Here is a 144,179-nt window from a genome sequence, read left to right on the forward strand (position 1 = left end):
CATCTAAAAAAACATGAAGCTCTTCTCTTTTCACCTCCAATCACACTGTGCTGAGGATGTTTCATTGAGCCCCGTTCACAACAAGTCTCCTCCTGCGCCTCTCTGCAGGGGTTGAATACCTTGCTCAAGGGCTTGATAATAGCTGCAAAGGGAGGGGATCCACATTCAAGCAACTGGGTTTGAAGCAGCGACCTGAAACGGATCCAGACCATAAATGCTGTAGACTTTTAATGGCATGCTGCAGATTTACAGCATATCTAAAAGTTTATAACACCTCAATCACTTATACAGACCTTTGCTTTTTAGCATGCAAACACAGTTTAAATGAAGCCAAATAGGTGTTCAGGTAAATTCAGCTGTCTGCGGAGTGAAGCGAAACTAAATTGCTTTGGTGAAATTGTGTTTTTCAGTCGAGAAATGGAGCGCCTTACAGAGTCTCTCCCTCTGTCAGTGTCTTTAATTTTGCTCCCTCCCCGCTTAACTCCTTTTCCTTAACCTTTTCTGACAGGATTAATTAAATGCCACTCCAACAATCAGCTGCATGCCAGAAGAGGGAGTGGTCTGGAGGATGGTGTGAATGTGTGTGTCTGACCTTATACTCTTTTTTAGCCCTTCTTTTTCAGGACCCTCCCTGCTGCTCTGCCTCAACACACCCAAAATCACTGTCTGTCTGTCTGTCTGTCTGTCTGTCTCTGTGTGTGTCTGTCTGTGTATCTGTCTGTTCTGATTGGTTGCAGGGCAGCCTTCAGAGCTCAGATGTCCCATCTGCTGCATGACTGGGGTTAAAATATCATCTTACAACATCACACTTTCAATAATACAACAATAAAGATAATCTCAAGTGCCTTTCAAAATGTGCCAGTTAGCCCCGAGCAAGTCTCTAGATGTCAGAGCGGGCTTCCTCTCCATCCTCTGAAACCAGGTGTGGCCAAAAGTGCCACTGTGACTTTTATTCAGCTGAAAGCTGACATGTTAGTCACACGGCTTTTGAGATGCAATAAATCATCTTTAATAATACATTTTGCTTCATCAAATTCCCACCATGACGAATTTCTTTTCTTTTTTCTTCAGGTTTTACACTACTTTAGTTTTTTTTATTTTAATTATATTAAGGCCTATGTAAAATTTAGTTTTAACAAGGTACTATGTGCACTCACAGTTATAGATAATTTTTCATTTGATAAAAACAATAAAGTTAATGAAGTGAAATTGAACTGGATTTTACCATTTTAATCAAAAAGCATCTTGATTCACAGGACTCCTGCTTTCTAACAGCTGAGGTTAATTTCCTCTGAATTCACGACCATATAGAGATTGTGATTTTAAGAGGTAAATGGAATTCTAATGATGAAACAAATGATCGTGCATTAGATACGACATTTAAAAGACAAACAGCCAAAGTTGGCACCACACTCTGAACTTTAGAAGACTTCTAACAAGCCCATGCACCTGACCGCCCTGTGAAATATGTAAACCGCCTCTCACGCTCTTCCCCCTTGCAGATCCAGACATATAATTCACCTTGCTGAGATGCTGCTTGGTCACACTGCTTAAAAATCCATTTCATTACCACAGCAAGGACTGTGGTCTATTTTTTAACCCAACAAAAATGCACTTTACAAGTTTCGGGAACTCTGGAGGGTTGAAACACCATTCTTCCAAAATTTATTCCCTCATTTTGTGTTTTTGATGATGGAAAACGCATTCTCACATGTCTGTTTGAATTCTTGATTTAAAAAAGAATCATAATCAACTAGGGCTGCTCCGAATTTTTATGCCACTGAGCATGATTGGATGTTAATTGCTTAATTGCACCATGCAGTGCACCTGCGTGGAAGCATCTGCATTCATTATGTTTCTCATTTATTCAGGTTTTTTCTTTCATTTGTCACCCGTCTTCTGTATTCTTCCTCTAAGTCTATTGGACATCCTGTCAGCTGGTGTTATAAACTGCAGGGCCTCCAGTGAGACCGTGAGAGAGTTGTTTCTCACAAAGTCTGTGTATTCAGCGTCCAAATCCACACTGCTTTGTACTCGTTGCTCCCAGAAGACAAACTGCACCTACAGCCAGGTGATCAAGCTATTGTAAAGTAATGTAGTTGTGTAACAGGGCGAGACCCGCTGCTTCTGCAAGCTGACACCATGAATTTTAGCGCCTTGGTTTTTCCACCTAGATGATAAAATTTGCTGCTTAAGTGATTTCTCTGCTGTCTCGCCTTTCTTCCCACCAGATCGCAACAACTGATGACCAATCAGTTCATTATTTAATATTCAAAGCTGTTCTGTTATTGTTCACAAGCATTTTTCCCACATTTACTGTTGCAAGCTGTCTGTGTGTGGATTCTTTTAAACTATACATGTTTGGTTTAGGAACCAGAAAGCTCACTCATCTAGTCAGTCTTTAATTTATGTTATCAATACTTCGTCTTGCATCAGGTGACGCAAAACATATTTTGCGAGCATTTCATTGCCACTTTGTTAAGAATTGACATGACTGAATTTGAGCATGCTGCTGCTCGTCCAACGTCATCGTCCATCATGTGATCATATGTCCCCTAACAGCGACATTTTATGGACACACAAAAGCTTTTGACGATACAGTGACATAAAATTGTGTACACAGCTGCTGCTCAGAAAAGTTAAATTTGACTTTATTCTCATCAGAAACCATACAAGTAGCTGGTCTCTGGCAGTTTAAAGGACCACAGGTTTTAATTCCTCCTCAGTCACATGAACAATGCTTCAGTGAGCACAGGAAGAAGTGAACGTGACACTGAAAGTCTTCATCTTCCGCCATCGCCCAGTGTCACATACAGAAATCTGAGCGGACACGTGTGTCCTTAATCAAGTCCAAACAGGCTAATGGGACACTTCATTACCCAGAGGACCATCTGAGCATGAAAACTCACTAATTAAAGAATGACTCACGTCTTGTGTCAGAATCGGTTGACATCAGAGGATGTCTTGACTAAACCAAGTTCCACCTCCACCTCCACCTTCCCTACACACACACACACACACACACACACACACACACACACACACAGACCTCTCTTTTATTTCTCTGCAACTGCAAGGCAACCAGTGTCTATATTTAAGTGCACATGTATGTGTGTGTGTGTGTGTGTGAGCAGCTTGGCAGTTGAAGGACCCAAAGGGCTGTCCACAAAGCAGAGAGACCCAAAAGAGGGCTGAGTCACTGCTTTGTGTGTATGTGTGTGTGTGTGTGAGCCCATTGTGTCATCCTTGTCTGTATTGAGACCCCTGAGGCTGAGTGGAAGTCTGGCATTATCATTTATGATGAGGTTGGAGGGCTCAGCTGAATGGATGATGCTGAGATGAGCCCTATGAGCCACTTCGTGCTGTGTGTGTGTGTGTGTGTGTGTGTGTGCGCGTGGTAACCAAGTCTCTCATCTCCATATAAATGGCCGCAGGGAGAGGGGATGGTTTCTATTTAAATGTGAGTGTTTGTGTGTGTATAGTGTGCTATTCTGGGATCAAGCCACCACTATGATACAGTCCAATCATCCACAAAAACAACACAACCATCACAAGACTTCCTTGACCGCCAGAATGTGTGTTTGTGTGCGTGCGTGTGTGTGTGTGTGAGTGTGTGTTTCACTGTTAAAGAGATTTGCATGATGTTTGAGATGATGAGGTAACAAAGCCTCGCAGTGTGTTGCCGCTGAGTTCCGGTTAACCTTGCACGGCTCGCTGACTGTACAGGTTTGACAGCGCAGGTTACCTGAGTCTGGCACATGTTCACACTACAGATGGCTTCTTTTTTTTTTTTTCCTTTCAGGTTGTTGCTTGTCTGTCCCACCTAAATACCATCCAAGCTCCACCCAAGATTATAATAGATAAGATAACGGCAAGCAGTAAACTCCAGGAAAGAAAATATTTACAAGGAGGTGATAAGACGGATGTAACACGGGTCATTCCTAACAATAAGAACATGTTTTCTGTTTGTGAATTTTTCTATGCTGCTACAACCGGTAATTAAGTCAGCAAAAGTTTTCAGTAATTTTAAGTGAACCCAGTGTTTTGTGTTCACAAGCATGTCGGCTTATTTACAGAGCTTTAAAAGGTTGGTGATGTTCCACATTCCTCCAAAACCAGAACATGTGACATATTCTTTCATGGGCGAAAGCACGGGCGCTGTTATTTATGCTCAGTCCCACACGGAGCTGTTGCTGCAAATAATGCCTCCTATTTAAGGAGCTGCCATATAGTACCCAGCTTTTTAACCCTTTGACACCTTGATTGATATCAGTTTTCTTGTGCTGCATCCAGACGCCTTTCACAAGCATTTAAACCTCTGACACCTAAGATTATTGTTTATTTTTTCTCTTTTGAATACACAGGGGAAAATAAATGCACAACCTGCCAAGAAAAGTTTAAAAAAAAAAAAACCCAGAAACTGTATTTAGAATTATTATATTCATTTTGTTGTTACTTTTTGAATTTTTTGTTGTTTTTTGTTTTGAGGATATTGTCTTTTTTTAAAAAAATAATTTCTTCCTATGTTTTTTCTGGCCATCACCCTTTTAGAAGCTCATTGCTCAATAACAAAAAGATAAAAACAAGGAGACAGCATTTTAAAATTATATACAAAAAAAACAACCTTTTAAACAGGAGATGAAGTGTAGGATTGTAGATTGTGACCAACTGAACTATGGTGGCTGACACAAAAATGCAAAAAAAAATGCAAAATGCCTAAATGCAAAATGCAAATGGCCTGAAGCCAGCTTGATTTGTCTGTTCTGAGTTACTGTTGAAAAAATATGGCGGACTCTGGACCTGATCCTGCCTTCCCACCCTCTAACTATTTAATCAAGTTAAGTGAAAGAGTTTTTTTTTTCAATGAAAATTTGTAAGTATCTGTTATGCTCATTTTCAGCTTTTCCACTAGAAAATATTTACATGCCTTGATAATATAAAACTTTTAGGCAGGGAAGTTATGTTGTATGAGGTGTACTTATTTATTGTTGCATAGCACACTTACAGGGAAAAGCTAAAAGGTAAACTGGTGAAGGAGCCTGTCCGTGGATGCTGAAGTCAGCGGTCTATTTAGCAGATCTCATGTTGCTGTGTCTCTGGCTGTATATCTGTTTCTCCATCTTTCCCTGCCTCATGCTTTATTCGCAGTTTCTCTCTGTTCCTCGCCTTTTGCCTCTCAGTCTCTTCAGATAAGGAGGAGGGATTTTCTGTTCTATCTCTCCGCTTTCTGCATCTCAATCACTGCTCCTCTCTTCCCTCCCGTATCCTCCTTGTGTGATATGAGTCTCTCAGTGTGTCTGACTCATTCTAAATCTGGATGTGTGACCCAGAAAACTATTCATAAAGCATATTTCATCTCGTGTCTGAATGACTATATGAATTTAGTTTTGTTCCAGCCTCTGTCACTCTTGCGTCTTACAGTGGAGGCAAAAAGACCCACATTAACACCTTACTTATGTAGTGATGCGTCATTGAAATTTTTGGCATATGGAAAATATATAATCTCAAATGAATCTCTGCAGTTTTTTGGTCTCTTTAGAGTGCTGTTTTATATAGTTTTGAAATGTTTTAATATCAAAATTCTGATCAAACAATCTAATAATTAATCATCACATGGAATAATACAACATACAACTCCAGTGAAATATGATCCCATCAGTCCCTTTAAGTGCTCTGTAATTTTGTCCTTTTTTGCATCTTCTTACATTGCTTGCTACTGCTTTATAATTGTGTTTCTGGATGGTTCTGGTCATCCATGGTTTCTGGTTGTGGAGTTTAAATGTCGACACATACCAACCTCAACAAGATGGCCACATGGTTGCTCGTTCAGCAACATGGGCAGCGACTCACTCTATTTTCCAGCTTTTATGTTTATTTCTGCGGTATTCCAACACGTTCTTATCCCAAGTCATCACATTTTGCCCCTTTGTAGTGGATTTCTGTGTCTATATATTACGCTCAAGGTATACGTCGGTGTCTGCCATTGACATTTTAGGATGCCTCTACTGGGAAAGCAACAAATGCTTATGGTGGGATGATGCTGCACGTGGTTATGTTTAGGCAACACGAGCGCATGGCAACCAATGACGGGACATCAACAAAAGCACATGTACAAGAGGCACATGGTGAGATGTAGACAAAAAACATCACATTCAGACAGAAAACAAACACTGGTCTCCTACATGTTCTATTTACTATTCGAAATTTGATAACAACTCACAACCATGTCCAACATGGCTAACAGTTGATATTTGCAGAATTGCAAAGATGACTGAAGCATCGTGAGACTGTACACTACCTTTGCTCACATCTCTCTGATATTTTTTTGTTTTTGGCAGGAGTGATGTGAGAGGAGATACACTGAGATAAATCAGATGTTTAGTGTATCTCGGACGGCATGCAGAGCAGCCTTTCACAGCTCCAAAGGGCAGCCATCCATGATTCATAATCTACTGTATATTTCATAAAAAAATCTAGTTTGCACTAGGAGAAAACATTTTTATCTGGATGCCTGCCTTAACAAGAGATTGGGAAATCCAACCCAAAACAAAATGAGCACAAGCACTCTCAGAGCCAAGCAGTAATGTGGGGATTCACATAAAGCTGGTTTAGAAGTAAAGACGCAAACAAACATTGAGCAAGTGCACAAACTTATTGTCTGTCTCCCAAACAGGATGATACAGTGGAGATTTTCTCGTCTCAAAACATTTTTTTTTCTGTCTAAAATGTGAATTATGTGCACATCAGCCATTTCATTAATGTCATCTATACAAGTTTATTTTTCATGCAAACAGTACCTCTGCACAAACCCATTTTCCTTCAGAAAAACTCAAGGGCACTATTTCATACACTGCTTTTATAATCTGCAGGACATCTGCATCTGTCTTCGGAGTAACGAGTCTGTCCTGCGCGGTGTTTATTGTGCTCGTCTCTGCAGATAACTTCTGTTTTGTTGGGGCACAGTTGCTGTGACTTTGTCTTCCAGGCAAAAAACATTCTGAATGTAAATGGCACTTGGTGTAAACAAAGAATAAATCAATTACCTGACCCCTTTAGTCTTTCCATGTACAACACACAATGAAAGAATACAAAATAACCAAAATAAAGGTCTGAGACATAAAAAAACAACAACAATATCATTCTGCATCAACAGTTTCGGCATTCATATTTGTACCGTAAACACTTAAATGTACATTAGAGGAAAAACTAGGCTTGTTATAATACAAATGTGGGACATATGCTCCCACTCAGCTCATTTAAACACAATTCAAACAGCTGCTGTCATGAGGTTAGCTATTTGAACATTTACTTATTTGTCTGCTTACAGAATTTAAAGTAGTGTTAGAGATTAAGAAATCTCTGCAGCACTAGGAAGAAGCAGTCAGTGACATTCAGTAGTTTTCAGCATAGTTCACCATAGCACAAAATACAGCACATCTGCACATACAACATGTGTGTCCACATTGTTGGCTTTCATCACAGATGTAATAGTACCAGGCCTGTCACAATAACTATTTTTTTGGGTGAGATATTGTTCCAGAAGTAAATGATATAGTCATTTTAAGGCCATTTTATGCCACTGATAAAGCATAAAAATGAAAGTACGTTCTTTAGGAGAAATAAACTTCGAATTCTGAAGGAAATCGAGACATTGGAAATGGAGGTTGACAAAAAAAAGAAAGAAAAAACAAACAAACAAAACAAAAACGAAACACAAATAACCAGAAATGAGACCAATATGTGTCTCAGCACAGTTTTTTTCATGCTCATTTGGCTTAGGTGCTGTGAAAAACGCTTAGACGCTGCGTCCAAGTCTTATTATTCTGGCTAAAATGCTGGTGATACTCTTATCTAAACAAACTTGTATGTAAACACAAGGGCAATATTGTACAATATGGACACGACTTTGATGGCTTTTGGCTGATATAAATAATAATTTAAAAAAAAAAAAAAAATGTAATTACTGTGACAGGCCTAACTAGTACCCATTTCAAACGTAATTAATGTGCACTGTAATGACTCCCACTCACTCAAACTGTATATTGGAAGCACAAATTCACATTCAGACTGCACAAACCAAAGATCCCATATTACTGCCAGAAAAAAAATCTACCAAGTTTTGATGGTCATATAAACAGCTTCAATATTTAATATCCAATTTTTCATGTGAAAATAGTTTTAAAAGCCCCTCTTTTATTAATCTATTCAATAACTGGCCTGGTGGGTGGACAAGCAACAAGAAAACCATTCTAGACCATGTTATAATTTAGAAGAGGCAGCTATGGTTCAGCTCCAGATGTCCAGGCCACTGACGGCATCAGAGGTCACGACCACCTAAAGCTCAAAGCTCTGAGTTCAGTCAGAAAAAGCAGGTGGATTTTTCGACATGAAAGACATTTCTAGAAATGACAATCCAAGAGAAAAAAAACTACCCATCCAGTCACTCTTTGTTTGGTCCAGCAATGAGCAACATCATGCACAGAAGCATTTTCATTCTGTCATGTGGCAGACGACTTAAAGTGGGTCCTCTGTCAGATGAGACAGGAGCAGGCCAATCCCACAATTCATGAGTCACAGGTCAAAGTTCAGACCTTCACTAAAAACGTCAGCAAGAAGTAACCCGAGGGTGAAAAAAAGGTGCTGTAGAGCCAAGTCTTTGATGTGCTCACAGGAGGGATGCTCTGAAAACAGTTATTTCTGGCATTTCTCACAGTAAACAAAACTGGTCAAAGGAGACAGTTTTTTCTACCTTAAAAGGACAGTTCACCCGAAACTAAGAAAAACATATGTTTTTTCTTACCTGTTGTTCTGTTAATCAGTCTAGATTGTTTTGGTGTAAGTCAAGTGTTGGAGATATTGGCCGTAGAAATGTCTACCTTCTCTTAAATACAATGAAACAAATGGCACCTGGCTTGTGATGCTCAAAGCACCAAAAAAGACATATGACAAATGCAACAGCAATGTCCATAAATTATGACCTGTTGATACAAGATAATCCACAGACTTTATTGTGAGCAGTTTCATGTAGGAACTATTTTCTTTCCATGTGCCAACCATATCAAAGCACAGAAGGAAGTGTGCATCTACTGCTAGCTCACCGAGCACTACTGAGCTCACTAAAGTTACAGCTCAGCCGAGGTGAACGCTATTCATGTTTACATTGATTTGGGGGTGAACTGTTCCTTTAATTCTTTTGCATTGCATTTCCTCTGGCTTGATGCGATACAGTAACATAAAAAAAAATCGATGCCAGGATGACTGACAGTATCAGACTAGCTCGTGCTCTTGCGTCCCTGGCCGTGAGAGCTGGCGCTGCCTCTCTTGCTATGTGCTGGCAGCTTGTTCATCTTATCCTTTAGGCCCTTCAGGTTGTACAGCCTGCTAAAAGTGAAGCTAAATGGACCCTTTCCTTCTTCCTGCCAACGTGGTTCTTGCTGTGATACCATCTGGTTGTGGAACCGAGGATGGAGTTGCACCTCTCTGCTTGAGTGTGTGTGCAGAAACGAGACCTGGGGTTTCGGGTAGGGATGTTGATTCTGCATCTGTCCAGCTCTCATCCTGCTCTGCGATGATAGAGGCTGTCGAGAGAGGAAGGTCTGCTGGCTGTGGGGGGCTTCTGCCTGCTTCCGTCCTGCAGCAGATCCAACGGCACCTGCTGCTGCTGGAGGAGGTGGTCTGAATGGCGGTCTGCGAGGAGATGAGTTATTATCCTGGGAATTACCTTGGAGCCCTTTGCTCTCTGCCTGGTTCTGTTGACGGCTTTCCAAGGAATGGGGCTCCAAGGCCTGGCTGCCTGAGAGTGGTTGTGGGGGTCTGGTTGGTCGGGAAGGGGAGGATGATCCACTGTCATGCTTCTGTCCTCGTGCAACTTTGGGAAGAGTATGCAAAACCTAGCGAAAGATAAAGAGTGGAAATAAGGAGAAATGTATGATGGATACATGGAGTATCACGTTAAGACAGGGAAGTAATACGCACATCACGTAGGTGCACAGCTATCAAAAACAGCGTACATCAAGAAAATAGTAACGCCTGCACACTTCCTCCATGCCACACAAGTTTCATGAAGACAATGTTTCAATCCTACTTGGATGTTAGTCAGTTTAAAATGTTGGAAAGATTAAACCACACCTATATTTATACATAATGCACACCAATAGGCTGAGTAGCCCTATGGTGGCAGGTGTGGTTAATTATCCGAACCACTCAGGGTAGCGAAACAACTGACAATCAACAGTTCTCTAATTTACATAGAAAACACATAGAAGACATACACAGGGACAGAAAAACAGTGATGTCAAGGCCACAATACAAAACATCAAATGTATCTCAATTATTAATTCATATCAAAGGTGAAAAAACAGAAGTAATCTCCAAATTATATAAACAAAAGACGGACATCTAAAAAACGGATAAAAATACATTGAAGGAAAAAAGGTCAAATTCTAATAAAGGAATAAAATTCCGATAGCACAGACTTGTTATAATAACAAGCAAACCTGCTATATTAATAATAAAAAAAAGTCAGTTATACTTGTATGTTATAGTTTAGAAAAACACACAATAAATGCCCTCACAACACAACCACTATCATTTATTTTGGAGAGAATATTTGATCTCATACTCTTACTTTAAACCTCTGGGTGAAGGAGTTTGTAGAGTGAAAATATATAAACTCTCTCTGGAGTTAGAGTGTATTGAAATCGCCTCCTTCTCTGCATGAGGTATCAATACATCTGACTAGGGTTTATTAAAACACCCGTTTCTCACATTGTATTCTGTAAGTGTGCTGGCAACTTTACCATGCAGTATAAAAATTCTGCACTCATAAATGCAGTGCTGAGTATCATAAAAGCTTTGCTGTAAATGGAAAAGAGAGATACTTGAGTGCATATGTGAGATCTGTTTTATTGTCACTCCTGTTAATATTACATGACAGAAGTGAATTCAAACATGCCGCAACACCTCACTGACTTGAAAGGACTATTGTTAGATAAAGAGCCACGACTCGGGTCATCGGTGAGTGAGCTGAACCACCATCAATAAATGTGAAACTATCAATCTTTTACTGTTTCATCAATATTGCATCAGCATGAAGGCACGCCGTGCTTCATTAAATGTATGTCACTTTAATTTGCACACAGCCTCCTTGTTCAATAATGAACAAGTGTCGTGCGTTTCAACTTAGCAGCGCTCTGCTGGTGCATATTCAATAGACCTTGACACACAAGAACAGACATTTTGTATAGTGCACTGCATACACAGTAGACTGCTAGATTGATAAATATATAGGTAGCAATAAGTTGCATTACACACACACTGTGAAATATTTGACACATATTTAAAAAGCAGACCTTGGAGCTGACAGAGCACTAACAGATCAGAGCTAATTACTGTAACACCTTAGTGAAAGTTCATGACTTCAGCAGTCCTAAATTTTGTAACAGGACATTAAATTTTGTCCACACCAACTGCTGATGCTGTGTTGGCGTCGTCTGTTTAGCATGATAAAGTAATTTCGATTAATACAGTGAAGCAAAAAGTGATTAATATTTATATTTACCTCATAATTAAATATTAACAATACAGTTTTAAACATGAGCCAAACTTGTCACATAAGTCACGTAAGCCTTCAAGGTACATTAGAGGATAAGCTTGATAATTGAGAAATGATCTTTTTCTGTAACTCACATGATAACCCATCATATCTTTGTTGTTTCAACTTAAAGTGAAAAAGTTAAAAAACACACATTATGTTGACTTGACAAAAAAACATCTAAATATGCACGTTCTTCTTCTAGTCCCATTTGTTTGTGTATCATGATGTAACGCTATCTTGGACCAAACATTGGCTTGAGATGCAGCTGCTGAGTGGAAATAGTCTGTTTGGAGACCCATTACAAGGAAATGGACATGCATGTTTCGATAAAAACATAAGTAAACATCATGTAACGTGTGTTTTTTAGTCTGATGAAAGCATTCTTCAGTCACAACTAAAAGAGCAAAGATATGATGGGTTATAGTGATATTCTGTGGTCGCCCCATTGACATTGAAAGAATTGGCACCAAAGTCTAGAACGCTGTCACTGACTCATGACCTCTCCTGCTGGAGCTCGCTGTTTCCTGTGTTTCCAGTCTCTGTGCTAAGCTAAGTTAGCTGGCCGGTAGAAGTAGCTTCTGAACTGCCAATCAGAGTAATTGTGAGGGCTGATGAAGGCAAACAGTGTTGCATACGCTGCAAAGACTCGGGTGACAGACGCTCACAGACGACCCAACATTGACCGAGAGCCAGTTATTGGCTAGGTGTTTCAGGGCCTGAATGAATCCACAACACAAATAGGAGAGAACAAATACTTTTGTCTTCCTTTAACCTATTTAGAGTACTTCCATTTGCACTTTTTATGAGATAAGGCTGGAAAAACGTCCAACATGTTGCCTCAAAAAGAGGGTAAACTGTGCTTACCCTTTGTGTCAATTAAACAAAACGCTGTCCTTATCAAAGGATCCAATGGAGATAGGTTTAGTCGCAAGCCTTTTAAAATATATTTCATTGGTTGAGAAATGGTAAAACCCACAGATAGATGCAGAGGGGGACCAATAAAATTAATTTCAGAAAAAAAAAATAGTGAAATGTGGAGGTATGAGGTTTGCGCCTGACAACCATGACATTTAACATTTTGATTAACACTGTGGCGCTTTAATAGTTTTATCTTTTATTATGTTTTATCTTTTATCTTCTTGTCATGTTTTATCCTGCATGTTGTCTTTGGTGTCTGACAACTGGGTGCCTTTATTTTATACTGCAAACCAAGTCTACTTACAGGTACAAACAAAGTAACTTGAATCTGAACTTGAACCTTTATGTCGCCAGTGCACGCTGACCAAAATTAAACATTAAAAAGTACACGACTTTATTTAGACTATCCAAAACAGTGGCTTTAAAAGTAGTATTGTGTGATGAGGAAGAATTATTTCTTACCTTCTGTCCATCTGTCTCCCTGGTTGTCCGGGGCCTGTCTCTTCTATCCAAGCTGCTGGGTCTTACTGCCACTTTGTCTTTGTCTGATCGCTTTCCCTCAGAGGTCTTTTTTGGTTGGAGGTCACCTGTGGACCGTCGCCTTGACTTTGTTCTCTCATTGGTTAATTCTCCTGGAGTCACTCCTCCCTCAGCCGTTGCTGATTGGTTTATCACCTTCTTTCTCTTCGGGGCTTGGGGTTGGACTTCCTGTTTTTTTTCTTCTGTCTCTGTTGAATCTTCACCTTGTTTTAAATGGTCTGCTGTCCTCTTAGCTTCTTCATTGCCTCTCCTCTCCGTCCCCTGGTGATCTCCCTCTGTCCTCTCAGCCACACCCCCATTTTCTTCCTCTTCTTTACCATTTTCTTCAAAAGCGGTTTCCTTTTCCACCAACATTTCCTTCTCAAGTAAAGGAGAAGAAGAAGAGACTCCAGTAGGCCCAGATAAACTCAGTGTTTCACTGCTGGAGGTCTTCCCGTCTGTGGTGCCTAATGCAGCACGAGTGTTCGAATTTTTGCATGCAGGACTGGTGGCGATCGCTGTCACGTTAGAAGTATTATTGAGCATTGGGCCAACATGATCCTCCGTCGCCTCGTCATTGCGGGAAGCTGCTCTTTCTAAAGCAAGCTCATGGGAAGGAGAGTCGCTACATTCGTAATAATCCTCTGAGGTGTTGGAGAGAGCGGAGGTGTACCCGTCGGGTGTTGGAGTTCGATAGTCTGGAGTGTATGCCCGCGGATCCGGCGTATGTGTTCGTGAGTCTGGGGTGGGCGGCAGATGTCCGTCTGGTGTCGGAGTGCGCACGAGAGCCGTGAGCAACCGCGATTCTCTGTCAGGCGTCGGTGAACGAAAGTCGGGCGTGTGGATGTCGGAGAGAGGCAAGCGCAGGGGTCTTTCGGGTGTGTGTGTGCTTCCTCGAGCTTTTGGATTTTGTTCTTGGACGGAGGCGTGTGTGTTATGTTTTGCGGTATTTGGCATGCTGTCCATGTGGTGTGGCGGTATGAAACTTGGGTTATCTTGCTGGCCTTGTGTGTCTGCGGCTGCACTGTCTTTGGATATGTGTGTTGGAGATTTTAAAAATTCTACATCCACATCTTGTGGAGTCAACTCAGAATATGATATCCTCTGAGGTACATGTGATCTCGCAAGGTATGTTTTGTGCTCTGTCACGTTCTCACTTTTTTCATTTGGCACTTGAGTCAGCTCACAATCTGTTAGCGTTTTTTCTGGAGCCTTTATCTCTGTCTCGACTGCTGCGCCACCGTCTATCTGTGTGCAGTCTATTGATGTCAAAGTCTTTGGCTCAACATCTTTTGGAATTATTTCTTGAATACTTTCACTCTCTTCCTTCGGCATATCTGTAATCAAAACATCTGACTTGGCTTCCAGGTTATTTCCAACGACTGACTGCATTCCTGCACTTTCATCAGGCTGTTCAACTGCATCCTCATTCTTTGTCTCTTGGGAGGTCAAACTTTGCCTTGGAGATTTTACTGCATCTTTCTGTGCTCCTGTCGTGCTTTCACTGTTGTCCTGCAGTTCTGGGACAGTCTCTGGCACTTTTTCTGGCGCCACAGTTGCTACGTTGTGGACCTCAGGTCTCTTGACAACACTGAACTCTGGCAGCTTCTGACCATCGCCACTGATGCCGCCTTTGATAACGAGCTGGACAGTACGAGGTTTAGGGACAGGGGGGGTTGAAGTTGAAGACAGGGATGCTAAGGAAGAAGGGAGGGGTGGATTGGGAGTTGTAGAAGATGAAATTAGAGGAGGACTGGAGGAAGAGGAGCTGATGGAGGACAAAGGAGAAGAGGTGCTTGTAGTCGTGCTTGTGGTGATGGAGACATGATTGTTTTCAGAGCTGACAGAAGTAGGAGACGAAGATGTGCAGCTGTTGGGTGCAATTTCAGAGGAGTTTTGTGGCTGCGTGTGAACAGTCACCTCTGTGTGTGAGTCTGTGTCATCAGCAGGACTATGCAGGTGTGCAGCCTTTGTACCGCTTGTCTCCAGGGCATGCGACTTGTGGACAACAGCATGTGGTGTGTTTGAATCAGTTTCTTTTTTACTGTTCAGTCCGGGGAGGGTGTTGGTAGTGCCCGTGTTAGGAGTGGATGCTTTGTTGTTGGATTGTTGAGGTGTGTGTGCATTGAGCTGAGGTGTGGTGTTTTGGCCTACATCTTTGTTAGTGTGTGTGTTTGAATGCACTACATTCTCTGTGTTGAGAGTCTTTGTTGTGTCTTTTTTGGATTCACACTTTGGCTCAGATGCAGGTGATTTCTCTCCAGGTGTTTCTGCTTTAGTTTTGATGTCACCAGGTGCTGCATCGGATTGTGCTGGCTGAGCTCTGCCTGCCACAGACTCCTCAGCTTTGGTTTTATTTTGTGCTGGTTGGAGTTTATTCATCTCCCCATGTTTGGCAGTGAACTGTCTGGGCTTGGCTACCTCTGGAAGGATTTCCTTTGGCATGTTAAATGGACTGCTGAACCTGATCGCTTGGCTTTTTTCAAACATCTCAGATCTCTGTAGATGGACCTGAGTCTGCTTTTTGGAGTCACGAACGTTAATAAACCCGATTACATCACTTGAGGGGTCAGGCTCAGGCCAGGTGGGAAGGTATGGTATCAAGCATGCTTTCTCGAGATCAGCGAGTCCGGGGTGGATGGGAGCTTCCTGTATGGCTCCTTTACTCGCCCCCCTCCGCCTCCGCTTCTTGGTTTCTGGGCTCTTGGGTTCCTCTGGATTATGGGTCTCTTTGGGTTCCTCTGAAGGGGTGGGGCTCGGGTTGCCTAAAGCAACCAGTGCATATTTGGGGTTGTACAGTTTTCTAACAACCTCAGCAGAAGGAGGGGCTACTGGGGCCGGCTGTGGAATGGGCTCCGGCTCAGGTTCAGGCTCTGTGGCGACCTGCCGGAGGTCTACCGAGGAGGAGGTCGCGTAAAGGATGCGAAACAGCGTGTCGAAGGTTTCCACTGCCTGTCCTGTAGTCACGGTGATGAGATTTCGGTCAAGCCGCGACGACATCCAAGTGAAACTACAGAACATAAAGCAAATAAAATGTTAGATTACTTCTAAGTACACCAATATGTTACAAAACAAACACCTCTTGATTGAAAAGTGAACAGCAATAACTGTACCAGGCAGACTCCAAACTGTAGTGAGAGCCAAATGTAAATGCATCATTGTCCAGTTACTTAGTGACTGCACTCTACATGCATTTGTTTCTCTTGTGCACTGGATACATTTACAACCAGTTTGTCTAGTATGCAGAGAATGCTGAAACAGACAGAGTGCTTTCTTTATTTGTATCTTTCCATGTCACACACATAAAGACAAAGACAGGTGGAACACACAGAGATAAATTGTTTATTTCACCATGTCTCCCTCTGTCTCACACTCTCACGGACAAACACACACATTAAGCGCACCAACCTGTACGACCCTGACACTGCTTTGTCTCCATCGATGAACATGAATCTGTGCCCCATTCTCCCTCTGACCTTGGTGCAGGACCGAGTGTAAAACTCTGCTCCGTCTGTGCAGCGTACACGCAGGTTCTGTAACACACACACACACACACACACACACACACACACACACACACACACACACACACACAAGTATAGATGTTATACCTTTTAAAGTTTCAGACTAAACTTTATAAACTCATGGCCTGAGGGATGTAAGACTGTAAAACAATGATAACTTCATTTTGTACTTTCATTTAACTTTGTGGCATTCTAAATTTTAACGGAGAAAAAAAACTGGACTTCTGCACCTCTTCTCAGCTCTTTTTTCAGGCTTTAAAAAAATCTAACCCGTGAGGGGAGACTTTTCGAATTACAGGTGAGTGCGTTCCTATTGGCTGTTTCACAGAAGAAGATCTGCATACACATCCCTTTGGGGAAAGCCTGATTCAATAAAAGAGAATCCTGCAGAGAAGGTTTCTTTCCCAGCAGTGGTGCAAAGCAACCAAAAAAAGGAGGGAAAATATTGGAAATAGTTTAGCTTTCTGCTGACTGTATCCAAATGCTCATAGCTGCAGCTTCAAGTTCACGATTAAGTAGCTAACATTAGCTTGAACCACGAATCACAGTGTCCTCATGTCTTCTGCCTCAGTCCCCGCTGCTACAGACTACCTCTCTGGGAAGAGAGCAGGCCGCAGCTCTGATTAACAGATCCCCTGACAGTAGCCACAGCAAACAAAATGCAGCCAGTGCAAACCCCAGCTCCAGGGCATCGGAAAGCCCCGACTCCCTGCTCAGCAGACTTTCTGCTGCTGTTTACACAGGTTAGACTGGCGCTGCCGCTGTCCACCAGCAGGCTGTGACACCTGGTGCTGCGGGGTTTGTACTAGCCGAATTCGAGCCACTACAGCTGCCAGACAAAGGTCATTCTCCCTATCAGCTGCCTACTCTCATCCCTGGGGACACAGTAGGGATGGTGGGGCGGTGATGGCGAAATATGACTGTGGTCGTCTGATGGGGGGAGCTGCAGGAGGAGGATGCATTTTCTTCTTCAGATTTCTACCTACCTCATCTTTAACCCGAAATTACAGTCAAAAGAACTATTAATAGCATGAAGTATCAAGAACAAAAAACATGTTGTTTTTATGATTTTATGAGATGACCTTATCTTTTCCTTTCATTTCCTTTCATTGATTTGTTAGCTGATTGATGGCCACTGGATGCTGATAAATTATATCAAAAAGGCAGGTATATAGGTAAGAAACTTGTATCAAACTTGTTGGTCTCACCAACACTATCCTTTAACTACTGTAATGCAATTAAAACACGAATGCAAGCTCACATAATCATGCTCACAATCTGTAAAGCACGTCATGTCGAGAGATACTAATCAAACCAGTTTTCTTGAACTATGATTGAAGTTTTTCATGTGCATATTCAACAGTATCAAAAAGATGTTTAAACAAACTGAAGTCTTTAAATGTGACTCACAGCACTTGTTAGACATAGACTTTATAATAAAAAAAACCCTACAGCCACACATACAGTAGAAGCAGTAATCTACACTTGACACTTTTCTTTGAAGTAAATTGCTCTACTTTTTCAAACTGCTGAGCAAATATACCACATCTTATGTGATTAAATCTGACACAACCAACATCATGTTAATTGCCATAGGTCCTGATTTAATCTCTTTCTTGTCTTTACTTGATGCTTTATGTGCAGCACTTGACACCACGGACCAAACCATTCTCCTAGATAACCTTGACTAAGTTTGCTGGTCTTTGTTGCAACTTGCCCGTTTTGCCCATCTCTGTCTAAAAACACATGGTATACGGTAGAAAATACTTGAATCTGGTGTCCCACAGGGCTCTGTTTTCTGCCCACTTGTTTTTTTGTTATTTTGTTGTTTGGTCCAGTAAGATGAGGTTGCCTTTGAAAATGTTTTTATATACCTTAATAGTGGCACAATCGATCAACTATATCAAAATGTAGCAGCTATGCTTCTCACTGATTTAAACAGACAACATCGAATCACTCCAAACCTGGCTTCTCTCCATTTGCTTCATGTTTGATTTAGAATAGATTTTAAGATGATCATTTTTAAAGCTGGTCTGGGTCCAGCCCCGGGCTACATAGCAGCTACATTTACCCTATTTATACTGACATTTTGCATCTTGCATTTTTTATCATCTTGTTTTAATTTTATCTTAACTTATCCTTGATTTTTTTTAGCTTTTAATCACTACATTTACCTTCTCAGTATCCTGTTTCTGCTTTTGCTTTTTCTCATAACTCTCTGTAAACTCTGTTTTTAAAGGTGCTGTATAAAATTATTACAGTTGTTATAATTGCATAGTCATACAGTGAAGAATTTAGTATATGTTTTTTTTTGTCACATTGTGCACATGTAAACACAGCCACTCTCACAGGCCTGAAGGTGTGACTGCATAGCTGTAAAGCAATATATTCAATGAGTGCTGCCAACATTTAACTATGATAATTAATGGGAGGTGCAGTATATGGTGCTGTAGTCATAAAAACATTTCAGAGAAGAGATAACACATGAAAGGGAGCTCAAGCTAAACACTTTCTCTATCTCGTCTTTCTCAGTTTTCCTACTCTGACTCATCCCTTGTTTGCTTGTCTTTTCTTCTTTTCTTTCTTTGGAACAGACATGCCGACCAGCATCTGTTCTTAAAGGTATACTATGCCAGGATTACCTTCAAAACAATGTATGGACTCATACAAACTAATCCTGCACAATCATCATTTATGAGGCATTAGAAGTGTGTCATGGTGTATTTTTCTGCAGAGACCTTGCTCTCTGCCTGTATTTTCTGTGTTCTGGACATGTAGACGACTGCCAATGACAGCACACAAGTGAGGTCAGGACTTAATAAAGCAACAAAAAACGCTCGTTCCAAAACAAGAGTTAATCTGAGATTAACTTTGACTTTTACTTTTGTAGGCAAGCATGGAAAGAGAGGATGGGGATGAACAAAGGTTAAGTTGATGTTAAGATGAAGTTTTGCAGAATTGGCCTGTTCTGTTGGACAGGTGCCAATGGTCAGCTCAGTTAGCCTGCTAAAATATCAACTTCTCTATTAGTTTGGATGTTGCTTTCACAAACAGTTAACATATTTTGCATAGTATCCCTTAAATGAATGTTAGAAATACAAAAACTGCATCATACTGTTGGCATGGACATATGTAACTTTTTCAACGTAATTTGAAAGACATCTACTGCAGCTCTTGGTATCCCAAAATCCAGAGTTTGTTTGTCCTCAGGAGTGTTTAGGTGTTGGAAGCAGTCAGGAAATATCATGTAATGCAGGTGTTTGGTTTATGTTGGTGATCAGTCAATGGTAGATACAGCAGCTTTGCAAGGTGTTAATAATGGGCCATAAAGGGGCTGTATGCATCATACAGAATATTTATATAATTTAATGATAATGAGTCTGAGGTGGGATTGTCTACACACTGTTCTCAACATGGAGGTGGCTAAGCTGGTGGCTAACAGCTAGTTGTGCGAACATAAATAGCACTAACAACAGCAATAGTGCTGGCAGAGCAAACATTATTAACCTCGGGCAAAACCGTGGGACTGACGCTTCTGTGATGACAACATATAACATATGACATATGAGCAACATATGAGCAACATATGAGCAACAAATGCCTTGTGAGAACAGTGCATAGTAACATCGAAGAGTTAGCTAGGGAGACACAATCACAGGGACTCACATACGCTAGCATACATGTACAATTAAACTGCAACAAAGAACAGAGAAGCTCACAGAGAAGCTCACAGAGATAGCATGACTTCACTTTCTTCTCAGGGTGCCATTATTCCGCTATAGCTATGTGGCAAATAATGGTTGAATGCTACATTAATGCTCTGAGTGTTGCATAGGACTTCTTTAGACATAGGGTATATTTGATCCATTGTTTCAAAGAAATGTGGGATAACAAGGTGTCCAACAAAAACTGCAACCTATGCCTAGTACAGTTACGCAATATGGCAAAGAGCCACGATGTGGTTCCTCATGCATATGAGAAATGTGACTTGCAGCTTTCGTGTGACTGTTGTCTTTCAAACATTGTTAACAGATGTCTAGCTGTTTGTAAGCTGTTGCCATTACTTTTGTTGTTGTGAGTTAAGATCTCGACGATCTGATTTGGGGACGAAACATCATGTGCCACACATGTCTGAGGGGGGCAGGTCCTGAACTCAGGGTCATGTAGCCAAAACATTATATAACCAGTTATCTTGATGCGCCAGATTATTCCTGGTGTGTCTCACAGTAGAGACACTTGTTTTCCTCCCTCCTTTGGTCCCACCCTTAACTCTACTTTCCCTCAGTGCATTCCTTTGGCTACTGATTTGATCAAATCAGCAAATTCCAGTCTGTGTGCAAACTCAGCTCTAAACTGTACAAGATGAGTGCTTAAACTGTCCTTGAAAGGAATTTACATGGAAATATTACCACCAAACAAGGTTTAATTGCACAGTGCACAGTAGCTTTCACAAAAAGATACTCTCAGTCCTCATCTAGCAGGTCAAAAGGTCACTGTTATGGAGTTGTAACATGCCCAGAAACCCCTTCAGATGACTGAGGAGTAAGAAGTATCTAAGAATCTGGCACCTCTTTGTCTACATACTCATCCCGCAACTCATCTGCTCCACCTCCCATCCTGTCTATCCGCTTCTCCACCTACTCCTCTTGTCACTTACAGAGAACAGTGATAACTCAAGCTGTCCACAAGCTGTCACACCTGTCCTCTGCTCTTCCTGCCAATCACCCTCTCAATTCAGCAGCCCAGACTCGGCTCCCCAATGGTGTGGGAGATTTTACGTTAGCTGCTCATCACTTTTACTGGCCATAACTGCCACTTGGACAGCTGCACCCTGGGCTAACAGTTTTTTCTGGGATGCCACATAGTAAGCACAGTCATAGGAGTCTGTCAAAAGCTTACAGTGAAGGATACAGATCCCAGCCTAGTCAGAGTATACGACCAAGATACAGACACATAGAATTGTTTTGGCCAATTGTGCTCCAAGTATGCCAGCTGAAAAACACCTCATTGAGCTCCATTAAAACAAAGGATCCATTTGTCGAGAGCGAGTGAACCACACAGTGGCATAGACAAAACAAAACAGCCAGCTATTTCAATTATTCACAATAAACGTCAATGTGTGATGCCAGCAGGGTCGGTTAAGGTTGAAATAATGATTGCTTCACATGTGGTTCTGCAACATTTCTCAGGTGTCAGTGCCGGAGTGGTTCACTTGTGCTACTGTTGGTTGATAACTGCATGTGAACTTCAGTCCTGCTCAAAGTTTACTGTGATAACACATCCACACTGACACTTGATTGAAAACACTTTGCAAAATAAGAAACCATAAAGGAAAACTGCGACATAGGCTGTGTTTTCTAAATGCAGCCTTTTTGTGATCAAACAGTTGACTCAGTTAAATGTGGGGCAGCTTGAGGCTGACAGTGCACTATACAGCTGTATTACTGAGGACAGGTTTGCACGCTGAGTTTAGATTTGAGGCCCAAAACATAAATGACCCATCATTAAGACTTTAGGTAAAAAGAACAAAATGCTAGATATTTCAATAAGCAAGTCGTTGCTATGAGAACTAGAAAAGTGCACTGCAGATCTCGGGGGGTGACCGCAGCCACTCTAGACAGTTCTTGTAAAGAAGACATATTGTAGACTGGTAGCTTTTACATAATATTTGTGCTTCTACCAGAGGTACGTCAGCTATGTGTGGGTTCTTTATTGGACTAATTGTTGTTACTTCCTACTTTATTATAGCCTACAGGCAGAGTTAATGTCATATAAAGTCTGGTGATGAGCGACATGGATCATAGATTTGTAGCTGTGTTTTAGTTGTTAAAAATACATTAATCCTCATAGTTATATTGTATCTTTATTTCACAGACAATGCCTGAAGCGGGAAAACTATTTGTTCTGTGTGATGCATTTCAGCTCTGTCAAAAATAGACAAGGTGTGTATTTTTCTCAGCTTCTACGGTGCTGTGCTGTGTCTGCTGGAATTACACTCCCAATGTGGAATGAGACGCTGGTTTGGTGCTGCGCATTTACACAATGCACAGCACCAAACAAACATGGAGGAACTGAAAAGCGATACTGAATGTGAGGATTCAGCACGAGACACTGACACCGACCCCCCTACTCAAAACAAGGAAGAGCTCGTTTCCAAAAGAGGGGCTACTTCTGCTGCTTGGACGTGGTTTGGGTATGCAAAGTCAGAAAAAGTGTCTAACTTTAGTGGACAATAGCATATCATGGTTGGAATTAATCTGCAGATGCTTTGGTTTAAAGTAATAAAGTGAGACCAAACTTTTTTTCATATGTCAGGTTTTTAGCAATGACAAAGGCCAAAATATGGTCTGCAACAGACAGTAAAGCTTGTTGTTTTTAGCCAAGTCGATTGCAAGAAAATTTGTGGGGCCTCACCAGCTAGCTGAAGACCTTGACACACGAAGCCAAGTGTTGGCAGTCGGTCAATGTTGGGCCGTAAGTGACCGTCTGTTACTCTAGTTGCCGTAGCGTATTGTGCACCGTTTAGCCTTGTCAACCCTCGTCTGCTTTTTGTTCAATCAGTGTCTGCAACGGCGATGCCTGTTGGTGAATGAGATCACTCTCACTGGCGTTTCAGCTCAGTAGAGGACAAAATGGACGTGAGGAAAGTAAACAAAGACCTAAAGTCAAGAGGGAGTGAGGTCGAAACAAACCTGTTTTATAAGTTAAGTTGTTTGTCTTTAGCCATTGAGCTCTTCAAAGAAATGTTTTCTAGTGCTTCGTTTTATTGTTCACTGGCACACACTAACTATGCCTTGTTCCTTCAACATTGGATGTTGTGGTTAATGTGCTAACTGGCTAACTAGCATCGAGACTATCTTCCAGTTTCCCTTTCTGAGTAAAGATTACAGGCTACTGTCGTCTACTGGAGGGGTATCTCCTCTCATGCAGGTGCAGAACGTACATGCTGGTTGGTCCATCAGTTTGGTGTGTTCATGTGCACCTTTTGGCTGAGACACGGCAATTTGAGGCAACGCAGCATAGGGCTTTTGTTTCTGCTAGTTCTTTGATGTTGGTTTGCTGTGACTGGGCCTTAAGAAGACTGAGGAGTCAACAGTCGATGATGGTTTAAAACAGTCCATAAAACAAGTTTCTCAACAATTGGGAGTCACCGAAACCTTGAGAGGTCCTTGAGCATAGTCCAGTACTTTGCAAGCTTGCCTGTGGACAGAAAGATGGAGACCTTGACAGACAAATGCATACACACACATGCATGCACGCACGCACGCACGCATGCACACACACACACACAAGCACAAAAGACCGAATGCATGCGTCCCTCCAGGCTTAAGCCTAAGGTAGATAACAACCAGGTAGAAAACAGCTGAAAAACATTGTCAATCATTTGTCATGTGTCAGTGTCCTGTGTTTACATCTGTAAAGTACAAACTGACAATTGACACTGTAAAATATCTGCTGCCTCATTTAAAATCCAGATACAGATGGTACTGAGGCCGTACCTTTGCATTGCACTTTTATTCCTCCAAGATATACACTGGCTCTGTGTGTGTGTGTGTGTGTGTGTGTGTGTGTGTGTGTGTGTGTTTGTGTGTGTGTAGGCCTGTTCTTGTATATCTGCAGGATATGTAGGTGTTTGTGTCAATATTTCTGTCAACACATGCACATGCATTTGTGTCCACACCCAGTGTGCAAATGCATTGTGCTCATGTGTTCGTTTCTCTTGAGGTCTCGTAACCACGGCTTTCTGCATCTTCAATATCTCACATCCGCCTGCCAAATACTAATCTAAAACATTTTATATCTCATGTCACTTTGAACTTAATTAGCACATTGGGAGCCTTTGTGGAAATTTTCCAGCCCTGCTTCTTCTGTATGTTGGATTATCAACATGATCCCTCTTTAGAAAGGAGGAACAAAGTGGTCGCACTGAAGCAAGCAAGTAAAAAGTCTGACTCCTACCTGCCAAATACTGCAGTACTAGATGCTCACCAAACTCATTTACAGTGATGCTCTTATAGGCTGACTTGGCAGTTTGATTAAAAGATTTATGTCTTACTGAAGAAACAGTTGTATTTTCCCCGTAACTCAATTTTACATGTCCCAGCATGACCCAGATGTGTTTTCTAGCGTGTGTTTTTCATGGTAGCCAGCCAATTACAGAATAAAACAGTCAAAGTAGACACAGCAAGGTAAAGGATTCGTCTATGATGCAGTGCCAGGTGGGAGGGTTTGCTGGTTGTTATTTGAGATCTGGTGAGTGTGTGTGAACGAGAAAGAGAGGGAGAGAAGGGAGGAATGGCATGTGCTTTCACTTATCTGTGCATAACGAAAACCTCTTGACTTCAATTGCTCATCTTTTTTTTTTGAAATGATACTTTGTATTCATTGCGTTATACAGCAGTGCCTTAAAGATCTCAAAATGAGCTGATTATTTTCTGCGTGTCCGAACATCTGGAAATTCCTACAACCACTATCCAAAGCTCAAAGATTCACACATAATTAGTACTCACGATGAAGGAACTACGACATTTTGTCCTCACACAGTTAATAATGAGCTTTTGTTTTCTGTCAGCTTAGTATTCTGGTGATCATGACCTTTGACACAGTTGGTCTAGAGAAAAATATAGCCAGGCTGCCATGAAATGAGAAGCTGAATGTTAGGGGGATACTTCACCATTTTAAAACAGCTTTGTATTAAAACAATGTGGGCAGTATGTGTAGCTGAACTGTGGTAAATTTCCCTCAGTCTAACAGTACCTAGATAAGAGTATATTAGTGCATCAAGAGACAGACCCACTCTCTTTGTCTCTCAAACTCTGACCAAAGTCCGATCAAACAGTACAACTAGGCTGTGCTGATCAAACATAAATTAAGATTGCCTATTTCTGGCCTACAATGTTTTTAGAAACACATTTAATTGTTTAGCTGTAATAGCGAGAGTTTGTGAACAGGAAGTGGGCGCCATATGCTTCCTACACAGTGAAAACAGGGACCGAAAAACGGAAATCAAACAGTAAAACTGGGCAGCGCTGATCAAACTAAAATTCTGTTTTTTTCCAGAAACATATTTTGGCTTACTGTTTTACTTTAACATGAGATTGTTTCTTGCTGGCCAGGCACCATTATTTCTCTCATACAAATTTGCATTACGTCACACACCAGTGGGAGTGTTTTCTGGCATTTGAAAGTTTTCTACTTCTTGAGCAAGAGCAATACTAAAGTCCTTTTTCTGTTTTCTCATCGAACACCAATTTCAAAACTATTTTCGTCTCTCTATTGCATAGACAGTCTAGTTGTATTGAAAACCAATCACTCCAGCGTTAACCCACTTCTTTAGTGTTTTCAGCCATCAGGTCACAATTTTCATTTTCAGGTGGCAAAAAATCTAATTAGAAAATTGCCATGGACTTTTATTGAGCACGTATTTACTCCCCAGATGGATAATTATTTTTTAATTTTTACTTGTTCTAACTTAACTAAGCCTTGCTCTTTGATACTAAACCGCTGACTCACCTTGAGGTGTCCGGCATGCATGTCAGCCCTCTGACACATGGACTGAAAATGAGGTAGCATTGTGCGTTCCAACAGGATGTAGACCGAAACCTTCCTCCTGAAGCCAGCATCTATCAAATCTCTGAAAATGTCGACATCAGTGAACACATCCATCACCACTGCGATTACCTGCAGACAAACACAGACCAAAACTACATAAGACACGCGACAGACATTCTTGCACATATGCATGCATACATAGTTTATGCTTACAAGTAGCTTGAGGTTAATGCGAGCATACATGTACATGCAAACATTACAGTGTTTGCCCTTCTCTGCCAAAACAAATAAGATTCAAGTTGCTCCACAGGTTTGAGTAAAATATGACCTCATATGTTTTTTATGTGCAAAAGAAAACTCTCCAGGCGATAATTCAATGTATGCATGCTCTCCCAGCTCTCCACAGATTGTATATGACCAATATTTTTTTTCTGTCAGAAGCTCATAATGAAAATGCCCATGGGATGTTTCAGTTGAGTAACATGCTACTGAGAACAGCTGCTGGGAAATAAAACATGTCACAGTGCCTTCGAATGAGTCAGCTGCAAGAACAGAGAGTAGCACACTAATAGGCGATGCTACCCGGAATCATGCAAATATCAAACATCACACACATGCTGCCATGTTACAGTTTGCAGCACTAGACCCTGATAAAGCAGTCTAATCGGGTTGCACTTTACTCTTGATTGTCTCACTTGGTCATCATCAGTCTGTACTCTGACCTCATACTGACTGAGAGGCATGGCTGCTCACGGTAAGTGTCACCAGCAGGTCACCATCTCAGACATTCATTAATGTATATGTAACACAGGAGAGCACAGAAACACAGAAATACAGATCAACTGTTGGCTAATAGGTCTTACAGAGCTAAACAAAAAGTAAATATTTTCAAAAAATATATTTTATATACGGCAAAACACCCTAAACTGTTTATATGTTTAATTGGAGGTTGTTTTATTGCTTTATGCTGCTGACATGTGGAATGAGTTAACTTCAATTTATCACTCAGATTAATGTGTTGAACAGACAGGGACTCAAAATGACCACAGAGAAACATGAGACTTCAGACAGACACAAAACGAAAGAGAAAAGAGATCCAAAACTGCTGCAGAAAGACACAGAGACTCACAACAACTATGAAAAGGGGCAAAACATCCACAAAGAAACACAAAAAGCTATGCAAGAAACTACAACTCAAACTGACTACAGAGACATAAAAATGACCATTGAGACTCAAATGACCCCAAAGAAATACAAAATGACTACAAAGAGACACAATAAAACCGCAGAGATTCAAAACAGTAACAAAGAGGCACAAAACAGCTGCAAAGAGACAGAGTAAGTATCTGTGTCTTGATAGAAGAGGTGGAGAGGGCGTCTGTATGTTTGTGCCCAGGAGCCCATCACTCAAAATTCACCCATGGCTATTAACATACCTTTTGCGCCTGCGCAATCATCTTCCTGACCACCTCTTTGATGTGCACCTGGTCCTCGAGCGGTGGCTGCGTGTACACAGTAGTGCGCGTCACCCCCCGAAAAGAGATGCTCTCCGGCCAGCCCAGGTCCATCTGCGGGATGGACATGTCCGACAGGTCGGGCCAGTAGTGCTCTGACAGCGGGGGCTCGTCCTCCTCGGCATCTTCCGGGAAGAGCTCCGCGCCCGGGTCATAGGGCTCCACCGCCCCGGCAAGAGTCTCCAGCTCCGGGTCCGAGAGGAAGCCACGCAGGCCACGAGCCCCCAGGTACTTAACAAACCCCTCGCGACCATCCCGCAGGAAAGCCTCGAGCGCGAGCCGCTGGTCCTCGCAGTACAGGAACTCCGGTTTGGACTCGTGTGTCCGCGGGTTCACGTGGTTATCGTCCAGGCATATTATTTGGGACAGAGCCATGTCTCGAGCTCAAAAGTAAAGTAAAACTTTAAAAGTAATCCGAGTTTAACCTGATTGTCCCTCTCCTTAAACTTTGGTCAAAGAAAGCTCCTTAAAAATGTTATGTTTGGTCCTCTGTTGTTTGAACAGCTGAGCAGTTCAGCTCCAGACTTGTTACACATCACCTCATGTGGTCTCCTGCTGCGGCTGTAAGTCCTGTGACCGGCCATAGCGCACTAACACTCCGCCATTGTCATTTCCAGTTGCAAATGAAGCACTTGACCGGCTGGAGACAGAGCGAGAGACTGAGTGACACCCCGCCGACGGCAGCGCCTGACAGGTGTGACCCTGACAGGCGCAACACCCACCCACACACACAGAAACATGCGCACCTTTGTCACGTGACCTGCACGGCTTTCCGACAGTGTGTGTTTGTGTGCTGTGGACTGAGAAATACCAGAGGTGGATAAAGTACCTGAAAGCCATACTTGAGTAAAAGTACAGATATCTTACCAGAAAATTACTCTGGAAAAAGGTAAAATCACCCATTAGAATATTACTTGAGTAAAATTCTCAAAGTAGCTGATATTTACTATACTTAAGTATTAAAAGTAAATGTATCATATTAAATGTACTCAAGCATTGAATGTATAAAACTACAAGTAAATGCTATTAAAAAGCTAAAATCAGAATTTTGTGAATTTGCTTAGAATAAAGCAATAATTACTAGTCTCCTTTGTTGAGAAGTACAGATATCTTTCCACAAAATGACTTTGGTAAAAGTTAAAGTCCCTTTATTAGAATATTTTTTGGGTTAAAGTATTGAAGTATCTGATATTTACTTTTTTGTTAAATAACAAAAGTCATTTCATCATATTAAATTTAGTAGTATTTAGTACATTTAGTAAAGTATTGAAAATAAAAGTACAAGGAAACGCTGTTCATAAAAACGAAAGCGCAAGTTTATTTCTTCGTATGACCTTAAAAAAGAAGTGTACGTAAACTTCAAGAAAAACAAGGTACTCTTTTCCAACATAAAGGACTGAAAGAACAAAACCCATTTTTTCCTTCCCTCTCATTCCTTCAGTAGTCCGTCCATCTGTCCATCCTCCTCAGTTTCTTCCCTATTTTGTAGAAAGTTACTAAAATGCTAAGAGGAAATGTAAAGTAAAAGTTTACATGTTATTAAGGAAATGTAGTGGGGTAAAGTGAAAGTTGAAGAAAACTTAAAAACTTCAGTAAAGTACAGATAGTCTGAAAAAAACCCCAATTTAAGTACTTAACCACAACCACAAAAGTATAACCACTGTGTAACAGTACTCCACTGAGAGGAGAGATGCCGGTATGTGCGTTTGAATTTTACTGGATAATGAAGTGATTAACGTCTCAATCCCTCCCTTTTCAACTTCTCGTTAAATCATTAGAGTGCCAGTTCCTCAAACAGATGAGACATCGCCTGAAAATCATCAGCAGATCATACATAACTGAGCCGTGCCCGTTTTACCTGTTCTGTCATGTTTCCCAACTCCCCTGCCAGCATGAGAGAGCCGCACAAGGTATTTTCAAAAGACCAAAATGAACCACATAATTACTTTATAGAAAGGCAAAAACAAGATGAAGAGATTAGGATCTGATTGATGTGATCTAAAAACAATAACTGCAGGGAACAGACCATATAGACTGTATATTAAATAAACATTTATCATTGAAAATAACCATTATCAAGAACAGCGTCGTAATTCTTTGAAACCTGTCGCAAAATCACTTTTCTTGCGCTGCTTTCAGACGTCTATCACAAGTATGGAAACCTTTGAATTTTCAGCACATTTGTGCATTTTCTATAAAAAAAATATGGGGAAAAAGGCAATGAGCAACTTGGCATGAAATGAAAAACACATTTAAGGAAAATAGTAGATTTAGAAAATTGTTTTAAAAAAACAAGTGAAAAAAAATTAAGGGAACTAAAGACAAAAGCTAGGGAAAGAGTATATTATGATTATCATAGTTACATTTTTAAAACTATGTAACCGAATATTATATTTTCTTTTAATTGTTTCTTTTCTTTTTTCCCTCCTATTTTAAAACTAATTTTCTGGGAGTTTTCTCGTACTTTTTAGTAATTTCTTGCTAAATTTTTGGCAATTTTCCTTTTTTGAATAATGTGTATATTTTATTGCGTTCTATTTAATGATAATTTTTAACTGACGTAAAGTGTCTTATCAGCGCCATTAAAAGCACATTATTATAATTATTATATTGCCCTTTGTAAGAATTCAAATCTATTTGCTCCAGTTTCAAAGGGTTAAACCAAAAACTACATGCTCACCTACCATTTGAACCAAGGGCGTAAGTTTAGGTTAAAGGGGCATTTTAGGGGGGCATGTCCCCTGCGTCCCCCTGAAATCTATACCTATAATCTTTAGTCGTCTGATGTTTTGTAAGAACCGAGGTACGTTCAACAAGAGTTTTCTGAGACTTGACAATACCAAGAAGTTAATTACAGTTGGATTTACGCAACCCTTCACAATAAAAGACAACAAGGACGGCTGCCAAATCAAACACACAGCCTCAAGGTTAGAAGTCATTTTTTTAATAACCTCATTTAAACTGGAAACTACAAAGAACCTGATTATCAGTAAATTACAGTCACATGATGCAGCCTGCATTGATCTGTGCAGCTTGGGTGTGATGCAGCGTTATTACGAGTCATTAGATACTCTATAAAAAAGTCGGACAAAGGGAGAGTGCAGTAAAGGCTGAAGGGCAGCCTGGCTATTACTCTGCAGGAGGATGATATTATAACGTGCTCTCTCTGTGAGAAACTCATCATTTAATATGTACATGTAGGGGAGACCGGGGACGGTTGTAACACAGGATGTTTTGTAAGACTTTCAGTTTCTCCAATCAGAAACGAGCTACGAATCACCTCATTCACTGCACATGCTCAGTTTAGTCCTTGCTCGTGTGGGGAATTAGCATTAGCTAAAATGTCCCCAGTAGTTACATGGCGGTGTTTTCTTTTTGTTGCTGGCTGTAGCACTCTCGCTCATCACTGGACCAGTTTAAAAAACTGTTCCCATTAGTCACTTAGACACAAGAACATGGAAAAGTTGAAAGATCCAGAAGTTTCTCTTTAAGTAGACGATTAGAGTCCACTCACAGGGTTACAGTATCTGCACGTCAGTGTTAGGGGTCGACAGATTATCGGCCTGGCTAATTATTGGGGTCAGTATTTGGCATTTTGCTTATTATCTGTACCTGTGTTTTATTGTAATAATCGCTGGTAAAATGAATCAGTTAAAAAGTGCAAAGAAACTGTTAGCATGAGAGGAACTTGTAAAACCTCAGTGAGCTATTTTTTTATATTCATTTTTTTATTTAAATTTTCACTTGACTTAAAAAAAGTTCCGGGGAATTTGCTGTATATGACGTTGAAAGTTTCAGTTTTGGTTAAACGTTTGTTGAAGGCATTTAATCAAAGTTTTGTGTTGGAGTTTGTTATATTCCAAATTCTAAATATTGACAGATTTTCGCTGTTACTGTAAATGTATATCGACTCCAATATATCGGTTATCAGTTATTAACTACTAATAATTGGTAGTTAACGAGATTTGCCCTGAAAAAATATCGGTTGACCCCTAATCAGTGTGACTGAACGTGTCAAACAGGGTGTGTGCAGTCACAGATTTTAAATTATTGGGAAGTGACGCACCTTTTTGAGGCCTAACCACCAGATGATGGATGAAAGTGACGCCCTTTCTGGGCAGTTTTACTTGAGTTGCCGTTAAATATGTTGAACTTCCTCTCTGTCTGTCACTGATGATCAGTTTAGCAAATAACAGGGTGAATCTCTAACTGGTATCTCTCTGACTCATCAATGGCTCATCTTTTGATTTATGGACCTGCTGACTGGCAGAACATGACGAATTTTCCGACAAACTGTTTTTCTGTTTACTGGGTGTTGGACTGGTTTGAATGGTGGTGGTGGTTATTTCTCTTTCATTGTCAGGACCTCAACAGCCAGAGGCTGTCAGTCAGTCAAACTGGTTCAACTGTTTCTGTCGTATTTGCTCCCGACACCTGTGACATTCACTGATGTCACTGCTCACACCTTTCCCTGCCACTTTATTGTCAGGCTCATTTGAATAGTGTGACACCGCTTCCTCACCCTGCCCTTGCATCTTTTGTTAGTATCATCAGCGTCTTCCTCTCTGATTTTGTCTCTCACTGTTGTATATTTTGTCCCTTTTACGTTTTTATCCTGTTTTGTTTTGCTGCTGCCTCACAACTCATCACTTTTCCTCCTGTTTATCTCACTCTCTTTCTCTCATTTTTTTATTTACCTATGTTTTTTTTCTTCTGACGGCTTGTCTGTGACGTTTAGTATTCTTATTCACTTCTAGTGTATGACACAAATATGTCATGACGAATGTGTGTCTGTATCACACACGCCGCAGCCCGTTATCAACCGCGCACACACACATACTTCAAAGTGACTCAGCAGATTTTAGAAAAGAACAGAGGCAGAAAACAGCGGTACTATTTCTGGTACACCTTTAGCTCCTTTCTTCTTCTCCCCTGCTGGATGCCGGTGGTTTATTGACTAGCTGTCACCGCTGAGCCAGAGGTGACTCTGTCAGTAGGAATGAAAGAGGTGGTTTGTTAAAAAACATAAGAGGGGACAGAAGCGTGAAAGAAAAGAGAACAAAAGTGATCCAGTCTGCGGGAATTATAGGATGTAACCTTGTTTCCTGCTTCATTTCAAGCATCACACTCTGGTGAGAGAAGCAGCGCCGCATTCCTCGCATAGCGCCAGTCGACTGTCAGAGCACACTGCGCTTACATCCTCAATGACATATATATGTGTGTGCGTGTGTGTGTGTGTGTGCGTGCTTTTGTCTGTCATCAAGTGCTTTCAGTCACACACAAATAAACACACTTACAAGTAATAAGTCTTGTTGACAGCAAGTATTGCCGCTGAGATCTCTCCTGGCATGTACACGAGACACACTGGCATATTTACACACACACAAACACACAAGCACACACACACATTAAAATATTATTACCATATTAATATTTTAACAAGGCATTAATTGCGCTTCAGTGACATTTATTCAGAAGTGAGTGTAAGGCTGCAAGTTATGATCTTTTTTTTCATCAATTAAACTGTTATTAATTATATAACGTATTAATCATATAAATAAATGATTTGAAAACAGTAGAAAATTCCCATCACAGTTCGTAGAGCCAAAAGTGATTTCTGCACATTGCTTTTTCTTTTGTTGTCTTTTTTTAAATCCAAATAATCGTGCAAAACGCAAAGAATTTATATTTACAATCCCGTAGAGAGAAGCAGAGAAGCTGGAACCGGAAATGACATTTTTGTTTGACCTTGATTATTAACCGATTAAAATATTTTTGATTTAAATCGCTGTCAAATAATTTTCTGTCAGTTGACTAGCAGATGAATTGACGGATGTATCTAATTATTTCAGCACTAATTGTGTGAACAAAATTGTGTTTCAAGCGCACAGTCATGACACTTAAAGGGCACCTTGTGCATACAGTGAATGACGCGTCACATTGAAATTCTTTGTGCTCAGTCGGATACACTCAAACACTGTGTTTTGTAATCTAGAGGTCATTGTCGTAGCCTGTTACCTTGCCAACAAAAATTAGCTAACTAGTTAGCTAGGTAACTATATTCCATGCACAAATTTTAAGTTACCAGATGTGTTTTGCCCCATGTGTTTTGTCAGATGGACTTTTTATCTGTCTGGAAGCAAAAAAAAGAGAAATATGTGTTGCTAGCGTGAGTACATCCTGGTACTTTACACACAATCACTGTAGCTCAAGCGAGATAAAGCCATGATGTCACTTATGCCGCTTTTTTTTATTGGTTTTTTTTTTACAAACAGTAACTTTCTTGACATGCAAAATTGTCTTCTAAATTGACAAACATCATATGTGTAATTCATTGCAAAATATAAATGATATCAAAAAATGTATTTGACCTTTGCCATTAACTATCATTCATATTTGTTTTCCTAAATAGGGAGAGGGTTTTATTTTGTAGGATTATGTGACTTTACCCTAATGCACAAAATGCACAAAATTCATTCAGCCTATACTTTGTGGCACAAAGTGGGAAATATCATGGTGGCAAATGTCGTGATTTACACGTGAAATGAAGTGGCTGTTTGTTCATGAATTTTCATTGTGTGACATTAAAAGCAAGAAAAGCACAAAATAGCCTGCATTGCACAATGTGTCACAAAGTGCAAGTCAGCAACTTCTGGCACACACAATCTGTGTCGACAAAGAGGAACAGAGACCACAATTTAAAAACTGTGCAAATATAATGGACATCATTTATATTGTATGGCGAGAGCATAACGAGGAACTCACACATACTATCCAGTGGTGCCTCATACAAGTCACCTTTGTGTCAGCGTGTCTGGTTGTTTACTTATTTATTGCACAGCTGAGGTCATCTTTCACAAACAAAAGCTAAAAATATATACTGAAATACAATTTATTTTAGGTTTACCTGGTATATTTCTATGGGCACATGATTAATGTACTAAAAGTGTGATATTTTAATGTACTAATAATACATTTAATACTATAATGATATCATTATGGCAACTAAAGACAGCACAGTGAGTGAAGTACAGTTAAGTGTACTTAAATATATTAAAATATATATATATAAGATTTTCAAAATTCAATTAATGTATCATCTACTTGAATTTTTAATGAATTTTCAAGTGCACTTAAAGTAAAATGTAAAAATAAAGATGAAAAGGAATTTATTTTTATAAAAAGTACAGCATTATTAGGAAAAGCTGTACTTATAGACAAGTACATCTTAATGTTGTCTGAAAACAGTACAACCCGAAGAATTTAGCTGGGGTTTTTTTTTTGTATTTCTTTTGTAGCCATAATGATATACCATTAGCATACTAAGAACATTATCAGTACATCAGAAATAACCCACCTTTAGTGCATTGCTGTTAATTGCATTATTTACACTTAAATTAGGTCTCGTTCAGTGCACTTTTTTCAGGGTATACATGGTATTTCATGTCTACTCGCATACTCATATTACATTTCAGCAGACCAATTCTAAACCGAAATGTAAATGTTATTGAACCACAATGTCCAAGCTTCAAGTTCAAAGAGGTAAATGTATCACTTTATTGAAATGATTTGTCATTACATGTTAAGGAAGACCGGTCCAAGTTCTCACCGTTAATCACATAAAATGTGGTTTTCTTAAACTTTTTCTTGCAACAGAAACAAAAAAGCAACAAAAAAACTTTTTACAATGTTTAATCTCACTTGTAATATACTGTATGTATTCTAAGATTACACATGAATAAGAATAAATACATGGAAACAAACAAATGATTCATAAATTGAGTTGAGCGTATTACATTATAAGCGGTGTTTTTTAAAACAAAGTGTCATCTGGGCAGTGTTCATCTCACTGGTCACTTTAACACAGTAACCTCCTTTACTGGTCCACAGAGCACACACACACACACACACACACACACACACATACACAAATACACACTCACACACACCCTTTGCACACATTAAACATACATAAAGTTTGCAGATACATGTGTTCAGACCCACATTTTACACACAAGCTCCTCCACACACACACACACACACACACACACACACACACACACACACGCCAAGCGAGAAGAATCTGCTGTGTCAGTGTCCTCGGAGTGTCTGCCCCAAATATTCACAATGACTCTCTGTGTCTCTCTGCTCAGCTCACCGGATCTCTTCGTGGGAACGGCAGTAAAAACACTGGAGTGAATCCTGACTCATCTTCAGCGCAGAAAACCTCGCCCTTCCTCCTCAGCCTCCCATGGGTCAAACACACTGCTTTCTGTTTTCACCAGGTGTGTGTGTGTGTGTGTGTTGCTTTTATTTAGCCTGCACCAGTGCTGATAAGCTCTAATAGATGGTTATGCCTGGGGTTGTGTGTGTGTGGGTTTGTCAGTCTGTATATGTGAGTTCTCCACAGTGTATAGGTCCATATCTTCATTTTTTTACATGATTAAAGAGTAAGTGGAGTTGTGGGATCAGGTGGAAGCGATTGATGAACCTGTAGCAGCTGATTCGGGCGCGGCTCGTGATTGACAGGTGGCGTCACAGAGGAGAGTGGGAGGAGTCATTTACATAACGTTCAGCTGCAGCGCGTCAGTTCTCCAGAGGTGAATGGGCAGGTGCAGAGCAGGGGAGCAGTGTGAGGGGGCGGGGTCAAGATGGCTTATTGATGAACCTGCGGGTATGGCTGGGTGTTTGATCAAAGTGTCAGGTCATTGGCAGTGGTAAATGGGCTGGACGTACTCCGGGGGGAAGTAGCCCACGTGTCCATGGCAACGGCCCCTCCAGCGCAGAGAGTCAGAGCAGTCAATGAGTTCGATGACGTCACCACGCAGAAAGCGTAGCTGAGATGGGTGGTGGGGGGTGAAGTCGAAGAGCGCGTGGGCGTGATGGGGACGCTGTTGAAAGAAAAAGAAAGAGAGGGATGAAGGAAAAGAGAGTTATTGAGAAATTTGCTTCACAACTTACGAAGCAGTCTGTGTCTAAACAACAGAGCCGAGCCAAACTCGCAACTTACAGGGGAACAACACTTGAGGCCGTTTCACGCCAAGCACGGATTTTTCTTTGAAAATACACACAGAAAAATAAAAAGATTTTGCGGCTTCTTATGAATGTTTGCATACCTCTGCAAAACATTTGTGCAGGGGGAAAAATACTCAGACAGACACCTCATTCAGCTGTTTTCTACCTGCAGAAATATTGGCCATGTCCAGTGAAATCCTTTGTTCCAACTCAACTATTGTTCATTTGGGGAAAATCAGCATTGAGCTCTTTTTACAGCTAAGTCCTGAATTCACAAGACAGGTTTCCATTACAGATCTGTGCAAAACCTAAAATGTAATATTGCAATATTTTCAAAATGTTGATAAAACACAATTGACGACTGATGACTTTGTATCCACTGAGTGATTTTATGTGACTTCTCTCATGATAACATTGGCATTGACAACAGATGTCCAAAATATTATCAGGTTTATTTCTATTGCAGCCACAGCATTAGCTGCTATCATTTCCAATCAAAGGCGATGTAGGCGTGTTATGTGAGTGTTAATGGAAAGACAAGCCCCTTATACGTGGTAGCGGACACGTATGAGGGATTTCTGGAAGGTGATAGTCTACGATCTCAGAGGAATTATGCGATGCAATAACGCCTCTTGTAGAGCCTGCTGCATCATGTCCGAGGGTGCGGATTCCTTCATCATGTGACCTGTAAAAGTGATAAAAGCGTTTCCATTGCAGTTTTTCGAAATTTGGCTTTTAGGAATCACCTGAAATACCATCTCATGTAAGCGTAAAATTTCAATGGGAGTTTTCTCAAATTTTGATGTGTTTACATTTGCATATTTTATGTTTGCAATTTCAATTTGCGCAATTTGAGGGTTAATGGGAACCCGCTGGTGTAGGATTAAGTGGCATCTAGCAGAGGGATTACAGATTACAACCATCTGCAACTTCTCTCATATGCAGTCTCTCTCGTATGTTATTTGCTTTCATACTTTTGTGAAATGTGTTTTTAGTCCCAGTTTTACTCTTACAAATTACCAAACACCAGACTGATTGGCCTACTTTATATTTCTACTTCTTATATTATTCTTACATCATTTTTCACTTTTTCAACATGTATTTAATATAAGAATTCAAAGCACTCTTTGAAAATCCTCTCTCTATATTGAAAGACTACACAATCTGCTGTTGGTTTGTAAAATTCCCAACTGAATGAATTGAAAAATCCATGATGGTCAGTGTTTTTTTTTGGTTTTGTTTTTCTTAGCTCCTGAAAAGTTTGAGAGATATTATTTCATTTAACAGCTGTGATACAGATGGTGAACTTTTCAGTTCAGTGGTGTTTCTTTGAAGCACTGCACTTGTTATATCTATGGCTGTGTCAAAACAAAACATACTAAAAAAAACCCATTTTTTTAATACTACATGGAATACATGGTCCCAAGTGTATGCTCCTTCAAAGAGTTCACACCCAGTTTAGTGTTTCTATTAAGGTTAAGGGACCTGTATTCATTGTTCCTTAAAAGTACAAATTTATTTTATTTATATTTTTCATTTAACATTTATTTAGCCAGACCACGGTCAGTCAGTCCATGCATATTAAATATTAATACAATGAGAAATGTCTCACCAAGATAGCAGCATGCTGAAAGAAGAGAAAGATGAAAGTAAATACTCAGTAAATACTGATGACTGATAATGCTTTCTCCTGATTGATGGAAGCCTAACACACATCTCCCCCCTCCGGCAGCACAGAGGATCTATACAGTCAGCACAGTTTCAAGATTAGTGTCACCAATTCAGTATCTGAACAAATGTCTTCCCCTCTATTCCAGAGTTAAGACGCTGAATAATGGCCAGAAAAGTTATGTTGTTATGTTGCTGTTATTACTCCATCTTTTTATTCTGTTTGTGTGAAATTTTATCATAACTAAAGTAAGAATTCTTTATTTACGGCCAAAAATGTGTTTCGTAAGGTCACAGTGACCTTTGACCATCAAATTCTAGTCAGTTCATTCTTGTGTCAAAGTGGATGTTCGTTTTTTATTTGAAATAATTCCCTCAGGCGTTCTTGACATATCGCTTTTAGAATGAAATTAGAAAGAATGAGACAAATGCAAGGTCACACTGACCTTTGATAACCAAATTCTGTTCTTGAGTCCAAGTGGACATTTGTGCCAAGTTTTAGGAAACTCTTGAGGCATTCTTGAGATACTGCATTATCGAGAATGAGACGGATGCAAGGTCACATTGACCTTGACCTGTGACCACACAAATCTAATCAGTTCATCCTTGAGTCCACTCACACGTTTGTGCCAAATTTGAAGAAATTCCCTCGAGGTGTTCTTAAGATATTGCCTTCACAAGAATGAGATGGATGCAAGATCACAGTGACCTTGACCTTTTAACCTACAACCACCTACACGTGGGATTTATTTGGGCATGCAATCAATGACAGACGTGTAATTTGTGGAGGGTCACAAGGGAGAAAAAGAGAAATAGAGTAAGACACTGATAGAGACAGGTAGACTGAGAGTGATAACTCCCGCATGATGTGTGTGTGACACACACACACACACACACACACACACACACCTACAAACAGGGCTCTGTTAAAAAGTGTGATGTTTTATGACAATTCAGTATAAGGTGAGTTGCTTTCAATTCTGCCAGCAGATGCTGTGCTTTCTCTGTGTCGCTGTATTTTTCTTTGAGTTCACAAAAGTAGAGTCTTTCTTCTCCCCTGATAGCCGGCCTCTTCTGATCTCTGTTGACTCGTGAAGTAAAAGCAGTTTAAGAGTAGCAGAATAAAAGTGGCTATTTTAAGGAGAGCGCCTTGAACTTAACTAACCTCTTAGCTGTCAGTTGCGCTCCTACAGAGAAAAGTGGATGTGATATAAACTGGGTGGGAGCCGAGAGACTGGAAAGAATACCAATATTGTATTTTCTTGTGTGTCTAGGTATCTGTGTTGCAATTTAAGGCTTTATTGCTGTGGACTGTTTTGTTTTAGAGCGAGGAGCAGACACACAAACACATACACACGCTAACCAGTCGGCAGGATTAAGTTCGAGACACACAGACACAATCTATCAATCTCACAAATCTACAAGAATCCTGTTGGACTTATCCATTATTGTTGCGCTGATCTAGTCTAGACTTCTTGTTAGTGTGCGCGCACACTCTGTTCCTGGGTGTGAGCGAGCATGTGTGTGCAGGCCTCTTATTTGCTGTGGTGCGTGACAGCGCACGGAAAACCCATTCATTTTTCCATGCCGGCTCTGGAGGAGCGAACGGTTTGGAAGGAGAAATATGGACCGTCCGTATCAGCTGCGCTCGGCTGCCTTGTGATCAACGTCCTCCTCAGCACCCGCTCCGACCCAGAGCGAGCGCTGACAGTGGAACAAATTACTCTGTAACATCAATGGACTACAGCTTTATACTAGATTTGTCTCCACACACACACACGCACACGCACACACTGAACAGAGACTGCCTCCACTTGGAAATGACAAGGTGTCAAAAAGAGGTCGACGTTTTGCATGAACAGGCTTTCTCTTTGAAGAGAAAGCTCCGGGACACGAGGACATTAGGGATATGTTGGAGAGGAGGAAAAAAAAATAGACTGAGAATTATTTCCCACTCTGCCATGGTGAGATAAGAAGTGATCTTGGGCCACGTAATGAGCTGATGTGGAATTAGTTTGGAAAGACCAACTGCACAATAGGAGGGACGACACAAAAAGTATTGCAACGAGATGCATGGACTCAGATTTGGCCTGGACACGTCTGTGAAACTGACCCATAAAAGAAACTGTGATCACGTGGTGATGTCAGACAAAGTGAGACAATGCTTGTGTGAAACATTTACAGCACATGGATTAATAGTTTGGGTTTTTTGAATTGGGATTGTATGGCACTCTCCCAGTTTAAGAAGCAGGCATGGAAGCAATGTCCGAAATTAACTTTTTGACTCACTGGCCAAAAAAAATCCACGTTTAGTGCTTGGCAGGTGTTCTTTTTGGATCGTGCATGGAAGTTACACAATGTACTGCTATGAATGAGGCCAGAGACAAAACATAGTTTAGCCTCCTATTTAAAAATTCCTTTAAAAAAAAATGGTATCGTTTTAAAGGGTACACTAAATTAAGAGTATTTTCACTGCTTTGCCTCTCCTTCAGACAGTCTGTTTCGACCTGGAAGCCATTAACGGCTTCAGTTTGCCAGTATGCCACCAGACTACAATACAAAACTGCGATTTTAGCTCGCTGAACATCGCCGCTGCTGATCTACAGCTTCTTCAATCAGTTCATGAATTTGTGTTATTGTGTCAGTGAATGAATCTGAAGTAGTCTTTTTAAATGCCAAAGTCACACAATAACACTAACTAACTCATTGAGGCAGTGGTAGACCAGCAGCCCGTGTTAAGCGATGTTAAATCACTGTTTTTTTCAATGGACTTGCAAATACCCCCAATATAGCTTACACTTAAACTGATATTAATTTTTTTTATGTGAGACTTTTTTTTAGGCAGCTAAAATAAGTTTTGCTGCTGATTCATCCACAACAGCACATTGCATAGCTTCCATGTCAGACTTGACCCTATTTCTCCAAACTGGGGGCATGCCGACTTACATCTAATACATTGACTATTGATAAGTGCCTCATACAATCTCACTCCAAAAGCTGTGAACTATTCCTTTAAAGTTGATATGATTTCTCTATAACCCTGTTTTTATGCATCCATTTTAATAATCAAAAGGTCTAAAGGGATGCAAGAACTAGTTTTTCCTCGTTTTTTGTGCTGCAGTGTCACTTGTATGAAGTGAAGATGAAATGCTGTGCTGGTAACTGAAGAACTGGGTATACTATTAATATTTTAGAGAGCATACACAACAAGGTTGCAAAGACAGAGAGGGGAGTTCTGGAACAACTTGGCGCGATTTTAGGTATTAGGCGGGAATAAGGTCTGCAAAATAAGTTATCTCTCTGGCATCATAATTTGTAATGGAGGAAAAAGACTATGTTGTAAGGTTTGTCGAGACACACACAGTGAGAGACATTCAGTGGGCGTCAGAGCTTTGTTGATGCCGAAGGCCAAGACGAAGCCCCGCAGACGCGAAGACCAGCTGACCGTGATTTTTATATAAAATGACAGTCTGGATCTGAGCTAAATGTGATGCTTTGAATGTGTTTTTAATCTGCAGACCTACCTAAAGAGGAGCGAAGACTCAATTTCAGATGGAGATGAAGTGCTAAAAATCTTTGGAGCTAATGAAGAAAAGGTAGGATGGAGTTTATATAATTTTGTCTCTTTGTTCTGCTGGACTAATGATTTGTAAAAAGGCTGTAGCAACACATGTACAAGAAATGAAAAGCACAAATTATCCAAAAAAGTCCAATTTAGTAGCACAAGATGTTGATTGTAGAGCTACAAACCAACAGATTGTGACTAATCAAATATAACTACTTCTTGATAAATATTCGTCTGTTTATATTGTTAAAATGGAAAAAAGAAAAAGTACAGTTTACCCCCTAAAACTCTCATTAAAACGTCTGCAGAGTAAACAAGGGCTACAGATATAAAGGTATGACTAAGCTGCTGTGATCCGATTTCGAATGACAGATTTTTTCAGAGGCAACACAGCCATGTAGGTAAACACGGCACCTTCAGCACGCCACCCTCAACTATGGGGCATGTTGTGATGCAGATACATGTTACCTCAAGGCCGTAGCAGAACAACGCGGTAACCTACAGCACAAGAAAAGTCACAGCCAGTGTGCTAATGTTGAAACGATACAATAATACTGTAAATATGTATATATGGCCAAGAAAATGTAACTGAGTTAGTAAAGATGACTGTTTTTTCTAAGTAGCCTGCACTGCAAAATTTACAACTCATAAGAGATACTGGTACATTTTTAGGATTGCTCAGTCATGTATGTGAACATGGCCCGCTGGCACGCAAAAGTTATTAGATTTTAATACTAATGTAGAACAGCAAGGTGACCTATGACTACATCATGCAGACCTGGGGCAGAAGTACTGCATACTTCACTGATGGACCTTAAATGTGTGTATTCTTGATATGATCGCATTAGTGCTGAGTTGGGGCAATTCATAGAACATGGCATAAGGAGACCTAGGAATATAGACTGGATAAAATCCTGGACACTGTGACATCCCCTGTTGGTCTGTGGACTCCTGTTTTTAATCCCTGAGTTCAGCATTTTGCTATCCTGTTTTTTTGGAGCCAGAAGTGACCATATTTGGACGCGAAGGTGGAGCTGTGGAGGAGCGAGGGGTGCATCTGACTTACAGACTTCGATTCTTGCAGACAGCCTCAAGCAGCCCCACCCTTAAATTTAAAGCAAAATAAAAAGTAAACGGATGAGTTATTTGAAAAAAAAAAAAAAAAAAAATCACCCATCAGACAATTTTATTAACTGGGAGATTAGCCCTGTAAACAATCTCTGCTGTAAAGTTGGGTATTTTAACATGGGGGTTTCTGGGGATTTACTCTATTTTGGAGCCAGCCTCATAGCCATTTGCAGTTTTTGGCACTTTGGCATTGGTTTCAGTCATAGAATTAGGAAATAAAATACAGTGTTATACAGAAGTGTTAAATGGACTTGTCACTGACACTTTATATATTTTGCTTTTGTTTTAATTTCACTTTGCAACTGTTTAGTAAATCACAAATCATTAACACTAATTCTAATTCTAATTCTCCTTATACTGTCTGTGCTGAACCACCTGTATTCTCCCTCTTTCTGAGAGGCTTAGTTTTAGCGTCAGTCTCTTTAATGCCACCCCTCCCAAAAAGCCCAATGTGCTCTAATTGGTCAGCATTTTCGGGTCTTCCACATATCGTTGTTTCTTTACAATCGTTGCAGCTGGGAAATAACGGATTATAGCGGCACTTTCTATCATGAAAAACCACCTATTATAACGGACATGTTACAGCAGGAATATGATCTGAAATTGGGGAGAAATTAACATCAGCAACCAAGATTACGTGTTTCTCTGACGGTAGCGTGTAGCACTGTGAGCCACATAATGTAAATGATCAGTTTGTCCTGAAAGTAGAAAAAAGCCTGTCAGAAACACTTCTTCATGTGAATATCAGACACTGAACAATTTATATGACAGGAAATATGAATAAACATAATAAATCCCCTTTAATCTTTAGTGTTATTATTGTAATGGAGCATTAACAGCCTAAGTATGAGATTCAGGTTTGTGAATACATGATAAGTCTTCAGAGCAGCTGTGAGGGTGTGGGTGGAGGTTGTTAAGTGAGAACCAGTCTGACTTTGTTACGGAGGAACACCAGACGTTTCAAAATATTATGAACAGGCACCAGTGACTGCTAATACCTGTTAATTCGTTGAAAGTGCAGGGCAAATTGACTAACTTGGCATGCCATCGCATTAAAATGTAATGAAGAGAATAAATGGAGGATGAAATAGCAATGAAATTAACAAGCATAAACATTTTGTTATGGTCCTAATTAAAAAATAATTTTATAACTGCAGTAAATGGCTATAAAACAGAAACAGAGGGCAGCATCTGTCTGAGTCATGCTGCACTCCTTATCTGGAATTCACACTTCGTAGAAGTGTTACAAGTTTTACTTTGCTGTAGTTTAGCTCATAAGTCATAGCAGACCCATCGATCCAGTGGCAGTAATGGAGAAAATCATCTGAATGACTGATACTGGCATTTTGAGCAGTTGTGTCTACTTTTACTGTATGCAGAGGTCATAACAACAGAAACACAGTGATGAGTCATTTCAAAACACCCACATTTGGTTTGTAAAAAGATGCTGGAAACACAGTTATTGGTCACTACAAAAGACCTGCATTTGGTGCCTAAAATGCCGCTAGAAACAACGATGACTCACTAAATCAGAACCCATTCTGTTTGTTGGCTTCGAAAAGTTTTGCCATCTGCTCCTCCAAATGATATGTCAGCTCATATACTACACCACTTAAAACTTACTTTTAAGTACACGCTGATATGCCGCATATGAAACGCGCAAATATAATGTATTTGTTGCCAGAAATGTGCAATGCCAACATTTTCTTCTGGGCCGATTGGACTGATGTTGGTGGTGCACCAACAGAAACTACTGTATAAATATAAGAAACTAAAACTCTCAGAAAACCAAAATGCTCAGAAAGAGCTGGTGTTGTTTTCATATGTTTGTTGCTCATGTTGGAGAGATTTAGATTGCTACAGTATTTAGGTCATACAGTTTTACGTTCTCCCGCGGGACGGCTGCCGTTATCTCCCGTTTAACTACCATCATCATGCCCTAAAGCTAAATTCTAAACTCGCACCTGCTCTAGCTGCATTTGTTCGGGGGACTGTGCAATATCCCCAGTGATTTAAAGCATGCATGAAACTGTTTAGGTGTGAGGCAGGATGTTACTAAACAAGAACTATATTTGTGAGAAGCTGCTTGATGAAACAAAAACCTATTTTTAGGATCAAAAACCTGTCGTCTAAAAGTCTCCTGTTTTGCCAGGTGAAGTGCTGCAGCAGTCTGGCTGCTCAGCAAGCGACTCTGAATAAATGGAGATTATGAGAAAAACCAGACCCCTGTTTTATAGCAAAAACCCCATCTGAGCTATAAAATCAAGTTTAAAAAAAATGAGATGGTAAAATGGCCAAATCCTGCCATACTGTATTCCATTATAAAACAGAAAGTTTGCAGTGAGGGGTAAAAAGAGCCCTCTGCACCTGAAAGACCAGATTTATTGAAATAAAGCTCACACATCACAAAGATCAATAAATGTGAATCATCTTCTAAAGAACATACCATTCAGACCGGCTCAACCAATCAGATTTTCTTCAAGTTTGAGCTGATGATCTGGCCATGAAAATATTGATATTTTGTTATATATTTTCATCTTTAAAAAATAATCATAAACATGGTGATCTATGCATTCATTCATTTATTTCGTGTGTTTAAAATGCATTCGGGTGCTCCACGTAGTGCATTTTAAACTAATACTGTGAACACTTTCTCCAAGGTTTTGTTTCTATTTCACTTTTATGGAGACATATATTACTGCAGTCATTTGGCTCCAAGCGTTTGAGTCACTATGCAAATAAGATGAGGGCAAAAAAAGTAAAAGAAATACAATGTGGTGACTTGACAGAATACCAATACCTGTTTGTGATGTTTTCAATACCTTCTGGATAATGTCTCAAACAATCTAGGATGTATACGCGCGTCTTTGTGTCTTATTGTCTCCCTCGGTTTAGTTCTATTAACAGCGCTGACTCATTGACCTCTAAACACCTCACATCTGAAACTGATCACATCAGAAATACACAAAGCAGACTGGCTGCCACCTGCATGCTTTGCACCTTAGATGCATTTGCATGCATGGCAGTGAGCTGACTTGAGTGCAAGGTTTTCTAACAAAAAGTAAAGTAAATTCAAAGCACTGGCAACAAATAGACCCAGTCTGCAGGATCATGTACTTAAACAAGTGGGGGCAAAATGTGGAAGTTGTGCTTATCTATTTAAGAGTTGCTTTGGGCTCAATGAGGGTATTAAAATGCTGCTGTACCCATTAAAATGGCCATGCACGTTCAAGAGAAGACAAACACCTCGAGGAACTTGGTAATTCTTTTTTTCATTTGTGAATGCAGCTCTGCTTTGAGACTGGATTTCAAGCATTACTTGCATCCTTTCTCTTTTGAAAAATAGACAAACCTTTATTCTAAATAACATTAATAAAGTTAAAATCTTGACACGTCATCATAATTACTATAGAACAGATAAAACTGGATGAGAACTCTTGAACTAGCAACCGTGTCGTGTATTTTCACATTCCACATTAATCTTGTTCACTGTGAGAGTAACGGGTTAGTTGCCTTATGTGACGAGAGATGCAGCTCGTAATGTGACCTTATTGTGACCTGTCACATCCTGTTAATCCTTTGACTTGAGCATGTTAGGATGCATAGTGCAATACACTCATCTCAGTTACTTACTGTGCATTATGAATATGGATCGCCATCATGACAGGACAAATTTTAAATATTAATTGCTCATGAGAATAAGAGCATGTAAACAGTATTCATATGGTGTTACAGCTATCATGTGAGGAAAATGAATGTCTCTTACTGAAGAGTCTTTTGCTGAACAATTAAAGTTAAGCAGTGTATCACAATGTTTGTTTATCATAACTTCCGAGTAGAAAAGCCCTGCGTCATTGTACATACAATTTAACGGTGCTGTGTAAACAGGGGTGAGGAGCAGCTGCGATATCAAAAGGAACTAGTTTCACACATATTCGCAGTTCGAATCGATAATAATGATGTTAGAGTTATTCATGTCAGTCTGTCCCCAGAAAAAAACAAACTCTGATGCATAGTATATTATGTTTCACTTTTTTTGCAGCAACAAAAATGGAAAACGATCATTGATTCATGATTGTGTATCCACAAACCTGCAACAAAATCAACAGATGTCATCTAAGACATCTATCTAATAGTTTGTTCAGGTAGTTCACTCAAAACCACAACACAGTGGTGTTGCTTAAGGAAACATCAGAGGATCACCAGATATTTTAGGGTTTATCCTTTGCAGGCCATGAATACCTAATAATCCATCCAATAGTTGATGAGAAATTTCAATGCGGACCAAAGTTATGGACCAACAGGCTGATCAAATGACCAATAAACCGGCATAGCCATAACTAGAGCCCTGCCATCGTTAAAATATGAGTTTACCCTGCCTATTGTAAGTCGTAATATCACTTCACATGTGTCTGCTCTCAGTGATTGACACCACAGTTCAGTTCCCTAACGAACTGCTGCCTATTCTCAGGTGCCAGACTTGATGTGATGAGTATTAGCACGCCGCGTGTGTTACAGTGATACGAACATGCTGTCATGTCAGGATCGCTGTGGATCACGTCCCTCCGCGGCAAACGGGCTCGCCTGCAGGCGCGGCTCGCCTGCCACTCCCAGGAATACTTAACATGCAACGTGATCCTGTCTGCATAATGACTTCACAACAAGCAACAACAACAGCTTCTCCCGTGATGACACCATCATGGGAACTACCTGTCATTTAGATTCTTGCTCACTAAACCTGACAGAAATTTGGGATACGCCTTTGGATAACCGACACTTAGCCTGCTTTACCTTACAAAAAAGGTTAAGTACATAAGAAAAACAGGAAAAAGATATACAGGGTGTGTGCAGATTGTAAAGCCCATTAAGACTAGTGTATGATTTTGGCCTAAATCAAAATGCACTGACTTAAATAGCTTATAATTGGAGTAAAAACCTCTACCAGACTAATTAGGGATCTGAACAAAAGACTAAACACAAAAAAAACGAAAGAATGTTCCGTCCAAACTTGATATGTGCCAGCTTAATCATGACGTCTGTAAATAATTGCCTTTTAAATCCGTTTTGTCTCTCGCTCCCTCTGGCTCGCTGCCTAAGATGACTGATTTGGTTCGGCTCCAGACTGACGGCAGTCCTGTGATCTTTCATCGAGCTGCACCTCTACGTCAAACCCTGCTGCCACAGTCACAGCTCCACAAATCTCACCAACATATGGAGTGTTCCCATAGCTGTCAAAAAAAACAACTGGTTGTGCCTGGCAGTGACGGCAAAATAAATTATGAACACCTGGGTAGTTCTGTCTGTAAAAACACTGATTTGACAACAGATAGAAGAAAAAAAACTTTTTCTCAAAATGGTGCTCACTGTTTTGGATAATCTCATCGGATACTTTACTTAATCTCTAGCGGCTTAAATAGAAGAGGGAGGATGAAGGAGACCGATGACAGCAAGAACAGATGTTTTTAAATGGTTTAGGGAGGAGATTTAAATTGTCATTGCAAAATAAATTGTGGTACTGCTCCGGGTTTAGGTGGATTTTTTTTAGAGCAGACTTTTGACATGCTCATCTGTTGTGTAAACAATATGAGGTCATTTTCTATTCAAAGTAATCAAGTAATTTTTCTAAATTATAATAATTATGAATGACCCTTTTGTTTATTAATACATTTTCTCAAGCTTTTCTCACAGTTACACACAGGAAGGACGTCAGTAGTTGAAAAAACCCATCTGTGTAATTTCTGACTTTTAAAATACCTTGTCTTAAGTAAAAAAACAAAAAACAGAAAAAAGATGCGATAATAAAAGTGTAAGAGAGAAAAAAGAAACAGACAAAACAGAAGAAAAGAAACAAGGCAGAAAGTTAGACACAAACAAACAAATATAAAAGAAAGACTGAAAGAAAGAAAGAAAGAAAAAGAAATAAAGAATCACAGTAACAAATAAACGAGGAGTCGCATGCTCACCCTGGCGAAGTGCTCGGGGTCTCTCAGAAAGACGGTCCTCTCCTTAGCGATGCTGTTGCTATGGTAGAACTCCACCAGCTCATTCAGGGAGGCGAAGAGCTCGTCCCACACGTAGTACTGACAGCAGCGGTCCTGCAGCACCTTGAAATGCTGAACATGGTCCCCATAACTGCAAAATAAACAGATGGAAATAAAGAAAAAAAGATTTATTATTTTAAAGGAACATCTGCAGTGGTTGTAGATGTCAAAATTTTGGCTTTAAATCAAAACTCCTCACACACAACACACAAGTTGAGACTATTGGAGGAGCTCAGATTAAAGATCATGAGCTCGGTTTTTGTTTTTACTTTAAATATCTAGCTTTGACCACGTAAAATGAAATATTTTCAAAACTAAGTGAAATGTTGTACTTACAAAACTAATTAAAATAGAACAATAATATACAGGAAATGTATGTGGTTCTGGTCTTTGTCAGTTTGGTCAAATGCAAAAACAAAAAGCATGAGGAGGCATTGATGCATATATTTATGGAGACTGGGACATGACTGTGAGTTAACTGACATCACAAAGTTTTGTGTTTATTCTGAACTCATTATTAAATCTAGCTCTTGACAAATACCCCTCATATTACAATAAGAACTAAAACTAATACCCAAACTCATAAAACTAAACATAACAATAAGTATTAAACTCAAATGAGTAAACCCACTCTGGTAACCAATGGAAACTATTGTAAACAAAAATTCAAAATGAAGTTACAGACAGTTAATCATGGATCGATCACTGAATGTGCAGGGGCCCAAAGTGGCCGTCACCTGCAAACTTTCACTCAAATTAACACATACGACCAGGAGGAGACTCAAAATGACCACAAAGAGATGCGAAAGAACAACAAAATGAAACAAAACAACCACAAAAATGACGAAAATAGATACAAAATAACATCAAAGAGACATAAAACCACAAAAAGATGCATAACAACAACCACAACCACCTGTGTGTCTTACTCCTGTGCATTAAGGGACATGGTGGGGGCCATTGTGTCATTATCCACCCATGGACATAATCTGCTCGTCCCCTGGGTTAGTGCTTTTTTGTCACACAATGAATTTGGACCAGCTTTGGGTTGATACCAGCAGTCTTGGCCTTTCGTCCCCAAAGCCGCCTCTTTAAATCCACAGCTGTCAGCTGTTGGGACTGGCATGCAGCGCAGTCCTGTCCATTTATCTCCACAAAAAAACACTGGAGACCACTTCTTTCCTATTTTATTTTATTTGAATGATCTGTTTTTCCCCTACAGACAGTCCATTGTGAAAATTTGTTGGCAGCACAGATGATGAGACACACTAAAACAGACAAAACAATAAAAGAGAGATTAAATTGACCACATTTATGATGTGAAACCCACACTGACGCAAATTCTAAATTAATATGATTAGTAGTAGAGTCTTTGTGTGCGTGTGTGTGTGTGTGCGTAGTATTTTGCAATTTAACCCTTTGACACCTGGATCGACAGCAGTCTTCTTTTGCTGCATTCAGATGCCTTTCATAAGCATTTAAACCTTTGAACTCTGAGAACATTAGTTTGATTTCTTTCAAAACCTTAGCACAAAAAAGCAGTCAGCAAATTTTCCACAAATTGCTAAAAACTTGTGAAAAGCAACAAGAAAATTAGCTATAAAAAAGTGACTCATTAGAAAACAACTACACATTTTATAAATGTTACAATTATATATTTAGAATGAGGTTACAGAAAACAAATCTTATTTTTTATATTAATTATTGTTGTTTTATTTTTTACAGGGCATTTCCTGCTTTTGTTCCTTGCTATTTGTTTTTGTGATAATTTCAGCTATTTATTTATTTATTACTAATTTCTTGCTAATTTCGTAATTACTCATTCTGTTTTATTTCATGTTTTGTGAGAAATCAAGCCAATTTGCTCAGGTTTCAAAGGGTTAAGGAGCTGGCAATGAAATGTGCATGGGCCACTCTGTGGGTCTGGGGGATTCTGTGCAAAGCAGATGGAGTCAAACACAATTCAGCTGTGAATCATTTTCACAATTTATAATATATCAGTGACATGTCATATCATATTTTGATGAACATGGCTTTGAAAAAGGAACAAAATAATTCAGTGTGGCTCAAAAAATAATGATAAAATGAAGCTGATGGCACAAACAAAAATAGCCTCAGTCAGAGTTGGAGTGCGTGCCTTGTTGTCATGATTAAAAGAGTTTGGCCAGCATTCATTGGCAATCGTACCTGCTCCCCTATCCTGCTCTGTGGTGGTTGCTAAGTAACTTGCCAGCTTATCTTTAGAAATCTGGACACCTCACCATGATCATACGGTTATATAACTGCATGCAATATGCAGCGGAAGTCGATACAACGCCCCCATATTTCTAAACACATCACATAAGTGGGTGTGCGTGTAGGGCTTATGTTAATGAGGGTTGAAATCTCATCTGCCATGTTTGCAAGAAAAAACAGTGTTCTTGTTATCATTTTCTTTGTTGTGGCATCAGTTAATATAGCCGATTCTTCCTATAAATGATATGCACTTGCTCTAGAATAAACACAATCTCGTGCTTGTGGTTTAACCTCACAGAACTCCTCCTCTGACTGGCGCTGCTCCAGGCTTGGAGAAAGTAAATGAGCACCGGCTTGTTTCAGACAGAATTCCTTTCTCTATTCAGACGCTGAGCTCTATGAACAAGCAGGGCTGACTCCCTGATGACTGGATGGCATTCAGCTACACCTCCACCCTGCCCTTCTTTCCCTGCCTTCTCCGTTTCACCCTCTGTGTCCTCATTTCCCTCTCCTCAACCTCACTCCCCCCAAAAAAATCCTGTGTGAAGTGTGAAAGATGGAGGACGCCACATTAGCTCAAGCCAAATGTTGTCTTTTTTAAAACTTATTTTTGGATTGGCACTGCACCAGGCTTTGTAGTTTTTTGAACGTTGAGTCTGTGAGCAGCAGTGCTATCTGTCTGTCTTCCTCGTTGCCTTTGGGTCTGTATTCGTCTCTGCGCCTCTCTATTATCTGACTTCCATCTAACTTTTTCCTCCCTATCGCGGCTTCTCTTGTTATCTGCACCCCTGATTCAGCCCTATCCCTCCACACGAAAAAATTGTGATCTTCTCCGCAAATGATCTCTATCAGCCCCCGTCACCGTCCCCAGTTGTCTGACACCATCTGCTGCACCCTACTGGTTGGGCGCCGTTACTGCCTCCAGCTGTGCAGATGTTTGAGCGAGACAAAGCCCCGGTACCTGGGCCAAGTGCCCTCACCGGACAGAAAAGTGCATGACAAAGAAAAATTCAGGAGAATTTCGATTGTGGGGAGGTGGAGGTTAAAGAGAGGATGTAGGCAGGGCAAGGACTTTCCCTTCAGGGGATTTAACACAATGAGATGTCGAATGAAACACATCAAACAGTCAGAGGGAAGGAAAAGGGAAGCAAGACATCATTTCAAGTCGTGTTGGAGCTGGTTCACCACATCAACTTTATGTTTCCTGCAGCTGTTATGTGTAAAAAAATGTCTCTAAATCAAACATGTTTGAAGTTTGAAGACAACGTTTTTCTTTTTTTAACAGAGGTTAGGCCCATTTTCTGAGGTTTTTTTATCTCCATCTGTTGTTAACAACTGACTGACATTAACCGCAGGGTAACATAAAACATCAGCCATGCAAAGTAGGGGTTGACAGATTATTGGCCAGGCCGATTATTGGGGCCAATATTTGGTTGCCGATATTTGGTTTATTGGTCGAACCCTAATGCAAACTATTTGAGTCAGTGCACAGTGCAATAAGGATGACAGATAAAGTTAACTATGTGATACTGTGGTGGATTATGTAGCTTTGGCAGTTTTTAAGTTTACAAGCTGATTTCACATGATGCAAAAAAGAGGGATTTTTCCAGAAAATCGCCACAGCTCTGGCAAACTAATTTTAGTAAATATATGAAGGAATTACACTTAAACTCAGCTCAAGTGACCACTACTTTAGACTGGCAATCGGAAGTAACATTGTACAAGACAAAAAAAGACTCCAGATATAACATGTGCCCCAGAATCTATGAGAGCATTTTATTATATGGAAGCAAATAAGAGTCATAAGTATTTCAATTATAATAGCTACGGAGCGCCCAGTAGCCCTCCTTTGGCAAAAGAAACCAGCCACTGACTGCTTGATATTGAATTAGACCAATTTAATTGAACTCCTTGAATCTATTTTATTGAAATTTAGATCTGAATTTATGAACATTGAAAAGAAAAATTCAAATTCAGCTTTTGAAATTGCAAAACAAGACATTTCCTATTTTAATTTTAAAGTCATCAATTTAGATACATGGTTTTCAAAGTAAAATATTTCAATCAGTATTCAATTCAGTATTCATATATTAACTACTACACCCGCTAACCATATCTGTGCGCAGAGGGAAGCATGCATCTATTCATGGATGAGAGGCTCGTGCTCTTGACAGTGTGAGATGTAAACATCAGTAGCGTCCTCCTCAGCTGAGCTGTGAGCTAACTTAGTGCTGCTTGGTGAGCTAATAATAGATGCACTTTTCCTTCTGCACAGTGAGAAGGTCGGTTGGTGCAGTTCGGTAGAAAGAAAATAGTTCCTACATGAAACTGCTCACAACAAGGTCTGTGGATTATCTTGAGTAACCAGGTCAGGATTTCTGGAAAGAGACATTGCTGTTGAGTTTTTCAAATGTATTTTTTGGCACTATGAGTTAGTTAGTTTCATTATTTTGAAGAGAAGGCAGAACATTTTGGCAACTCACACCAAAACTATCTAGACTGATAAATACCTCTATATCTTAAAGGAAAAATATGTAGTTCTGATTTTAGAGTGAACTGTCCCTTTAAGTATTTAGTGGCTGTTAAAATTCAAATACTCATCTCTCTTATTTGCTTCCATATTTCTTACAGATAATGGTTGCAAATTTCAGGTATCTATCTGTTAAACTTGGTTTGAGACATGAGACGAAAACTACAATGTCAGCAGAGAAAAAATCTAACCAAAAATTCCTGCAGCATCTCTTTACAGTTGACCAGAATCGCTTTAAATATTCATTGGGCAACACTTAAACTACAACATCACATCTTCACGCTCAATATACCCCCGCGGTGCAAAACTCCACCTCTGTACCACCGGAATAAACAAATGCACTTAAACTTAAGGACAAGGAAAACTACAGAAATGTAGTAAAAACCACAAAATGTTTGCAACCACAAGCTACTCTCTCAGCTTCACCACAGGCGGAAATACACCGTAAATTCACAGTAAATACAATGTAACACCTCCCACATTCCATCATAAGGTCATATGAGCAACGGAAAGTTAACAGTGCTTTTTTAACAAACTTGATTTGACTTTTGCTCATACTCGGAGTTGTTTACACCATCATGATTACTGACTAAACGTCAACAAACACATTGTGGTGAACATAAATTTATTTATATACGAACAATTACCAGAAGTGCCTCGTAAAAGTGAAAAAAAAAAAAAAACACTTTAAAGAGGAAGGAGAAAGAGGCGGAGGGAGAGCAGATGTAATGCAGCAGCCATATCAGCGTTAGGTGATGCCATGTCGACGTTTTTATTAATTATTACCCAGAGACATCAGAGGAGCAGTGTGCATAACACAGACAGCATCTGTCTCAGCTCGATCACGAACTTACATACACACACACACACACACACACACACACACACACACACACACACAGAGCATACTCTCCAAGTGCCCTCTCATCTCCCTGATCCAGTGTAATTAAGGCCCACAGCGATAGAGAGATTATTTTCTTTTTCCAACTAAAAGGAAACGGGTGAGAGAGAGAGAGATTAAGAGAGAATGAGAAAGATTGAAAGAGAGAAAATGAAATAGATGTAGCGATAGAGAGACGGAGATACACTGCAGATGAGGACAGAAGTTATTTATAAAACTTTAACTCCGCGCCAGCATAATTCAAGACGCGTGAAGGTCGTCCGTCCATCTTTTGCTCGACTTTCTCTCCATCAATCTAGTCTCACTTCCCTGTTCTCTCTCTGTCTCTCATCCTGCCATCCCCCCCCTTTCTCTAATCTGCTGTTCAGTTTCTAAACCGCTGCAGATGTCTGGAATACTTCACGCGGCCGTGCTGACACCTCCAGCTGTCAATTTAACTCTGTGACTGTGTGTGTGTGTGTGTCAGTAACCGATGATCGTGTCAAGGAGTTATCAGAGTGCACGTCAGCCCATGTGCTCGCCGGTTCCATCAGTTTTTGGCGTGTTCGACTGTTATCTCAGTATCACGGGCCGAACATGGTGTGTGATTTTGTAAAAGTGTGTCAACCAAGCGTGTCAGTGAGTGAGAGGTTCAGCTCCTCCTGCAGCATCGATAAATATTCGCCATCACTGCTCCCATAGATGGATGAGGACAGAGGGCAGAGGGAGGAAGTGGGTGTGAGGGTGTGCAGAGAGGCGGCGAGTGAGTGGAAAAGTGATAAAAGATGTCTGGTGGAGGCAGTTTAGTCCAAAGTGTGTTGACGGTTCAATGAGCAGCCGTTCAGACGGAGATGATATGGGTCTGAGAGAGGGAGTCTCTCCTCGAGTCAGCTGTCATTCTAAACCAATCGATATATCTCAACAAAAACTGATTTTATGCGGAAAAACAGAAATAACATTTCGCTTTTAAAAAGCACCATCTCTGTATAGCTTGTATCATTTTCAATCCCCTATACTGCGAGTTGGAAGTCATTCGTGTCAGCCTGAAAATTTGGATAAATGCTGTCATACACTGAGATCAATTCCAGGCTGTGGAGCCCATATCCGCAACTGGCAATAAAGATAATCATCTAATAAATATAGATTTGAGTTATCTAATCATTTCTCATTGCCAGGGATGCTTCAAGGAAAGACTTAATCTAACCGCTTTAGTTTAATCTCAACAGGCAGAAAAAGAGACCCAGCTTTTCTAACATGTGGCTAACAAACACTCCAGCTAGTTACAGAAATGACATAAGCAAGGGGAAAAATACAACGATGACTTGAAACGCTTACAAAATTAACATTTTCTACCTTTATTTACTCATCTTACCAAGCTTAGTTCACACTAGTCAAACCAGCCGAGCGATTTGGATATCCTAGTTAGCAATGCTACATTTAAAATAAAACATAATTTACACATTTTTAGGCTGTTTCATATGGTAAATTCATGAAGAATTAGTTTGACATTTTGTGAATTATGCTTTTTTTGTTAGTTGAGCCCTTTTACCTGTTTCCAGTCTAAGCTTACCTGCTGCTGGATTTAGCTTTGTATTTAGTGAACAGATATGAGTGTGAATGAAAACACAAAGATTTTCATATTCAGGTGATTATACCCCAAAGAAAACATACTTAAAATATATTCCATGTCTGCCATTATATTCCCTTAAATCCCACACACTAGACCTTTACATCAAATTGTTGCTATAGGATGCAAATCAAACAGCATCTTGAAGCTACAGCTCGGCCTATCATTCCCAAAATATTGACGTATTCATTTAAGTTGGTAACATGTACCATGTACTGTACTGTAAGTACTGTGGACTCAAATTCAAGTCCATTATATGAAGACCCTCTCAGGCTAAACAAAGTCATAAATTTATGATTTTATGACATACGACTGTTTTTTGTTTACTGTGATTTATGTTCCACCACATCACCAGATCCAGAGAAGAGAAGCACAGAGAGAAAAAAGGCAGTGAGGACTAAGGATAGAATAAAGTGAGAGAAATTGAATAGAAAAAAAGATGGGGAAAAAAAAGGAGGAGACCCTCGGGGGGGTTTATTTCCCAAAGGACTGACTGGTCTTATTTCAGCTCCACTGTCAATATGAGAAAACAGAGAAATAAAAGTTAAATCATGCATCCCTCCCCCCTCCACCCGCCATAAGCTCTTCCCTCTCCTGTCTGTTTTATCTGCAGTCGCTGCTTGCTCTTTCCCTCTGTCTCTCTTCATCTCTCTTTATATTCTCCTCTCTTCTCTCTATTTCTCTCTGTATTTATGTCTCTGTCTCCCTCAAGTCTGTCTCAATTGTGTTTAGGTCACTGAACTGTGGTTTTCAATTGGTGCCATTGAGCTATGGGGTAAGCTGTGAAAGTCTAACTGGACAATTGAAAAGAAGATAGCAGCACACTTTTCTCTTGGTCCCAAAAGTATACGCGGTGGAAAATACAAACAAAACAAAATGAGAATAACATTTTTTCTATGGTTACTACAAACTTTGACAAAGATATCATCATGGGTATATTTCCTAAAACCTCCAGCACCCTTTCGAAGAGTTCGCAACCCAATCACCAGAATAAATGTTGGCATTGCACATCGCAGCAAACAATGGATATGTTAGATTTGTATGCGATTATATAGCAGATACAATGAACTTTATGTTTCTTTACATTTCAGCAGGCACAGAAATCACTCAGTTGTGGTTAAAAAAGGTTCATGTTTTGGTTTTAAATGCTCTTTTTTTGTTAGAACAATCCCAGCTGGAAATGCAGCGATGTCTTGATAAATAATGATCGTTTTTCGTGGCACCATCTTGGCAGGAAATAGTAATGACTAAGTAAAAAAAGCTAAAAATCGCTTTTTGTGGCACTATCCTAGCTGAAAATGCAGTGATGTCGTGGCATTATACTGACAGGAAACGCAGTAATGTTTTGGTTAAAGACAAACACTTTTAGTGGTGCCATTTTGGCGGGAACCTTAGAGATGTCTCTGCAAAAAAACAAAAACTTTTCAGTGCACTATGACATTGTAATGCAGCAATGTCTTGGTAAAAAACGACTGTTTTTTGTGGCACTATTTATCCTGGCAGGAAACCAATGATGTCTCAGTGAAAAACAATCGCTGTTTGTGGCACTCTACCAGCATTAAACAAAGAAATTACTTAAGAAAAAAACTACCAATTTTCGAGGCACTACACCTGCAGGAAACACAGCGATGCCTTTGTAAAAACACGAAACACTTTCATGGCACTATCTCCAATGGAAAGACAACAACAGGTCACCAAAAACACCCAAACATATTGACGAATAAGCTGCCTCAGTAACTCGCCATCCACAGTCCCCTTCATATCCCAGTGACAAAGTCAGCAAATATACTGCATGATTTTAGAAATGATATAATATGTATGAAACAAGCAAATATAACATCTTTGTAGAAATGTACAAAGAGTTTCTTCTTCAAACTAGACTGTTATACAAGGAGATCGATATCACCCTCATGTATTCATTCTTCATTCTTCATTGGACATAAGAATATTTCCCAAAATGTCAAGTATTGCTCCAGTGGCTTGGACACACATGAAGCAAGAGCACAACTTAAAAGAGAATTTTACCTGAATAAAATGAAGCTAATTGCTTCCAGCACCATATAAGTATTCCCGAATGGTGTTACATAACTTTACTGACTCATTTATTCACTCTCCCATGCAGATTTTTTTCTGCATTTTCTCCACATGCATTCATTTGTCCAACTATATTCCAAACTATTTTGCATTTATCAGAGGGTTATCGAGCCCAAACCCAAGTGATGACATTCATGGGACACTGAGCCCGCAGTGGGTCACTTAAAGCTCAAAGAAGATTATATGTCTGTAAAATAAGTTCAGTCCAAAGGGTCAGTTCCCTTTATGATTTCCTTTTGGAGTAATGACCCTGATAATAGTCTAATGATGAGTGATGACATAGCAGCTGAAAGAACGGCCCGATTCAGCACTTTGCTGTATGAGCCATCAGCCACTGAAGCATGAGTCAGTGATATCAGAGGCCGTGTCAAAAATGGTGGCATCCGCATTGAAATGCCACAACATTAGAAAAACAGCTTTAGTGAGCACGTGCAAAACATGTCAGCCAGCAGGTTTATAGTCTTCAAGAGTGGCCAGAGGTATTTTTACTGTCACTGAAAATGTTGACTTAAAGTGGGAAAAAGGCAGTGGTTTCATACTCATCACTCTCACGGATGAATTACTGAACTGGATTTCTGGGCACAGACCCAAGGGACCCAAAGTGTCAGGAGCCCCAGCAAGACTTTAAATGACTACAGAAGGACACAAAAAGACCACAGAGAGATACAAAAGAAAGAGACACAAAATGACCACACAAGGCACAAAATTGCCTCAAAGAGACACAAAATGTCCTCAAAATAACCAGAAACAACCACAAGAAGATACAAAATGACCAAAGACACAAAACAACCATGGAGAGACACACAATTACCCCAAAGAGACAGAAATCAACCACAGAGGAACACAAATAAATACACAAAATTACCTCACACAGTCACAAAACAACCGCAAGAGGACACAAAATGACACCAATACAAAAAATACCTCAAACAGAAACAAAACAATGAGACACAAAAACATACACAAATTTACCTCAAAGAGACACAAAACAACCACAAAGAGACACAAAACAACCACAAAGAGAAAAGAAAATAACCAAGAGGACACAAAATGACAACAGGACAAAAAAAAGCAGACACAATACAACAACAGACACAAAAAATTACACACATTTACCTCGAAAACACACAAAACAACCATATGAGGAATCAAAATTACCACAAAGACACCTCAAATGTCTTCAAAAAGACACAAAACAAGTATATAGAGACATAAACCAACCACAAGAAGATAAATAAAATGACAAATAGAAACAAAACATCTACAAAGAGACAAAAAACAGCCAAAAGAAGACACAAAATAACAAAAAGACAAAAAAATTACCTGCAAGATATTCAAAATAACCAAAAAACACACAAATGTGCCTCAAAGGGACAAAACAGCCACAAAAAGAAGATACAAAAAATGTGACACACATCACATAGTTGTTGACAGACATTTGGTTTAAAAAAACAGATCAGAATGTGAAAGCAAAGAAAAGGTCTTTTGTTCTCTACATGACGGTCAGCTGACAAGACAAAGACCACAGGAAAACCAGGCGTTGTGTGTCTATGTGTCTGCATGTGTGGGCGGATCACCACACCGTTCAAATAACAACGCATCAAAAACCTACAAAGGACCGAGCTGCGGTGAAACAACCTTGAGCTCTATCAGACGTCGAGACATCCAGCAATCAAAAAGAAAGTGGCGACTGCTCTTAAAGTCAGATTGAAAGAAAATACAAAAAAGTATGTGTCTGACCAAACAACTGAAATAAATGAATCTGCGTTCCAGCTTGAGATATTGTGTTGTGCATCTGCTTCCCCTCCATGTGCCATGTCTGCTTTTTGCTCCTGACACTGATTTCCTAGAGTGTCTTTTGATGACTCACAGAGGCACACTTTTTACAGTTGTTACGTTCAGCTGCGAGTGTAGGTGGAAGGACTGATATTGATAGTGACTGTGACAGAGAGCGAACGAGGAAGTGAGATTTTCCATTTGAGAAACAGTGAAAGTTATGTCCCTTGTCAGTGAGAGTCTGAAAAAATACCCCACCAACGAAAAACAGGAATACAGCATGCTGCCTTTTAACCGAGTCGATGTACCTGAGCTCGTTTTCTTCACACATTTCTTTTTCATTTTTTAGTCTAGATCTATTTTACAGTGTTGTGAAAGACTCAGACTCGGGGAAGGCAGAAACACGTCCTTCGGGTGAATCCGCTGCTGAGTCAAAGAGAACTGTGAAAGCCCAGCTAAGCAAAATGGATTCCTCATCTCTTCTATAAGAGTCTAGGTTGGCATCACTTTGCTCCACTTTCCAAAAATAAGCTACTAAATAACCCATTGGGACAGATTCACTGGCATAGTCTGAGGCTAGTCCCTAGCCACGTATTCTTTCACAGCCACCTTTCAGAAAGTATTCTGAGCAGAAACTTTACTTAACCCTTTGAAACCTGAGCAACTTGGCTTAATTTCTATTTAAAAAAAAAAAAAAAAAACGTGAAGAAAGCGATTAGCAACAAATAAGTAATAACCCAAAAAAAATATGCATTGCACAAAATTACCTGAAAATTAGTAAACAATAAAATAAAGTGGAAAAAATACAGAAATGACCTGTAAAAATAGTGCTTTAAAAATTCATATTATTTTCTTACATCATTTGAAATATGTAGTTAACCTACATAAAGTTCAGCCTCGTGTTCAGAAGAAAATGTTAGCATGATATGCTTCTACACACCCAAATATGTTAAATTTGCACATCTAATAGTAATATCAACATATCTAAAATATTGTAGTATATGAGCTCATTTTGTCACAGGAAGGTGGGGGTGGTGGCGAATGGCATGACAGCTACACAAGACGCCTACCATTCTGCCGACCACTGTTCAAGACCAACCAACAACTAAAGAGGCTTTGTTTAGTGAGTCACTGCTGTGTTTCCGGTGTTTTGCTATTAAACCACCAAACGTAGGTGTTTTCTATATGGCTGTTCTCATGCACTGTTCACATGTTTTCCCACGAAAAGTAATATATCAAAGCCGCCACAAATCCCACATAATCACGGACGAGTAATTTGTGTGTAACCCACATATTTGCGACACGTTCTCATCCCAACTTGTCACATGGTGCTGCTCTGTCAGTGACCTCCCGCATCTACTTTTAATGTTTTAGGTATCTTTCTGCAACAGCTGATTATGCTTCTGGGTGCCGTTACTGTGATGACAACAAATGCACATGGTGTGATTAAACTGCATGGTCCTTATGTTTGCACAACAGCGCAGACTGTCATGATGGTTAAGATTAGGCAACAAAGTTACAGACATCCACCTTCCTCCCTGTGTGACCTATGAGCACACTCACGTTCCTTATATTACGTGGTTATTGGCAGCGTAATAACCTGATGCTGTCCTTCAACGTTTCATCCGGCCACATTCTCATGTGATGCTGCCTGTGTGCATTGCCTGTGGATGCCCGGTGCCATCCAGTGTGGTTCTGTCTCAAAGCGTTCTCATGTGGCACCGTACAGCCGTGTTTCGTTTGGACGCGGAAGGTAGCTTTTGGCGTCACGCTCATATGCCGAAAGTACTGACAGAGTGGTGCGATATGAAATGAAGTGAAAATGGATGGTTGCTGGGAAGACTGTGATCAGCTGACCAATGTGCTGACAAGAGTAAAGAAAGAAATGGTCCCTCAAGGAGGCAGGTTGGGGTGGTGGCACGGTCAAAAACTGTTTTTTTACCCCAGGAAACCGGAGTTCAGAACCGTGTGAAATTTGAATGAACGTTGTCAACTTGTCACCATGTTTTGTTTTTTCCTAAACCTTGCCAAAGTAACTTTACTTGCCTAAACCTAACCTTCATAACGCTACATTAATGAGTAACATCATTCATGGGGCACAAATGTGTAGAACATCATGCTAATCATTGTGTGTACATTTTTGTTGGATATCATGCAAAAACACAGACTACGGGACGGCTTTGTTCCCCAGGTGGTTTCCCTGTGATAGTGCCACAAAAAACTGCTTTTCTTGAGACTTTGACTACTTCTCTGGCTGGGATTTTCCCTCCAAAATCGGGCTTTTTTAGCTCAAGCATTATTTCCTTTCCATAACCAAGTGGTTTTTGTGTCTAAACCTAAACTGTGTAACTTTACATGAAGTACATAACCCATGGGTACCAGTGGGTACACTAATTCATGTAGCACTAATTCATTATCATATGACCTGTCTTACGGATACATTGTCCTAATCCATCATGGATTTATTTCACGGTGTTACAGGTCTATATGAGACTGTTAGGATTGGGTGTCACTGTGACATGTTGTTGTGATGACAAATTGTTTTTATTTTAAAATTGTTTTGTGTTTTAATTTGTTTTGGAGTTGCATTTCTTAGGCTTCATTCCAGGTAAATAAATAAATAAAATAAAAAATGTAATGAACCATCAGAAAGCTGTTATTGGGTTATTGAACACAGCGGCCTTGTTTATCATTCTAATCTAATCCAATTATGAGAAATACACATCGGGGACTGAGCTATAGCCAGAGTTTTTAGAAATACTGAGGTCAAAGTGATGATGCAGTTTTCAGATAATCAGGTAATTAAGAGGTTTTTAACGGCGCCGAATCTTTCTCTCAACCCATAAATGATCCATCATTTTATTTGGACAGCAATTAATTTAAATCAATCTTTTTATTATTTATGTATTATTTGTAGACCTAAATATATTGAGTCTAAAAGAATATACTGAAATCAACCTATAAAATGTAATGTAAACTTTTAAACTCAGCTGCCAGAAAAAAATTTAGGTGTTGCACGTTTCTGCAAACCACATATATGTTACATTTGTCCATTATCATGTGGCAGATGGATTGAAACTTAAGTGTCTTTGCTCTTTAATTGTTTTATCACTTTGGTTGAACTGTGGTAAGGTTAAAGTTACATTAGTGAGCTTAAAAAAAGGAACATGGCTTGGTGTTGTCACGCTACGTACGACGAGACATTAATTTGGTTTGACATGAGACATGGACACTAGTTTCCTGGGGGAACTCCTCGTGTGATCACAGCTTTCATTATTACATAGGTTAAATACTAATTCTGTAGCATTACTTTTTGTGGGGATATTTACAAATGTTGCATGAGAGCAGTCTGACTAAGGTGCTAAATGAAGTTATCCAAATAAAAATAAAGGATATAAAACTGACACTTTCAATGAAATCATAAAAAAACTATGTTTCAAACTTAGACCACATTCACAGTGTTGCATGATTTCCAACTTCACCAGCAGATTTCCATTAAATTAAAAAACAAAGTCCCTTTCTGGCTCCACTCATCATGGCTGTGAAAGTGGATCCGATTTTCACGGACTGACGTCAAAGCCGGACCGAGCTGAGCCGAGCTGAGCCGGGGCTGAAGTTTCCACAGTTACTGCTGTCAGGACGTCTCCTCTGACAGGGGAGCTGTCAGCACACAAGGACCACACACACACACACACACACACACACACACACACACACACTCAAACTCACACAAACACCTGACCCAATTTTCAAGCTGCTACACCATCCAGCAACAACAGCCAGAGAGGCATCAAAAAACAGCCAAAAAAGACAAGTAGCATCAAAATCCTCTCTGTCCCCTCCTGGCAAACCTGTTTTACACACAGCACCCCCCTCTCTTCCTTCTCTTTAATTTTCCCTTTCGATTTTGATAATGCAGGCAACTTGCTTTCCTTTCCTGAATAATTACTAATGCTTCCAAGGCCTGTCCTAAATCCACTGGGTGAGAGATATCATGCCCAGACTTTGTCCCAACAGAACCACAAAACCACAAATCCGTCTCTTAACCCCAGACTTAAGCCAGTTCGTCTTACAGCACCCGGAGCCCAGAAGAGCCAACTCTTAGTTCCAGGTCTGGCCTTTAGTGCCAAAACTCATCCCCTGGACTCCCTCTGCCCCTCCTTAGACAACCTCCACATCCAATATCCACACAGCCCTCCGGAACACAACACCAAGCCTCAGCTGCATCCCTGACCGGCGTCAACCCCCCCGACAAGACAACCGATCAGCCCCATCAGCAGCTCCAGATGCCGCGGTGTGCCAGACAGGATTAGCTCACATCAGGCCAGAGGGGTTGCAGATCCTCTTACCCTCCTCCCCACACCTTATCCTCCAACCCTCCTCCTCTGCCTGTTCCTCTCATCCCCTGCCACCGACATAAAGTCTACATGCACACACACAAAATGTTATTAATGATCAAACGGACAAGAATGCTGCATGTGCAGGGATGTTTGCATACAGCATGTGCTTGTATAGGTCTGCTAATTGAATTAGATTGCATTAGAGGAGATTGAATGGAACTTCAGTGGTCCCTGCGGAGGAACAGGGCCGTTGCAGTAATAAGAGGATGCATGGAGAATACGAATAATGTGAAAAAAATAGTAATACAAGGGTTGTGATGTGTACAACAAATTTGTAACCCAGTCACCAGAGAAAATGTTGGGATTGTACGTTTCTGCAAATACATTACATTTATATGTTATTATATGGTGAAACATTTAAACTTAATGTTTTAACAGAAGAGGTTTAGGCAGAAAAACACTTGCTTATGGTTAAGAAAAGATCATGTTTTGGCTTTGGCAAAAAACAATAATTTTTAATGTCACTGTTATGGCAGGAAAAGCAGCGATGTCTCTGCAAAAAAACAACTGCTTTTTGTGCCACTATCCTGGCAGAAAAAGCAGTAATGTCTTGGTAATAAAAAAGTGCTTTTCGTGCTATATGTATCCACTGTCTGGGATGAACACAACCCCTTTTCGTGCTTAAAAAGCTGCTTGAAACACAGTTATAGTGTCCCTAAGAAACACCCACATTTCGGGCCTTAAAAGCCAGTGAAAGCACAGCAATGACTTGCTAATTCCTAGATGGTTTTGATGTTCTGGGTCTTGAACAGTGGCCTTCAGTTTCTGCAGGTGGCAGGTGTCTTTGCCAAGGTACGCAGCATCTAATGTTTATATGTTGCTTGTGAAACATGCAAATGTAACATTCGCGGTTTAGTGAAACTTACAATGCAAAAATTTTCTTTTGGCTTCAGGGCTGAAATGTGCAAAACATAGACTCTCGAAGGACCCTTTATCTCCTACCTGACAGACATGGAGAACTCTCCAGGGGCGCTCTCACTCTCTCTGACCAGAAAAGCCCCGCACTCCCTGTGTCTTAGTCGACTTTCTGCCACACCACGAGAAATACGACCAGCAAACCAGCTGCAAACGAGAAAGAAAGGAGTCATTTATTTCACTGCTTTATGCATGTGATCGTGAACTGTGTTGTTTTGGGGCCTGTGCAGCTACAATCCAATTCGGCACACAATAAATCATTTGTTTGGATATCATAAAACTTTTGATGTTTGTATTTTCAGTGGAAATAATGAGACTTTAGAGGAACAGCAGCTCTCAACAGAACAGATCAATGCTGACAGAGAAAAAGAGAGGTTGAAGGGAAGAAAAGTTAAATTAGCACATTTCTGAAGTTATTTTTAAACACGCTGCTAAATATGCACATGAAAGAAATCCCAAAACGCTGGATTTCAGTTGTCAGCTGTGAAGCGCAAGTAATGGTACCATTTTTCACTTTTTTTTTTTTTTTTTTTTTTTTTTTTTTGCTCATTAGTCTTGCTTAGTAGAGCAGTTTGTTTGGATGCAAGGTTTGCATAAATGACGTTCTGCTTTCATGAGCCTGTGCTCCGCAGTCAGATTGATGGCTCAAATGAGGGGAGAGCACATCCAATATGGATGCCACATTACTTGACTCTCTCGGTTGAGGTCGTGGGGTCAGAATTCTGGCTCTGTGAAGAAAAAGTGGAGGAGGAAAAACACTCGGAGACTGCGCATCTCCTTATCGCCGTGCACGAATTTCACTTAGCTGCTCCAGCTGGACTCATTTAACGAGCCAGATCCGCTGCGATGGCCGTGTTGCCGGTTTAGGGTTTGTCGCAGCAAAAAAGTGGAGCCCAGCTGGTGTATGACCATCTGATGGAGAAACAGGGTGTACCAGCAGCTTCACTGTAAACACACACACGGCTGTATCATGTGTGGTTACGTAAGGCAGCGAGTGAGTGTGTCCCTTTGGGTAGGCTGCCTTATGCCGGAGTGCAGATGTCCAAAGCAGAGCAGAAAACGCCCCAAGCGGCACACACTCACTGATGAGCTGTTTAGATGGACCAGTGCTGGACGTGTGAAATGCATTTGTGTGCTTTACAGATGAGCTGAAGATGTGCGCGTGTGTGTGTGTGTATATGTGTGTGTGTGTGTGTGTGTGTGTGTACTTACGCGTGTGGCCGCAGGTTGATGTAGTTTTTTGGTACAAAGCCTTTTCTGTTGTGGAGCTCAGCTGTGTACCAGTTAGGATCATCCTCCATGTTGGTGATCTAGGAGCAAACACACACACACACACACACACACACACACACACACACACACACACACACACACACACAGATGAAATATTGCTCATAATGATGTTGACGCAGCCTATTACCATCGGGTGAAAGGCCACTATCATTCCTCTCTCACTCGCTGTATATCAATCTCCTCACCAGGCCTCTCTTCTTCTATTATCCAGTACAGTGGCTTTCATCCATCGCCGCGTGAAGCGACTCATACAGATTCCGAAGCACACGAGATTATTGGCCGGTTCAAAATGCCACATAAAGCTCTTGATGACATAAGAGGCCAGTGAACAGATCTGAACTGCATTAACCCATGTTGTGTCACAAAACAGACCAGAAGTCCTTTATTTTCAATAGAACTGGAACTGCCGATAAATGACTTGTTCTGATTTTTTGGACAGAAACAGCGGGACTGATGAGGGCAGTGGAGGACATTTTTTAATTGTGAGAGACACACTGTCACCTGATATGCTCGATTTTACTTGTTTAATGTTTACCTGTTTCATCGTGTCTCATTTCATTGCTCTTGTTGCTTTTTTTCACTTCTGATGTCATTTTTTATTCAGTATTCTAATCCAGCTGTGACATTCCTTGTCATTTTGATATTTTAAGCTGTTTTGTTTTTTCTGCTTGGTTTGCCGTGATTTATAAACCCCTTTGTTTCTTTATCTCCCCTACAGAGCTCACTTTTTTTAGCGTCTTTTTTTTTATCACCATGCTGCTATGTTTTATCACTGAAATAAACTAAAAACAAACTGATAGCAAGCAGAGCGTGACATACAGTTAAAGCATGTACAAGTGAAATGGATCCTGCCTTTAATGATGGTAAAACTCCTTTGGCAACGTTGCCCATCTGCCAGAAAAGTTGTCCTGTCCCCTCTTCTGCCTTTAGGAACTTCATTTCATGCACCAACTACTTTAATGGTGGCACTGTGAAATTGTACGAACATTTTAAAATGTGTTGCAGGCTATGGGGTGATTTACTGCTCTTACAGTGGCATCAATCAAGGTTCAATCAAAGACCTGACTGATCGCCCGCTCACTCAGCGGGTGGTTTCAATGTCGGCCAGACAACATTTCATTTGAATGGGAAGAAATCCCTCTTAAAAGACCCCTTGATATGTTTCAGGCAGTTTAATACAACCTGTTGGACTGTCTCCAGTCTGCTATATCATATTGCCCAATTTAGGCCTTAGTTAAAGGAATACATGACCATTTGTGTAATGATTATACACTTTTGTTACGTGGAATTCATGTAAAAAAAAAAAAAAAAGTTTCTTGCATGCCTCCAGGAAACACAGAATCCAAAATGAACAGCAAAACTTTATCAAAACATCTGTTTACAAACTGCAGTATAATCCATGCGGACCTCTATGACATGAATTCATCAAGAATTTTCTTCGTTTTTGGATTCTTTGTTTACCACGGAGGCACGTAAGAAAAACAAATTCACAAATTCAACATGACATGGGGCGAGTAATTGATACAATAATTGTCATTTGGAGGGTGAAGTATTCCTTCAGTTCATCACTCTGACTCTGTGACCCACAGACGTTGCCTTGTCTAACTAAAATTTAAATGGAAAAGTGCCGTCTCTTGCTCTACTTTTCCAATCCCTCGTGTCAGTCCCTCTGTGTCGTTTTTGATTTTTCCCCTTAATTAGACTTTGCCAGTTGAGCATTCATGAGCTCTTGAATTTGCAATAAAATCAGCTTTTCTTTATTCCCAGCAGACGCTGCATCATTCGCTATACTGTGAACTTTTGCACAACCCCTGATTAATAAAACTGTACAGCTTTCTCACTCTGAAACAGCTCAAGTGTACATACCATAATTATGTTATAGTATTTTTCTAAAATATCTTTTTTAATATTTTAATTAATTACATTTCTATTCTACATTTATGTTTTTGAATGTTTCAGTACCATTTTTGTATTTTTTATTTTATCTAATATGTTTACTTTATGTGTAATGTATGCACTAAAGACCAAAGCAAATTTATTGTAAGTGAAAATCCACTTGGTATTTAATCTTGTTCTGATTCTGATTCTGATGACTGCCCCACTCTGAATCTGAGGGTTCAAGTCCTGCATCTTACAAAAAATTCAAAATCATCTTTTTTTTTAGTTTATTAAGCCCAAAATGCATCATGGAAAAATGCAACATTTGCGATGTGATCATTTGCACTACACTGTAAATATATGAACTCTTAATCATCCTTTTTTAATGTTTATTCTGCTTCTTGGGGAAAGAACACAATATAGTCTGAGCTCAGTCAAATCCATTAACAATTTAGTTATTTTTTTCTGCATGTGTATTTAGGATATGTATATTTAGCATGTTTATCCATGACCACCCCCACTGATTCAGCTATGACTGTCTCAGCTCCTTCCAGACCATACCAACAGAATTAAGAATTACATAATAAACCCATAAAATAACAATCGTATTAAGAGCCCATAATGCATCATAGAAAAATGCAACATTTCCGACATGAACGTCGACACTACACTGTAAATATCTGAACTCCTAATGAGGCTGAAACAGGTCAGGTGACCCCCTGCGCCTGGATGCCCTGGTCAGGCACTCAGAAAGACAGCCTGTTTCTGGAATTGGGACTTTTTTTTGTTACAACACAAACTGAACAAAAAATAAAGAGAAAAAGTAGCACCGTTCTTGAGCACACCACCTGGCTACTCCCTGTGGTTGTTAATGCTGCCAGTGGCAGAGGAGTCTGTCACACAGTCCAAATCCAATTTAAATCCCCAAATTGTCACATTCATGTGTTGGGGTTTGGAGAACAAAAGAAACGTGTGTTTTGGCGCTCTACTTTTTTGTCCCTTGAGTTGGACTTGGCCACACTGTCTTCCAGCGATAAACAGAATGTCGTAGCAGCTACTCGATGCTATTTTTATCATTCCATCACAAGTCCACACTCTAGTCAGCCTGATTGATTTGTTTCCACATGGCCACTGCACAACGCAACATGAAGAAAACACAATAGAACAATACACAAAAACACCAGTAAGCAGTGACAGCAAAGTATCTGACAGTCAATTTAGATTTTTTTTTTAAATGATGGGCATTTTGCATGATGCAAAGCTATATGATTTGTTGTGATATTATAAAGCTCTGGCCATCTGGTGCCGCAAGCAGGAATGAACAAATGTGAAGAATTATTTATAAAAGTACAGTTTGACCCGAGTCTGAACCAGAGCTGTTTGACGGAGACAAAACAGCAGTTTATCCCGGCGGCAAAAAAAAAGAAAACGTGGTGCATAAACGAGTTGAACTGTGTTTTTAGAAACTCGCTGTGGCCTGAAAGCACAAGTTAACTTTAATGCTGTTGACCTAGCCATTGATATAGTAGGCTATCATGTCACAGTTTGCAGACTTTCAAATCACAAGCCCAAACTTTTTTAACTTTACAAAGTGATATATATTCTGCAAAAAAATACAGCAATAAATCACAGTTATTTACTGTAACACTGACAGGGCAGGAAAACTAAATGCTACCTCATTTTGGCTGCATCAGACACTGACACTCCAAAACAATGACTCTGCAGACAGCAGGAATGAGAAGCTGCTTTATTCACGTGTTGTCTAATATTGGAACAGAGTGTCTGGGATGAATAATATACCAGCCTACTGCATGCAATTAAAGGTAAATTCCACCCTCAGGCGTTATTATCCTCTTGTCATGGGGTTATTTTATGATGACGTCTTTCTCTCCACCTGCTTCATCTATTTCTACCGAGTCATGTCCAATATTTTCCAAAAAGCCTTCAACAAACTATGTGCAAGTGGTCTTAATGAGAACATAATGATTTTTCCAACTGTGAAAAAATTAGTTCTGCCCCCTGAAACTTGTCCTGCAGCAGCGTTGCACTCTGGTCCTCTGAGGCTAAATCCTGTAGAGAAATTGATCTCGCTGTGTCTTCTGCCTTGAGTTTGTCCCTGTGCAGTTTGACCGTGGAACAGCTGGTGCCATAAGTCTAGTGAGAAGCTCCTGCTCTTTAATGCTGAGGTTTACTGCTGATGTCTTAGAGGGACAATTTTCTACTACAGTAATTTCCAGCTGTGCAGAAACTATCGCAGCACTGCATTCTGAGCGAATGAGGCATTATCCACCAGGAAAACATAACAGCTGCAGCTTTAAGAAAAGGTTTGTTTTGCATCCTATAGCCAACATTAGACTAGTTTAAAGGAATAGTTTGTCATTTTTGAAAATGTACTTTTTTTTGTTAAGAATTGTGCAAGAGGATTGATGTCACTGTGATGTCCAGTGGCTAAACATGAAGCCACAGCCAGCGGCTGGTTATCAAGCTTTGCATAAATACATGTTCTCATTCCAAAGTCATTGTATGCTGCCGCTTTGTCAGTGATTTCATACTGATGCCGAAGGTCACGTTCCGGTTGTATGATACGCCGCTGTACAGAGTCATTTTATAATGTGGACAGATGGAACCTTTTGTGGTGTCATGATATGCTGCCGGTGAACCGGACGGCAGTATGATACGCGGAGGGGTGGTATAAGTTGATAACGCAGCAGGACAAAACCCATCAGTGGGTGGCCGCTTGATTTGCTGCCAGACAGCATCAGGTTAAAAAAATGCCGGTAACAATGTAATATCAGGAGTGCAAGGGTGCCTAGGGTGGGCGGAAAGGGCGGTGAAAGGGTCTGGCAAACCCTAAACTTTCAGAGGTCGGTGGTTGGTGTTCCTGTCTGAATGTCAAGCCAAATCCTTATGTTTTTTCTCTAACCCTAACCTTGCTTGTTGCCTCATCCGAACCATATGCTTCTGTCGACGTCACAGGGTTAGTTGGGGCATCTTGAAGTATCAGCAGCAGACGCATGGGGATATCTTGAGCATAATATGTCACGTATGTACATATACGTGTATTTGCAAAGCTTCGATATGCAACGACTTGGGATGAGAACGTGTTGCGATACCAGAACAAAAACTACAGGAAGTTATTGACCCCAGCCAAAGCACATTACAAACCACACAAAGAATTTTTCACTCTGAAGTTTCTCTGCAAATTAACAAATCAGATATAATATCTTAAAAGGTGGGTTTTAGATGTGCAAGTTGGGTTTTGTTATTTTTGGATTGAGCCAGTTTAGCAGTTTTTTCATGCTAAGCTAAGTTAGCTGGCTGCATATTTAGTGTACTGACATGATAGTGGCATCAGTCTTAAAGAATGGACGTATTTCCCAAAATGCCAAACTATTCTTAACTGTGGAAGTTTAAACAGCATATTTTCATGCAGTGTTTCAGCTGCCAAGCCCCTTCTCAAAAATCAAAACTATTTCTAACATTCAATACCAGTTCAGGCCGTCTATTGGCTGGTTTGTCATACAGCTCTTTCTCTAGTCAGCAACAGCAGCACCTGGATACAGAGTGTGACGCTAAAGTTATAATTGTTGTAATTATCACAGTGGAGGCGGAGAGAGAGAAAGAGAGAGGTGGTTAATCTGTTGGACCACTGTGCTGATCTAGAAGTACAGTATGTGGGAACATGTGCTGCATGTTTGTAGACAGATAGATAGATACATAGATAGACAGAAACAAAGTAGAAAAAAAATTATTTCCCTTACCTTGAGCAAGTCTCCCTTGTTGAAACTGAGTTCATCACCTTCTGTGGCACGAAACGTATAAAGTGCCACTGCTTCCATGCCGAAACCTCCAACACACACACTCACTCACACACACACACACTCACTCTCTCTGGGACCCCCACTGATGCCCCTGGCACAGGGCGAAGGGGGGAACAAGAGAAATAAAAATAAATGTTTAAAAAAACAAATAAAGGAAGAGGATGAGATAAAACAACAAACAGGAAGAGGTGAGACAGAAGACGAGGAGCAAGAGAGGAGAGGTCTCGTCTGTCCGTTGATCCACAGAGCACGCGAGAGAGTCAGAGCACAGGATGAGAGAGCGAGAGAGTGAGCTCGGCGAGGGGAAAAACACGACTGGCTGCTGCTCGGCAACACACCACCATGAGTAACGTTCAGAGAGAGAGAGAGAGAGAGAGAGAGAAACAGCAAGTGGGGGCAAGGGAGTGGGAGGCACTTCCTGTGTATATATTTGTCTCACACAGTTGGTGTGGCTTCTGTGGATTATGTGTGTGTGTGTGTGTGTGTGGTTTGTCACTGTGTGACCTGGCTTTAGAGTTACACCTTAGAGATGAAAGGTGAGCTCATGTTTGCTCATTTAACACTTTACAAGATGGAAACTTACAGTAAAGGTCAGGACAAAGTGAGGGGTAAAGGAATGATTCACCCAGAAATGGATAAATTTAAAAATTTGACTGGCACCCTTGAAACACCAGTTAAGTTCATATTGAATATTTTCATATTTCAGTGTGTAGCTCCTGAGCTAGTAGCCATTACAAGAGCTTGATTTCCCCTTTGTTTGACTGCAGTCTCATCTTTGCACCCCCCACCCACCTCTTAACAACGCATTACATGGTGGAACGAAATGTTTTTAAATTAGGTGCTGGCAACACTAAACGTTTGGTTAGGTTTAAGGAAATAAAACATTTGGTTAGGTTTAGAGAGAGAAAAAAAATGACTTGAAGTTTCGGAAAAAAATCTTAAAAGTAAATGATGGAGGATATAGCCAGTTTTAAAATATTATTATGGGTTCTCCACTTATGGATGTGTGTCTGACAGCAGCAGCAGGCAGCTAACAGTGGGTAGATCATATATCCAAACTTTATTCATTCACTGAGTTGAATTCACTGCTGCGAAAAGTGCCCTGGAGTCAAGTTGGATACAGTAGGGAGTTTAAAAAAGGTTTGCCAAGGAAAAGCTTTTCATCTCAATACTGGCGGGACACATTCAGGATCACAGAAAATTACACTGACACACTGTGGGTGTAACTTGAGCATAAATGGGATGCTTTCTCACTTCACCTGCAAGATTTAAGCAAAACAGGAGTTCAAAAGTCTGCAGGCTCGAGAGGCAGTAAGGAGAATATTTGTTCCTTCTGAAATTGTTCTTCTGCCACAGTCTGCTATGCCTCTCTTCTGCTGCTGTGGGATTTTTTCCATTTACTCCACTCCCACCTCTCTCTCCACACAGCCACTCCCCCCCATCAGCCTCATCACCTCCACCTGGTGCTCCCAGCTGCTCTTCATCTCCAATCAAGCCAGTATTTAAGCAGCCTCACTCCACTCACTTTTTCCAGATTGTCCTTGCTTCCATGTCTGGACTTCCAGCACTCACTCTCAGACTGTTTTCCTAGTTTGGATTCGGCTTGCCTCTGACCACCTCTCCTTGTCTCTGCCCCAGTAAACCTAACAGCCTTCTGTCTATGAGTTTTGCCTGAGCACTTCCTGGTTCTCCTGTCTGTGGCTGTGCAGTGTTCTATTGCTTTGGCTCCGTCGAGAGATCACCATTCTTCCAGCCATCCTCATAGCCTCCCGCCGAGCGAAACATCTCTTCTGTGTGAATGCCTCTGGTGTTTATTGTTTCAATGATCCCGCTTCCTGCTCCTACTGGATTCGTCTGCTCTGCTGTCTGCCTGCCTGACGTCAACTCTGCTTCCTCCTCAACCACGGGCCCTGCCTGCCCCTCTTCAGAGTCCCAGCTTTTCCCACAAGCTCCATGCTGTTACTTTTTTCTGCAGCTTACCTAATACAGTCACCTGCCAGTCCACTCCACATTCACAGGTGATAGACCTGAGTTCCAGTGGGGAATTGTGCACGTGAGCTCACCCCAGTCTCTCTACAAACTCTGCTTGACCCATGAACTCTGCTCCACTCCAAAACTAATAACTGAGCCTAAATGGCTGCTTGAAATACTGCAGTGTCCCACTAAAAGAAGAAAAAAATATTTTTTTTGTTGGTCTCAAACAATGGTCAATGATCTCGCCAGGTGTCACCCCGCCATTCAACAATACACAGTCATCTGGTATACATAATCAGAACCGCAAACTCTTTAGACACATTATGATACATATGAAATGTACAAAATGTTATGTAACAGTGGTTTACAGAAACATATAGTGCCAACAATTTTTTCTGCCAACTAGGCTATTGTCAAACTGCAGCAAAGATGAATTAATGCTAAAGTCCTCACGTTTTTCTAACGTTTTCAATAAATATGTCACTTACACCATGTGGAGACAACACACACCATGGTCCAAAAAAAAAATCTGATCTTCATTTGACAATACACAGCGAGCCATTTCCACTACGAACACATTACAGTGAATAAAAGGACATGACACAGATGTTGTGAAATTAGCCCAAAAAGTCAGTGATGCTCGCTTTGGAAACAGCAGAATATCATGGGTGCATTACATAAAATATGTTACAATGGTTATTATTCTGAGAGAGAGCATTCGCCCTTTTGCCTTGTCAAAATATGCCAAGACAGATGTTGCTGCTGTCAGTGGTTGTTCGAAATCCTGAGTTATGTGTTTTTATTTATTCTTTGTTAAACTATCCTGCAGTACAGTACTTTTGCAAAACCCAAAACATGCATATTCTTGAGACTCTAAAAAAACAATTCCCCTCGTTTCTGTTAATTTAATGCCAGCTGATGTGTGAAAAATGTGAGATAGCAAGAGACAGAGGGAGATGGCAAGATGAATGTTTAGAAGGGAAAAGATAAGAAAAAATGTACTGGACAAAGCAGAATGGCCGGAAAACATGGATGGACTGTGGTTTCAATAGCATGACCTGTCCAGGAAATCCCCTGTCAGCTGATCTCTTGACTCAGCCATTAGAAGAGGGACTGCAAGAGGAAGACAGGAGGGCTGAATGTGTGGTGGTGGAAGAATAGAAGAGGAAGAGAGCGAGAGGAAGTGGAACTACGGTTCAGCTCTCAGGCCAAAATGCAGTCTTTACTTTTTTTACCCATCTTGTGTGTTATGATTTCCCCATGAGGATATGTATGGCATCTCAATAAGGAAGTAACACACTGCAGATAGTTGTATATAATGTATAAATTCTGATGAGGAATATTAAAGGAATACACATAAATACAGATTAAATGTCAATATAGGGTTAGAGTTTCATTTCAGTATAAAAGGCTTCTGCATGTTTTTATATGTAAGTTAAAGATGACTTTGAATCAGTAGATTTAGAAATCAATACAGTCTCTACAGATGTGCATCCACCTGTATGCTTGTGAAGCAAATTTCTTTCATTTCCAAATGCAATTTTGTGCAAATTGGTCATTGCTGTTCCTGTTGGCATTTACCAGCTTCACTTCTCAAACAAACAGAGTGGGCGCTACTTTTTTTTCCTTTGGATTTTGTTCTTTGTCAAGTTTTCTGTAGGTGGTTCTGTTCTTTGTCTCCTCAGCCATGGTGGTGTTCACTGCTCATACCCTTTTAATTCTGTTCACTTCACTTAGCTGACGCAGTTACGTCACTTCCTGTGTCCATTTCCATGAAAACAGCGCCGGATGTTTTGAACACTTATGAAGTTGTTTTATTGCATCAGTTGAGCATTTTCTGAAGATATTTGTCTTCAAAAACTTACTTCTAACCCTTTAACACCTGGATCGACATCAGTTTTCTTGTGCGGCATTCAGGCACCTTTTACTTGCATTTACACTTCTGAAACCTAAGAAATTTGCTTTGTTTTCTTTCAGAAACAGGGGGAACAAAATGTAATGATCAACTAGGCAAGAAATGTCCCGCAAATTGCAGCAAAAAATGTTAAAGATGACAACAAATGATTTGAATGCTATCTGGGAGGGATGATTAGATATTATCAAAAACATGGGGAAAATGTCAAGAAACTTCGCTACTTTCTTGAAGTAATTTTCTTTTTTTTTTATTTTCTTTTTTTTAGATATTTTTCTTCTAACTAAACTCTAACTAGACTAAATTTTTCGGTCATTTCTTGTTAAGTTGCCAGTCGCCCTCTTCCCATGTTTCTCAAAGAAATTAAACCAAATTTCTCAGGTCATGAAGCGTTAACTGACATTACATTGTCCTTTTGAAAACAAAAAAAAAGTGATAGCCTGCAGTTACGGTGCATACATGTGTTGCACCACATCACACAAGCCCATCTCGTCTGCAAGCTTTGCTGCCTGAGTTTCATCCTGTCAGGGGCACTGACGCAGAGGGCTCGCACACAGGTTTGTGTGTGTGTGTGTATGTGTGTGAGTGTGAGATAGAGAGAGAGAGAGAGAGAGAGAGAGAGAGAGAGAGAATGGAAGCAAGTGGGCAACAACGGAAAAGCAGGTGGGCACAAAGTCTCTCAACTTCCCTTCAAAGACAACGACAACTCTGCCTTTCTCCATCTGTTTAATCTAGCGTCCCAGTTCCTCATTAGTTTGCTCTTTTCTTCTGCTCGGTTACCAGAAAAAAATATCTCTCTTCCCCTCTCATTCTCCATATATTATATTGTCCTCTTCATATTTTTATATCTATCATTTTCTCTTTATATCAGACTGTTTTTGCAAGGAATTCAGATTTAAATGATGTAATGATTTCCTTATTTGTATCAAGTTGGCTTGAAAAACTCCAAAACCTTTCCTCTAAAGCTGAGCCAGATGGAGAGGATGCTCAATCGTCTGTTCATGTTTGAGTGACATATTTCATGACTAAGTCAACATAATAAGAGAAAAAAAAGGATGTGTCATTTTTTTAAAAATTTAAATACTGATGCACAGAATATAGAAGAAACCCAGATAAGACGTGTAAAGAAGGCCACTGTAGTGCTCACCCTTGAAAACGTATGTGTCAAGTAAAACAGTAATTACTCATTGCCTGTCGGTAATTATGCAGTTTTTCGGTGGAGATATAATTGACCTCTATCTGCATCAGCAATTTTACAAGGATAAGAGTTTCTACAGTGATGCTTAAACCACGGTTGGTGGAAGCTATAATGATTTATAGAAAATTAAACATAAAAAACACATCTTGCATCAAGTTATGCAGATACAGCTGGCAGTGCTTGTATTAATACAGCGCTTGAGCAGCTGAGTAAGATTAACACTGTGTATTATTAATGCTCCCTCTGTAACTGTTGGTTCAGATCACATCAGTTAGTTCAGGGGTTGAATGGGATAACCATCAGAGAGTCTGTTAACAACAGTGATGAGCTGAAAAGGACAGCATAGTGAGCAAACAAAAAGGCAGACTAAGTCCCCAAGGATGCCTGAATTATAGATTTCAAGATGCCATTTTTTCAGTTTTCTGTAATCATTTATAATAATAATACTTTTTATTTATAAAGCACTTTTCACAAACTCAAAGACACTGTATAATGGTTGGAGTTGTAAACTTGACAGTGATGGTTGTTGGTAGCTGGAAGGTTCAAGTTAAACTACATAAGCTTTGTGTGCTCCAAATGTGTAAATGCAAACCAATCAATCAAAAAATAAATTTGTTACTATTATTCGTTTCTGCAAAACATGAATATGAAACATTTGTATGTTGTTATCTAGCTGATATGCTGGAACATTATGTTTCTTTACATTTCAACAATGTGATTGAAATGCACCGTTTTGGTGCCACAAAATGCAGCCAGTCTCTTGTTGTCACCACTGGAAATGCTGTGAATGTTTTGCTCAAAAAACATCTGTTATTGTTGGCACAGTTGTAGCTAGAAATGCCACCAATGTCTTGCTAAAAGTGGGGCACATTTGCAGCTGGAAATGCCATGATGTCTTAGTTACAAAGCCCAAGCTTTGGTTGTACAATTGCTGCTGGAAATGTCGCCAATATCTTACTAAAAGACACCCACTTTTGGGGGGAAAAGTTGCCTCTGAAAATGCTCCTGGTGTTTCCCTTGCGCTTGCTTTGGAGGCACAAACACGACTGGAGATGTGGCAAAATCTCACTAAAAAGAAAATTGCAGCTTGAAATCTTACTGAAAACACCTGCTTTTTAGGACACAATCATGGCTGAAAATGCTGCTGATGTCTTGTTAGTAAAACAGCAACTTTTGGTGGCACAGTTATGGCTGGAAATGCAGCTGATCTCATGCTTACAAAAACGTTTTTGGTTGCAAAGTTGCTGCTGATGTCTCCCTAAAAAACACCTGCTGCTGATAGCACAATCAATACTGCCAATGTCTCACTAAAAGCACCCACTTTGGGTGGCAGAGTTGCTGCTGGATATGTCGCCAATATGTTGCTAAAAATACCAACTTTTGGTAGCACAATCACAGCTTGAAATGCCACTGATAACTCCCTAAACACACCCGCTTTAAGGGGCACGGTTGCTGCTGTAAATGCTGCAAATGTCTTCCTAAATAACAGTTTTTGTTGTTGGTTTTTAACAGTGGTCTACAGTTTGGCCTCCATCCCTTCCAGATTACAAATTCAGTTCATATTCATGTCATCAGAGCTTTGTCGCTTTCGAAATGTTCATATGATCTGTATAAAACATATAAATGGAACAAATCTTTGGTGTACAAAAACTCACAGTGCCAACATTTTCTTCTGGTGACTAGGCTGGTAAATATTAAAACTGTTACAGCACTTTTTCTCCTCGTTCACCTACTTCAGGTAGAATTTACTCCAGCCCCCAGCAAGCATAATACCATTTGCACGATGAAAAGATTTAGCTAATAAGCTGGCAGGAGTGGCAGGTATTACACATGATCCTGTTTCATGCTTTCTGTCTTCTTCTGCTTTTCTGCTGATTTGGAACCACGTGTTCCACTGCAGGCCAAAGACTGAATCCTGCCAGTCTTTCGTCCCTTTCCACATTACATAACTTTGTAGGTTTTGAAACTGATGCATCAGTCATTTATGCAGCGACCATCACGACCTGTTTATATGCAAGTTTTCTTATGTGAAGCGCTACACTCACACATGCTGCCAAATGATATTCAGATTAACATGACTCACATGTGTCACTGCTTTTATAGCTGTGATTAACCGCAGTCTGTACCTGAAAAACTGCTATGTAAAGTAATAATAATTATAATTAATAATGGTTTAGATTTTACACTACTGGTCAGATGCTTATGAGACTAATTTGTACTTTATGTTACTCAACTGATCCTGTGCTGGTGGCTGCCTTACTGATTGGACCTCTATGTGAACAGTAACAGACTCAGTCAGTGCATTCGACCTGAGGGTGCGGACAGGAAAGCGAAGAGCCCAATGAGTCCCTAATAGGGTATGAGTGTTGTGAATAGGGGTAATTATATGAAAGCAGGCAGGCTGTGGTGTTTAATGCTAATTAGCTTTAATGACTTTTTAAATTAAGGATATCCAGCACTAATCACATATTAAAGGGCACACGTGGCTGCAGGGGTTCAGTTACAAAGACCTTTCAGGTTACCTTGACATTACAATATGAGCACAAGTCCTACGATAAAAAGTGGAATAATCCTGACCTCTACTGGCAGAAATTGGACCTGCGGAGGAGTGATGGGATCTGGTCTCCAGGAGGCACACACACATTGTAAGACATGCCTGACCTTCACTGCATTCACATTTCACATAGTTTGCCTCTAATGGAGCAGCACAGTCCAGGTTTGCACAAGCTTAAGCAGACTTGATTAAAAAAAATTGAGAAAAATATAACACTTGAGCAGCTTGCCATACAAAACCAAAAGCACCATTGTGTAGAAATTACTTTAAAGTTGTGTTAAAATCCAGTTAAATGAAGGCATCATAAGCTCCCGGATTAATACTTTTTTAAAATGAAGTTATTATTCACATAATAACTTTGAGCTCAAACTTAACCCTAAGCTTATTTGGAAGTTAGAGTACTCTGCCTGCACTGCTAAATAACAAAGCAAAATATAGAATCCAGTGATGCATCATGAAATATCCACTGAATATAGTGTGAATAAAAACAAATTAATTATCTGAAGGGTTTTTAACTTCTACAAACTGAATGTCTTATGACATTAGGTTAAATTTATATTTGCTTTTCATTACAACTAAATTTTACAATATCATATCATCATATTATTATATTATCTACTTGTTTTTTTTATCAATTATACATTTTAATTAAATTAAAACTAAATCTCACAATATTATATTATATTATATACTTGTTTTTAATCAAATCTTGTGGGCTGATAAATTAAAAAATAAAATACAATTACAGCATTAATTTTCATAAATCCAAAATATATATATATTATTTAATTATGAAATAATAAAGCCATCACACACAGATTATATGATATTTATATACTACTATGTCAGCCGATGAGAAATCAACATAAATAAACAACTTAGCTAATAAAACATGATAGATAAATATCTTTTTTATACTGTTTGCTTTCTGTGTGCATTTACAAATATATATTATTTTGAGAGGCACACTTGGTGGTCGCCTATGTCGCCCATAGGAAGGTCTGCCACTGGGTGAAGTTATGGGATTGTGACTTGGTTATTCCAGAACTTTTCATAGCTAAATCATACACACGTCACTTATTTCAACTAATACAGAACAAAGGAGATACAAGGATTTTGTCCGTATGACAGACCAAAATTAAGTTAAGGTCTTTCGCCTTTGCATGATGTGATGAAAAAACATCACGAATCAAATCTTTTAATTTTGTATTTTTTTGGTATATATCAAAAAAACAATGACCTTCTCCTGTCACCTCTCGTGTTGTTGAACAAACTAGCTTTGGTGCATAATCCTCTTCTGAATAAGATCATATCTGAGCTAAATATTGACTGTTCTGGGAGTTGTGCAGTTTTAATGTTTTAATGTGGATACTTTAAATTTCACAGTGGTGAGTCATCAGCTCAGATTACTGAATTCACACCAGAAAAAAACGAAGAAAGAAGATGATGCAAGTTAACAGGATTAGCCTGTTTTTACACTATAACACTACTAGAGGATCATTTTTTGGTAAAAGTCTTGAGTTAGTTCATCAGTAACAACAGTAATCTGTGTTTTTTTTGCATCCTGGTTTGCAAATGTCAGCTCCGTTCTGTTTCAAGCCAGAAAACTAGTGTGGCTGATAACAGAAAGGTATTGTTTAAACAGCCTGCTCGCACCATGACGTCCAAGTCTTTCTTTCTCTTTCTCACTCTCTCACTCACTCAGAGGCCGAAAAAACACAATTGGCTTAGGCTTTCTTTGGCTTATCCTGTGCTCTGAACATAGCAGAGACAGTGAAGCTCCTGTGAGATACTCTGTATAAAGACTCAGACGATGAAAGAAGACCAAGATAAATTGTCGCTGCCAACCAGGAACTTCAGCATATTAATAGAAAGCCAAATAAAAAGTTTACAGACACCACATTGGCCATCATACTGTCGCACAGGTGTTGGCAACTTTTTCTGCATGTGACGTTTTGATCCCTACCTCTATTTTTAAGCATCTACACATGTAGACGTCTATTCATAGCTCACTGTACACTTTTCAGGGAACCTTTCAAGTCTATTCATAGGACCTGATTTGAATAAATGACAGCGTGTGATGCACGTGTGTGTGTGTGTGTGTGTGTGTGTGTGTGTGTGTGTGTGTGTGTGTGTGTGTGTGTGTGTGTGTGTGTGTAAAACGTGTGGGTTCCTCCCTCCATTTAAATGAAGAGACGGTTGCACAGAGACAGTGGAGAAGTCTGAGTGATGGAATGCTGCCCTGCAATATTTGTGGCTTGTAGGGACACACCTGTAACACACACACACACACACACACACACACACACACACACGCCAAGGCTAACTTTGACACTGACAAATCATGACATTTCTTTTTTGTACTAAGGGACTGTTTGTTACTTAAGCACTGGGGAGGGACATTTAACTTTAAGCGATCATATAAAAGGCTCTAGGGATGATGTTCATACATAACATGTTGTTGTTTTTTTTTTTTAATTGCGTTAATTTCAGGGAATTTCAGGGCCGACATTCCTGTCTTTATGGAGCTGTACTGAGCTGAGTTTTAAAGCCAGAGTGATGGTACTGGTATCATATGAAACTAGAAATCCTAAACTAGAAGACATAAATAACCCAGTGGTACCAGGCCATGCTAGCTTGTCAGAAAGGGGAAAGATAACGCTCCAAAGTTAGGCTAAACTTTGCCAAAAAATAAATAAATAAATAAATGGCTATTTCACAGGGGTCCCTGTACCTCTGACCTCAAGATATCTGAATGAAAATGGGTTCTGTACCCACGAGTCTTCCCCTTACAAATTCCCACTTTATGCTTGTCCTATGTAGTTTGCGGAAAAAAACATGCAGTTTTTTTTGCATGCGGTATAAATGTTTTATTTTTACCTAATGTATTTAATTATTCCTCATACTGGGGTCCGTATGCAGTGTTGCAATTGATAAAACCTACAAACTGAGCATAAAGATGCAGCTAATCCAGAAACACTTGTAGTATATAGAAGAACTAAATTGAAGATGTTTTAATACTGAGGGGTTGGAGCTGCCTAGTGGACAAATACAGTAAATGCCATTTTTTAAATTTACAAGGCAATCAGACTAATAAAGTAGAAGTAGAAATGTGGCAGTGAAAGAACTGCGGCCCATCATGTTAAAAGAGGTAAACAATAAAATGTGTCAGGATTATGATTACTGACTTGCACTTAGTAGCTGGTTTGTGGTGGCAATACTTCATTATCCACTGCAAGGCAGGGCCCCCAAATGATCCTGCTAAGGGCCCCCAGATGTACAGGGCCCTGAGCTGATCAGACTGGTGTTAGCGGGCAACTTGATTGCCAAAGCTGGCAAGGCACTGCTTTGGAGTGTTCAAATCACCACAGACTTGTGGATGAAACTAAATCAAAGACGTTAACTAAAGTGCTGCAAAATGTGCGGAAACTGACAACAGACCTGTTGACATCAGTCAACAAATACAGTCATATGCCTGGCACTATTTTTTTTTTTTTAAATCTTACCCATTTTTGCTTTGTTTTGTTTTTGTGTGGCCTATATGTGGGTTGTGTGGTTTTGTTTGTTTGTATATGTTACTTTTTTGTGATGAAAACTGAATAAAATATTTAAACAAACGAATACTGTAGTTGAATTCCCAATCAAGAAAATCTGGTAAAAATTAAAAACTTTTTTAAAATTTTGATTTATCACAATTTTAAAAAAAAAATCACTTGACAGCCCTACTATCTTCCTCTGTCTCTCTCTCTATATATAGATGTGTGTACACAAAAACATATCACACCCCATAATGTACTACAAAAAATAGAGTACAGTCCCTCAGCTTATGCATCATATTTCCTGTAGCTGATCCAACTTTCATGATGAAGAAAGACAATTTCACAAGTAGTTTCCTGACAGGAACCTGATTTACCAGAGAGGTCTGTTCACGCAGACACAGCTAAAACAAAAGATACAGGATCTGTGTTTTTAAAACAGCATATCCTTGTAATTTTCCATCCTAAATGCCACCTTGTTAACGAGCACTCTGATATATTTTATGGCTGTATAGTCTCCCAAAAATAAGGCCCACCCTGCATGTCATTTCTGGGAAATTTGGGACGAAGTATAAGAATTCTCATTACTTTGACTCTATATGGCACTCTGAAACGAGTCTGCCCTGTTGCTGTCACGTTACATTTATGACTTAAAGGGTGGCTGTAGTTTTCAATAGGGAGTAAAGGGATTTTCTGTCCCCCTGGCAAGTCAAGCCGCCTTGGTCACACCCTTCCCAGCTTCCCCCCTCCCGCTTTGCCCGCCATGTTCTGGAGGAGGAGATACGTGTAGCCTGGCTTTAGCTGGCTTAGCATTAGCAACACATAGCTAGGCGGAGGCGCAACAAGCTCCCACTGAACGCCGAAATAAGTACACTATTTTGATTTTTTTCCTTGGAATTTGCGAAACTAGTTTATGAATTTTTATCCCTGGACTAACAGTTAAACCTGACGTGGCCCAAAAGATATGGTAAGTTAACGTCGGCTTTGAAGACAGTCGAGTTGTTTTGTTTTTCCAGGGTGTCCTGTAATCCAGTTTGCTCTGGTGATGTCTCCACCGAGCACCCGTCTTGGATGCTAGCTTGAAGGATTGCTAACTAGCTTAGCATGCTAGTTGGCTGTCTTAGTCTTCAAAAGACGCTTGGGAGCAGACTGTAGTGGTTATCAACTTCCCAGTTGCGTGTGCGATTGAGTGTGAATCAAATAAATGACACGCTTTGTGTTACATTTATGTGCTGAGTGATCAGCAGTTGATATATTAGCGAGAGATGAGATCTGCCGTTGGCTAACAAGCTTAGCTAGCTTTGATCCAACTTTTTTTTCCCAAAGCTAAGTTTTTATCTCGAATTAGGAATTAATGTTAGTCAATTGATATATCTACTAACAAAAATATCAGACTCGGTGGCAAAACTGATTGAAACATAACACATAATAACTCAAACTTTAGTTGGAATACACTCTTTTTAACTGTTTGAGTTAACTAAATTAACGAAAGCAAGTTAACGTTCGCTAGCTTATTTTGCTAGCTAATGACAACTACTTGCCGCAAGTTTGCACTCAACTTGCTAACGTTAGCGGTAACCCCAAATCGGCTAGTTATTCCACCCGATGTATTAAAATAACGTTGCACAAAGTTATATCTCTGCTGCATCTACCATTATTTTGCAATTCAAATAGGTAATTTATTGAAAATATGACTGAAGCAGCTACTCTAGCTTATGTGCTATCAATCACACCAGTTCAATGAATCGCAGTGATTTGTTCTGTTTCTTCCTTTTTTTGGGAGCGGTATATTTATTGTTATTTCTTTCACCAACTCACCATGCTTTGATAGAAATTACTGCGAAATTAGATCATGCTATTGTGAGTCATCGTGGCAAAACATGACGTGTTGAAGTTATTGAGATTTGTAGGGAAATTCGTTACGGTGTGGGCGCTGTCTGTTTACTCCGTTTCCAATCGGTTAACCCTGCTAGGAGGTAGAAAGGCATGTACACTTACAGACACTGAACAGTTGCAGGGTTTATTTATTTTATGAGGTATACTCGGAGATGCTGGTGTTTGGATGTGAGCTTCAAAGCTGCACATATAAACGTGGCCCGAGAGAGGGGCAGGGCTTTGTCTATTGTCGGGATGATCAGTCAGTCACAGTGGGTGACAGATGCATCATCACCGTCCTCCTCCCTTCCCTGACTTGGCTTTGTCTCCCAGCCGGCCAGGGAGGACAAAAGGCGGGGTGACATACCAATGAGAAGGTGGCTTCTCCTCTCGTCTTGTCCTCACTGCTTCAGGCTTGATGCTCATTATAACTCTTATTTTCTCAGTTACCTTAAGGCTTTTGAAACATGATTTAATGGTTTGATTTTACTCAGGTTAGAACTGATACTTGGGAGGTCCCGATCAAGTTTTATTTGCCCCCGAGTCCTGATCAGATACTTGTATTTACCGGGATAATACAGCTGCACAATGCACACTTCAAGTACTTAAAGTTCTTAAAATAATCCACTGTATATGCTTGGCAGGTTAATAGCAATTTCATTATTACAAAATAACAAATTAAACAAATTGAAAAATATTTTAATATGGCTCTTATCACAATTCCACTGAGTGCAGCATTTGTTTTTGTTTTTTAGCAAAATAAAAAAGTAAACAAACTAAAATGTGTCCTCAGAAAATAGCTCTCAAATCCACTCAGTACAGCATTTGTTTTTGCAACAAAATAACAAAGCAAACAAACTAAAATTTGTCTTTAGAAATTGCTCCCAAATCCACTCAGTGTAGTATTGTAAAAAGTACAAAAGTACAGAACATTAAAAATGAGTACTATAATCACAATTCCATGTCATAGTAGTGTTAAAGCTAAATTTTAACCATCCCAGTCACAACAGATAAAAAAAAACAGTCACTACCCCGCTTATTACAATATTATAGTAAAACTAGTTTGCTTAAAACAACTAAAAGGTCATTTAGAGTGGTGTAGCAGTTTAAGATGAACATGAAAAAAAACAGTTTCTACTAATTTGAAAAGCAGCATTTCAACCTGAATATCTGCTGCAAATCGCGCTCTCTGTTTACGACACCTGTGTGACGATGGTAGTAAACAAAGGATTGAGGGTGCATGCTCAAAATAGCCGATCCCGAACAATTTAAAAAATACGATGATACAGATCCTTTCGATCCGGTCGGGACATCCCTTCTTGATATGTTTGTTCGTTTGTCTTGAAGGAACCTAATCCTTGAGCAGCCGACTGGTTGAAGATTAATTACTTGTATATGTTGCTTGTGATTACACTGACATGGAGCCCAAATGAAGATGGTGAACAGACCGGCTGGATAACTTGAAGTCATGCTGTTACACGGTCTCTTTTTCACACAAAGATATTGTCACACACACACAGTGGCACCCAGTTGTGCAAGCCTTCTATCTCCAGATCAGCTTTACTCTTGCTGTTTGGGCCTGGCAAGGCAGACCTGTTCTCGGTGTACTGCTCTCAACTCTTAATGCTAATCACAGTTTACCTGGGGTTTGCCAAGACACACCCAGACACTGGCTCATGCACACACACGGAAGAGGTTTGGCTTTTCGTGTTCTTGCATTGAGCAGTGCACTTGTTCACTTTCTTCTTGGTGGACATTTACCATCATGTTGGGATGTTCCTGGAAACACCCCATAGGTCATGGCATTATCTCTCTCATTCTGTGCTTTCCTTCTCTATACTGGCCACACTTCAAAATCAGCACAGCAACAACTGCTCTGAGTCATCTGTTAAGCCAGATTTATGCTTCTCCACCGCTGTGACTGTGTTATAGATGTCAATCACATTTTTCTGTCCCACGTCTGAGTCCTTTGATTCTGAGTATCTTGCCGCATAGACCCTGTTTTGAGTATTTGTATAGTTTTTGACATTGTCATATCATCTGCTTTTTGTGTGCTTTGCAGTTCTTGTGTAGGTCATTTATTCACCTCGCCGTTAGGTTCCAGTGTCAATACACAGTGCTATGTGGCATTTTTGATAGCTGACATTCTGCAGGGGTTCCCACACATTCACTCACTTGCCATGATTGAAACAACGGCTGCCATGAATAGATTTTTATATTTTTGGACTTTGACTGTCATCAGAAGCGCTATTAAATTGTATATACCATTTGGTTATTAATTTAACCACCTTCGGAGCAGAGAGTGTACTCTGGGCACAGGCAGAGCAGCAGAACGCCAGACACAGTGAAAGTGAAAGTAAATACAGTTGCAGCAGCTACTCCTCCAATCCATCTGTGTGATGTGCTCGGCTGTGATCAGATCACCTGATCCACCCATGATTCAAACTCCACAAACTGCTGAGGAAAAAATTATGTCATGAAGAGTTACACCTACGCTGCATTCAGGGACCCCCAAAAATATCCAAATTTTAGAGGGGACACATAATGTTACAAAGGACACACATAAGATTCTAATTTTGTTAAATTTACAGTTCAGCAAGTTAAAATGCACTACCACAACACTACATTGATATGTTGTCAGTCTGCTCTGTGCATTGATTATATACTCTGAGTAACTGTGTTTAGACTATGTTGTCCTCTCTCTATAGAGTAGTTATTGCTTCAAGAAGGTTTGCAGAAGAAAATGACTTTGTTAGGTCACACTAATTTTATTTGCCACAGACATTTTGTCATTGTTGCATGGTCGTGCCCTTATGCTTTTTCGTCAGCTTCCTATTAAATTAATTCTTAAAATGTAAACATCAATATCAAATTATATTGCTGTTAATTTTGTTGTGTCTAAAAGCCTTTCCATGTAAGCCACAGCTCTGATAATAACAGTAAGCTTACTAGTGTCTTATTTGGATAAAACAGGATACCACACGCTTAATTTGAATTTTCTGACTTTGCATGTGCACGCCACTGTGTTGCCCAAGTCCGTTATAGTGGTAATGTGGTTAATATTTTGCAAATGACAAACATTTACGAGGTAAATTCTCTTCTCTTATACATTCAAAAAAACTTTGGACTGAGGCCAACTTTTTACATGGTTGTAGGGCACTGTCAGTTTTCTGCTGACGCTACACTTCCATCCATCTCTATGCATTAAATGTCATAGATTTCTGCACGAAAATGACAGCTTCGTGGCAGAAAAAGATCCAAATGTGTGGAAGGCAACATGACTAATATAAAGAAGCAAAATGTAAGGAGTGGTAGATGATGTATAGAAGATCCATAATGTTAAATGAAAGTCAATGTTAATCCAGTGTTGCCACTAGGCAAAAGTAAATACATGTGTACAAGTAATCCGATCCAGGAGCTAGGACCGCTGATTGAATTATCGAGAATATTATGATAAATGAGGGACTAGATTGGCATTGAGTAGATGCTGTTATTTCCCTAATTTAGTTAATTTCTTCTCAAACTTCCTTGACCTCCATGTGTATCAGGCAGATACAGACAGACAGGCAGAGACAGAAGCTGCAAGAAGTAGACCCTGGAATAAATGATTTCTATGATTATCTTCCAATTCTAGCAACAACGAAGCATGATGGTAATATGACAAGACTGACAGGCTCAGTTGTTCAAACATAACGAACCTGCATAGACACATGAATAGCCTATGTATTTCTACACATACACACACACACGTTTTGTATGCCGTCTCCTCTGGGCCTTAGGGCTCGAGTGATCTAAGCACAGAGGGGCTGAAGGAAGGCGGGCCAGCGGTGTCTTGTGGTGGGGGTTGTTCCGGGGTGTGGGGGGCACTGGGATGGACAAGACAGACTCTCCTCTCTTCCTCCTGTCTGCCATGGGTGAATAGGTGATTATAGCAGCAGATGTGTCATTAGGTCTGAGCTGTATTCATGCGGATGCAGGGTGCAGGAGGGTGACGAGGGAATGCTTGGGGGGGGCATGCGCCACAGGAATCACATTTCACTGGTGTTTAGTAAATTTAGGGGATGTGCCAAGTTGTTTTCTTAACCCTTTCTCTAACACTCACACTCCTCCTCATTTCCTCACCCGCATTCCCCTCAGCTGTCTTTCCATGGCATTGCTAGACAGGAAGCTACCTAAAACAAATGCATACATAAATGTGCTCAGCCACTTGCTATTTTCGAAAATAAAACATTGCTTTTTAACACAGACTCTGCATAGACTGCTAATCATTTTTAACACTCTTCCTTGGTTCATGGAAGTACTACCTTGTGGGGCATGTCAGTGCACGTGTAGTGCGGGGATCAGATTACTGAATAGGTGAAGTCATCGCAGGTCTAGATATGGTGGCTGTTAGAGGAACAGTTGTCACGGAAAATCTCAATGGACTTAAGATGCGTTTTAAGATGAGATTTAATGAGATTTGGTAAGTTTGCAGTTGATGTGAATGTGTAAAAGCAGACCAGCTCCTGTGTTAATCTGGCTAAATGATGAAGTCAGGATTCTATTTGCATCTAAGATCAAACTGTATTGCACTATTGTATTTCACTGAATCATCTTTTCTGTCCTAGCAGCCCATATCACATAAACATAAGGACATGACTTTGTAAACAGAAGGCACAAAAACCATAAATGTTTGTTTCATATCTCAAAGTTACACTAAAGTGACTTTTTTCATTGCATATGGAAATTAGATAAGTAGGTCTCACAGCTGTGAGTCTTAACACACTTTCCATATTTCTTTTGTGTGTCAGGAAGTGATTAGTAGCTGCGCTGCTGATCTGTTAGAAACAGGACTGAGAAGTCATCAGTCACCTCTGTAGTCATCATCAGACTGGAAATGTTTTATCTCCCCTGCCACCCACCAAAGGGTGGAAACACATTTTTACTCACTCATTGCGCTGGCGACTCTCATAGCAAACCACTGACTGAATTCTAATACTGCAGTGATGGGAAAGAGTGTAGATAAAGACTCATAAGGACTCATTAAGATCTAAATAGTTTGAGTTTGCTGCTTGAATTTTCAAAACTTTGAATCCAGCTCTGCTAATGATTTGGGGGGTGTTGAAATTGATCGTTTCTAAGAAGCATTGGGATGTCGGACATGGAGAATTCTGCATTGATGCACTGACAGCACATAATCGATTATAGCTATGTGACATTGCTTGTTGATTTTCTGGCTGCGGCTGCACAGTAAATTTCTACATTTCTAGAGAACGTCCTGGTAGCAACCAGCGCCATGTGGTACCAATGTTGCATTGCATTGTGGGATAACGGAGTCAGCTGACTGCTTGTATTTATTGATGAAAAAGTAGCCATGTACATTAATATAGAAACTTAAGGATGAAATTCAGTTGGAATCGAATCGTTCACACGACAATGGTAATCGAATCGTGAGACCAGTGAAGATGCACAGCCCTATACTTTGTGGTATTTTCCATTTTTGGTGCAAAATTTGCCATTTTGGGTCAGTAATGTATTAGGAACACCTGCAGACAAACTGTGCTTCGTCAGCTCTGCCTTGAAAATTAAGTTACACCTAAAACAATATAGAAATTATAGCATTTGCCCACCTAGCCGAAATTCTGTTAAGCAAGTTTTTGATGTGCTTTTTGACAGTAACTAGAGAAAAGCATCACATCACTATCTTGGTAGAATTGCAGACCTTTTTGATAAAGTGAAACACTGTAACAAGGACATTATCCTGTGAGACACCAGTTGTACCTTCTTGAAACAGTTTGTGCATTTTTGATTATTATTTTTAGTTTAGTGACTACATGGACCTTCTAATTGGTTCCCAGTAATCTTATGTTTGCTTTTGAATGTCTTGTGTTTTCCACTCCTATTTTTTATCCTCCCGGCCCACCCATTGAGCAACTCAACCATCACGCAGACTGAAATTATTTATTTTCAACACCCTGCCTTGTAATTTGAAACTGAGTCAGGTTACTGTAAACTCAAATGAGATCACAAAAGTGGAAACACAATTCTTGGTCACAACACCCCAGCCCTTTATAACAAGAAGGAGGCAGGCTCACAGAAAGTGCGTGGAAATTGCTTATCTAAGTGTGAAAGGATTAAACATATTGTTTTGTCTAGTTTCATAAAGGAAGGCACTATAGCTGCTCCTATAAATACAAATTATCTCCACCATCTTATTGTTTAGGTGGGGAGATGGGGATTACGACAGCAACTTCAAGAAAGACACTCTTGATTAGATGCATGACTACCATATGTTTTGCAGCATTTCTTTTGCTTTTAATCAGTTCAGTGTCTAAAATATTGGGACCTTTTTTTCTTTAATGTTTCTCTAATGAAAGGTAAGTTGAATTAAATATTAAATGCTTCAAAGGTGACCTTTTTAAGGAAGGGGAATTTGATCAGTTTGGAAAGTTGGAATACAACTTTCTTTTGAAAGAAACATGAAGTTGTTATCATGCTGTAACAAAAGATGTGACCAGGTGGTTGTAAACTGATTAGAACAAGGAAGTGTGGCTGTGTTTGCTCTTTTAGTTTGGCTGTGTGGAGAAATTTTCTCCGTTCTTTTTCTGTTACCTATCCTAAATGTTGTGTCTTCCTTCCACTAACCTGTTATTTGTCTGTCTGTCCCAGGTGATGGCGTGGTCATGTGTACAGCCAGCACTGTGTGTGTGGAGATGGTTTTAACAGACGCTGTTCTGGAGGACTCAGGAACACTGCACTGGCCTGGAGAAGCCTCATAAACAAACATACACGTACACAACACACACACACCTGTACACAAGGAGATTTGCACACACACCACGCCACCGCCGTGCCTTGAGAAAGGACACAGACGCACGGACACATAACACAAGCTTCACCTGAAGCCACGCACACATATACACTGTGTGTGTGTGTGTGTGTGTGTTTGCCTCGTCACACAAACATTGGTTGAACATTTTCTTCATTCCCGTCTGTCCCATCTCCACCGCCACCATGCCAAGGTCCACCATCCGCCGGCAGATGAAGAACATGGTGAACAACTACTCTGACGCAGAGAAAAAAGTCAGAGAGGCCACTTCCAATGACCCCTGGGGCCCGTCGTCTTCACTCATGTCCGAGATCGCCGACCTCACCTACAATGTGGTCGCTTTCAGCGAGATCATGAGCATGATCTGGAAAAGGCTCAACGACCACGGCAAGAACTGGCGCCATGTCTACAAGGCGCTCACGCTGCTCGACTACCTGATCAAGACGGGCTCGGAGCGAGTGGCGCTGCAGTGCAAAGAGAACATCTTCGCCATCCAGACTTTGAAGGACTTCCAGTACATTGACAGAGATGGCAAAGACCAGGGCATAAACGTCAGGGAGAAGAGCAAGCAGCTTGTGGTTCTACTCAAAGACGAGGATCGTCTCAAAGGAGAGAGGTAAGAGCTCTGTATCTCAAATTTTTAACAGATAGGTAAAGTTCTTTAGGCTCAGTTTGTGTTTTTGCACGTAATTCAGAATAGACCAAATCAAACCTGATTCTGCAATCTGGGGGATGTGGCAGCGATTGAATTCCCTCCCTAGCTGTAACTCTGCACTTGTCCTCTAAAAAGACCCCAAAAAGAATCATAAATTTAGGAGCAGATGGTTTAAATTGGACATTGTTCATTAAAGCATCATGCTTTAAGCACCCTTGCTTCTGCTCTCAGCTCTGGTGCTGAAAGCCAGTGAGGTTGACACAACCACACCAGACCCTGGCAGTACTTCCTCTGCTAAACAATGACGAGTGCTTTCAGTGCCCAATTTTATTACAGCTGACATTGTGTTTCCACACCTGTTGGTGCTAAACAAAGATTGATCCCCTGGATGTCACGCTGCTCTATATTTCGTCTGCTGTTTTGTCATTTACAGTGGATCTCTACCACAGATAAGAAGTGCAAACAAGGTTACCGCACTTGAAAAATAGCGGCACAGTTGATGTCTTTTCCAGATCAACAGTCCAAAACAAAGCCCGCCATGGACATGAGTTTTCTGCTTCAGTGAATTTTTGTGACTATACTTGAAGATTTGTTGTGTTATTGAATATCGAAAGAGGGTGACTAAAGGATACTTTTTTTTTCAACCAGCTTTGTATCATAACAGTGTGGGTAGTATGTGCAAATGATCATCCCTTTATCCAGCCAATTCCCAGATCTCCCTGCCCCCCTGCTGCCTATTTCTAGCTTCAAATGTTTTCAGAAACATGTTTTAGCATACGGTTTAACTGTAACACAAGATCGTTTGTTACCAGCTGACCACCATTGTGTCAATCAGACCAGTTTGCATTACGTCACAAAAAAGGGGGAGCGTTATAGTGCTGGCGCAGCTCATTGCATTCTGGGAGTTATAGGTTTTCTACCTCTCCCACAAATGTGACAGTCCATTTTCTCTTTTTTTGGGTCACGAAGCATCAATTTAAAAGTATTTGTGTGTTTCTGCTGCAGAGACAGATTAGTTATATGAAAAGACCATCTTGCCTACAGTGACATACTTCTTTAAGGTCCTGTCTACACAGATATTTTCCTCTCATCCCCACACAAACAGACTTTTAGGAAATTGATCTCAGTATTTGCTGTTCTAGTTCTCCGAAGAGCAATTAACATTCAATACCTCATGCTTATTTAGTCTTTTAGGACTTCTCACTAAGGATTATAATAATCTTAACTCTTGTCGAGATGGCTGATCAGAGCTTGTCTTGTCCCACTAGGTCTCAGGCTTTGAAGACTAAAGAGCGTATGGCCCAGGTGTCCACCGGGAGCAGTCAGATGGGCTTTGGCCGAGGCTCATCTCAGCCTAACCTCTCCACTTCCTATAGTGAAGAGTACGGCAGGTCAGAGGGCTCACCTGCATCCTACCATGGCTGTGAGTATAAGCTAATAGCTGCCACATGGTCTGCACTCACACAGGACTCATTACATATGTAAAAGCAACACAGTTAATTTAGAATATTGTGTCCCAGTTCGTCTAACTTTGGCCTACATCCTGAAACCTGCCCCTCCCCCCGCTCTGTCTCTGGCTTGCAGTCCCGCAGTGGGGTTGCATTCCTCAACACACACACACACACACAAACACACACACACACACAGAGGAGGAAGCAGAGTTCACCCCCCTTGCCTCTATCATCCACATGACAGAGGAATCTGCTCCTTTTTTTCAATGATACTTTCACTCCTCCAGAGACACAGTGAGGGAGAGATATAGAAATGCAATGACAGACAGAGAGAGAGACATGATTAGATGATGATTGGACTGAGAGATACATGATGGAAATGAAGAAGTGAATGGAAACCAGACCTGGATAGCCTTAGTTGAATAAGAGGTACTACAGAAATGTCTGCTTTTGTTGATGAAGGGTTCAATGACAGCTGTTGGTTTTATTTTCTACTGATGCACATTATTGCTGCCTCCTGTAACCAGCAGGATATATTGACTAGTCGGATATCTTCATCTTGCAAAGCTGGTAATATATTCCTCGTGAAATAAACTATTTAAGGTGTCCTCATATTTGGTGACATGTTCTATGATAAGTCATCATAGCTCTTGTGTTTCTACTGGTGCTCATTTCTTCTAGTTGCAAAAGCTTTTTCAAATAGAGAATAAAAGCAGAGTTCAAATGGATTGATGGTAAGATGGAGTGAGATATTTGGAAAGAAACAGACATTGCAGCCAGGAAATGCAGTAATGCAGAAAGGGACCGAGAGGAACAATGGAGAAGTTCAAATGAAAGAGTGAACCTTGGCCTCTTTTCCTTTCATCCCTCGACCCCCGGTCCTTTGTGCACAGCAGGATGGAGGTGTGTGTGTGGGCCTATGGATGTGTGTGTTTTGTCTGTTGACACACATGTGATTTGTGGGTCCTACCTATTGCATGGAGTGCACGTTCATCTTTTACTTTGAAGCCTACATTCCTGCATGTATGTTATGTTTGAGGCTCAGAGGCCGAAGCTCCGGCGGCTGAGTCATCAGATGAGAAAACTGAAGGAGAGACTGGCCAATAGGAGTGAGACAGGGCTGTCGCTGTGGGCGTTTCCACGGGGAGATTTTTGGGATTCCAGTCGAACTTTCCAAGTATTGTCTCCAGAAAGGGTGTGAATGAGCGGTCATGTAAGTGTTGGTGTTAACCTAGCATCACTCCCCCAAGTCCTTAACGTATCTGAAAGGGTCTGAAATGTGCTTCATCTAAAGCAGACCTCTTAATTTGATTTCAAAGCGTGATCAGTGATATAGAACCTGGATCGACCTTGTCGTGCCACACCCACAACTGTGTGTCCATGTGTGTTAATGTTCGCTTGTGCATTAGCGTGGCAGACCCTAAATGTATTCTTAGGCTTAAGTTTCCCTGAGGTTGATGAATGAGCCAGCTGTAAAATCAGGTTTTTCATTTTCTTTTTTTTTCTCTGGTTCAATGATATCTTTTCATCTCAGTTTAAAAGTTCAAATAGTCCAGCACTACTTAAGATCAGCATGAGTTAAGCAAGTTGACTTAAGTTATGGGATGCTATTTAAGCAATGTTCAGCGTTTCACTAACTTCACATCAACATGTTTAACTCAGTTTGTGCAGGTTTGGGTTTTTTTTTTACATTTGAGCTGATACCTGTGCTAGTGATGTGGTACCTTCGCCCAATGGGACCTTTTATTCTCTGTTATAACAAAGAAATCCTTTTTGAACAAGATGCAGTGGTAAAGTAGTTGATTACAAAAACAATTCTGCTCCTCTGCTCTTTTCTAATCACACATAGAGATGATCTTATGTCTCTGTCTGCTTGTGTGAGTGTATGTGTGTCTGCTCATGTGGCAGTGAAATTAGGGTTTTACTAAAAGTATATAAGAAAGAAAATAGTCCATATGCCTAAACTATGAGGTTGGTGTTGCAGCATTAGTTTTGGCTGTCTGAAAAGGCATAAGAGTTGATGCGGTGCACCGTGGCTGGCTTTCTGAAGTCTGAAGTCGAACCTGCTGGCTTATTGGACCTCCGTTGGCAGCATTGGAGCTCTTTGGCTGGCTTCTGCGATTTGGGGTATTTCACAACACTTCTGCCTCTTATCTAAACCTGGTGTTCTTACGCAGATATGCTCTCAGGTACAGAAATTGGCACTGATAGATTCACTGTTAATCAGTACTTAGCGTGTTTTCACATTTGGCCCGATTGTTTCATACCGTACCCAAGCATGATTACTCCCCCCTCCCGTCTTCCCCGCGGTCAGCTTTCACATTAGTGACATTGTTCCGTGCCGGAGCACACTTGTATATGTACACACTCCGATACAGTAGGTGGCGGCATGGACGTAGTTGGTTTTCAGTGTGCCAATACACACAAAGAAAAAGAAAACCACTTGCATCATCAACTATGAACATTTGTTTATATTTTGCATGGGAATGGACTCAGTGCTGCACAAATACAAAAGTTTAAGTGTGGACAAGCTACCTAACCATTGACAGAAGTTCAGTTATAATGGCAGTGACCGCAGCACACACCTAGCATTGCATGGTTGCTCCCACAGCTCCTGCGGACTGTACTCGAGTACACAAGTGGTGCCGGAGACCACCTTTTCAAGCAGACTCATTTCCGAGTCTGGTACACTTGTGTTCACACTAATTAAATGAATTGGACTTTGGGGTCAAGTGTACCCGTATCCGAGCCCGGGTCCCCTAATGTGAACCCATCCTAAAAATACTGAGTTCAGTACCCTATCGTAGTTGTTTGTCTTACTGCGTGTACATGTTTGGTATGAATAGAGTCAGGGCCCCAGAGCTCCATGCATTTTCTCTGTTGAATACCTAAGTTTTAATAAGGAGCTTTATTTCTCTTTACTGTCATTCACCGTCTTTGGTTGTCTGGCATCCTCCTGACCAGTGCCCCGTCCATACTGTGTCTTTGCTTCCAACATTCCCACAATGGTCTGGAAAAATGTACATTAAATCACAGTTTCACGCCTACGGTCTGGAAAATATATGAAGAAATAATATAGAAAGTGCATTTAAAGAATTGCCTCACTCACTAGGTTTCAAACAGCCACCTAATTCTTTAACTAGAGAGACAAGAGACAGGGTGTCTGCAAATGTTGAGGTAGTTAGAGGCTGAAACCCTGGGAAAAAAATCCACTATGCCGTTATAGCCACATAAATCTGATACAGATGACACTAGTGGTCATCGGCCCATTTCGCTTGAATCACATGCTGCACTTAAGAGTCTTATCTTTGTATAAATTATTTTGCTGGCTGAAGTTTTTTTTTTATGTTTTAGTCGTTTGCTTATTTGCTCAAATATTAAATGCAGCACCACAGAAAATTAAGATTAGATAAGAAACAACTGGAGTGAACAGCCAAACACAAATGGTACTTGCAAACATTAGAAGGAATGCTTTTTTAAATGTATGTCTCTGCTAGCAGGCAGAGCGGTGTCTGTGAGAAATGCCAAGAAACTGTGATTATCCATATATGGTCCATTCCCACAGTGGTGGGCAAGAACTTGGTGTCTTTTAGTTGGCTTTGAGTTTTGTTTATTTGTTCTTCTGACTTGCTACTATCAAGTGTTGGACTGTGTGTTATGTGATGCCAGTTTAGTGTTTTCTTTTACGGCTTATTGGTTGAAAAAACTTGTTTAAGCCCTGTTTTGCTTTGCAGTTGTTTTCAGAGAGATTTAAATAGAGCTCAAGGAAAATATTGCCTTTTGATAAAACAAGGTAATGCATCTTTCAAACATGCTAATGGAAGACATTGGTGAATGCATAAGAAAAATATCAATTTGGCTCAGGATCAGTGAAGGAATTTACACTGTGCTGCTAATATCACGGCACATATTTTGCTAAGGATTGAGGTCCCTGCATTTCCCCATATTACCATACCATTCCAGGATATTTTGCAGGGTTACATTGTTCATGTGTGGGCTTTAGTACCACTGTGTTCGCTGTCTATTTAAGGCAGACATATCGCCACTGTTTCGGACAAGGCTAAAGTCCCACCAGCTAACCAAACACACCTTTACCCCTGGTGCTTCTGGTCACTTTCCCTGGAGACACACAGCCTTAAGATGGAGCCTGGGAGACATGGGTTTGAGGATCATGTTAGGCAGGAAAGAGCTAGGCGGTGAGCAAAGGGGGAGGAGTGGAGACGAGGATGAGATCTTGGGCTGGAGTTGCATGACAAAAGTGTTTAATTCATTATGAAGGATATGTATGTTATCATTATTGTTCTTCTTTATGAGTCATTCAGAAATTAGGCTCTAATTCTACTACTTAATCATCACAAAATAGTAAGGATGGGTACTGAAACCCAGTATTACACGGGCACTGATGCAGAACTCCTAAACACAGGAGCATTGATAAGCTCCAATGTCAACTGTTCCACTAACAATTTTGAAGAAATTAAGAAAATATTTTTCTTGTTTATTTAGGTTACGTAAATGCTATATCTTTTTTTATCTTTTTTAATATCACTGACTCAGTTTCTAATTTGCAACAAGATAAAAACAGTTGTCTGTGATGCATTTTCAGTCTTCAGTCTAGAGGAGATCTTTCTATGTCTGTAACCAGCTGCATGGGCAACGGACGGGGCCAGAGCTGCCACTCTGTTATATATTATATATTTTTTCTTTTAAAACACCCCCAAAAGAACAGATAGGAGCAGTGTTAGAATATAGATCAATATTAAGCAGTATCGGAAAGAGCATTGTACAGTTAAAATCTGAATGATACCCATTCCTAAATAATAGGCTCAATATGTTGTCAAACATATTCCCAAATTGTTATGTTCAGAGCCAATTCAAAGAAGGCTGAGACTTTTAATTGTGGAAGTAAATGTCAGAGTATTCCTATTTACAAAGAAATTGTACCATTTCCCCATCATGGAAACATTTGATGTAGCATATTCACGTGTAATGTTTATGTAAAACTGCTGATGTAACGTCTGCTTCCTGCAGATGTCTTTTGGCAGTGAAGGACAGCAGGATGTTCGTCAAAGTGAGAGGTTTCAAAGTTAATTGTGTCAAATAGTGAAACTAACCATCAGTGTTTCCCCAAGTCATATCTGTGTCAGTGTTGTTGTTTTGTCTGTGCACCGAGCCCTTTACTTATCTTTCTCCATCCGCTTACGTTCAAAGTAATAAAATGATGTAACAATATGCACAAGATCATCATGGTGTGATGAGTGTTGAGTGTATGTTTGGGAGTGTCCACATCAGCAGCGGGACATGTCCTGACTGGTCTTAGCTGTTTGGAGGAGAGACGAGAGAAAAAGATTAGGCAGGCAGACGGAGTAGGACGATGTTTATTATTTAAGGAAAACAAGAACAACATTAAAGTCTGAGAGGAATCGTCTGGCCAAAAACCCCACAAAACGTTAAGATTTAATTTGCACACCACATTTCTTTCAGTGCTGTTTATGAATTAATAAATTTAGCCCAAGAAAAGAGAGGTTTAGTGTACCAACACCCACATTATTCACAAGTATGAAACTGCACAAGCTGAAATAGTGACATTATAGATGAAGAAAAGTCATGCATCATATTAAGTGATGTGTTGATGTCACCGTCACCCCCTCCCACGCCATGGTTCCCACGGAAATAGCAATGCAACTCTTTCCAAATTCAAAGACACATGGTCCCACTTTGAATTAGGAACTTACACTTCAGGCTACCTTAATGATCCTGATCTTTTGGCACTGTAACTTCCCTTGGCCACATTGCTGTGTGTGTGTGTTGCCACGTGCAGCGTCTGTGTGTTTTTGTGCTGCCACATGGCCTGGTGTAATCCAATAAGCTGAATGAAGCTGTCATCCCTTACAAGCTCACTGAAGGCCTCTAATCACACACACACACCCACCCACACACAAACATATAAATTGCTTTATGAGGCAACACTAATATTTATTTGTGTGGTCGTGATTCTTAAACCTGGTCCTTGTTTTTGACCTTCAACAGAGAATTTCCATAGCCAGTGACACTGGTTCTCAGTTTAATGATGATATATACAGCATGTGTTGAAATCCCATGTGGCAGTTATGTGAACATATGTTCTGAATGTGTCTGTTAGCCACGTCTCCCAACGCGGGTTCAGAACTGGAGCAGGCCAGACCTCAGACCAGCGGAGAGGAGGAGCTCCAGCTGCAACTGGCTCTGGCCATGAGCAGAGAGGCTGCAGAGCAGGTAAATACGTAAACACGCACACACAGGAAACATATGATAACATGGCCGAGCACAGTTCCATGCTTGTCAATATGTTTTTCTTACTGTGTGTCTGTTTTTATAATCTGCTGGTATTTCACATTACATCTGTGCTTATTTTAACATTTAAAAAGATAACTTTACAGGATGATAAATGCACTTTAGTGCACATTCGGGCCATTGTGCTACCGATACACGTACTTTAAAACTTTTCTGAGACATTTAAATTGATAATTAATATGTTTTCTTTAAACCACTAGGATTGTCTAAATCCCTGAACTTCAAAAATGAAATTTGATTTTCTCGCCAACATGAATATTTCCGAAATTGGCCATATGTGCGTGCAAAGATAATTTTCTTGGGTTAGTGTTTGTCAGTAAAAGCAGAAACAACAAATAATATAATGAGCAACTACATCCAGATTTTTTTTTTTTTGAGTTTTAAACGTTCTGGAAGTTGTATTCAGTGGTAAAGATGTAAATATAGTAAACATTTGTTTACCACGGATATTTTCTGCAGTCTAATGGGAAAATCCCAAAGGCCTTTTTGATGAGGGAACCAGGGCAACGTCAGCATTTGGGTTGGCCTGCAGAAAAACGTCATCTATGGGGCAGTGTGCTCCATTATCCTAACCCAAGTTTCTGTTAAACAAACTGATCTATGACTCCATTTAATAGACTTTACATAAATGAATAGGATTTAACAATGTAGTTCATAAAGACCATCCTGCAAATGTCATGCTGTCCAAAATAGCAAGACAAATGTGAAAAAAAATTGAGAAATTGCACGTTCCACTTATGCTAACTGTGCTTTTGGTGTGTGTTCAGGAGGAGCGCATACGCAGAGGGGACGACCTGAGACTACAGATGGCCTTGGAGGAGAGTAAGAAAGGAGGATCAGATTCAGCAAAACTGCCCAAGAAGAAGAGAGAGGTAAAATATGCACAATCATGGAGACTAGACTGAGTCAGTTATTCTGTTATCATGAACATGAAACGGTCTTGTCTCTCCTTGTCTTCTGGTTCTGCCTCACACTATCTGCTGCTTCGTGAGCAGTAATGAAACCACTAACAGGGAGCACACTAGTGAGTTTCCTCATCATTATTCTGCCTGAATAGCCCGCTGGCTGGAGAATGAGGGCACTGAGAGCCAAAAAGTAGAAGTACGGCTACACGACTGTTGCTCATGTTTCATCTCGGCCTATAATGACATGACCACGTCAGTATGTTTGAACAGCGTAGGGGATAATGGCTGACCAAACAGATGGTACTTCCTAAAAGTTTCCTCCTTTGTCTGCATTCTTTGTTCTTATTTCCTGTCTCCTGTCACTGGGTCACGTCCTCTGTCTCTGTCTAGCCACAGTCAACTTTGATGGATCTGATGGATGTCCCAGAGCCTGGTGCCAGTGCTGACCCCTGGGGCGCAGGGGCCGGAGCGGGAGCGGGAGCCGGAGCCGGAGCCGGGGCAGCCGCTGCATCAGAAGACCCCTGGCAGTCTTATGGTATACACCTCTTGCACACTCATCACTGGACATGCTCACATTAGATGATCTGTAAACACGGACTGTTGTTGTGAAGTATTTGTATACAGAGTTAGTTTTCCTGTGTGTGTGTTGTCTCTGCTTTCCACCTGCAGCTCCCAGGACTGTGAGTCTTTGTTAAATAGGAATGCTGCTCCACTGGCTCAGCAGCATTACTGCACGGAGGAGGGGGGGGGGGGGGGTAGGGGGGTTAAGGACATGGAGGCTATGGGGGAGTTAAGATATGGAAATGTTAAAGAGAAAATGTAAAAGCACAGATGAAGACTAGTTTTAGAACCTGCATGAAACCACTTTGCCATCATTTTACCCTTTTCACCTTTTTCCTGCTCTCTTCCTCTATTCTTTTTCCTGCTCCTATCCAATTTGACATCACCTTTTGCATGCTTCATCCGACCCACTCTCCCCCGATCCTCCCCAACTCTCCTCAGGGTCTGCACCTAAGCCAGCAGCCCCAGTGGACCCATGGGGTGCTACTCCTTCTGTCCCACCCATGAAGAGCAGTGATCCCTGGGCATCAAACTCCACTCCTGCCGCCGATCCCTGGAGCTCTGCAGCTGCCCGCCCTAAGACTTCCAACACAGGTGACCTTCAGGGGAACAGCTTTTTTCACTTGTCTACAGGCCTCAGTTGCTAGGGCATCCACAAAATTCCCCATTCAATGCAGAGTATTAGCTTGACAGTTAAATAGCTCTGTAATGCAGTGCATAAATATCTGCACCTGAACAGCTCCTATGGTTTTTTTTCTATTTTATTTTTTACAAAATAACAAACTTGTTTTTTTTTAATGGCTTTTATCACAATTCCACTTAGTGCAGCATTTTTTATAAAATAACCAAGTAAGCACACTAAATGTCTTTAGAAATAGCTCCCAAATCCATTTAATCTAGCACTCTAATAAAAGTACAGAACACTATAAATGAGTAATATAATCACAGTTTCACTTTTAAGTAGTGTTACAGCTGAACTTTAACATTCCCAGTCACAACAAATAAAAATCTGTCGCAATTCTGCTTATTACAGCATTATAGTAAAACTAGTTCACTAAAAATGAACAAATAAAATTTCAATTCCACTTAAAGTGGTGTATGAAAAAAAATCAATCAAAATCAATCCATGAAAAAAATGCATTGATCTGGCCTGATACCGATCCTTCTGATCCGACCGGTTTAATATTTTCGCCAATTAGTTTGTCTTGGAATGATGATATTTGGAGGATTGTTTAGTTTTCACGGACATTTGCAGTCTTTGAGTTCTCTCTATTTTAATAAATGAAAAAGTCAAACTAAACCAGCTGTCTCAAAAGGGACACACAAAGTCACACAGTAACAAATGCGTACACACATCTGCATGCTCTCATTTGCTTGTGATCATTTTTCTCAGTTGGCCAAATTATCCATTCTCATTCATACTTGTGTTGTCTGTTTCCATTTGTCTGTGTGTGTGTGTGTGTGTGTGTGTGTGTGTGTGTGTTTGCTGTTTGTTTATATGATTCTGTGTCTGTGTGTGTGCGTTGTCCCCTTTCAGGTAGCTTTGACCTGTTCAGTGCATCCAACGGTACGTCTAAAGAGGACTTCTCAGAATTTGACAGCCTGCGCTCTTCCTCCTCTGTTCCCACTGGTACTCACCCTTGTCTTCGTCTCTCTAATGACACAGTCTTTTGTTTTTTCCTCCGTGTCTGAAATGATGCCTGTCTGCAGATACCATGTCTCTGCGGGGCACAGACACTCCCGTCTTGTCATTGTATGTACATTTCACCAGACCTGAGCAAAGACAATGCTAGAACCACTGGACAGTTGATGAGTTCTCAACCACAAATGCACTCAAATGCTGCTGTAATCATATCAAATAATGGAAAAAATAGCAGTTTGCTCTGGTCTGGTCCCATATCACCGTGGTGTAATGTGATGCAGCTTTTATGTGTTTATCACTAAATGCGTTATAAGACCTGGGCCATCCAGTTAATGGAATCTCTTTTAGATCTTTTGTCATCTGCCTGGTGTGTCTGAACCAACAACACATATTCCAAAATATTTCTTTAAACGCATTCACAACTCAGTTCAGGTTGGAGTGTGAGTTCCAGTGAGCGGTTTGGCACAGGTCTTGAGTATTTTTTCCCATGTGGTTTGCTAGTCTCTGTGTGTGGGAGGGTGACATTGGTGTCTGACTTTTACTTGAGATCAACACAAACACTTCTGATAGAGTCAAGGACAAGGTTAAGAAGAAACACAAACACAGTTACTTTTCTCAGAAGGGAAAAGTCACCACAAGGTGTGTAAAGGATGTAAACTTTGGTGACGTTAGGACACAGCCCTCTGCAGTATCACTGAGAGCTAGATGATATGGCCTATAAATAATACTGCAGTATTTGTGGCTCGTTTTGGGCAGGAAGTGTTGATGTTTTTGCTTTAAACTCAAAGTTTCTGGTCGACATTTAGATGTCAGCAGAAAACTGGACCGTCACATCGGCTCCTTTTAACATGAGGATTTATTCTCTGTGAGTTGGGAAAAAACTTATAGCTCTCCAGTTCATATATTGATAATATTTGTGAGTCGCACTGGCGCTTCACGGTCCCAACATGTGACTAAATGGTTGCTTTGTGGACCCTGAGTACAAAAAAACACACCTCACCTGCTCACACACTATCGCCCAGGAGTGGTCTAAACCGGCGGGGGAGTGTGTGTAATGTATCATGTTTGTGCTGGTGGCTTAAAAAAATGACGTGACAATTAATACTTAATGTTTATGATAAAGTCATTTTTTATGTTCCACACGGAACAAGCCGTGACGCATCGGGTATAATCAACATATCGCCCACCTTTTGTATGACTTGTAAACATTGGTTGGTCTGGTTGAAAGTGACAGGATTTATGGGGTGTGAACACACACTCGGCCTCTCTGATCTTATCATGAGCTTTTTTTTTTTTTTTTTTTGGCTGTGCTGCATCTCAGTTTCTGTTCTGAGAAGACCGTTTCCATCTTTGACATTTCCTCTTGTTTATGTTGCTGCCGGCGTGCTGGGTTTGTGTGTGTTTATGTGTGAGTGCATTTATGAATATCTCCACTGCTGTCTGTCTGCTGCAGCAAAAAAAAAAACAAAAACAGCCAGGCTGTCTGCCTCTGATGTCCTCTCATAAAAGCATCCTCTCATCATTTTATTGCATCAGTTTTATTTCATAGTAAATGTGAGTGCTCATGTTCAAGTGGGCGCTGTGTGTGGGTGTACTGGGGGCAGCTGGTGAAAAACGAGAGCAGGAAACATTTTTGAATATCCATTAGACCTTTGTAAAGCCAAATGCGAGTTTACTTAGCAGTGCAGTATCAAAAAATGTGAACAGACCTTTTACACACTCAGGCCGTGTCAAACTCTGGTTTACTGTGTGCATTTTTTGTTTTACTACAACCCTAATTACAAAGTTGTGATGACCTTTTTTGTTTCCTCATAGAGAAGCTCAGTAATAATGGGTATGGTTACATATACACCAATATTTCCTTATTATTCTGAATATGGTAATATTTGGAATTTGATGGGAATCACGTCAACAGCATATTCCATTTAATTCTTCATAATTAGGCCTATTTCTGATTAGAATATGCCAGTATTATTCAGGTTTATGGAGCATTATTGCATATTATTACAGCCAGTTTGCAATATTTGTCTGAACTAGTTTTTACCGCAGTTTGTGACACACAGTCTCTCATCTGTTTATAGTCAACTCTTTGCGATGTCATGGATACGTTGTGCCCAAACCAAGTCGCCAACGGTTTGCAAAGCTGTGAAGTAGAGAAAGAAAGAAAATCCCACACTTCTGATTGGAAGGAGAAACACACCTGCTTATAAACTTTATGAAAGACTTGGATATTTACAGGTTTTTGGATATGTGCAGACATCGTAGCACTGAGCTTGTCAAGAATGTGAAGAAAGGAAAGAGAGAGTGCAAAAAAGTCCAACACTGTAAGAAAATGCTATTTTGATGCAAAGACGTAAAACGAAGAGCTGCTCCAGCTGTTCTACTTCTTCATATTTTGACGTGATGAATGACATGTTAGGGCGCATTAATCAGAGGAAACAGTGGTGTTAGTTAAATGTTCACTTTCAGTAGACATGTAAACCGCTTTGCAGAAATAAATAAGGGCAAAAACCAGACTATACTGTGCAAATTAAACATACTCAGTGTTTCATCAGTGAACCGCAACTGTTCTTTGTTCCTCAGGTGATGGGGGCGTAGCATCCTCTCTCCCCTCCCAAGGCAGTCTCGCTAGCAGCGGCAGCCTGGACCTCTTTGACCCCCTGCCCACCTCCACGTCTACATCTGCCAACCCAACTAGAAAGACCCCAGAGTCCTTCCTGGGTCCCAATGCTGCTCTGGTCAATCTGGACTCTCTGGTGACCAAACCAGCCCAGCCTGCGCCGGTCATCAATCCGTTCTTAGCTTCAACAGGTGGGAGCGTCTCATAGAAAATATGAGAAAGTTGTCCAACAAGCTTTTTTTTTTACAGAGTTGGTTTCGGAAATTAGTTTTTTAAATGCGTGTACAGACAGGCTTTCCTTAAGCAGGTAAAAACACTGGTTAGTTCAAACTGATTAGATAACCGTGTGCGCTAGCCAGGAAGTGTAGTTGGTAAGCCAAAAGGCATGGACATACACGTGCAGGCCTGAACACACAGGCAGACACGCCCATCTGCACAGTTAGATGTTGAATCATTAAGCCTGCCCTGTCTGCATGAACAATAAACGGTAGAAGAGGCCAGGGAGGTGAATCATATGTGGTCATAAAATGACAGTGTAGTAGCAGAGTTTAAATAATGTTTTAAGGTCCAGTGTGAAGGATTGAGGGGGATGTATTATTATTATTATATAATAAAATAGTATGTTTGATTGTTTGATTTTAAAGGAATTTTATAAGTTAAAAATTTAGGGATTATGTACCTAATGACCATAATTACAGCCATACTTCTTTATGTTGATTAATCATGAAAAATATTTTTTTTCCCCACATTATGTGAAAGGAATTTTAAAGTGTATCAAAAGTCTTAAAATTCTCTGACAATGGAAATTGGATTTTATAGTGTTTTTTTCTGATGTTGCATTGTAAAATTTAAAAATATCTGGTAACATGTTTAATTTTATTTTTTTTTAAAATTATTATTAGTTTCAATATATAAAATGTACAGAATTCCTCTTACATGAACATCACCAAAAAAGTTACGTTTTATGTTACAAGAAGTATTTGGGCAAAATTGTCCCTTAGGCAATTGATGTCAGTTTTAGTTGATATAAAACTGGTCTTAAATTTAAATCCAAGTGGCATTAAAAAGTCTTCTGTCTAACTTGCCTTCGGCTGTAGGAACCCTGTAGTAATATTGACAGTATTGTAGAAACCATCTCTGGTCCTCTGTGAGCTCAGTAACATTTTGTTCATTCCTTTCTTCAGGTGGCTCTGCTCCAGCTCCAGCAGCCCACGCCAACCCCTTCCAAGTGAGCCAGCCAGCCCCTCCCACCCTCAACCAGATGCGCGTCAGCCCCATGCCCGCCAGCTTCGGCATGGCCGAGCCCATGGCCATCTCCTCGCTGCCCGCGCAGCCCATCACCATGGTCCCCCTGGCAGGCATGACCCCCATGGCCCGCGTCATGCCTGGAATGGGGGTCGGCACTGTCGGAGGCGTGGGGATGTCCATGCCCCAGCCGCTGATGAGCATGCCGCCCCAGGCTGGAACGCAGCCCCCCGGAACCACCAACCCTTTCCTTTTGTGAGGGGGCGTCCGGGGGACGACTTGCCCCAGAGTTACCCTCTCTCTCTTTCTCCCTCTTCTACTTTGGCTCCTTAAGAAGCTTCAAAACGAACAAGGAGATCCCATTTATCCCTTTATAACCAACTCCCGGCCAGGTCGTAGTCCCATCCTGGCCTCCTCTCCAACTTAACACTCCTTTACTCCTTCCTCCTCCGTCTCTTTGTCTCAGTGCTACAAGCTGCCTAGTCCTGTGTGTTCCATACTGATCTGACGATGATGTTGATGACCACAACAAGTTTGCATCTATCTACAGACCTACAGAGTAGCAGTGGTGTTTACAGTTTTTCCACAGAGGCGGGACGGTCTCTCCTCCCCCGTCTCCTTCACTCGCCTCCTCTCCCTTACTTCTTCCCTTAGGACTGCTCTTTTCTTCCTCTGTGGTGGAGTGACAGCAGAGTCTGACCATACTAACGCCAGGATCTTATCTCTTCAGTAGAGCTAATCTTTTATAAGCCCTGTCAGCTGTTGTGTGTGTGTGTGTGTGTGTGATTGTGTGTGTGCGTGTGCGTGAGTGAGTGAGTGTGAGTGCACATCTCAGTACTTTTACACTGTGTATATTCCAGCGTGTTTTACTTACACACACTGGAGTACGGATGAGAGATGGTCAGATGTGTTTATACTCTTGTGTGTGTACGTCTGTGTTACTAAGCAGGGATTTTGCACAATTTTTTGTCTATTTTTGTTTTTCTTTCTGCGACTGTTGGGCTCACCGTTACACCTTAGCTAAGGGAGGGAGGCTAGCCGCTAAAAAAATGGCTCCGATGACACACACTGCCTCGGCTCTCGGTACCACTCAGTCACAACTCTCGTCTGGTCACTTCCCGTCAACCTGGACCTTTTTTTCCCCCGACCCTGAACTTTGACCTACAGCGGTCGCGGGATTAACAATGAACTCTTATCAAAGGGGGTGAACCCCTTGTTTTAGGGGTAATTTTTGTCTGTATGTGTGTGTGTGTGCTCACGCGCAGGTGTACTGTTAATGCTCAGATACTAACAGCCACATGTTGATGTATTTGTCACTAAGTCTCCCCTCCAGTGTGTTTCGAGAAAAAGACATGAACTGCGATGGCATCAGTATTTTGCTATCTGAACATATGGATGCAGTGAGGCATCGTGGGACAGTTTTTTTTGTTTCTTTTGAGTTTGTTTCTAGGGTCAAAGGGAAGAGGGCGGGTTGTGTGTGTGGTGTGTGTGTGTGCAGTTTGCATGAGAGATAGCTTCCAAGTGTACATTAATGAGCAAGTTTTTATTTTCTCACTCCGTAAAGTAGAAACTGACTTAGAAAAGTTTCTTTCTGAAGTGTGAGTCCAAACAGGGGGCTTAATGTAGACTGCAGCCTTAAAGGGACAGTTCAAGTTTGTTGAATTTAGGTTGTTTGTGGTACTTTTTTTACAGTTAGTGTATTATGTAACAGTCTACTGTGGCTGGCACGTCCCCAGTTTGGAGTTTGCCAGTTCGACACAAAAGCTAAGCAGCGTGCTGCTGTGGGTCAGCAACAAAACATATTTTAGCCACTTAAAAAAAGTTCCACCAAAAAAAAAAGAAAATCAATGTCAGTATTAGCGTGTGCTATATTAGTATTTCCACAGCTTTACCTTCACCACCGACACTTCAGTTCCCCAGATATGCACTCGTCAAAGCCACCAGACTCCACTGACAAAAACATTCATTTTAGCTTTCTGAACATGAGAGCTGCTGGTCCACTGCTGCTTTAGTCAGCAGGTTAGTTCGTCTTATTGTGTGACTTTGGTGAATCCAAACTAACGTTTTTAAACACCAGAGTCACACAATAACACACACTAACACACACTAACGTAGCGATGGAGGCAGTGGTAGAGCAGCAGCTCCTGTGTTCAGCGATGTTAAATCGTTGTTTTTGTCAGTGGAGTCTGGCTTTGAAGAGAGTGATGTGACTGCATCTTTTTCCAGCTGGAAATCACTGATGGTAAAACAAAGCAGTGAAAGTATTCCAAATATAGTGCACAGTCAAACTGACATTTATTTTTTTAGGTGGAACTTTTTTAGGGAGATTCAAATGATCTGTTGGAGATCCCTCTGTTGACTGAGATTGCTCAAAGTCGAGCAGTCGTTTTTTTTTTTGTTTTTTTTTTTGCATGTCAGTGTGCTGCACACTTTTATACTTTAAAGACATTTTTCTCCCCAAATTTTGCAGGGGAGTGAATGATGTTGATGATACTCTATGATACACGTAGCTGCGGACACGCTGCAGCTGCACAGAGGAAGAGACACTGCACTGAAAGGCTCTGTGATAACATTATCTTCTCTCTGCTGCTTTGAAGTGGTGAATTAACACAACAACTTAAAACTATACAGTCTCTGGCTTTTGTTTGATATTTAGTGTCTGCAAAAAAATGTTGCACATATCCGATCCGTAGCTAGCTGTTCGCTCGTTTACGATATTACATTGATGCCTGCTGTCACACTGAATGTTCTGCTGAGCCTGTTTAAACTCTATATAGAAAAAAAAAGTTGTAGGATATTGAACTGCTGAATCTGATTCGCTTGGCATCATTTTGAGTCTGGTACAGCCTTGGACTTTGAATTTAAAAAGTGGCTAAAATACTCTTTGATGCTGACTCCTCCTCCGCAGCACATTTCTTAGTTTCCATGTCGCCTGCTTTTCCAAACTTATGGCGTGCCGACTGACATCCACTGTTTTTAACATGCTGTCAGTGGATAAGCATCCCATACAATCCCACTTCAAAACATCTGAACTTTCCCTTTAAGTGTGTGTGTGTGACCATATATCAAGGATTGTTACTATGGTGACAGGGCTGAAGAAAGCTCTGGGTTTAAAGAGCATGTCAGGCGCTCAGCACCGTGAAGAGAGTTTACCTCCGAGTGGATTTACCGCAGCTAATCCACTCACAAGAACATTACCAGGTGGACACACACACTCACACAGGGGCTTGCTCCACGATGGGTCTATTGATAGCACAGCGAGTCCCGCAGCAAACAACAGCGAGGCATGTCATGTAAACAAACTCATTTTGTTGGTTACTTTTTTTGTTTTGTTTTTATTTACTCATTAGATGTAAATCCATAGCCAAGCCTTTAAGAGTTTTGGAGCTGTGTACTAGTGTGTATCATCTTCATCCTCTCCTTTTTTTGTCTTATTTTCTGTCATTGTAGGTTTTTTTCACCCTATGGGTAGTAATTCTCTTCTCTTAGAAGCACAACTGTTACCAAAGTCATAGCGACTGTGATTTCCGAGGATGTCGTACTTTGAGTAGTTTGAACAGTAGGGTCACACTTCACTGACTGTTTTGTTTCTGTTTTTGGATCCATTGTTATGTTTTTTTTTTTAATATTTCAGAGCTGTTTTACAGTTGGCGTTTGTGTAAGAAAGTGTTACTGTTGGCTGAATATCGGCACATTTACTGACAGAAAGCCGAGCGTCTGTCTCTTCTGAGAAAAGTGGGTTGATGAAACACAGCTGATGAATTTCGCCCGAGTGTACAGACCCTTCTTTTCTTTAGTACTCCCTTGTCTTCAGTTCTGTTGATATCACTGCCAACGTTGTTACTGTGGAAGGGGTGTTTTATTTTTTCTTTTGGTGTGCGTTGGCGCCCTCTCCTGGTCTGCTGTGGTATGACAGCAACGCCACAGAACCCCTTGGTATTTTCACTGAACGCAGACCTTCACTTCTCTCAGGCAAAAGGAGGGGCAGCTCCAACTGTGTGTATGATTTACATGGTAGAGGGTGGGGATGATTTTATGCTTGGGCTCCTGAATGAATGGATGTGACACTTCCTTGCAGACCAGCAAACATTTTTAATCTCAACTATATATGCAAAAATTGGAAAGTTAAAAAAAACCCAACAACAACAAAGATTTAACGCTTGATGTGTTTTGCAAAGTTAGATTTGCTAATGAAGTTTATTAAAATGCTACTATGATATTCTAGCTAAGACGTGTCACTTTCTCACCGGCCTTCGTTTCACTGCGGCCTGACCTTTAAACTTAACTCCAGCGATTGTTGAAAAGGTTGTTACGGATGCATTGAAAACAACAACAACAACACAAAAAAAACTTGACGGTCTTGAACAAACTCAGCACTCCTGAATGGTTGAACACTTTTTCTTGGTCCCTGGCAGCCGTTTCACAGTCGTGGCTATGGTGCAGTGAAAATGTGGCCTGTGTGTAGCGAGCTCCTCTGCGTGTTACTATGTATTCACTATGCTTTTATCAAGAGGACTAACTGACCTTATGGACTGTCTGTCTTTATATGCATAAACAGCCTCCTTTAATCTTTTCCATGTCTGTCTATTTACCCTTCTCATAATACTGGGAGCAGGCTGCTTTTTTTTTCTTTTTTTATCGGATACGTGCTCAACCTGTTGGCATTATAACTGTATAATATAATTTATCATTTGTACTATTGTAACATACTGTTCCTCTGTATACCTTATTATTCTGTGTAATGGGTTTTTGTAGGAAAAGTCACCGTGGTATTTTAACGGCATCTAAACAAACGAACGCAGCAGGCCGCACCCTGTTGGATGAGGACAACTGTAGCTGCATTGGTTCAAAAATAAAAATGTGTATCACTTCAGCTCTGTAACTCCTGTGTCTGCGTGTGATTGTATTTCTTTAACTTAATGTGGAAACGGGAGTTCGAAACTCACATTTCCTCATGAAAAATTGGGTATTCAATCTAAGCACAAACTAGTGTTTAAAAATATATACTCATAACATTAAAACATGAACAATTCAGAGTTAAAGTCCATTTATTTAAAAAAGTTAAAAAAGTAAAACCGAAAAATGCAAGACACAGTATAAAATTGTCAATATTTGAATACATCTCATAAAATCTCATAATTTCCTTTCTACACATTTTTACTAAAAAACACTCGACAGAGTAGTGTTTGTGTGTGTTCTGCACTCCTGCCACTTCATTTCTAAGGTGACAGTGGCTTTATTTCCATAACGAACTGGATGTAAACAAGTATTTTATATGTAACGTGAGTTTTGTGCTTTCGTTTTGGCTGGAGTGAAATGTCCTAGCAACTGTTTAAAAAAAAAAAACCCAGACATTTAGTTGTCTGTAAAACAGTCTCATGTTTTTTCCTCTGTTGACCAGCCAGATGTGGCAGACGGTGTGTTTGCAGAGCCTGACGGTCCTGTGTCGTAGCCCAGTTTCTTCATGTCTTTAGTCATGATGTGAAAGGAGACGGTGACGAAACCTTGGGAACGAACCCGCGTCACTGCAACACACAAAATAGGACATGCATGTTTACGTATTTATTGACAATGTGAAATAAAAATGGTTGACACATCTTTAACCTGGAAATCAGAATTAAATAGGTATTTAATTGTGGAATTTCTATTTTAGTGGGTGATTTTATGTAGAGGTGATATACAACACAGTATCAGTGGCTTAAACTTGAATTATACTCATATACGTCTACTTATTGGAGAGACCACAACTCTTCTTTGATCCAGGTCTTCTGGTCCAGATCAGCTTAAAAGTAACCCACCTCACATAAGTGACTCGTCATTAAAATGTTTGGTTCAAGGAGATGCTGTTTTACTTTTTAAACATGGTTTTGTTTCACCAGATGCGTTGCTATGAGAGCCGCTACACAACTAACATGTCACTCTTAACAAGGGTTAAAAAACAAGAAAGAAATACAGACAGATATGGAAAACAAACCTTCTCTGCCTTCACCCTGGGCCACTACTTTTGGGTCTGTGTATTCTGGACGCCGTCCCAACAGCCAGCTAGACAAGAGAGGATAAAACATGTCAGAAACTACAGAGAGAGAGAAGTATTACCTAGCCTGGTGAACTGAGCTGCCAGTACACAGTATATACTGTATACACTAAACACACAAAGATTAGATCGATCATTTAGTATCAACGTGTTTCTGATAAGTGTTTTTAGTAATTTTCTAACTTTCAGAATGATAAATCCTGCCCTGATATTGAAATAAAATGCTCTGACTATTTCAAATCATTCCCAGTGAATGCAGAAGTAATGTAATGTAGAGCTACAACTGGTGACTATTTTCATTGTTGATTAATTGATTAGTTGTTTGGGCTATAAAATGTCAGAAATTGTGAAAAATGTTGATTAGATGACGTCCTCAAATGTCTTGTATTGTCCACAACCCAAAGATATTCATTTATTGTCATACAGGAATATAGAAACCAGAAAATATTCACATAAAAAAATGGAATTTGAGAATTATGACCTTTTTTTCTGAAAAAAAAAAGCACTAAAACAGATTAATTTATTGGAAAATTAGTTGGCGCTGCTCTTATGTACAATTAGGAAAACTGCCTAAGCAAGAAAAAAAACACTTATCAACTTGTAACACTTTCCCAGATTAAGTGGAAAAACAAAATATCCTATCCACTGTTCCTATCTACATTGCAAATTCAAAAAGGTCTAGATGTGCACTTCTGTATCTCTAATAGCCTTCTGTGTTAGTGGGAGCTGAAAGGAACTTCAAAATACCTGTGTGTGTGTGTGTGTGTGTGTGTGTGTGTGTCTTTCCATACAGCGATAACAGCAACTGGCAAACAATACATACTGATATGCAGTATTCTCACCACAGAGGCCTAAGTCTGTATCCCCAGTAAGACTCACATTCACACAGAGGAGCAGCAAATATTTGCAAACGCTAGAGAGATATCGGCTGCTTCCCCCAGCAGGCACAACTCATGAGCCGCAGCACCACAGCTGCTGAGACTGAGAACTGAACACACACAACTGTTCACCGCACCTCGTGAATTTCTGAAGTCTCCATGTGGGCTCGGGAACAAACATGGGGATGGTTCTTGTATGTCTGAGAAATGAAAATGAAACATATTCTTCTTAAACAGACAATAAACAGCAACAAAAAAAATCAGATAAGACATGATTATGGTCAAGTTTAGCTTTTGTGAGGGAAACAAACAATATCTAAGTGAATTTTTTACTAAACAGTCACTCAAATTCAGTGACTAATCAAACTAAAACTGGTGCCTTCAGTGGATATTTTTTAAAGTCAGAGGAATAATAGTAATACTGACTGTCCAGGTGTGAAGGGGATGTGTGTTGCTCCGTAGCCCCTGACCACATCGTTGCCAAACACGTCTGGACCGTACACGCTCACCACCAGCTGAGGCCCTGGAGAATGAAAATTGCACTAAATTTATTTTTTAAACTTCCACAGTGTTGTTTTTATGGAGTATCAGAGATGTTTGTCAAAATGTGAATGAAGGCAAACTCTGTGTAACATGTATTTGTGTGTAATGCTCACATCCAGAGGGGTTTGTGCTCTTAAACGTCGTCTCCAGTGGAAAGTTCCATATTAATTTGTGTGAAGACTGACTGCCTTTACATGTTATTTGGGTGATACCTTCTTCCAACCCCTACAGAGAAACACATAAACACACGAGCAGATTACAACATGCAGAAGACCCCACCAACTCACCTACATGGGAGCTAGACACACAGACTTTATCCTTATTAAGCCTCTCTTTGTTGTTGTTTTCCATCTCTTTGTAGTCGTTACACATGAAGTCATTGTGGGTCTTTTTGTGTCTCTTTGCAGCTGTTCTACATCTCTTTGTAGTCATTTGTGTCTCTTTGTGGATAGTTTTGTCTCTGTAGTCATATTAGGTTTCTTTGTCGTCATTTTGTGTCTCTTAGTGGTTATTTTGCCCCTTTTCGTAGTTGTTGTGTGTCTCCAGAGGTGCCCTCCTAATATTTCCATTAATCCATCCGCGAATAAACAGACACAAAGATTTGCTAGTAAGATTATAACCAGATATTTATTTATTTTTCTGAAATTGTATGCATATGAAAAAACATCTACATTTTCTGGATGTTATGACACAAGGAGTGCTTTTTTAATTCGTATGTACAATTCAGTGGAATAAGTACTGATTCTTTATATTCAGGACTATTTCACTAATTGTTATTATAATAGCTTGATATAAACTAACCAGCCTTAGAGAGCTGACGGGACGTGCAAAAGTCCGACCAGAAAATCAAATACCCTTTGCAAAAATACCATACACGCAAAACTTATAACTTTTAAGAAATTTCTTTCTGGTTGCTCTACTTGCTTTTATGCTCTTATTGTTTGTGACTTTTACATATGCTTTTATTTTGGTTGTTTTAATCGGTTTTTGTTTTTTATGCTAATGCTTTTCTCCTGTAGCACTTTGAGATTTGTTACCAATGTAAAGCGCATTACAGATAAAATCTATCATCATCATTATTATTACAATTATTAATATTATTATTAATATGTTAATAATATTAATTTTCAAAGTAGCCGGTTACTCACCGCGGTGGGAGCCCAGTCGTGGCCGTAGACGAAACAATATTTGCAGTACAAGTTGTCATACTCTGGAAACTGAAATACAACAAACAAATAACACATTTATACCTGAAAATAATGAATCACAAACTCGGAACTGAGACAAATTCACACCGGTGTTTACAGCGAGTGTTGCTAATGCTGGTTGAAATTAGCTGCTCGGCTAAGCTAACACTCACGTTGGCTCCTTCAATCTGTCCGTTCACGGTGAGAAGAAACACTGACGGGTTGACCGTCGCCATCAGGTATTCACTTAGTAACTCTGAAATTCAATGAGATTTTGCTTTATTGGTAATTTAACCTTGTTTATAAGATCCCTGCTACTCCTCATTGAGCAAATCCGTTGCTACGGAGACGCTTCCTCCTCCCTACGGATACTCACTCGGTTCAAAAGAGACGAAAGCGCAGTGGCAGTACTGAGATGACCCACGCGATGGCGGCAGTGTAGCTGCAGAAAAGGCTGCATCCACCTGCGCCGGAAGCTAACTTTAACCCTGTGTGCACCGCTGTCACCTGTCACTGAGGTGCTCTGAATCCACGTGGTTCCAGGTAGAAACAGTCATGGCTGACTTTTCCTTAAATAAATTGCGTGAGAACAGAGCATCTCCAAACCCTCGAGGAAGTGCCACGAGATGCGGTCGAAAGCTGAAGAAACACAAAGTAAGTGCACTTTGTGTTGAGGCATTTTGTCAAACAAATGAGTTAGTTTTGCTGATGAAGAGGGGAGAAAATGCGCTGTTGCACGAGTTTTTGGAGACAATTAAATGCTAATTTTGTATCAAGTGTTAGATAACACAAAACACACATTATTTACTTTATTTACCCCCCGCGGCCGAATAAGTCAGTATTTTTACAGCAAAATGCATACACAAGTTGTTGACAGTCGTTTTGCTACTTCTGTGATGAAGAAAATGTACTCTAGATTCATTTATAATGATAATACTTGCTGCTGCATTTTAGGGACTGTTCTTTATTTGTCAGAGGAGGGGAGTGGCAGGGATGGTACCTTTTTTTCCCTCCCCGAAGCTACAAATATTTTCAATTAGGCCTCCCTGAGTGACTGAAAATGCATGACCCTCCCTCTCACCATTAACTTTAAGTTATTAGATTTTAAAACTTACCTTTTGGTGTCTGAAAGTTAAAAGTGAAAAGTCGAAGATGAAATCCTGCTTTGGTTTTTCAACACTGTCGTGCATGCTCGTGCTCGTGCAAACGGCAAAATTAAAAAAAAAAAGATGCAGAAAAAAGTGACTTTGATGAATGATCATTGTTTTAAGCTCAGATTTGATCCTGTTTTTTTTTTCTGACAGAAGCGTCTGTCACACGATGTGTCCAAGGGCAATCGGAAAATTTGGAAAAGCCAACGATAATTTAGCTTTTTACACTTTCTGCCTATGATAAATGGTGCAAATTTTTAAAAAAATTTTCAACCATATGGCATGTTTTCTTAAAAATGGGCTGTAAAATAAAGACAAAGTACAATCATTTAAATTTGTTTGCCCCTCCAAAATACCAATCTTATTTATTTTTTTAAATCTCATATTTAACCAGAAGTCCCTTTTAGATCAGTGACAGAAGAAAAAGTTACAAACACACTATTACTAAGTCCACAAACAGCTAGTCAATTATTAGAAAACAATATGCTTTTGGTATAACTAAAACAAAACTGCAATTTTCCAGTAAATAACTTTACACATTGCTGTTTACCATTGAGGTTAACCAAGAATAATTAATATCGCAGTATTATCAGCAGGGTTATCTTTATGCTGTGTTTTCTGGCAGTACATAGAAGGCTTTCACATAGATTTTAGACCTGTGATCTAAAAAATTTCAAACAACTTCATTAGGCTTTATGTGATGTATCCCAGGCACAACACCACCATATTAGCGTGAGGAGTGTGAACTGCTCAAAATAACATATACTTAAGCGTAATTATTAGGCAAAGTATCCATTTGCTTCCTTTGTTCAGATAATTAGCCATGTTGTAGTTTTACTGTGTAAAATCAAGTGTTTCTATCAGCTCTGTCACACACACCAATAATTTCGCCCTCCGTCTGTCTCTCTGTCTGCCGGCTCTCCCCCCTCCTCCGTGTGTGATGGCTTTCTGTGTGTCCTGCTGTCAGACAGCAGCGGGCCCCCTGAGTCTCTGACCTTTTATTACTGCCCAAACAGCAGCTCTCTTTCCATCCTCCCATCTCTTCACTACGCTGTTCTTTTGGCGTCCTCGAAGCTTGTGATGTTTTTGACCTATCGCTCCCATCTTAACCCCCCGCCTCTCTTCCTCCCTCTTTAATAAAATCTGGGGAGCATTTACTTATCACACAGTCCATCATTACACAGTCAACAGAGAGACATTCGCCAAAAGTCTCACAGACATTCAAGTAAATACTGCATAAGAAGTACTTTTGTGATGATAATATAAAACACACACCCTCCTCCTCCTTCTATCATCCCCTTTTTACTACCTTAAAGAAGTGTTTCACTGTTGAAAAGGTGGTCTTTCCAGAAAACCGGGCTGTCTATGCAGTAGAGAGGTGTAAATAGTTTTGAGACAGCGTAAAACTTCAATTAATAGCAGGCTATTATTTGCTTAAATCACTGAACTTAACAGGCTTGTATTTGGGACAGGCTTTTAATTCCTTTCACACAAAACTTGCTCAGCAAAGATGGAAAAGTCAGATTATTTATTTAACCTTTTGAGACCTGGGCAACTTGGCTTTATTTTATTCAAAAAACATGGGAAGAAGGTAATGAGCAACAAAAAAAAAAATGACCCAAAGGTTCGCAAGAAATCTGTTAAAAGTACAAGAAAATTCCCTGAAAATCTGCCAAAAACAAACAAACAAACAAAACAAAACAAAAAATACAAAGCAAGAAATTACTTAGAAAAAGAGCTTAAACATTATAATAATTCTTTGAAATCATTTTTAATATATAATTCTGAATAAAATTCACCGGACATTTTACCCTAGCTATTTTAAAAGTACTCTTCTACATCTACTAATCTCTTTTTTGCATCTTTTGTGTTTACTGTGCTGAAAATACCGTCTTTTTTGGTGCTCACGGTTTCAGTAAAATTAACTGAATGATTGAATTACAGAGAATCTGCAAAACAACGAGTAGCAAGTAACCATTGCTGCTCGTTGGTGTGAAATGCATTATGGGATACGTGACTGTAATCACATCCCAAAGCGTCCTTGATTAATTGGGCGGAGTAAGACCACATGTGGGCATTTGGACCGAACTTGGCAAGATGCAGACTTTGAATTGGAACAGCACTTAGGCTGCGACTGATGAACATAAATATCGTCAAGAACGCAGATCGAGAAAGGCCTTTTTTTTATGTTTTTTTGGACAAGAAATAGAAAATATAATGAAAGAATCTCGGTTTAGTCTATATTTTATCAGCACTGACTAGTTTGAGAGAGTGGGGCAGCTCTCTCTTGATCTGCTTATGTACTTTTTACGTCCGTGGTGATGGGCATACAAAATAAGACGGAGGGAAGTTTACCATAGTTCATGTACGTGTACTTCCCAAACTGTTTTGATAAAAAGCTGATTAAAAGTCTGCAATATATCCTTTTAAGTGTCCCTCGTTTCTCTGTTTCTCAACTTTCCCCTCTTCCTCCAGTCCCTCCTTTTCCTGCCTGCATGTTTGCCTCCTGTTCATTAGCCCCCCACTACCACCCAATCACTTTTCATCCCCCCCCAGTCTCCCTATCCCTCCTTCTCTTCATCCCAGCACTTCTCTGGCCCTCCTTCCTCTCCACCTGCCAAATTTGTGTCTTTTTGTTTCTCCACCTCCTGCAATCCCTCTGTCCCGTTTTCATCTCCCTTTTGCTTTTGCTCCTTTTGCCAGCATCCCCCACCTCTTCCTCCCCAGGGTCCTGTCTTTTTTATCTTTTTCTTATTCCCCCACCCACATCTTACTCCAAGACTTTCTCCTCACTTCAGCATTCCTCCTTTTCTTATTCCTCCTCAGTCTCTCCTTCTCAGTCACCTTTCTCGACTCCTCTCCTCCCACAATCCCCTCTGCCCCTCTGTCTCCTCCTCCCCCATTTCTCTGACCCCCTTTGTTCCTCTTCCATCTCTCAAGTCCTCCGTCTCCCTGCCAAATGCCTGATTTAGAGTCAGACAGCCTCACGACTCACGGCCCATTTAAAGTCGCTGTCGAGTGGCCGTCCAAAGGGGTCATCTGGCCATATGGGATCTCATTTGCTTTGGATTTTTTTTACCTGAAATCTCATCCAAATTATGCAAGATAGAATTTATACAACTCGCATTTGTGTGTTTCCAAACATAAGCCCACAAATACAGCTCCATCCCATTTCACTGTATATCTTAAATGTTTTGATGAGTGTTTTAAGGTCAAGCCCACCGTGGCCTTGCATCTGTCTCATTCTTGTGAGTATGACATCTCAAGAACACCTTGAGGGAATTTTATCATATTTGACACACATGTCCACTTAGACTTAATTAGCTGATTTTACTTTGGTGGTCAAAGGTCAAGGTCACCGTGACCTTGCGTCCATCTCATTCTTGTGAAAGCAATATCTCAAGAAGGCCTTGAGTGAGTGTCCTTAAAATTTGCACAAATGTCAACTTTGACTCAAGAATGATCTGATTAGAATCTGGTGGTTGAAGGTCAAAGGTCAAGGTCACAGTGACCTCACAAAAAATGTTTTTGGCCATAACAAGAGAATTCATATGCTTATTATGACAAAATGTCACGCAAATGTCCAAAAGGACATAATGGTGAAGTGATGACATTTTTTTTATCCAAAAAGTTACAAGTCAAGTTATCTGTGACATCATATTTTGATGCAAAAACACTTTTGTGGTCATTACTCAACATCATAACTCAGAACAGAAGGAGAGACATTTAAACTGGTGGCACTTATCTTGGCTGCTAATCACTGGACATGAGAAGACACTCTTAAATGCTCACCTGGTGCCTTTCACAGGTCTGTACGTGATTGAAAATGACACTACATGCATTCCTTATGGAGATTTTTTTTTCTGTCACAGGGTGCACAATGATCTCATGCCTGGAGGCTGTAGCATCTTGGAGAGAGTGTCTCGCTGAAGTGCCCTTCGACGGTACCTACTGGGTGAGTGTGATTCATCCCGAACAGAGGTGGAAAATAGAGGAACAGAGTGAGAAAGAGATGGAGAGGTTTACTGAGAAACACCACATTCCTATTTTAGCTTAAACACACACACACACTCGCCACAAAGAGGCTTTGCTCACTAACAGACTGTCACAAAATATTATGTATGACAAGCATAATTCAGTGAGTCATATTTATCTAATTTTCAAATGGCCGCACACACACGAGCACACACAGAATAGGCATACAGAAGTGAGAGATGCTGATGGAGGTTAATGTCTTAAACTGTGTGTGACTAATGGTCCGTGACCACTGGTGCACAGATACTCCTAAGAGGAAGCCCCGACACTTAACCTGCTGACAAAGCAGCAGAGGAAGTGATCTGACTGATAACAAATGACCTGAAGGACACAGAAGAAGTTTTAGACACATTAATGAGATATTAGTTGATTAGTTAATGGATGGAAAAGATATTGAGAGGGATTTTGATGATTATTAAAGATCCAGAATTGGACCTCCTCTCAGGACCGTGTGGGTGTGCACACTGCACTCGACTGACAGCGTCCTCATTCACCTGTTGGCTTTATTGCATCTGTTGAGGCTAAGACGACTCACTTTCAAGGAGAGAAGCTAATATTTTTAAGCACTGACCCCACAGGTCACCGTGCCCATGAATTTGGTGGCTGGAGCACATTTTGGGGGCCCAAATGTGAATTTATGGAGAAACTACAGAAAAGGCAACTTAACACAGCCTTACTTAAGTGCAAGTTCAGTAAATGAAAAAAGACATTAACGAAATGAAAATATATAATTATTTATTTAAACTAAAAAACCCAAGTTTTTTGTAAATTTGTGCTTCATATATTCTCTCACAGTCCCTGAGGTCACAGTCTGTGTTTTTATGCCTCAGCAACAGCCACGATCTGAAGCATTATGATCTCACGTTGTCTTTCTGTCCATCCTTCTGTCCCATTTTTGTTCTCATGATATCTCAATGTCTTGAGGGAATTTAGTCAAACTTGGCACTTGGACTCGACTGTGAGCTAATTTGATTTTGATGGTTAAAGGTCGCAGTGATCCAATTCATGTGAACCCGATATCTCATCAGTTTCATCAAATTTTGCACAAACATCCATTCTAAGAAGTAGTTATTTGATTTTGGTGGTTAACAGTTAAAGGTCACTTTAACATCACAAAACTATTTGTTTTTCAAGCATTGCAATGTTAGTAATGACAAGATTTCACGGGAACGTCTAATAGGCTAAAAATGATGGAGAGATTACATTTTATATCCAAAAGGTCAAAGGTCAACTTCATTTTGACATCGTAATGTTCTACTAAAACACTTTTAAGGCCATTATTCAACACCTTAACTCTGTAAAAGAGGCGGAGACGTTTTGTTAGATCCGGTATTGATGGCACTAACTGTGTTGATTGTGTAGAGCTTCTGTGCTGCAGGGTTAAAGATGTGCAAAGCAGCTGTGTTTGAGAATTTGTTGCTTTTTTGCTGCATATTTGAAGCATTGTCTATATTGTCATGGTTACATGTGAGTATGGACAGACATGGATGTAACTGTAACTTGACTGGTTGGTGGAGGCATACAACCGCCCCGACATCTTGGTAGTCAGCCGGCGACAAGTACTGTTCTTGAACTAAAAGGCGCAAATGAATTGGGATGTTTGAGAAACCGTAAAATTGCTTTGGTGAAATCTCTCAGTATTTTTTACTTTAACCTTTATGATACCAGTAATCTCATTCGCCCCTTTTACACAGAGACACAACACACTCCCCCCTTTATACCGCCCCTGTTCTTTTACACAGAACCATGCGACGGCGGCATCTTTCCATTACACACCGCATTGCGGCATCCCGAAATCAAGGGAGGCACGCCAGGCATGACGTTTAACACACAAGCCTCTAGCGTGGCATAAAACATATGCGTCGGCCGCACTTAATGAACAATAGCAAAGGCATAACACGTTAATCACAATACCTTCTCTTTTATATGGTAACTTATCTCGTCCTCTGCTCGGAGGGTAAGGAGCTCCAGAATCTCATTTTTTCCCAGTTTGCGGACATTTACGACCGCTGTTCTTCCTCTCTGTATTAGCTGCTATGCTAACAGCTGCTTTTTAAATCTCCTGTGGTGGGTGGCACGCATAATCACGTTGCCAAAACGTCACACTTGTGCCGCCCACGGTCACGTCTTTACATTTTCCAGAGACCTTCTTTCTGGGTTTGTTACTACCTCCGTTCCCGGCTCAGAGGCGAGACCACTCTGTCCCCCCTCTCCATGATCGGACGTGTTTTGAACAGTAAATGAGGGACCTGATAAAAGTTGGTGGCCACAGAATAACTCTGGAGCCATCAGGCATCATGGTTAAAGTCAAATCCTGACTTCTGTCATTCTTATTGGCATTTTTAATGAGGAATCCTGACAGGTCACAGGAGTAAAAGCACATTTGTAAATGATAATATGAATGATGGCTGAATGCCATTTAGCTGCTTCGGTTTCAGGGCCCTTCTGTTGTGCACGATGTGTCTCTGTCAAACTGTCACGGCTTACTGAGGTGGTTGCAGCCCGATAAGCAAAGAGGGAAAGAAAGAAGGAGGAGACAGATGCGGTTCGAAAGGATTAGCAGAAATATTTCCCGAGCATTTCTTAGCCTCTGATACCAACATGCTGGCGTTACAATCGTCTTTGTTGTATTTTTTCTAGCACTAGAAATGCAGTCCTAAACCAAACTTCTCTCAGTAACTACCTAACAAGGCAGATTGTGTTTTGCACCAAAGCTGCCCATTTTTGTGGTTTTTTGAGGACAACTCTCTACATTGTGACACCTGCAAGAGTTGATACATTCAGCCTGTCAAATAAAAAAACCACACTCAGTTTAATGAGCTGTTCCTCTGGCTGTCTCCTCCTCAGCCGAGCCTCCGGCTAAACTGTCCGCAGAATTTTCTTGTCCAAGTTGTCTTCTTTTCTGCCTAACCTGGACTTCTTTTGAGCGTGTCTGAATCCTACAGTTGGTTGTTTGTGTGTTTGTGCGTGTCTCTGTGCTGCATGCATGTAGGTGAGTGTGTGTGTGGTCTGTCTTTGGCCCATTTTGAATCTTGTATTCCCTCTGGGAGAGGCACCAAAACTCCATATCATATTTTTAAACTGCTTCTCTCCTCCTCCTACCACCATGCTGCCCCCCTCTCTCTGCCTGTCCCCAAATGTCTTTCTACATCAGTCCCAGAGTCCTCTTGGCTCCCAAGGGCCCATCTGTCCAGAATCAGGCTGGTCTTGTTTGGGCTGAAGGCTTCTTTGACTGCTGTGATTATTATGGCAGGTTTCCAGTGAAGAACAGACTTTATTTACACTCAAGACAGCAAGTTTAAGCCTTAAAGGAATGTGTTCGACATTTGGGGAAATTATTACATTACATTTATTTGCAGTTTTGCTGAGAGTGACATAAAAAGATACCATTTTAATATCTGTCTACTAAATATGAAGCTAGCAGGCAGCTAGCTTAGCTTAGCATACAGGCTGAAAACAGGGTAGCTTGCTTGAACTTTTAAAGCTCAATAATTTCACATTATTCACATTATGTTGTTTGTTTAACCCTTTGAAACCTGAGAAATTATTAAAAGAAACTCTTTCAAAAACATGGGGAGAAGACAGCAAACAGCTTAACAAGACATGCCCTAAATTAGCAAGAAATTAGTGAAAAAGTTACAATAAAGTTGCCTAAAAATAAGTAAAAACATAAGTAAATAGATAATCTAAAAAGCAAACATGAGTATGACCCCCCAAAAATGTATACGTCTTTTATATTTTATTATATATTTTCTGTTACAAAATGTAAAATCATCATCATCATCATCGTCATCCATGCCCCCAGGAACTGCACCTGGTGTTGGTGCAAATTTTACATAGTGGCCAAAAGTGGAATTACACCATTCGAGTCGGTCACATGATGCACACTAGCCCGCTGTGTAAATCAGTAAATAATTTTTTGTGAGCATCAAAAGACACCTCTTCTTTCGCTATCTAGATTTAAACTATCCAGTTTGATAACATTTGGAAAGTCTAAAAGAGCTGCAACATTACCTTTTTTAGACCGCCATTCAAGCCAGCTTATCTGGAAATCGGTTGGGCTAGTAGATCCAGGTATTTTGCACAATTCTTAACTGGAAAAAATAACTTTCTCTGCTTCATGCGCCGATGAGCATCCCTCATAGGAATGAACGAGGCCCCGGCCCCATGGCTGTATCTAGACTTCCCTATAATACATCCATGCTGTCATCAGCTACTGCCAAAAATACACTTTAGTCTCTGTGAAACACTGCACTGACTGTAGAGCGAACTTTGTGTAATCTGTTTTATTGTTATCAGTACTACTTGCTACTATTTCTCGCTGGAATACACGTCATGTTGAACCACCAGATCTCTATCGAAGTGTTGCATGTAGGGGAAACAAGTTTTAGAAATGGATGGACGAGTTCTACATACTAAAGCATTTCTAAAAAGTCTTATTTCTTGCTTTATTCCTATAGTAAATAGGCTGTTAAAAGTCAGTATATAAGCTATCAAGACATTGTGGCAGTGCTCTACCCTCTGCCACACTCTCATCTTTGATTGCTTGTAAACAGGAAACTCATCTATAGTCATTGCTTCGTGAGTGGTGAACACTTGACAATTTTCTAGCCACAATGCTATCTTGCTTTACCACAAAAACTCAAAATGCAATTAGCAGACAGTAAAATCAGCTCTCAAGGGCCCACACGAGTGGTTGAGAGAGGCACCTAAATTTCCGGGCAGCATCAACCTCATCTTGCTTCCTCTGAGAGCCCGATCTGCCTGCAGGCTAACACACAGCTCTGTAACCTCTGCTGTCCTTCACCGACGAGGAGACAGAGAGCGCAAGAGGGGAGGGGGAGGGAACAAGGTGATGGCAAAGTTACGAGGGACAAAAAAAATCAGGAAGCTATTGGTTGAAAAAGATTGCTGTTTTACAGTACCACTAAGGAGCGGGTGATGAGGGGGGAGAGGAGGAAATCAAGCAGCAGATGAGGTGGAATAGGGAAAGGAGAGATAGATCTGAAGAACTCAGAGGGGAGGTTATTTAGATATTCATCACTGGAGTGAGTCTTTAAGGTCAGGCTGGTCGACTGAGCTCTCCAGCGGTGGAGTAATAAGTCATGACGCTGTTGGCTCTGGTTCGAGGAGAAAGAAAAAAGCTAGCAGGGAGAGCTTTTTACGTGTTCCAGCCTGTCAGATCGGAGCAGGTTTTCTATGCGTCATGTTTCTTTAATGTACACAATTAAATCTCCCTGGCTCTTATTTGTTTAACCAGCACTACTTGTTCATTCCAGGGTTATTTAATACATTTACTTTCAAATGTCCTCCGTGCCATGCTGTTGACTTCTTGCACTATGGTTGATTTAGGAATTAAGCTTTTTCCAACATCTGTTGTGCTCAGTCAAAGAATGAGAGTCGGCTTCTTGAAAGATGTAATAATTGGACTCGGGGTCGACAGATTATCAGACTGCCTTATTATTGGGGCCGATATTTGGTATTTTGTAGATTACCTGTATTGGCGTGTTATTTTAATGATCACAGATAACATTTTTATTCTGTAAAAATTACATCAGTGAACGGTAACACATTGCAGTTGTGTTATTTTTTTTTTTTTACCATTTAATCATTTCTAGTCACAAACTCACCATCTTTGATGTATTCACTAGATAAAACATATTTTTCATTTGGCTCATCACTTAACAGCCAGTTTTATTAGTGACCTGACTATACTTGAGCAACATTGCGTTTATTTAAAAGATGCAGGTGCAGCATCCAGCCTTGCTACTGTTGTTTCAGTTCATTATTTGCAATAGAGGGAGAGCAGGGAGACCAGATAGGTGTTGTGATCTGCTTGTGTATTTCCACCTGCTAATCTCCCACATATGCTCCAACACCATTTCCAACAGCAGCATTTCGGCTGCTGAACTGCTGCCTGGGACACACCTGGTAAAGTGGTCAAATGAAACAAATGAAAATAAATAACATTAACCGAAAAGTAATTAAAAAGCAACACCAGCGATTGTGACCGCATTTTGTTAAACTTTTGCAGAGATGAATAAGTGAACTTTAGTGCAATGTGGTGTGGTCACACATGTCTGACCACAGTCAAAACTTTGAACTTTCAATCGAAAAAAGCTTTTCCTCTTGGTATAAAGTTGCTCTTTAAATTATAAATGCATACCTTTTTATCACACAACATTGAATGCCAAATTTATGAAATGACCACTGAATGCTGTCGACTTCACAATAATGGCAAATTGAGGACTGTTTAGTGTTAAAGAGCAGTGCGCACTAACATAAAACCTACATGTAGTTTAAGGGTAACCAAGCTGCAGGCCTGAGCAATAAGAAGATAAAACAGCGTTTGGCCTCGGTGACCGTGAACATAAGCAGGTGTAGAAAATGGATAGTGCCATAAATGGCCTGAGCGATCATCTCTCACCTTTTTCCTGTGTCTGGGCGGATGGAGGAAGCCAAAGTATTCCTTCAGCTGTGTGTACTCAGCTGTTCGACATTATCTGTAGTTGGATAGATGCCATCTTCGTGGAAATCATTAGATGACATTATTGCTCAAGGTAGTGCTGAAACAGACAATGATTTCAAGAACGTTTAACAGTACCAGGTGCACCGTATAGTGTGAACACAGACTATGTAATAACAATCCCATATTCTCAGACCATAATTCACCAACACACACTGCTAATCTAATACTATAGTGTTTTCAAATGACTTCAGGTTAATCTCCCGTCACCTGATCTAAACATCATTGTAACTTAACGGAAAATGATGGAGCCTGGAGTGCTTTTGTCGTGTCATTTCTCCATTCCCCTGTTCCTTAGCTCTGCTCTGGGACTTTGAACCGCCCATGAAAGATTTTTAACCTTCATTTAACCAGGCAAGCTGTTAAAAGACCCGTTCTTATTTACAGTAACAGCCTGGGGGGAGTAGTTGTAGAAGGAGGGTGGCTTACACACATTCAAGCACTCATCAGTTAGCAGTTTAATGCTTCGACAGCTTCACAGTGAGAGGTTCAGCAGGCTTTTTCTGAAGCGACAGAGGTCTGGAGGAATGCATGTTTGATAATTTAGGAGACTTTGGTGAGCCAAGGGGAACAGCTACTGCTTGAATATGACTTAAAGACATTATTATTAAGGCAGATGCATGCTTAAAACAAAATAGTTTGTACAAAGTGTAAGTGTAAAAGGCCAGTTCTTTTCCACCAACATGTAGTTTCTTAGATTCATTCATTTTTCTGGTGTATTGCGTTCAGTATCACAGAGACACCTGAAAACTGTAGATAGCAACATGGAGGCCAGTGAAAATGTCGCAGTGGTTGATTCTTTTTTATATTTGCTACTTATTCAGTCTCTCTTTCAAACTTGGTGCTGACTGTTATGAAATAGTGTTTGACCGCTGCTTGGACGTAGACGTATCGAATTTGAGGCTGAGATGATTAAGAGTGGCAGAAGTTACTGGCTATCGTGCCAGAAAATTAGCATGTCCACACGGATGTCATGTTTCCATCACCGCCAATTGTAGGTAGAGCTAACAAATACCTGTGAAAACTGCAGTCATTTTTTTCTTGGGAGTGAATGTCAATTGTAATATTTTCCACCGAAGACAAAAGTCAGACTTTAGTGGGTGTAAGTGGGTTTTCGTCCAGTGGGAAAGGGGCTATAGAGTGGGGTAATGGCACACAGTTTGTCCTTGTCAATAAAAGAAAGAAAATCAAATGTTGCACTTGTTTGTACACATAGAAAACGAGAATGTAGTGCTTGAAAAAGAAGTTTAAATCTTCCGTACTAACTTGTTTTCATGCACCTTGCCATTAGCTGTGCGAACTGTGCGTGATAGTCTGTGATGGTGTGTTGTTGGATGCAGCCCTCCCTGTTCCAAACGGTGGAAAGTTGCGAGGTGGTGGGGGTTCAGGTGCTAATTGATGTTCTCATACACAATTAATCACTTTTCTACTGTTAGTTTATGCCAGGTTCATGTCCTCACACAGATATGGTAATGACCAGTTTTTGTAATTATGTTTCAAGTCAGCATCCAGGTTTTAATTGGGTTGAAACTCTGTTTTTTAGTTTAAAGTATTTCACCCAACTTAGCATCTGATCTGAATAAATACAGAAGTGCCAGGTAACCAAACAAATAGGGACAACTTATGGTAGATAGAGACTGTCACTTAAGATAATAAAACCCAAAATTAATGGATATAGTGCTATATTATTAATGCACATATTTTTTAACCATTCCTCACCGACGGCATCCATATTTTATGAACATGGCATTAGTATCTTGTGGAAATTAACAACTTGACAAAGGGTACTGTGAGTATTTAATTTTTGCTGTTGCTTTCATCTAACCTGTAACCTGTTTGATCTGCGCAGGGTCACAACACATAAAGAGCAAATGGTGGCGTACACCTTATCTCATTCGAGTAACTGATGAGCATAAGCGATATTTGACCAACTTTACAGGACAGCCAAAAAAAAAAAAGATACTTTGTTCCATCTATTGATTTATCTTTGATATTAAAACTTCATAAAAATGTAGACCACACTATTTTAAGTGAACAATATTTGACATTTATTGAAAAAACAACAACAACTTTTTGGCCCCAAAACATTAGGTGTGTTCAGTGTTTGGTCTTTTGGTTTTTGATTGATAACCTTTTGCTAGTAGAAGGAGCTTATTGAGAGCTTTCATTTGATTTATGTAACTCATTTTATCCCAAAATGTCACTTAATCTCTGTGGTTCTCACCTCTCGATTTGTAGGTTACATTTTTAACTGTTTTATGAAGCCTTTTGGAAGCTTTTTGACTCTTCAGGCTCACCAGTGTATCACAGACCTTTCACATCCGCACATATAAGCAAGTTACTCTCCGATTCACTTGTTGTCTGTCTTTTGATAGTGGCACAGAGAAAGATGGGTGGAAAAGTAACATATTTGTTGAGGGAAACACACGCATGCACACACACACACACACACACACACACACACGGATACTGCCTGCTGACGAGCTGAATTTATTTACTGTCATTGATCTGTCCGCTCAGTAATATTTCCTTTTGCTGTCGTGTCTGACTTTCATTATCAGCAAGACCAGCTTACCAGTGCTCTTCAAGAAAACACACACGTACGCACATGCCACAGCACATATGAAAACACACACACACACACACACACACACACACACACACACACACACACAGTATGCATGAACATCACACATGTATATCAGGTTTGCTATATACGGACAGACTCAAGAAGAGGCATGCACACACACTTAAAAAAACTGGTACCCACAGGCACAAATATATGAGCACACACACATACATGCCCACACGCACACACACACACGCTGACCCTTAGTATACAAACACACTTGCTCTTTACTGTCAGCTTTTTAGCATTCGTCTCTGGCAGCATTTCCCTGACAGAGAGAAAATCATGATATGACTGATAATGATTTCCATCTGCTCTATGTTCAGCATGTTTCTGTGCATGTGTGTGTGTGTGTGTGTGTGTGTGTGTGCGTATAAAAATGTAATGTCTATTCAAAAAACAGTCGTTGGCATCTCTTGCCTACATGTAATAACTGGCCTCAATTAAACTTTAATCAATAGATGAAATGACTCAGGTAAACAGAGCTGCTGTGTGTGTCTGTACGTTTGCGTCCGAGTGTGCGTCGGTGGAAGAGTAAAAGAAAGGAGGTCAGGTAAAAAGTGTCATCGATTTACGGCTGGCGTCTGAGGAATGAGGAAGACATTTATTATGGAAGCCCATTAGTAATGTATGCATATCTGCATGTGTGTGAGAGGAATAGAAGAGAGGAGAAGAGCAGAGAGCGCATCATCATTTATGTGGCTCCTCCATTAGCCTGAGTGCTTCCGTGACAACATAATGGCGGTCGCCCAGACAACAGGGTCACTGTAGTTATGAACACACCCGGCAACCGCTGATGTCAATGTAGCAAAGTGGGTCCCGAAGTCCCACTTGGCTGGATGAAATGCTCGTACAGAGATGCACACACACACGCGCACTCAGCATGGGCAGGGCAACTCTTTGGGATCTGAGAGGTTTTTGAACTAATCAATAATGAAAGAAGGGATGATGGGAAATGAAAAAAAGAGCTCAAATGAGTGAGTGAATGAGAAAGACTGGAGGAAAACGGTGAGTGGCTCAGTGAGAGCTGTGGAGAGCCCTCCCATGAGAGTTGTTTCCAATACCGCGCGGTTACAATGGAGTTATACGGCCCATTTTTCCAAAAAGCATTTCAGTGGTAAGATTATCTGTTCCATTATAAACCGATGGACTGAGAAGTGCTCGAGATGTTTTTGTGACCTGGCTCATATTTACTGTAAGTCTGGACAAATGGATTCCAAAGTAACCGCAACAAGGCGGACGGCGAGGCGCACAAACAGATGTAGAAAGAGAGAAAAAGTAAAGTAGTGAAGAGCGGAAAGAAGTATTGAGTGTTGAAGTACTAAAGTTTTCTATGTTTTGAGACCAACAGATACAATCTAGTTGGTGGAGAACATGAATAAGCCTCCCTCCCTAAAGACTTGAAAAGCAGGATTTTGTGTAATAAAATTGCTGAAAAATTATTTCTACTGCAAGCCATTTTTTGTTTTCCCCTTCGGTGATTTAAAAATCAAATAATTTCCAATTGGCTAATTGGAAGAAAATTGAGCCTTCCTCTGCTGGGAAGCAGCTATTCACATTGCTTAAACAGAAGTTGCATTCATTTTTCTCCCTTGGCTGTCTTTCACTGACTTTACTTGAATTCATGCTGTCTATCGATTTACTGTTGTTTACTCCTTGTGCAGAGATACATATCCTCCGCTAATTAGTAAAAAGGTCAATTTTGTTTTTGTTGTTGACAAATTTGAGACACATTGATTTTGGCTTATTGGCAGTGGTCTATAAATGCTGAGAAAGGATAAGCTGTATTTTTTTTTGTCACACTAGCTCTAGGCATGGCAGTGTTGGTCTGATGATGCATCCATCACTCTGGATCAAACTGATATAACTCAACACATATTGAATGCACTGGCATGAATATTATATGGACCCAGTGGTTCCCAGACCATGAATTGTATTGTCTTTGGTAATCCCTAACATTTCATCTAGCTCCATAATCAGATTAAAACTGTCTATTAATTTGGTTATTGACACAAAAAACAGCTTTGTATTTGTAATTAATTATTTTATAATAATAATTTATATACTTGGCGTCTGTGTATCGATTTGATATTGTCATGCAAAAATATCACATACTATGCAGTGTCAGTTTTTTTCCCCGCGATTCCCCGATGATCATCGTATCGTGAAAATCTCATTCCATTGCAACCACAGTACCAAAGTACACGCTCTCAGAGCTGCTAGTGAGGCTGTAAACTATTATTCCTGTGTATATTTAGAGAGCCAACAGATAGTCATCAACACCAGTGATAGTGTAACCTTATACAGAAGCGTGGAGGAGGTGAGAAAGATATTAGTAAAGGTTGCAGTTCATTCCTCACTGATCAGCTCATAACGGTGAACCACTGCAAGAGTACAAACTTTATTACTAAAGGACATATGGAGGAATGAAAGATGGTAGTGTCTGTGTGCATCTAACACTGTGAGCGTGTGAAACATGCGCACAGCAACACATACAGCTGGACCACTGTGTGTGTTTTTGCGTTGGAAATGTACAGAGCAGCAGGCAGGGTCCCACAGGCAATAAAATCTATATTTCAAGAGCTGCAGAGCTGCTGTAGACTTCTGCCTGCTGCTTTGAAGACCAATACTAGAGGGGTGGGGGTGAGGGGGATGATGGGTAAAGGGGAGAAGTAGAAGCCAAGGACTGGGGGATAGAGAGATGGACTGGGGAATATGACACGTTTAATGAAAAGAGAAGCATGGGAAGGAAGACAGAAAAAAGACAAAAAACCTAGCCCAGAACTGATCATAATCACCAGATGCACGCAGCAAGAACAAGTGCTGGTGAGGCAATCCTGCCAGATCATAGACTGGAGAATAACACAGCACATGATAGCTGGCATCAGTCGGTGGTGCTCAGCAAATTACTGAGGAGATTAAATGGAAGTTATGACTCACTTATCTGCTGTCCCTTCATTGTCATTGTCTACAAATACCCCCTCGACACACTTTGAGCATCAGCGAGGGCATAGATTACACACAGGATACACAAGATAATTTCCTACATGCCTCTTTGTCCATGGCATTGTTCAATAAAGTGCTGTGATATAGAAACACCCCCCCCCACTTACCCCACCCAACCCTGCAGACTTTCAGATGTCTGACTCATTCCACGTAGCACAAATAGGAGCTAATTGAGTCGTGAGAATAAACAAAGAATTAGGATTAATGTGCGCTTTGATGTAGTGTTGTGATAGCTAATTCCTCCCCTTTTATGGTTAGCACTAATGCCTTGGTGCATTAGTCATTAAATTACACTTCTGACAGTATAGAGTCAGATTGTTTCTCCATCCTCTGCAGCGAGTTAAAGTTTTCATTATCACTGGAAAAGTATTTAAAATGTCAATTCTGATACTGGTGGCCAACCATTGACTTCAGTCTGTTGTTGAATATGTTGACATAACCTTTTCCAGGACCTACATTACCAGCCAGACCAATCATATATATATGTATATATAAGCATCATTTTCCCTGGCACATTAGCCCGTCAGTGTTTGCCTTTCGTTATGGGTGTTATTGAACTAATACAGCTGCTGCGTGATAATCTGCTCCTTACGATTTTTTCTTTTCTTTTTTTGTCAATAAATGTCTGTAGGAATTAATGTATTTATAGATTAGCCCGGTAGAAGTGGATGTTGTCATGTTGTTGTATCATAATAAGGGCTGCAACTAACTGTTATTTTCATTGTCAATGAAGCTGCTTATTATTTCACGATCAAACCATTCAATCGATTATCAAATTAGTCAGCAATAACTGATTAATTAATCAATTTATCGCTGCAGCTATAGTCATGATGCTTAGTGTCTTTCCATGCATTAAACCCATAAACAATAATGTCTCTTCATCAAAATTACATATTTAGAAGGTTTTTTTCATGTTAAAAAACAACTTCATGCCTCAAAATAGCTTAGATGTGACCTAATACCCTTGCTGTATTTGGTATGCACAGATCTATAACATGCAAATGAGTGCGACCCCTCAGCAGATTGCCTTAAGCGCAAGCATACCTGCTCACCTTCAGCTCTGCTTATTGCTCCCTACAATGATAGAAATGTAACCCTAATACATAACATGAGCCTTTGGCTTGATTGAACAATCTGTTGCAAATGTTAGATAAACCTTTTTTCGGATTGCCAGCTTAACGTGTTGAAGCAAAAGTGAAATTTAGCTTGTAAAATACCAATACACAGATTGGTCTCTCCTTTGACACCCCTGAAAAGAGTTTGTGATGTGACAAACCCAGGGAGCCAGAATCTGGGTTTTTTAATCCTCCATTGGTACGCCACAGTGGTGATGACTGCGCATGTTACTCTTTATATGTCTTGTAGAATATGAAAAAAAATGGACATGTTTACAATGTTAGAAACCTGATTTTCAGTGGAGGTTGATTTTAAAGAATGCCTCAGCAACCCCTGAAAATCTCGTCTTAGCTATATCTTCAAAAGGAGACGATCCTGATCACAGCCAACGGTTCCTGTCAGTGCTGCTGGGCGTGGTCAGAGGTGAAACAAGCTTGACATTTTCAACCACAGAGGGCAGTAAAACATTTCTTTTCCCCCTGATGTTGAGTTAGTCTTAAAAGTTTTTTTTTTTTATAGAGAATTAGTTTTACTGCTGTCAAAATTAGATTATACAAAAGCTGCATGGAAAGTCCCAGTACAGGATGTGGGAACAGAACTGACCACAAAATCATTCCAAAATCACACAGATTTGTATCTTAAAGTTAAATGGATAAACAGTGATTCACATCCACTCTGTCATAATTTAAAGTCATATAGTCAATGTTAAGTTAGCTCCATGATTAGTTATCGCTGATGGCATAATATGGTATAAATTAATGACAATGGTGGTAAAACTGGCAGAAACATTGGCTAGTTGCTGGTTTTCAGCACTCGGGGGGTTAGAGCGGATGTGTGATCTGATATGTGATTTGTGTTCAGATGATCTCCCCACTGACAGCGAGACTCTTTAAAACATGCAAATGCAACGTATTGCAATGCCTGGGAGAAAACACAGTGGGACATGAAGTTGGAATAGGACAGAATAACAAGAAGTATTCATGCTTTTTTATGATTCGTACTTAGGGGTCACATGAGAGCAGAATGATGCCCTTGCTGAATTTTCCACACTGTTATCCCTGGAGGGAAATTCTACCACGCCAGTGAAAAGGGCATTATTCTGAGCACTTTCAGAGGGGACCCAATCTCTGATAACCAATCAACCAACCAGTCATTGAATGCATGAACATGCATATAAATTAGAAAGATTGATTCTGACATGACATGAGCACACACGTGTCAAATATTTTAATGTTCTTGAATGCACTGTGGGAATCGGGCATGGGAGTGTTTGTGTCTGTCTGTGCAGATTCCCACAGTTTCTGCATGTGCGTGGGTGCATGCATGTGTTTGTGTGTGTGAGTGTGTGCGCAAGCATGCATTAACTCATCGCAGAGCGGATGGTTATGCTCTCAAACACCACCGTCTGGTTGCATAGCAACAGAGTCACTCCACCCCCCTCATCTCTTCTTCTTTCTCCTTTCTTCTTCTTCTGTGTAACCTTTCAAAACATTCTTAAGGCTCACCTCTGAGTGCGCCGCCTTGCTTAAACGAGACCACAGCATGCTTGTGTGTGTGTGTGCGTGTTTGTGCGAGTTATGCATGCCTGTTATCTGTGGATTCCATTTCAGCTGAACACATGAAAGGGGAAGAGGGAGGAAGAAGAAGTCCTCCTCCCAGCTCTGCAGTATCACCGACAGAGAGAGACAGGGAACTCAAATCAAGCCCGCAGTTCAGCTTTTTTTCTCCGGCTGAATATTGATGTTTTTACTCTGAATATCAGGGAGCGCTTTAAAGTCCGCGCTGCCCTTATACAGTAGTTTTTTTCATCTTTCGCTTATTCTTTTCCTTCATTTTCTCACTCCCTCTTTTACCCTCTCTGTCTTGCTGTCTCTCTCTCACAAACACATGCATGGTCTCTGCTTGCACAGCAAAGTGGGAATTCTGCATGTCTTGACAATCACATTACCCCCCCCCCCCCCCGCCCCAACGCCCCCTGCTCCCCCACCCCTCCTTCCCTGTGGCCTAGATAGAGAAATATGCATAAAGTCTTCATTTACCCCTGCAGCTAGACTAGTACACTAGATAATTCACAGTGCTAACAGATGCTGCAAAACTGAGTTTTATCATCCACTGGAGTGCTGTAATATCCTCATGATGTCGCGCTATTGCCGCTGTCACCGGATAAGATGCTGCTCTCTGATGTATGGATGCGTGTGACACATGCAGCCTTGAGGCATCATCTCCATATTGAACAGTAATCATGACACGGAATATAATCACGGACATAGTTCAGAACAGCAAACCTGCACAACTATAGCAGCGGATTAGGCTTATCTGTGGTGTAATTGTGTGTTTACAGATGTGAAGCCGTGTGTGTGTGTGTGTGTGTGTGTGTGTGTGTGTGTGTGTGTGTCTAATGTGTGCAGATGAAGTGCCCCGCGTCGACTGTGGCAGTATGTGAGCAGTTTTATGCATTCGACAATATGAGAAGATGGGATTTGGATAAACATGATTGTAATGTGGTATCTGACTGTGCAGCCAGCAGTGAGATTGTTATGACCCAGTAATCCAAACATTAATAAAAAGTTAAATCCTGCCAGAGGAAGGCAAAACAAAGCAGGATTGGTGAAATGTTAATACTGTCAGCTGCAGCGCTCGGCATAAAAACAGGCAGTGTAGATAAAAGGCTCGTCATAACATCTATAATGAAATGTTGTTTTAATGACTCAACATATTGCCTGTTGTACGCAAGATGGTGTGTCACATTTGAGCATCATGAATCTATTTGGTTATGTTTGATATCCAGCTTTTCCAACCATGGGAAACACTCTTTCATAATAAAGTTATGTCCCAAAATGCTCATTTTGTCTGACAAACTTAAGAAAAAGAGCTTAACATGTTCAATTAATGCTGAAATGAAATGAAGAAAAACTATCAGAGCAGCGGATGTATTTTTAATGTTTAACACGACTTAAAAATTTGAGATGTGTTATTAAATTGGCTATAATCGTTATTTTTATTAACAATGGATCACTTGACTACTTGTGCAAAACTGAAGTGTTTTCATACACTTTCACTGCTCCCATCAACGCAGTTTTCAGCTGCATCGTCATCTAAACGTGTGCTCTAACTGCTCTGCACCAAATGGCAGACAGAAAATGATAGCTGCTAACAGGCACTGAATGTAGTGAAGCATTTAGCAGCTAAAGAGACAGGAGAGAGCTCAAAAAAATGCTCCCAGGAGAGTGAATATTATTATTACAGTACATTTACTGCGTGGACACAAACATGACTCCAAGTTGGCCCAGTATCACCTCGCATCTGCTGATGCTGAAATACAACCTGCGGACAATCTCCTCAACTTTATAAGAAGATTATGGTCTTTTGTGTTTACAAGTTGTTTCTGTTGCCCCCAAATGGCCAAAAAAATCCAATATGGCAGATTAAACTAATTTTCTGTCAGTGGCTTAATAATTTTAGGCCTGATTTAGTATGTGTCATTTCATAGATACTATACTTTTTGAAAATTTATCCACCTATTATTAATCTTTAAAGCTTTACCAACAAATGTTTTTTTTTAATTAGCATGAATACAAATGGAAATATGTAATACGAAAGGTATTGCTCATTGTGGAAAAATGATCAAGAATCAAAACCCCTCTCTCCAGGTCCCCTCAGTCCCATGGAGTATTTTAGTGTCTTTCTTCTTCAATCTTTTCATAAATTGTTTTGGTTTAGGGCAGCTTACTGGAGGGCTTGCCGTGGTATTTGGTGTAACTGGTGTTAGATGTTGTTCTGGCATACACTGATTGCATTACTTGCCCGCTGGCCTAACCGTAACTTTGGTTTAAACTCATTTATTAAGTTTTCACATATTGGTGCCCATGTTTAGCAAAGAAAGAGAAAGAAAGAAATTCCAATTTGTGTAATACTAAGTGTTATGAATCATTAGTGGTACGACAGACGCTAGAATTATTAAGTGGATGTGTCGGTCCAAACTGCAGCAGCAGCAGCAGCAGAGCTCTGCCAGAGACCTCATGTTCAAAGCATCATTCATGGGTCTGTGCTACCGGGGAGATTAGGATCCAAATGTTGACGAGAGCGAGAAGATGATAGAGGAAGAAGCTGTCGTCCTTGGGCGGAGAGTGCACCTCATGACAGAAGAGGAAGATGAAAAGGGAGGAGGGAGGCGCCACAGATCTCGAGCTTGAGCCTAAAAGAAAAAAAAAACTTTAGCAAGTTTATTGAAAAGAAAAGCAGGCGTTGCCACAGCCACACCAACTCTTACTGCTCCATTTTGTTAAGAGTAAGTGCAAGATGTAAAGATTTAACGTTAAAGATCAAAGTAAGCGCACTGGTGGTGAAGGTGGTGCAGGCACATCAGGGCACACCAGCTGCAGTTTCCAGGACATTTTCACGTGAATTCATCAAATAAGGTGATGTTTGTATCAAAAAGGATTTACATAGAAATAGGCTAATTTTCCAAGCAACTTCATGTGTATATAATTTTAAGGTTTAACACCCCCCCTAATGTTGAGAGATGAAAAAATTGCATTGCTCTAAAAATTCAGTACAGTTTTAAAGTACTTTATGAACAGTCAACAGTTGACTTTCTCATACCTTTATGTATTTAATTTGTTCAGATTTTAATCTGCAAAATTACAAGCAAACCACGGCTTGGACATAAAATTCACATGGACTTCGGAGAACATATCTTGATTCTGTTCCCATGTTAAGATTTTTAATGGGGAGTCAAGTTGTGAAAATGTAATTCCAGTTGCTATAAGTTAAGCAAACCATGAAGAATCTGCATTTTTGTTCAGTTAAAACATGGAATAAAGCAAATGACACTGTCCGTGTGGCAGTTTGTCCACAGTTCAGTTTGTTATGCCAGGAGCATCAGAAGCCGCTGGCTCGCAGAGGCCAACATCTGTCCAAACCGTGTTTGTGGAGGCTGTTTGCGGAGGGTGGATCACATTACACTTCCACAGTTAACAAACTGCATCACAGTGTGATCAGAGGCGGGAGGTGAGAAGATGCCGCTTGCTACCTTTGTCGCCCTCGCCAGGTTAATGATGCTCTACACGACCCTGTGGAGCTGCAGCTTTATGAGCTGGAGCCGGCCTGTCCAGCATGTTTGATCACGTCTAATGTTATATGGCTCATATAGTCAGAATACAACCACCATCAGAATTAATACACGCAGTCGCTTCTTGTTCTTGATAGCTGTAAATCTTTAGACGGCTGCTCATGTTATATTGTGCTCTTTATTTGAGTTTAATCGCCCTCAGTGGTGAAGGTGTCCTTTCCTCGCAGCATCTCTGCTCTGAGGCAGGTGGGTTTGGGTGACGGGGGGATGGGGGAAAGAAACAGGAGGGAAGAAAAACAAGGATGATGTAACACGAGGAGGAGGAGGAAGGGTCACTTCAGCATCTAAACATCTCTTAAACATTCTTGGCTCGGCTGACAGGATGGGCGGTCTCTCAGTGTCCTCTCCCGGTCTGCAGCCACTCATGCTGTCACAAGAGCCACCTTGCAAGCAACCTGCACTGAAATTACAAGACAGTTTGAGGGCCCGGAGTGTTTTCGCGCTGCACTTTGCAGAGATCATTTGTCAAACGCTGTCTGACATTGTGACTTGTATCTCTGAAGACAGCGAGCAAGTTGCTCAAGTACCAATTTGTAATGACATGCTCTGGAGTTGTTGCTAGAGGCTTTTGAGGAAAAAAACTGGCAATTAGGTGACAAGTTTGGCCACAAGGGGGTGTTTCCCTTCCGTTAGTTGCACCCAAGACAGTAGAAGTCCTGATCGAGAGTACGGTCAAGCAGGTAGACATTCATATTCAGTAAACTGATCTGATATTTAAGGAAAAGTAGAATATAAATTGGCAGATTATGAAAAGATAAAAGCATGAGGAGCAGGAAAGGTGATTCGATTCTGATGACAGTTTTTATGACAGGTAATAAGTCTACCTAGCGCACAATCGGGGTCTCTCCTGTGGCACAAAAAAAAAGTCAGAAACTGCCCTGGTTGTTGCTGCCAGAAATGAGAACTGTCTCATTTCCTGAAATGACAGTTTTTTCACACGAACAACCTACCTAACACCAGCAACAAAAAAAGTAAATGCTGTCTTGAAAAGTCAATGGGGCAGTTAGTGTCAGGAACGTTTGTAATACCTGGAGTTATTGAGTAGTGCTTGTGTGTGTGTGTGTGTGTGTGTGTGTGTGTGTGTGTGTGTGTGTGTGTAGACGTGCCTTGATCCATATTCATCAGCCGCTGTAATCCAGACACACAGTGGCTCCTCATGAATAAAAGATAACCAAATTGGGACTCGTTCAAGACATCTAAGTGTTAGCCGGCGTGTTAGCTCAGATGCACATTAACCACTTCAGCTAATTGATATTCAGGCGTCAAAGAAACGATCAAAGACATTTTTATGCATACGGAGAGGGTGAGGATGCGGTGTTAACAATGTTTAGCTCAACAGGTTTCAGTTGTCAGATCTGAATAGCGTTAAAACATGAAAACTGTTGAATCTGCACTCGTCAGCTAACAAGTGAAGAACAGCTCTCGAGCTTCTATCAGTGACAGCTGATTGTCTCAATGGTGTTTCTCCTTTAAAATCCAAACAATGCAATTTTATATTCATTATTTGTCAACATATGAACACATGTGGGTTATTTTTAAATGACCGAAGCGTAGCCCAAACTAACAACCCCTGACTAAGTGGCACGTTTTATCGATTTTTTTTTTTTTCAATAAATTCAATACGTGAAATAACTGTACAGTGGTATAATTAAGGCCAAATAGTAAACACAGTAACTGCTTGAAGTTTGTGTAAAACAAGTGATTTGGATCCTTTTTTTTTTCAATTTTAATTTCCTGTGAATATTTGTTCAAAGATGAGTTTTTTTTTTTTTTTTACACAAATCTCTGTCTACGTTACATATTTTTAATATTTAAAGATAATACATGCTCACTGGGCTTCCTGTTTGACAAATTTAGTGTTTCCTTCTCTCTGGTTAGATAGATGGTATGGTGGATGGGTAGATACATGTATATAGATAGATGAACTGATTAGGAACTGATAATCTTGCATCACATCTCTCACCTGTGTCCAAATGCTGTCCCATGTCCCACGTCCTTTTCCTCATTGCAGTTCCTATACTCATGCATATGACGTTATATCCCATAACTACTTTTTTTTTTTGCCGCCAGCCGCAACGATGTGTCACCAGCACAAACACTGTGCCGGTGTTTCCACCCTGAATTGAAATTATAATTTTAAGTGTCTTGCAATGTGCAGCTCAGAGGCCCACGATTCAGATGGACCGGATCATTTGGAACCAGTTCTCAATTCCCATTCCTTGTGTGCGTCTGATTTATTCATCTCCAAATTTAAGGGGACACCATGTTTCAGTCTTTATCGATTTACCAGTTTTTCTAATTGATTCAATTTAAGGCATACGAGTTTATAAGATTTGAAACGTTTTCTTAGATTTAAGTGTAAACCTGCGTCTGAAATTGGCAGAGCTGAAAATCTCACAATTGGGTATAATGTGACTATATCGGCCTGTGCATTACGTGCATGTGTGTGTGTGTGTGTGTGCACGCGTGTGTGTGTGTGTACGTGCTGGGTAAGGAATCATAGCATTTGCAGCTGTTAGCCTAAAGAATCCAGGACAGAGGGATGGGTATGGGGGTGAATTAGTATCCATTACTGTGAAAGCCAGGCTGTTTCACAACATCGCCGGTGATACGGCTGTTTGTGTGTGTGTGTGTGTCTAGATTTATATGTTCAAGGTCATGTTATAGAGCTCTGGCATGACCCATTTTGGCTAGTTTAGGTTTGGGATTTGGGTCAAAGGCTAAGTTTAGACCTGAGATTAGGATTCAGCTCTGTATGCATGTATATTTGTCTCAGCATCAGGTCTCTGCACCTGTTCTATTCAACACGTGAGCCACAGAGCCGCAGACATAATGAGACAAAATCTACACAGAAAGAAAGGCAGGTTTTGTATGCGCCTTAACACACCCACAATGTGACTGCTCATTTTTCTTTCTCTTTTTCTTCCTCACGCTCCATTCCCCACTCTCACATTGTCCCCCCACCATCAAAATGATCATTGCATGCAGTATGAATTTCATAAAGCAGCTGGCTGTTTGCTTTGTAGACATCAACCTCGTCATGTCAGCAAACATATACCCGTGCAAAAAGCACGCATGTATGGTCCACAGAGAGTAGATTGTAAACAGAGACATATTGAATGACAATATGTGTTGTGTATTTTTTATGGAGCAAATAAGCTTTTAGTGCAGCCATATGTAAATTTAGTAGGTAAGTCCCACAAGGTGGGTTAACGCAGCCCTTCACGTTGTTACTGTATTCCAAAATCGATCACAGGGTGTGTATGGAGGGATACGCTGACACATATTACAGGACTGAGCAGGCACTCCCTCTCTCTCTCTCACATACACACACACACACACACACACACACACACACACACACACACTCTCACTCACATAAAGACAAACACATTATCTTCACTCTACGTGCTGTCATTTTCAGTCAGAGAATGTTCTGTTCCTTGTGTCCAGTTTACACCAACATGTTGCCTTTTCCTCCCTCACAGGCATTTCCACCATCACTCCATCTCTTTTCCTCCCTCCCTCCTTCCCTCCTTCCCTCCTTCCCAGTCTCTCCGTCATGGAGATATTTTTGTTTCAATATTATTTGAGTGTTTTAATAAATCACCCTCCACAAATGCAAAATAAAAATTTGTAAACTCCTAAAAATATTTTGCAAATATAAAACAGATTTGCAAATTTACAAAAAAAATCAATGAACACACTCAAATAATTTTCAAATAAATAAAAACCATTTGTGAATATCTTTCTAACATTTAAAGCTTTTAAACAGGCATTTCTGCATCCAGTTTCTATTTGTGAATCAAAAAGGCATTTGTGGAACTTAATTCTACATTTGTGGATTTATTATTTTATATTTTTATATTTATTTTATATTTATTTATTATTTTTATATTTTATACACACACAATTTTGAGACAAACTTTCCCTCAGTCTCAATGAAAATTCATGTTTATCAGTTGGCTATTTTCGGGTGGCACCTATGTTTTGTATTTGTTAAATATTTTAGTGAGTTTGTTGTTTTTTTTTGTATTTGTGAAGGTTGATTTATATTTAAAGATGTTACATTAACACATGGATTGTCGATCTTTTGGCTCAGATAATATTGAAACAAATATATCTCCATGCTCCATCCTTCCTTTACTCCATTATCTTAGTTCAGTTTAGCTCTATTTAATGAGTTTT

At 40.3% G+C, this 144,179-nt stretch overlaps 4 protein-coding genes and 1 long non-coding RNA gene across 7 annotated transcripts; 2 read left to right on the plus strand and 3 right to left on the minus strand.

Moving 5' to 3' along the window:
* Window positions 1–7,671: 7,671 nt before the first annotated feature.
* Window positions 7,672–28,254, minus strand: LOC121956055 (mucin-5AC-like). Its single transcript, XM_042504138.1, has 5 exons — window positions 27,546–28,254; window positions 26,071–26,238; window positions 16,442–16,566; window positions 12,977–16,043; window positions 7,672–9,890 (listed from the first exon to the last, which is right to left on the minus strand). Exons 1-5 carry the CDS (start codon window positions 27,996–27,998, stop codon window positions 9,273–9,275), a joined length of 4,431 nt encoding a protein of 1,476 aa, XP_042360072.1. The 5' UTR covers window positions 27,999–28,254; the 3' UTR covers window positions 7,672–9,272.
* On the plus strand, window positions 28,250–35,942 carry LOC121956057. The gene is made up of 2 exons (XR_006106665.1): window positions 28,250–28,317; window positions 35,777–35,942. It is a non-coding gene; the product is annotated as an uncharacterized LOC121956057 (long non-coding RNA).
* On the minus strand, window positions 35,157–72,811 carry grapa (GRB2 related adaptor protein a). The gene is made up of 5 exons (XM_042504139.1): window positions 72,430–72,811; window positions 66,710–66,807; window positions 65,525–65,644; window positions 48,963–49,131; window positions 35,157–36,514 (listed from the first exon to the last, which is right to left on the minus strand). The coding sequence occupies exons 1-5, from the start codon at window positions 72,505–72,507 to the stop codon at window positions 36,329–36,331; spliced, it is 651 nt and encodes a 216-aa protein (XP_042360073.1). The 5' UTR covers window positions 72,508–72,811; the 3' UTR covers window positions 35,157–36,328.
* An 11,659-nt stretch (window positions 72,812–84,470) lies between these two features.
* Window positions 84,471–109,850, plus strand: epn2 (epsin 2). 3 transcript variants are annotated; one of them, XM_042504996.1, is made up of 10 exons: window positions 84,471–84,630; window positions 92,187–92,962; window positions 94,270–94,424; window positions 100,592–100,704; window positions 101,550–101,654; window positions 102,078–102,222; window positions 102,690–102,842; window positions 103,786–103,878; window positions 106,474–106,701; window positions 107,695–109,850. In XM_042504996.1, exons 2-10 carry the CDS (start codon window positions 92,532–92,534, stop codon window positions 108,012–108,014), a joined length of 1,743 nt encoding a protein of 580 aa, XP_042360930.1. In that variant the 5' UTR covers window positions 84,471–84,630; window positions 92,187–92,531; the 3' UTR covers window positions 108,015–109,850. The 3 variants fall into 3 exon arrangements, with proteins under 3 accessions (XP_042360930.1, XP_042360931.1, XP_042360932.1); XM_042504997.1 differs by having other exon boundaries at window positions 103,786–103,815; XM_042504998.1 differs by lacking the exon at window positions 103,786–103,878.
* A 2,957-nt stretch (window positions 109,851–112,807) lies between these two features.
* b9d1 (B9 protein domain 1) lies at window positions 112,808–116,748 on the minus strand. Its single transcript, XM_042505585.1, has 7 exons — window positions 116,571–116,748; window positions 116,359–116,427; window positions 115,324–115,435; window positions 115,094–115,190; window positions 114,805–114,867; window positions 113,730–113,797; window positions 112,808–113,280 (listed from the first exon to the last, which is right to left on the minus strand). Exons 1-7 carry the CDS (start codon window positions 116,631–116,633, stop codon window positions 113,132–113,134), a joined length of 621 nt encoding a protein of 206 aa, XP_042361519.1. The 5' UTR covers window positions 116,634–116,748; the 3' UTR covers window positions 112,808–113,131.
* Between the last annotated feature and the right edge of the window lie 27,431 nt (window positions 116,749–144,179).

Source organism: Plectropomus leopardus, chromosome 17 (genome assembly GCF_008729295.1).
Source record: "Plectropomus leopardus isolate mb chromosome 17, YSFRI_Pleo_2.0, whole genome shotgun sequence".
NCBI classification, from domain to species: Eukaryota; Metazoa; Chordata; class Actinopteri; order Perciformes; family Serranidae; genus Plectropomus; species Plectropomus leopardus.

What these genes read in the sequence shown, in the direction of transcription:
- LOC121956055 (XM_042504138.1), bottom strand. Translation starts at nt 27,998, where the DNA reads ATGGCTCTGTCCCAAATAATATGCCTGGACGATAACCACGTGAACCCG. An exon ending in GCAGTGTCAGGGTCGTACAG is followed by an intron (nt 16,044 to 16,441) that starts GTTGGTGCGCTT and finishes TATGTTCTGTAG; the next exon opens with TTTCACTTGGATGTCGTCGC. An exon ending in GGGAGACAGATGGACAGAAG is followed by an intron (nt 9,891 to 12,976) that starts GTAAGAAATAAT and finishes ATCTTTCGCTAG; the next exon opens with GTTTTGCATACTCTTCCCAA.
- grapa (XM_042504139.1), bottom strand. Translation starts at nt 72,507, where the DNA reads ATGGAAGCAGTGGCACTTTATACGTTTCGTGCCACAGAAGGTGATGAA. An exon ending in ACAAGGGAGACTTGCTCAAG is followed by an intron (nt 66,808 to 72,429) that starts GTAAGGGAAATA and finishes GTTTGCTCCTAG; the next exon opens with ATCACCAACATGGAGGATGA. An exon ending in GAGTTCTCCATGTCTGTCAG is followed by an intron (nt 49,132 to 65,524) that starts GTAGGAGATAAA and finishes TTTATTTTGCAG; the next exon opens with TTATGGGGACCATGTTCAGC.
- epn2 (XM_042504996.1), top strand. Translation starts at nt 92,532, where the DNA reads ATGCCAAGGTCCACCATCCGCCGGCAGATGAAGAACATGGTGAACAAC. An exon ending in GATCGTCTCAAAGGAGAGAG is followed by an intron (nt 92,963 to 94,269) that starts GTAAGAGCTCTG and finishes TTGTCCCACTAG; the next exon opens with GTCTCAGGCTTTGAAGACTA. An exon ending in GCAGAGAGGCTGCAGAGCAG is followed by an intron (nt 100,705 to 101,549) that starts GTAAATACGTAA and finishes GTGTGTGTTCAG; the next exon opens with GAGGAGCGCATACGCAGAGG.
- b9d1 (XM_042505585.1), bottom strand. Translation starts at nt 116,633, where the DNA reads ATGGCGACGGTCAACCCGTCAGTGTTTCTTCTCACCGTGAACGGACAG. An exon ending in ATCCCCTTCACACCTGGACA is followed by an intron (nt 114,868 to 115,093) that starts GTCAGTATTACT and finishes TTCATTTCTCAG; the next exon opens with ACATACAAGAACCATCCCCA. An exon ending in AGACTTCAGAAATTCACGAG is followed by an intron (nt 113,798 to 114,804) that starts GTGCGGTGAACA and finishes TCTCTTGTCTAG; the next exon opens with CTGGCTGTTGGGACGGCGTC.